Source organism: Camellia sinensis, chromosome 2 (assembly GCF_055761805.1).
Source record: "Camellia sinensis isolate YWXY chromosome 2, ASM5576180v1, whole genome shotgun sequence".
In the NCBI taxonomy this organism is placed as follows: Eukaryota; Viridiplantae; Streptophyta; class Magnoliopsida; order Ericales; family Theaceae; genus Camellia; species Camellia sinensis.
In genome coordinates this window covers 165,573,208-165,717,386 of record NC_138962.1, presented here as the reverse complement: position 1 = coordinate 165,717,386, position 144,179 = coordinate 165,573,208, and the positions used below count along the sequence as shown (strand labels likewise).

The window sequence follows — 144,179 nt, the reverse complement described above, 5'->3', positions numbered from 1 at the left end:
CGGAAGCTTACAAAGAAGAGTTATGGTTGAAGAAATTTTTGCAAGAATTGGGTTTGAAGCAAGAAATGAATGTGCTTTATTGTGATAGTCAAAGTGATATTCATTTGAGTAAAAATTCTAATTTTTATTCGATATCAAAACACATTGATGTGAGATACCATTAGAGTCGTGACGTGTTAGATTTAAAATTGTTACAACTCGAAAAAGTTTACACGGATGATAATATTTTAGATATGTTGACTATAGAGATGGCAATTTGAAACCGGCCCAACGGGAATCCCCGATCCCGACCCCGATTTAAGCGGTTTTTTCCCGAAAAATACCCCCGACGGGGAGGGGATGGTATTCAAAAATTAATCCCCGATTAATTTCGGGCCGGGGACGGGGATAGGCTCGTCGGCCCCGGCCCCGGCCCCGACCCGGAATTTCCCCGATTCATCCCGCCTCTGTATCCGTTTGTATTATATAAATATTAGTTATATTATATTTTGTATTATATAAATATTATATCAATATTAGTTGTACATTTGACCACAACTCTCAGATCTCAACTCTCTCGTCTCTCAACTATCTTACTCTCTCTGACTCTTATCTTCTCTCTTCACTCTCTCGTTCTCAACTCTCTCTCTCTCTCTCTCTCTCTTAACTCTCCATCCTCCTCTCTCTCCCCGCCGATCTCCCTCCTCTACTCGCAGATCTCTCGCCGATCTCCCTCTTCCTCTTCCTCAGTGAAGAAACAGATCCAAAACCCAACAAACTCACAGATGATGATGACGATGATGATGGTGGTGGTATTGTATTGTATTGTCGGTCTCTGTTTCTTCACTGTTGCTTCACCAACCTAAATGCAATGTCAAATGTGTATTATATTTTGAATCTCATGAAACAGAGTTGAGTTTTCTTTAGGTATGTAAGTACAAACCCCCCAATAAACTTAAAGATTTCATTAGGTATGTAATCATCAATTTTGATTTTCTTTTTTATTTAATTTTATATGATTTTAATCATCTGTGAGATTTGTTGGGTTTTGGATTTGTATTAATTTTTCCGATCTGTGAATATTGTTGTTGATGATGAAAATCTATATTTCATATCTGTGAATGTTTTAGATCTATGTATGGGTGCGATTTGTGTGAATGTTTCAGATCTATGTTGATATATTTTTTTTTTTTTTTTTGACCGGGGAATCTTCGGGGTTGGGGATCCCCGATCCCCGTTAGGGGGCGGGGGCGGGGGCAATAATAGGCTCCCCGTCGGGGTCGGGATCGGGGACGGGGGGAGTTTCCACCATTGGGGATCGGGGACGGGGAGGGTGATCCCCGGCCCCGCCCCGCCCCGTTGCCATTCCTAGTTGACTAAGACTTTGTCGAGAGACAAGCATTTGAAGTATCGAACTTTGAAGGGTATGGTTAATGTCTCCACCTAACTCGGTAGGGGAGGATTGTTAGGTATACCTCCTTATTGGAGTATGAGACCTAATTGGTTTATTAAAATATTTAGTTTGGTTTAGTATTGGTTATAATATATTTTGAATATATTATACCTAACTTTTGGAGGTTCAATGGGTATTTTATAATCAATTTGATAGCAACTAGGGTTTTGATAAAAAAAAATTCAAAAATCTACAATATATGGGATATTGTTTATTTTCCAAAGCAGTGGCCGACGGCGTGAAGATCAATTCGATGGGTTTGGAATTGGTGAATAAATATAATGCTGCTGTTTCTTCTTGGTTTAGTCAAATCTAGTGCTTTGTGCTTTTGTTTCGACTTTATTTTGAAGCTAATTTGGTTCATTATTTTAGATATTTTACAATTTTATTTTGAAGACAATTTTATTTATTTATTTGGTGAGGTCTTTCCTCTTATTTATTTGTGATTATTTAAAATTCACCTAAAGATGATTTTTTGAGACCATTCGTGTCTCGTTTGTAATAGTTTGGAAACTTTTTGATTGATAATGTAATCGGATTTCGATCCCGTGGATATACCTTACATTGAGAAAATCACCTAAAATTCTTGTGTCGTTATTGGTTTAATTTTTCCACATTAATTTTTATTCCCATTACTTGATTTACTCGTGAAGAATCATATATTTTTCTTAATATTCCAGAGTACTCCACTAGAGTGGGTCTCTGTCTGGGTTTCCATTTTTGAATGGAAATTTATAATTTGATTTATTTGATTAATTATATTTTTTAAATTATAAGATTTAAACTTTTCTCTTAAAATTAAAAAATTAAAAAATTAAAAAATTAAAAAATTAAAAAATTAAAAAAAAAACAAATAAATAAACATACATACATACATACATACAGTAAGAGTTGAACTGTAAAAATATTCTCACATTTTTAATGATTTTATTCTTCTTTTTTTAAAAAAAAAAATTTGTTGTCTTTTACTTAACATTTTTTTTAATAAAAATTTAAAGATTATATATTTTTAGATCAACTCAACCAGAAGATTGGAAAAGTAAAAACAAATTAAAATATTGGGAAAAAAAAAACCCCATTAAAAATGAAAGTAATTGACAATTTTAGTTATTTGTTTAGTTTAATTTTTTTTTTCTTTTTTTAGTGAATGTTTTTTTTTTTTTTAATTTGGGAACTTGTTTAAAAATCAAAATTGACTTTTAACCTATTTTGAGTTATCTCATATCTCTATTTTTTTACACGTTTTTTAAAAAAAAAAAATCAACAAAACAGAAAAAATCAATTTTTAATCAACTTCCCAAAACATTATACTACAAGGACAAAAAAGTAAAAAAAAAATTAATACAATTTTTTTAAAGCAACACTACAAAATAAAAGGGAACTTTTTAACAAAAATTAACGTTATTACCCAAATACTTTCTTTGACTTTGACTATAAGTGAGTAGATTTTTATTTATTTTTATAAGGAAACAGGAAATTAAATAAAATTTTAGTAGAAAAGCCAAACAAAGAAAATAAATAAAAAATAAATTTAAAATGTGAATAAGTGATGACAATGGGCACAAGAACTCGCTTCCAAATGTTCACACCAACAAATAAATATATATATATATATATATATGATGATCCATTTCAACTAACAACTCCATTTTCATACCAAAAGGTTATTTTCCAAAATAGATTCAAAATTTAGTGGCCAATTTCATACTTGTGACGACATTTGTTCGTCTTTGAAAGTAACAATGAAATATTAACATTATGGAAAAAGTGATTTTTTTTTTTTTATTGTGGATGATTTTTTTCTTTTCTTTTTTGGGTCTTATAAAACAATGAAATTCATAAGAAAAGTAAATAATAAATAGAATTTTTATATAAAAATGCCTATTCGAAATGATGTAACTATTTTATTTTTAAAAGGGTTTATTACACTTTATGCCTTCATTTTGGCATAAGCTAAACGGAAGTTTTTTGGCAAAAATTATTACAACAAATCAAAATAGGTTTTTTAGTCTAATAAGACAAAATGTTACATCTAAACCATAATCATTTCATTTTTTTTCTCACAAAAGTCAAAAAAATCAAAAAGTCTATCACAAATGAAACTTTTTAGCCCCGGGCTTAAATAGTCACAAATACCAAAAAGTCAACCCACATCCCAAACGAACCCTCTGTTTTTAAATTATTGCCAAATTATTTACTTAGTCTTTGAACTATTGATTGAGTCTACTATGTTTGAGAAGATGGTTTTGGCTATTTTAGCCACAAAAGACAAAATAGGTTATTTTAGCCACAACAACAAAATATCGCATCCAACCCATAATCATTACACTCTTCTTTCACAAAAAAAGCCAAAAAAGTCAAAAAGTCAAAAAACCCTTCCCAAACCAAGCTTTTTAGCCCAGGCTAAAATAGCCAAAAAAACCAAAAAGTCAACCCACTTTCCAAACGACACCTAAGTCCCTATAATATATAAATCAAAAGTCTATTTAATTCATAAACTATCGATTAAATGTATTAAATTCCTAAAGTATTTAGTTCAAACTTGAAAAAATTACAAAAATAAAATTTAAACTTGTAAGTACTATAAATTAGTGAAAGATCTTATCTATTTAAAATTTATTTCAAAACAACCTTAAATTTTTGGCTATTTTAGCCTGGGTTAAAAAACTTAGTTTGGGAAGGACTTTTTGGCTTTTTGGCTTTTTTGATTTTTTTTGTGAGAGAATAATGTAATGATTATAGGTTGGATGTGATGTTTTGTTTGTTATGGCTAAAATAGCCTATTTTGTTTTTTGTGGCTAAAATAGCCAAAAAAACCTGAAAACCAAGTTGCCAAACAGAGGCTATATCTTTCAAAAGTAAGCATTAGTTCATATGGTGAATTGTCTTTATAAGGATAAATGTAATTATCTATAGTATTTGTTTACTTATCTTCTGCAGTGCTATGTGTTTGCTTTTATCTGGTATTATATGTCTAATTTCATTTGTAATTTTCTAATTAATTATTTTAAAGTTTTTACTAAGTTATTTTTATAACTTAATTAGTGTATTATTTTGTTCTATTATTATTTGTAACTAAATGTTATTATTTAAATTATTTAATTTTACTCCTTCAATATATCTAATACTCATATAATTCCATTGGTAAGATTGAGAAATCGGACACTAATATTAATTTAAACACACAATGAAATAAAATACTTTTAAAGACAAAATAAAAATTTAAAATTTTTTTGTAATAAAATCTTAATTTGATAGGATAGTTTACTAATTTATAATACTTATGGGCTTATATTTTATTTTTGTAATTCTTTTAGGGACTAAATAGATTCAATTTATAGTTTAGAGAATAAATAGATTTTGATTTATATATTTTAAGAACTGGGTAGACTCAATCAATAACTTAAGAGTAAATTGAAAATTTGACAATAGTTTAATAATAGAAAGTATAATAAACATTTTTTAAAATAACGATCTACAATCCTCAATTAATTTACTAATATAAAATGAAAAGATTTATAAAAACAAATTAAAAAAAACTTTATATATAAGTGATTTATATATTAGATAATAAAAATGAGTGTAATATTTTTATGAATTTTGTAATTATTTTTTTCTACTCTTCAATTTTTTTTTCTTCTTTTTAAGAATATATTTGGTACGATAGAATAAAGTGAAGCAAGAATTCAATGGGAATGAGAATGAAATGGAATGGAATGGAATGGAATACCCATTTCATTGTTTGATTGCCAACATGGAGTGACATAGGAATAAAATGATAATTTTCATTCTCATGGTTGATTATACCTATTAAACTTGTGGAATAGAATAAGTTTTTATTATTTATCTATTTTTTTAACAAGCTAATAACGAACAAATTAAAAATTTATATAGATCATAATAATGTTGATAGCTGTGAAAAGTGATGATATGAGTTGTAGTGGTGGTGATGGTGACAGCGGCATCAATGGTGGTGATATCAATGATAATAGAATGGTGGTAGCAGGTTGTTGTGGCCTTAGTGGTGATGATAAGGTGGTGTTGTGGTTGCGGTGGTGGTGGCGACGGTGGCCAACGATAGTAGAGTGGTGGCTCTCGTGATGGTGATGGTGGTGTGTGATGTTTATGAAAGTGGTAGTAGTAGTGGTTGTGGTGGTAGAGGTTGTGATGGCAATAGGAGTGCTGATAGTAGGATAGTGGTTCTAACGGTGGTGATAGTGGTGGTTTTATGGTTGTGGTTTGAGGTTGCGGCGGTAGTAGTCATGGTAATAGTGGCAACATTAGTAGTACGGTGGTAGTAGCATAGTGGTGTGCTGGTTGTGACGACGACTGCTGTGGTGGTAGTAGTGGTGTTGTGGTAGCAATAGGGTGGCGATGGCTGTAGAGTGGTAAGAGAACAAAATGGTGGTAGTAACTAAATAATAATATTTTTTAAGTGCCAATAAAAAATAATAATAATATTTTATAACAATTCTTGATGGAATGAAATGGTCATTCCTTAAATTTGAAAAATAAATAGACATTCCCACTTTTTGTTGGAATAGCCATTTCAATGAAATTGGAATGGCATTTCCCACATAGATAAGGTGTACCAAGCAATGAAAAGAGAATGTAAACTAAAATAGACATTCTATTCCAATCCATTTTATCATACCAAACGTGCGCTATGTACAAATCAAGTTTAGAACTTTTTATTTTGGACAAATTATACTAACAATCTTTATAGTTTGAAGCTTGTATCACTTAATTTCTAACTTTTCAATTGTGATACATTTGACTTTGAATTTTGAATCTTATTTTAAATAATGACAATTGAAGGCATTATTATTCCATTTCAAGCGCAAAGTTATCGTACAACTTATTTTATATTAGTTAACTTATATATTGTTTGAAATATAATGGTCGTTTTTTAATGAATAATGCTGAAACTTTTTTTTGTTATAAAGTTCTGTTTAATTTGATTTTCAGAATCTATCTTCAAATTTTTTTCTAAGAAACTAAAAATTAAATTGATGAAAAGAATTTAAAACATATCATTTTTTATATAATTTTATGTTTTGGGAGGGTATAAATAATTTTTTTATATTTATTTTCGTTAAATTAATTTTTATTTTTTCAAGAGTCAAACATGAGAACAACTTTGATATCATTACTAAAGCAATTCATTAAATCAAAAAATTAAAAATAAAAAATATTTTATATGTTAAACATATCAATTATATATTAAAGACTGTAACAAGTTGAATCAAATTGAATTTTTTCTCTTATTATTATTATTATTATTATTATTATTGTGATATCACGAACCATAATAAATGATATTACTTACTGATTTTGACTTTGCAAGGTGTACTTGGCAATTTTGTATGAGGTTGAATTATTTTGGGGTCTTGCGTACTAAATGAGATATAATTTTTTTTTTATTAGTCATACTTAATTATTTTGGTTTATATTTAATTATAGAAATGGTGGAAATCACTTTAAGTTTTTTAAAATTATTTTATACTTTAATCTTAGTTGAAAATTTATTCTAAATTATTAAATTTTAATCATTTTAGACTCAATTAATTGAATCATGACTCGCTTGTAACCATCACATGAAATGTATTTTGTAGAAAAACAAAATATTATGTCATTTTATTATATGTTACAAATATATAATTTTGTTAAAAAATTTGTTTGAGATATTCTAAATAAGTGCATTTTTTGAATTTTTATAAAATATAGGTTGAGTTTGAAGTGATGTGGTAAAAATGTGACGTGGCATAGGATAGTGACTTTTTGATTCTTTTGACTTTTTTAGGAGATGTCAAACCTAGCTTTAGTTTTAATTATTTATACTATTATATATGTGAGCACATGACTTGATGTCTAATAGTTTAGTGTTTTTCCTTCTGTCACGTGGCAAATTTTCTTATCCTAAAATATAAATATATATATTATTCAAAGACATTGAATCCAAGACCTTAAGTTTTATTATATATATTTTTACCATTTAAACAATATACATATTATAATATTAATTTTTTTATTATTTATTTTTATTTTTATTTTTATTTATTTAAATTATACACGCATTATGTGTGTAACTCACAAATATATATATATATATATATAGATTGATATATATAACCCAAAAAAATAAATAAATAAATAAATAAAAAATTGATGCACTGAGGAGGCAGCAAGCCCACGTGGGTGGGTGGGTCTGCGGGCTGCCCCATCTCAATCAACTTTCTTTCATTTCTTTTCTTCTTCTTTTGAGTTGTAGAGCGCTCTCTCTCTCCCTCTGGTTCTAATTTTTTTTTTTTATTACCATTTTTACACACTTTTGAGCTTATATTAGAAGTATTTAGGTGATGTTTGTTTTAAAGGATTGAAGAGTGAGATTAGACTATTAGTTGTTTAGTTCAAAATTTTTATATTGAACTATTAATTCCAAATCCTTCATACTATTGTGTCTCATGGGAGGGTGGAACACAAATGGAGAGATAAAGAGGAATATGTGATTAGGTAGTAAAATGATCATTGTGACCATCTACTATTTAATTATGTATTATATTTAATAAAATTTAAATGTCTCAATTTAAAAATAAAATAATTTTATTTAATTTTTATTGATGTTTTATTTATTTAATTTTTTAAAATAATTTTTTATAGATATTTTTATCTTAAAATTTTGTTTACATTTTATTTAATTTCATTATTTAAATTTTAATAGATGTTTTATCTAATTTCATTATTTAATTATTATTATTTTTTAAAATAAATTTATGTAAAATTTTAATTAAAAAAATATCATATATTTTTATTGATATTTTATTTATTTAATTTTAAAAAATAAATTTATTTAATTGTATAAAAAATAAAATAAAATAAATTTTTATTTAATCTAGTTAAAAATAATTAAAATATTAAAGATATGTTTAATATTGCTATTACTTAGTAAATAATTGAAAAGGGTAAAATAGTCATTTGAACATTTATCATTCTCCATAATATCTCAAACAAATATAGGATTCATATCTTATCCAACCAAATAGTCCTTTCCTGGCATCTAATCTCATGACTAAATAAATATGGGATATAAATCCAGTCCAACCAAATAGTCCGGGGACAATGTATTTCCGGACTAACACTTCGATGGATTCCAATCTCTCCTTATCCAGTTCGTCCGAACAAACACACTCTTAGAGTTAGAATCTTAGTTCTTAAGGCCAAAGTGTAGAGCACGGTGAGAGTTACATTTTGATCAATGGAGATTGAAATCTGTCGACGTCGAAATTCGGAATTTTTGCTTGTTTTCTCTTATAGCTTTTGAGGTAGGGATTTTTATTTTTAGTTATATATATATATATATATTTGTAAGTCAATGATTATTTTGATATTGTTTGGAGTGTGTTGCATTAGGGTTAATTTTTATGAGATTATATTTTGCTCAAAGAGAGATTTTTTTCAAATCTTTTAATTTAACAACTATGAGAATGTTTTGGGAGTTTCATGAGTAATTTTTTTTTTTTAATGAGAAAACCCTAATTTTGTAAAAACCCAAGGCTTGAGGAAGTTGAGGAAAAAGTAATATCGATGAAAAATATGAGTTGTGTAATAGTTGGGGTTTTTAATTGCATAAAATCTTTCAAAAAGAGAAACTCTATTTTTTCTTTTGTAAAAACCTAGATTTTGAAAATTTAGAAAAAAGTTGGGATTTTATGAAATCATGAATTGTTGAGATCCATTTTTGAGAAATGATGAGCAAGTTGTTGTATTTACCCCTATTGTTGAAAACCCTTGTAAGAGAGAAATTAATATTGAGAAAATAGTGAATGGTATATTGTTATAATTATCTTGGAAAGATGAAGATTGGGAATGATGATTTTCATGTTGAGATTTATTTGGTTTTAAGAGAAAAGAAATGTATTGATGATGTGTGTAGACATCTCATTTTTGACCGCTCTTAAGACTTGGGTGCTTTATTTCAAACACCCGATGATGAAAGTTACATTGTGCAATCTTTTGAATTCTTGGCAAAGAAATTTGGATTCAAACTCTAATTCCAAACCTTACACCCCATATTGGCGAAACTATTTTAGACCATAAAACCCTCTTTTCAAAATATTTTTCCAAATGTTTCTACGATGTTCCGAGACTCGCATTTTGTTTAAAATATTGCACTTTTTGGTAAACCGAGTAAGGACAAAGTGGATATACATGGAAGGGAGGTGAACTCTTTGAAAAATACTTAAAAACATCTTATTTATAGGTTTAAAGTTGAAGGAAATAGGAGGAGATGGAAGAAAAGTAGTTTAGGAAAATATTGGGCATCAATCCGTTAAGATAGAAATGAGCAGACTTCACTAAATTAGGAATATCTCTCTAACCACTTAGAATTTAGATGTGAGACCATAACTATTGGAAAGTACTGGGGCTTCAGTTTAGACTCAAGAATCACTTAAAACCAAGTCCAGATAAGGGAGATACACCCATTTGAAGTTGGGCCTGGAATACAGATTTTTGGAGCCAGTCGGGTCCATTTAGATCCGGGTGTGGCTCATTTAGAGCCAGCCGGCTTTTCAATGAAAATTTGTGAATTTGTGTCTTTTAGGGCTGGCCTTTCATTTTTGGATCTAGCCGTGTGTTTTGGAGACCAGTCGGCTCTCAATAGGACCGGCCGGCTCTTAATAGCGCCAAATAGACAGCTGGTGGGAATTGGACAGCTGGCTTTGTTTGAAGATATTTTTGACCAAATTGGCTCAAATTCTATAAATAGACCCCCTGCATTCAAAACTAAAGGTTAGAAGATTTTCCTAAGGGCTTTGAGGGAGATTGAGAGCTAAAACCATCCTCCTTGCTTCCTTTGATCTTCAAACATCCTTGAACAATACATACACCATTAGAACTTGTTCTTGAAACTTTTTGTTAAAATTTCAAACCATATTTCATAAACTTGAGGGTGTTTGGAATTAAGTTTGATCAACAACCATACATACTCTTTAAAGAGGTATACTTCTTACCCATCTTTTTCCTTTGCTTTTACTAATCATCTTCTTTATTTTCCTTGAGTTTGTGCACTGCTGGAGGTTACTTTAAAGGACTGAAATATGTGATTTAATTCACAAAAAGTGGAGGGGTTAGCCATCCTTCCTTAGGCTTTGTTTCATAGCTTTTTCTTTAATTTTCTTTTTTATTTACTTTCTCTTGCTTTTACCACTATTTTCTTGGCTTACAAACTGATTTTCAGAGTTTAAAAAAGAATTGAAAAACTTGGTTTAAAAGTCCAAAAAGTGGAGGGGTTAGCCACCCCTCCTTGGTCTTGCTTACTAGTTTGATGTCTCATTGTTCTTACCTATCTTTTATGCGCTTTAAACATACTTTAGCTACTATTTTTACACTTTAGGGGCTGTTTTAATTTGTTTAAATAGTTTATGCTTTGAATATCTAGTTTGTTGTGTTGTAAGTCTCCATGACTTCGCTTGTTTAGGCCTTAGACACCGAGTCATTTGAGTTGATAGCTTTATTTACTTAGTTTTCATGCGAAGAGTTTCATTTTAAATAATCAACTTCACATAATCATTTATGCACCCTCCCTTCTTTCTTATTTTCTTTTGTTCGAGAGCTATTTCAAACAAGGGCTTGTTGTTCAAGGCATGAAAAAAAAATCTATGTTCAATGGCTTAATCTCTACGGAGGTTCATCGTCAATGTATAGTCTCTCTTTCATGGTATGGATCACTTCTCATTTGACATTTCTTCTCATTTAGTGGACTTACTATCACTTCAGACAAATTGATTAAAGAATGGAAAAGACTAATAAAATTGGCTTAAAATCAATGGAATCGACATAAAGAAAATGAATTAGATTGGTTGGATTCGGCCGGATGTTATGCCGAGTCCATCGCTTATTCAATGATTGTCGCTTATCAATTCATGATATTTTGATGAGTCTTAAGGCAAGTCTACCTCCCTTTTTGAGCTAAATTCATGATAGAAGGGAGGGGTGGTCGTTTTCATTACATTTATTAATTGCTTTGTTCAAATCGTGTTCGAAATCATCAACCCATCAACTTGTGCCAATTGATGGTTTCGGACCCGAATTCGCTCTTCTTTTGAGTTTCATAATAGAGAGGGGCAGAAGGGACAAACAGGGCCTAGAAAGGCTCTGTTAGCACTGTCCTCACCTCAGAGTACAAAAAACATTTTTGGCATGAAATTAGGGCACGACTGGCTACTTTTGGACTCGGCTGGGTCTTATTTGGGGCTGGTCGGCCCCCAGTGTGTGTTAGATAGTGACTTTTGGCAGAAACAGAGGTTAGTGGCTGAGGGTGAAGCAGAGTAGGCTGGGCAAATAGAACTGCTTTTGGGCACCGCACATGCGATCGTTGTGCCTCATTGTTGCTTGTATTAATAATTGTAATTATCGTTGTTGTAAATAATTATTGTTGCAATTTCATCATTGTTGCAATTATTATTATCATAATGCCTTTGTTGTAATAAATTAGATAGTTTAGCTATCCATTTATTATTTGTTCCAACATTGTAATAGGTAGTTAGTTTAGCTAATTACGCATTTGGGTTTGTAATAGTTAGTTTAATCCGGACATTTGAACATTTATTCGGACCTACTCGTACGAGGGTAAAATATGTAATAATTGTGTATGTCTTCCAACCCCCACTTCTTTCTCCCTTTTATTTACCTGCTTATAATGGTAGCATGAAGCATCATGTTTCCTTAGCATTTCCCATGTTTCACATACACTCGTCTCGCATGCATTTGGGTCCGGCTTATCATGCTAACCAATGTCACAATCAATTCTCTTAAATGAATACGTGATTTATCACTTGTCTTGAATGGAATCATATACCATGCTAGTAGCCGAGCCTATTTTCTTGCATGATTGTATGTGTCACATTAGCCATTTTGCATAAGTTAGGAGCATGCATGTTTTCTAATTATTTTGCTTTGTTTGGCTTGCCTTTGGAGTACTAGGCGAACACTTATTGCTTTAGCATATTGCATTGTATGTTTGTGTTGTCATATTAAGCATGATTCCATAAGGCTAAGTGCTTAAGTGATATACATGTTTGAATGTCTGTGGATGAAGGCTAATTGCTTGAATTAAAATAATTTGAGTAATGTACCTATAAGATCAGTTTTTCAAGTGGTGCATATTCGAAACACTTTTTTTCAAAACAAACATGAAATTAAATGCTCTAACTTTTGCAAATTAGTCTATACTTGCGTGCATCACCTAGTAAAGTTAGCCTAATAAATCGAAATATGAGCATATAATGTAAATAAAAATCATATCATGATTAGTAGAGGCCAATCTTTGATCGACCGAGTGGCGTGCTCAATTCATGACCTTCTCCTCTTGTACCTAAGTTCTCGACCCGAGACACGTTGGTGATGACGTATACGTAGCCTTTGACACGAGTCTCGGGTTTCTTAAAATTTTCAAAAATATTTAGCTTGTGACTCTGTAATATGGCAAAGTAGTCTATTTTTGGCATTTGAGTCAAACATCGATTTTCTAAAAGATTTGCTGGATTTTGACTCATTTGTGTTTCTCTATTTCACATTGCACTTATGAAATCAGATTCAAAACCACGGGAGTCCGAACTGTAGGGCTAATCGTATCCGTAAGGAGCACGAAAAGTAAGCTACAGTTTCTGACAACTCCACTAGGGATTTAGAGAACTTAACTTGAAATTGATGATGTGAAATTTTATCTACACTTATATGTTCTTTGCATTGTATTTGCATTATTACTTTAAGTCATTGCGTTTTCCATTTGCTATTCCTAGACAGTTTGTCGGAGTCTTGCCTAAAAAGCTTGCCAAAAGGCTGGCCGGTCATGGGCTCTGCCACGTTGGAAACACAACCCTTGGATCTGGATTATCGCTATACCGTTTGATCCTCCTTCCACTTCTCGGTGTTAGGTGTGAGAGGTATATTTGCTAATCTTGCTAAGGTACCCTTTTGAACCAATCGGCCTACTGCATGTAGTGAGCTCTAGCGACCATTCAAACTAGGACAAGATACTCTTCCACAAATCAGGATGTTATGATACCACTTGTTTGAAATAATGGAACTGTAGATCACTCCAAAGTTAGGACAGGGAAACCCTAACCTCTTATAGGGGTGTTTTGAGTGCTTTTGTGCAAAATGTAAAATCTTTGGAAATATGTGATGTAATCTTGGGCGAGTCTTAATATTGAGGCAATTCCTTTCAAACTTTAGGGTCATATCAAAATCAGAATTTCAAAATCCAAGGGTTTATGTTTGATATGGGTGAATTGTTAGCAAGACTAGAACCAGGGCCAAAAATTATATCTTCTTTGTTTTGACTAGCATACCCGGTAGCCTGATTTAATAGGGCATTTGTTTTTAATGTTAGGTTTGTCTGAGCCAAAGAAGGAGCAGTACCCAACTTAGCAAAGGCCAAGCCCAATCCGACCTAGAAAGCCTTAACCCATCACAATCCATCCAACCCCCCCCCCCAAAAAAAAAAACCCACTCAACAAAGGTCCAATCCATCTGATCCCTAAAGGCTAACTCATAAAAGATATATCCAATGCCAAAAGACCCATTCTAAAAAAGCCCAATCCAGTCAAACCTGTCTAGACTAATCCAAACCAGATACATCGAGTGTAACTGGGTCGAAATCCTTCTTGGTCAGCTCTCAACTTACACCCATCCATTTCCCCGATTACCAACTCAACAGACCTGTAATGGCACAGAGTCCAGAAGAAGTTGTGGCCATGATAACAGCCCTAAACCAGGGAATTACCATACAGGATGAGACCAATGCTGAAATGCAATGCCCATCTGGGACATCTACCACACATCTAATCCCGGGCCCCCAGCCGAACTTTGACCCACCTCCACCAGCTGAAGATTTGCAAGGTCCAGATCCCTAAGAGGGGTTGACTCAGGCTCGGTTTTTTTGACCCTTGGTGCAGCCTAATGAGGGCCATTTTCCCATTGATATTAATGATCTCTACCCGACCTTGTTAAATATTGTTAACCTTAAAAAGCAATTTAAAAAGGCATAGGGAATTAGCTTCATACTTGACATTGAGGATGGGTACACCGAGGCTGCCGTACGACTCCTAGACAAATTCAAAATGCCACCCATTGACCGTTTCGATGGGTCTAGAGATCCTATGGTACATATCTTGCTTTTCTTGGACGTCCTGAAACTGATAGGTCTGACTAAGCCTCAGAAACTCTCTCTGTATGGAAGAACCCTGTCGGGTATAATAGCCATTTGGTACGCCAAGTTGGAGGATAAAGTGAAACAGAACTGGGAAGATTTGGCTGAGGCATTTGTCAATCAGTATTCTTACAATACCCAAATTGAAATGACCACCCAAGAGCTTGAAGCAACCCATCAGAATCGTAAAGACCCTTTTGTGGAATTTGTTGCAAGGTGGAGAGCAAAGGCAGCACAAATGACAGATCCAACCTTCTAAGAGAGACCAAGTGTTGATAGTGGTATAAAACCTTAAGCCGGATATGTTACAAAAGTTAATAGTCGTTTCACTATTCACTTTAAAAAATTTGTATGAGTTGGGGATTTAGATTAAGAGTGCATTCAATAAAGGGATTATTTCCAGAACAAGTGAACTAACAAGGAGAGTGTTTTCCGGGAGTACCAATGTTAGTAGTAGCACTATTCCTAAACCCACTGAAATCAATACCGTCGCCACCGATCCCAAAACTGCTGACCCCTTTGCCAATACTAACCCCAAATAGCCAGCCCAACTCGAGCTAAAGGCAGAACTTTCACCCCCTTCCATATGAGCCTAACTAGCGCACTAAAAGTCCTAATGGAAAGAGGGTATCTTAATCCCCTTTATCCCTAACCTCTTCCTGACCCACTTCCTGCTAGACACAACCCCACCAAATATTGTGCGTACCATTAACAGTGCGGTCATGGCACCGATCGTTGCTATCGTCTTCGTCATGAGGTTCAGAATCTCATCAACAACCAGACAATAGCTCCACCTCAAGAACCCATTGTTGCTACCAACCCACTTCCCAACCATGACCAAGTACCTCATTCTCACCTTAACCTCATCCATATACTACCTCTTATCTTCAAACCCAGCATATACATCACTCTAGCCCATTTACCCAAGCTTGAGGTGTTCATTCTAGAAAGTATGGACTTGTGCATGATGGATGCACTTGAACCCCAGTCATCTTAAAACCCAAAACTTAAACTTGAACTAGTCCAGCCTACTCCAAGGAATATAACCTAACCAATTCATCAAGACCAAGTCAGTTCAAATACACTGCGGGCACCAATGACCGAACCCGCTACTCCTGAGTTGTTGGGCATGATTGAAGATCTTCAGAGAACTATGGCAGATTTAGCCTTTGGGGTCTTGGCTCTATTATTGACCACATCATATGCCAAACGGTTCACGTCAAAAAGCTCCCTACTCTTGGGCCGAGTTGTAGTTAGAAAGGACCAACTCGAAGTTATCTTAAGTCTGGGTGATGACATACCAACAATAAATGGGCCTCGCTTCGATATAGCCACCCAATCCCTTGGCCAAGCTGAAGCAAGTGGCAAGAATAAAGCCGGGGCAAGTATTGATCCCTATGCACATCTTCGGTGGGCTATTGAAACTTTAAAGGTCAAAGGGTTAAACAAGCAGCAAGTGCTCACAGTCGTTGCAAAGACTGTGGATGACATTTTTATCGTTCAGGTTGGGAGCATTTTGATTCAGGAGGCAAGCAATGAAAATGGACGCTTTACCAAAAACACTCATCCTAATTCCAGTCCCAAGCCTATAAATACCCAGCCAACACCCGCCAACCCATTTACCAATGTTTTTAAACCTGATGCTTCTTCTTCCCAAAAATGAACCTTCGTCTATCTCCATATGAGCGCAACCCTCGCCTTGAAGGTACTAATGGAGAAAAGGCATCTCAAACCGCTCAATCCCTCACCTCTCCCTAACCCTCTCCCACCTAGATATGACCTTACCCAATATTGCACATTTCATCAACAATACGGTCATCATACTGACCGTTGTTTTTGCCTTCGCCATGAAATTCAAGACTTGATTGACAATAAGGTCATCACCCCACCAAAATCCAAAACTATCAATAAACCTCTCCTTAACTACAATAGATTGCCACCCCATAGCATAAATCCCATCCATGGTTTGCCAACAACCAACATTGACCCCAGCCTGCATGGCCAAGGAGATGTGTAAGGACTACCGGGTAATTGTGAGGCTCAATCTATGAGACTCAGTTTGAAAGCTTGAAATCAGTCCTACTGGGTGTGATGTTAGTATTACTGAATTAAAGGCTGGTTTGAACCTTCTCGTGGGCTACTCGAGGTTATTTTTGAATTTTGCAGATAGACTTGGAGAGTAAAAACCCCTTTTGTCTCAAGGGTACTGATTTTGTTTTGAGTTATTTTCTTATAAATAGTTGAGTTGTGTATCGAGTTGTGAGTTTATTTTCTTTGTCTTTTCTTGCATTGTTGTGTCAGTTGAGTCTTTTTCTTTGAGTCGCTCTCGTGTACCCTCAAGTCTTCGTCTTTATAAGAAAGCGAGAGTCAAGTTTTTGATCATTTTGTCGTGCATACAGTAATGCATGTGTGACCTTTTCCAAAATAGAAAAGATTCAACAAAATTTTTGTTTTTTTTAATGAGATTCCATTAAGAAGTACGAGTGTTGAGAAGGATCCCCCAAATGGTTTGAGTGAATTCTGACTTATTGGCACAAAGTCCTTCATGATCTCAAAAGTTTAAGCTGCTTCTTTAGCTATTTCTTCTACAAAACTTGCGAAGATAGATTCAAAATTGTGCATGGTATTCTACACTGTCCTGGGGATTCTCTTCGTCATTAGGCGATCATTTTGGCAAGCACAAGGCGACTTTCAGACTTATAAGTACAAGATGACTTTCAGACAATCATAGAATTTCTCCCACTGATGTTTTCATAACTTCAAAAAGATATGGATAAAAGAAACCAAAAAGAAAGAAGAAAAAACAAAAAGAAAAGAAAAGAAAGAAAAAGAAAAAATTCAACCATCATGCCACGGGTATTCATTGGAATGAAATCCAATCAATCTGGAGTAACGGAACTTTTGTCTAAATTTAGGAAAACCAATGCCAGGAAGTACCATGAGAAGAACCAAAGAAAAGAAGAAGACATGCATAAGAGAATGAAGAACCAAACTAAGATCAATGTGAAGCTAGTTCCAGTGTTAGGGCAAGAATGCCTATTAATCAAATTCACCACAAGTGTTGTAACACTATCCTTGAGAAGCTCGCTGGGCTAAAAACTCGAAAGGGCGACCTAGGCAAAAGTTAGAGCATGAAAAATGAGAAATCAAATAAATAAAGCTCGCAAGGTTGAAAACCCTGAAGAGGCAACTTTGGCAAAAGTTAGAGCGTAAAAGGAGAGTGTCAACACCTGAGTAAACCTCAACCATGAACTACGTTGTCCTAATTCCCATTCTTGGGATACATAGGCAACTTTATCCTAAAGTTCGGTCTGAACCATCCATCTCATTTATCTTAACCCGATCATCTTGCTCAATTCACGTCGTCAGCTTCACATCAATCTATAAGCTATATTGACTGCTGCACATATCATACTTACGTTGGGTAAGAAAAAACTAGCTTGAACTAACAAGTGGAGCAATTTTCAATAAGCGAACTTATCAGTATAATCTCTATCTTGAGCAAAAAAGGGAAATTGAAATTGAGTTCTAAAGGTAACATGAGTAATACTAGGAGCACTATGAATGATTAGTTGCCTTGAGTCTTTTTCTACTTTCGTGTCAGTTGTGAGTTCTGTAGTGTCGTGCCCAGTATTTGTCTCAGCCTGTGCTCTTCATCGAGTCATCATAGCATGTTTGTCGCTCAAAAGCACTCTTCATCGAGTCATCATAGCGTGTTTGTCACTTAAAAGCACTCTTCATCAAGTCACCACAGCATGTCTGTCGCTCAAAAACGCTCTTTATCGAGTCACCATAGCGTGTCTGTCGCTCAAAGTTCAATAGAGTGGCATGGTCAAAATTTTATACACGAGTGTTCACTCCAAATTCATATACAAGTCCACGTGTGGAATTCATAAACAAACTGAGAGTGCCCATACAAGGGGCATCGCATTCATGATCATTGCAAAGTATATATAAGGAATCCGTCACTGATTTAGAGGGGACTAGAGTAAGTTTTCAACATGCTAGGACAGAAGAGAAGCATCAGTCTGATTGGTTGGCAACCGTTCTAGGATTTGATGATCCCCATCACACGTGCTTGCATAATGTTAAAAAGGTGGCCAGTGACTGGACACTAGGGGTACTTTTCAGTACATCTGACTGCTCCATCCATTGAACAAGGGGCATGAACCCAACCGGTGGCTAATGATTGGTCACTAGGGGCAATTTTTAGTACATCTGATCGGGTCATCAATTAAACAGGGGGCATGAACCTAACCTTTCTCTCAATCTGCTCAGAACCATTTATCGGGCACTTTTCCCTAGATTTGGGTGAGCTCACCCCTATGATGATTCTGATATGATTCAGGCTTTCGAAAGTTGTCTCCGACCATTTCAAAACTCTCTTGGGATTGCCATTTTCCCCTCTAATTAATACATGTGCTTTGGATTATGCATACATTCTAGGTGATTTGAATTGCATGATTGGTTGCTCTTGTTTCGTCGAGTTACCTTCCGCAGTATTTTTCAATTACATTTCAATAAGTTATGGCAAGTTGATTTCAAATAAATTGTGGCAAGTTGCCCTGCACTCATTTCATAAGGTACATGACGCATTACTCTGAGTACTGCTTATTTTCCTCTACATACCATGCATCTTTCAGTTTGTATTGCACTGTTTTGTGCACCTTGAGTTCACACTGTTTTGTGCATTCACCTTGTGTCACACTATTTTGTGCACCTTGCATCGCACTATTTTGTACATTCATACATCTTCACTTTGTATCGCATTGTTTTGTGCACCTTATCTTGCACTATTCTGTGTATATTGTATCGCACCGTTTTGTGCATCTTGCATCGCACTGTTTTGTGCATGCACCTTATGTCGCACTGTTTTGTGCATATTGCATCGCACTATTTTTTTCATTCACCTTGCATCACACTGTTTTGTGCATCTTACATCGCATTGTTTTGTTCGTTCACCTTGTATCACACTGTTTTGTGCACCTTGCATCGCATTGTTTTGTGCTTTTAACTTGTATTGCACTATTTTGTGCACCCACATAGCACTGTTTTGTGCATTCATTTTATATCGCATTGTTTTATACACCCACAGCATTGCTTAGTGCACCCTGTATCACACAGTTTTGCGCACCCTACATCACACTATTTTGTGCACCTCATTCGCACTGTTTTGTACACCTCATCTACACTGTCTTGTGTACTCACTAGGTCTAGGAGACCTTAAATCCTTTAGAGGTGCAATTCCTTTGGTGTTTGTCGTGCCCAAATGGCTTTAGGTGGTCTGGTATAGCCACCTGACTGTGTTTGTAGTGAGATCCTAGGAGACCAACTGAGACGGTGGAAACTAGAGTTCGAATGACGAGGCCTAGAACACAAAGGTTCAGAATTTCCGAGACTAAAGTCTGGTTTAAATGCCTAGGGGTGTATCCTCAACTTCAAATTTCTATGGTAACCCCATAGGTTGAGGTTATTTGCTCCTCAATTCTGGATACTGAACCACCTAATTTGTCACCCTATTGGAGAATAGGAAAGTTGCAAACATAGCCAGGGAGAAAAGTAGTACCCGTGGTTTGGAAGCGCAAGAGGTATACTTCTTACCCATCATTTTCCTTTGTTTTTACTAATCATCTTTTTCATTTTCCTTCAGTTTGTGAAATATGTGATTTAATTCATAAAAAGTGGAGGGGTTAGCCACCCTTCCTTCAGCTTTGTTTCATAGTTTTTCCTCTATTTTTTTGTTACTTACTTTTTCTTGCTTTTACCACTATTTTCTTGGCTTACAAACTGATTTTCAGAGTTTAAAAAGGGGCTAAAAAACCTGGTTTAGAAGTCCAAAAAGTGGAGGGGTTAGCCATCCCTCCTTGGTCTTGCTTACTAGTTTGATGTCTCCTTGTTCTGACCTATCTTTTATGTGCTTTGAACATACTTTAGCTACGATTTTTACACTTTAGAGGTTGTTTAAATTTATTTAAGTAGCTTATGCTTTGAATATCTAGCTTGTTACGTTGTAAGTCCTCATGACTTCAGTTGTTTAGGCCTTAGGCACTGAGTCATTTGATTTGATAGCTTTATTTACTTAGTTTTCATGCGAAGAGTTTCATTTTAAATAATCAACTTCGCATAATCATTTCTGCACCCTCCCTCATTTCTACTTTTCTTTTGTTCGAGAGTTATTTCAAACAAGTGCTTATTGTTTAAGGCCTGAGAAAGAGATCCATGCTCAATGGCTTAATCTCTACGGAGGTTCATCGTGAATGTATAGTCTCTTTTTCATACCATGGATCACTTCTCATTTGACATTTCTTCTCATTTAGTGGACTTACTACCACTTCGGACAAATTGATTAAAGAATGGCAAAGACTAATAAAATTGACTTAAAATCAATGACACCGACATAAAGAAAATGAATTAGATTGATTGAATTCGGCCGGACGTTATGCCGAGTCCATCGCCTCAAAGATCGTCGCTTATTAATTCATGATATTTTGATGAGTCTTAAGGCGAGTCTACCTCCCTCTTTGAGCTAAATTCATGATAGGAGGGAGAGGTAGTCATTTTCATTGCATTTATTAGTTGCTTTGTCCAAATCATGTTTGAAATCATTAAGCCATCAACTTGTGCCAATTGATGGTTTCGGACCCGAATTCACTATTCTCTTGAGTTTTATAATAGAGAGGGGCAAAAAGGACAAACAAGGCCTAGAGAGGCTCTGTCTGCACTGTCCTCACCTCAGACCACAAAAAACATTTTTTGCATGAAATTAGGGCACGACCGACTATTATTGAATATCTTTTGGGCACTGAGCATGCGATCCTTGTGCCTCATTGTTGCTTAATAATTGTAATTATCATTGTTGTAAATAATTATTGTTGCAATTTCATAATTATTGCAATTATTATTATCATAATGCCTTTGTTGTAATAAATTAGATAGTTTAGCTATTCATTTATTATTTGTTCCAACCTTGTAATAGGTAGTTAGTTTAGCTAATTACGCATTTGGGTTTGTAATAGTTAGTTTACTCCAGACATTTGGACACTTATTCAGACACTCTCGCACGAGGGCAAAATATGTAACAATTGTGTATGTCTTCCAACCCCCACTTCTTTCTCCTTTTTATTTACCCGCTTATAATGGTAACATGAAGCATCATGTTTCCTTAGCATTTCCTATGTTTCACATACACTCGTCTCGCATGCATTTGGGTCCGACTCATCATACTAACCAATGCCACATTCAACTCTCTTAAATGAATACGTGATTTATCACTTGTCTTGAATGGAATCATATACCATGCTAGTAGCTGAGCCTATTTTCTTGCATGATTGTTTGTGTCACATTAGTCATTTTGCATAAGTTAGGAGCATGCATGTTTTCTAATTATTTTGCTTTGTTTGCCTTGCCTTTGGAGTACTAGGTGAGCACTTATTGCTTTAGCATATTGCATTGTATGTTTGTGTTGCCATATTAAGCATGATTCCATAAGGCTAAGTGCTTAAGTGATATACATGTTTGAATGTCTGTGGATGAAGGCTAATGGCTTGAATTAGAATAATTTGAGTAATGTACATATAAGATCAGTTTTTCAAGTGGTGCATATTCGAAACATTTTTTTTCAAAACAAGCATGAAATTAAATGCTCTAACTTTTGCAAATTAGTCTATACTTGCGTGCATCACCTAGTAAAGTTAGCCTAATAAATCAAAATATGAGCATATAATGTAAATAAAAATCACATCATGATTAGAAGAGGCCGATCTTTGATCGGCGAGGGGGTGCTCAATTCATGACCTTCCCCTTTCGTACCTAAGTTCCCGAGCCGAGACACGTTGGTGATGATAAGTGGCTTTTAGCATGAGTCTTGGGTTTTCTAAATTTTCCAAAAATATTTAATTGCAACTCTGTAATCTGGCAAAACAGTCCATTTTTGGCATTTGATTCAAATATCGATTTTTCAAAAAATTTGTTGGATTTGGACTCATTTGTGTTTCTCTATTTCACATTACACTTGTGAAATCATATTCAAAACCATGGGAGTCCGAACTGTAGGGCTAATCGTATCCGAAAGAAGCACGAAAAGCAAGCTACAATGTGTTTTTGTCTATCTCTTGGAATATATATTATATACATGTATATTGAGTAGATCTGTGGAACTTGATGACAATGGAATATTATATGGATGAAATGAGAAAATTTGAGAAAGTCCAAGGCATTAATATAGATATATATTACATTGGCATTTCATTTCATGTTCATTGTTTTCTTTTGAACTGGCATTGTTAAGATCACTTTTTAAATGGAAATGATTTTATGGAGCAAATATTGTTATTGAACTATTTTTGGGTAAATACGGTGGGAAATTCGAATAGGGGGTGTAGTTTGAGAATTAAGTTGGCCCGAGTATCCTTGGTGTAAGACTAGAAACACGTAGGTGTAAGTGCCTAAGCCCTGCAGTTAGTAGCTGGCAAGGCAGGATTTGGTAATACTTGATACGCCTACTTGCAAACACTAATCTTGGGGATTTGCCTGAGTCGTATTTACTATCCATTGTTGATATATGATAATCATTAGATTGGTTATATTTTTTAATGAGCATTGCACATGAGATTTTCAGAAGAGAAAAACTATTTTGAGCATGGCATGACATGTGTATCCATCTCATGAGACTGTATAAAACATACATACTTTGTTAAAAATTCTCTACTAGGTTTTGTGCCACCTAGTGGATTTGTTGCAAAAAAAGCTGTTGTGATACTACCAAAGTATAGGCGTGGAGAATTGTTTTGGGAGCACGAGGCTCTTATGTCTTGTTGTTGTTACGTTGATAAGCCAATGGCTATATTTGTATAGGTTAGAAAGCCATTTACCTGTAACTAGGCTTAAGTCTCGAAACATATAGCCTATGGGGGCATTATTTTGTATTTTAATTTTTATTGAATTCTCGTTACATGTTGCCAAATATTGTCTTAGAAATTATAAAAGCATAATGGCGTGTGGAACCCTTACATCTCTTGAATAAATGTCATAAATATACATGTATGAAAAGCTTGATTGGAAATTATATGATTCTTTAATTGTAAATGATTCATGATTAATGAGGATTGATGATTATTGATGAGTTCATTTGCGTTATCATATGTTAACAATTTGGGGTGTTACAAAGCCTAATAATCATGCATTAGATGATAATCATCTAAAAATATTGGTTAACAAGAAGTACAATCATCTATCACATGATAACCATCCAAAAATATCAACAAAAATAATCACTCATTGCACGATCATTATCCAAACACATACTAAATGTCACGTCTCGAAAATTTACACAATAAGGATTCACTAACTTCCATTGTTTAATGTAAACGTAAGTAAATCACAATATTAACATCATCTTCAAATCTCCAACATTTGTAATTCATTAACCATCAAGAGATTTACAAAAAAATGCCCCATATGCGGTTATATATATTCAACATTATTAAAATATGAATTTATAACATGTAGCAAGGAAGTTTAGTACGAATTAATACCCTTAAGGGCTACAAATTCTAAGGCTTAATCCCGGTTACACAAAAGTGGTTTCAAACCTATACACATAAAGCCCTTGGCTTGTCAAAAATAATTACAAAAAAAAAAAAAAAAAAAGGGCCTTGTGCTCTCAAAACATATCCATCACCTCTAATTCGACGGAATCACCACATCATTTCTTGTACAAAATCCCATAGGAGTGAGTACAAAGCCCCAGTAGGAAAATCTTCACAAAGTATATACATTTTATACAATTTCTGGGATGAATGCATATTGCATGCCATGTTCAAAAACTTTCAATAATTTCAATGTAGTTCAAAGGGGGAGGTAAATACGACTCAAGTAATCCCTAGGTTGGTGTTTGCAAGTAGGCATAACAAGCACTACCGAATCCCCACTTCATTGGTTGCTAATCGGAAGGCACGTGGTACCTCCTCCACGTGTGTTTTTGGTCTTTTACCATGGACAGTCAAGCCAACTTAACCAATACCAACTATACCCCTTATTTGGACTTACCAACGTGTTTATCCTAAAAACAAATCAATATGATCTTGTTTCACAAAACAATTTTCTTCCTGAAAACAATACATTTTTTCTAATACTGACATGGATAGGCCCGTAAGGCTTACGGCCCACAGCAAACCACCCCAAACCCATCGCTTGGGACCCATAGCATAACCCGATTGGCAAAGCCCAGGACAGCTGGAGGCCATCTGGACATGGAGGGCCAATGCCATTCGGGCACATGGCAGGTGGAACACAGGCCACATCAGCAGACAAAGATCTGCAGAGTTATTGCCACAACACATCACCATTAATGCAGCCCATCACAACATTTATTACGACAACACCTCCCCGTCGGAACAGAGCCCCCTCACCCTGAACAAGGTAAGCTACGGCACAGGCTTTTGGCAGAAGGGGGGGCATGTCACAAGAGACAGTGAAATGATTACCAAAGGATATAAGCGAGGATGGAAGACAAGAGGAAGGTTAAGCTTTTCTATCTCTTTCTCTCTCTCTCTCTCTCTCTCTCTCTCTCTCTACATTGCCTTCTTCCTCTACTGATTCTCTCGCCGGAGGGTTCACTAGGGGACTACCCCGTTCCCCTTTGGACATGCGTGCAGGTCATCTGGTGGAATCATCCGCCTGAGTCGGGACCCAAGGAGCTTGGACCAGCCCAGCCCATCCACCCGAGACGAACTGCATTATCAGTTGGCGCCGTCTGTGGGAACTCTGTGGTTTATTCGTGCGTTAGTTGTGTTCACTATCGCCGGAGCCCTCCTTTCTCACCGTTACCTTTTCCTCTCACCCGTCCAGGTGTATGGTCACGACTAGGTCCATGGCTTCTCACCATAATACCGCCGATCATCAAACAGACCCAAACAACCCGCCACAATACATCATCGAACTTACTAACAGCATTAACCGCATGGCCGAGCAAAACCAGGCCCTGATCAGTGCCTTACTCCAAAGAAAGCTCCCCGTCCCACCTCCAGATATTCCACCCAACCAGGAAAGAACCCCGGGCCACACCGCTCCACAACCCCCTCCTCTCAACCCAGAAGGTTTATAACCCTCTTCTCCTCCACATATGAGCCTACCACCTCCACCTCTACGCCCGTCAGTCGTGGCACTAGACCCTGAGGGGGAAGCCAGCAGTGTCCAGCCCCCACTGACCGACCATGGCGACAACATTCCCCTCTAGGACGCTGAACTCCGAGCTATGAAGCTCCAACTACAAGGGGTCATGCAGAACATTCAGCACAAGCCCTCAGTCACCACCAACTTGCCTTTTGTCGCCTCCATCCGCGACAAACCATTGCCTGCCAAGTTCAAAATGCCCACCATTGACTCCTTCAATGGCATGACGGACCCAGTCGACCATCTGGAAACCTACCGCACCCTCATGATCCTCCATGCCTTCCCTGACGAGATCATGTGCCGAGCTTTTCCCGTGACACTGAAGGGATCAGCTTGGTTGTGGTTTAGCCAGTTACCGGCGGACTCCGTCTCCACCTTTCAACACCTCAGTGACTCTTTCTTGAGCCATTTTATCGGAGCCCAGCGTTAGAGACGCCCAGTCACCCAACTCCTTAATCCGTCAGACCGAGGGGGAGTCGTTCCGCAGCTTCGTCACCCGCTTCAACACCGAAGCCCTTCAAGTAGCGGAGAATGACGACAAGGTCATCCTTACGGCTTTCATGGCCGGCCTGCAGTCATCCGATTTTCTTTTCTCCCTCTCCAAAAACCCTCCAACCACCATGGCTGCCTTACTATCCAAAGCCCAAAAATACATGAATGCAGAAGATTCCCTGGCTGCTCGGCAAGAGCCGATCACTAAAAATCCAACCCCTAGAGACAAGAGGAAAGACTCAGAACCCAGAACCGCCCAGTATAATAGCCAAACACCCCACTATAATGACTGACCCCTCCGAGCCGACCGATCGGCTCCGACCCGACCGCCCGGTCGGTTCGAGCGGTACACACCACTCAACTCCCCCATGGAGCATGTCCTCAATCAGATCCAGCGGGACTACCCCCTCAAATGGCCCCTGCCTTCACGAAACCCTTCCAATCGCAAAGATCAGTCCAAGTACTGCCGTTTCCACCAAGACCATGGCCATACCACCGACGAGTGTATTAACCTCAAAGATCAGATCGAGACCTTCATACGCCAGGGCCGCCTCAGCCGATTCACAGACACCCGCCCTCAACAGAGGCAAAGAACCGACCTTCCCAGGAACAATCGCCGACACACACCACCCCGCAATCAAGCCCCACCTAACCAAGGCCACGATCGCCCACCACCACAGCCTCGGCCTCCAGGCAATCCCCCTCCACCAGTCGAAGAAATCAGAGTCATTTCAGGCGGCCTTGCTTGCGGGGGACCATCCCGCTCGGCTCAGAAGGCAGAGCTCAGAAAAATCAGGCAGGGCTCAGACAAAGCAGTGGCGACGGTGGACCGACCTCCCAAACAGTCAAAACAGTGGATCGAACCCATCACCTTCACCGACACCGACTGTGCAGGAGTCCGTTACCCACATGATGACCCCCTTGTCATTTCCGTCATCCTTTCCAACTACAAGGTCAGACGAGTCCTCATAGACAACGGCAGCTCTTCAGATATCATCTTCCTCAATTGCTTCCGCCAGCTCAAGATTGGGGAAGAAAGCTTGTCTCTTCTCCAAACCCCTCTGGTCGGTTTCACCGGCGACCGTGTGACCTCCATCGGCTCCATCGATCTACCTATCACCATTGGTGAACACCCGAGGCAGACCACTAAGTTGCTCACCTTCCTTGTGGTCGACTGCCCCTCTGCTTACAACATCATCCTTGGCCGCACAACCCTAAACGCCTTCCAAGCCATCACATCCATCTATCACCTTGCCATCAAATTTCCTACCGATCTTGGTGTCGGAACTGTTAAAGGAGAACAGACAGTGGCAAGGGAGTGTTATGTCGCCTCACTCAAAGAAGTCAAGCTAAAAGAGGCCATGGTCATCGAAGGGCTTGACGCCCGAGACGAGGACGAGCTGGTCAGAGGTGAACTCGTGCAGGAACTTGTTGAAGTTAACATTGATCCTACCAACCCAATCAAAACTGCCAAAATTGGCAGCCAACTACCTTCCCAAGCCAAGGCCGACCTTACCGCTCTCCTGACCGAGCACAGAGATGTATTCGCCTGGACCTATTCTGACATGCCAGGCATTGACCCCTCCTTCATAACCCATAGCCTCAGCATCGAACCCCACTTTCGACCCCACCGCCAGAAGCAACGCATTTTCCACCCGGAGCGCAACACTCTTATAGCCGCAAAAGTTGACAAGCTCCTCGAGGCCCAATTCATCAAGAATGTGGACTACCCTAGATGGTTGTCCAACGTGGTCCTCATCCGCAAACACAATGGCAAATGGCGACTCTGTGTCGATTACTCTGACCTAAACCGAGCTTGCCCCAAAGACAGCTACCCCCTTCCCCGCATAGATCTGCTGGTCGACGCCACGGCCGGTCATCAAATGCTCAGCTTCATGGACGCCTTTTCTGGGTACAACCAAATCCTGATGCACACATCTAATCGGGAACACACATCATTTATTACCGACCGAGGTACCTACCACTATTGTGTAATGCCGTTCGGGTTGAAGAATGCCGGGGCCACCTATCAACGGCTGGTTAATGCCGTCTTCCATCACCAAATAGGTCGAAATATGGAAGTCTACGTCGATGACATGCTAGTCAAAAGCAAATACTCCTCCGATCACCTCACTGACTTACGAGAAACCTTCGCTACCTTGCGCAAGTACCAAATGAAGCTCAACCCAGAGAAGTGCGCCTTCGGCGTAGGATCTGGAAAATTTTTGGGTTTTATGGTCAGTCAGCGCGGCATTGAAGCTAACCCTGAGAAGATCAAGGCCTTGATTGAGATGCAGTCGCCTAGGACGGTCAAAGAAGTTCAAAGACTGACCAGCCGAGTGGCGGCCCTCAACCGCTTCATTTCCCGTGCAACAGATAAGTGCCTACCCTTCTTTAAAGTTCTTCGGCAGACTTTTGAATGGACAGCTGAATCCGAAGAGGCTTTCCAACAGTTAAAGCAATGCATGGCCAACCCTCCCCTTCTTTCCCAAGCAATCACGGGCGAGCCCCTCTTCCTCTACTTAGCAGTATCGAGCACCGCAGTCAGTACAGCTCTCCTCAGAGAAGATGGCTCAATCCAACGGCCGGTCTATTACATCAGTCGGGCTCTCAGGGGAGCGGAGCAGAACTACCCCTTACTAGAAAAACTGTCCCTGGCCTTGGTCATTGCCTCCAGACGTCTCCGCCCATACTTCCAAGTCCACTCCATAGTGGTCCTGACCGACCAGCCCCTGAAAAAGGTCATGCAGCAACCAGAACTCTCAGGTAGACTGATGCAGTGGTTAGTAGAACTCAGCCAGTTCGACATCTCCTACTGCCCTCGGACAGCAATCAAGGGACAGACTGTAGCTGACTTCATCCTAGAGTTCACCAATCCGACCCCGACCACTACCTTTCCGCTCCCACCAACTCCAACAGAGCCAGAAGATCCTCATTCTTGGACTCTCAATGTCGACGGATCGTCTCGAAGAGAAGGAAGTGGTGCCGGCCTCATCTTCACCTCCCCCGAGGGCGGCTACTTCAAATGTGCCCTCCGTTTCCTGTTTGAAGCAAGCAACAATGAGGCTGAGTATGAGGCATTGATATCAGGACTCCACCTTGCCAAGGACATTGGGGTCAGCCATCTCCGAGTATTCAGCGACTCCCAGCTCATCGTCGGTCAGATAACGGGGGACTTCGATGCCAAGGAAGACACAATGCGAGCTTATAGGGACATGGCACTCCCCCTTGCTCGCCTCTTCAATACCTTCCACATCAGGCACATTCCTCGGGCAGAAAACTCCAAAGCAGATGAGATGGCTCAGTTGGCCTCTGCTGACCATCCTAATCTCAGCCATGATGTCCGCCTCGAATATCTACACCACCCGGCCATTTCACCCGACCTGCAAGCTGTACAGTTCATCCAAAACGAACCCATCCCTTGGGCATCCGACATTCTCCTATTCTTGACTGCAGGGACACTCCCAGACGACCAACAGCAGGCAGCCAAAGTCCGATCCCGAGCATCCAATTACATCATTGTCGACGGTATATTGTACAAGCGCGGCTTTTCCCGGCCATATCTACGGTGCCTCAATCCAGCTCAAGCAACCTATGTCATGCAGGAGATCCATGAGGGAATTTGTGGTAATCATTCAGGCGGCAGGTCCCTTGCCCAGAAGATACTCCGTACTGGGTATTTTTGGCCAACTCTTAATCAGGATGCGACCGATTTCGTGCTCAAATGCGATAAATGTCAACGTTTCACCAACATCCCCATGCTCCTCCTACAGAGTTAATCACACTCTGCAGCCCTTATCCGTTTGCCAAATGGGGGATCGACTTGGTTGGTCCACTTCCCACTGGTCGCGGCCAGACCAAATTCGCGATTGTCGCCATTGATTACTTCACCAAGTGGGTCGAGGCTGAACCCCTTGCCACAATCACCGAGCGGAACACCACCAGGTTTATCTGGCAATCGATCGTTTGCCGATTTGGCATCTCTCAAACTATCATCTTTGACAACGGCAAACAATTCGATAACGCGAAGTACAGAAAATTTTGTGCAGATCTCCAGATTCAACCATGCTTCTCTTCCCCCGGTCACCCCCAAGCAAACGGCCAAGTTGAGGTCACCAACCGTTCCCTTCTGAAAATCATCAAAACTAAGCTCGAAGCTGCTAAAGGCCTTTGGGCTGAGGAACTACCAAATGTACTCTGGGCTTACCGAACCACTGCCCGCACTCCCACTGGGGAAACCCCTTTTTGCCTAACATATGGCGCTGAGGCGGTTATTCCGGTCGAAGTCGGTCTGCCCACCCCCAGGATCTTACATCCGGATATCGCCTCAACCGAAGAGCTCCGTCGAGCAGACCTGGACCTCATCGAAGAGCTTAGAGAGACTGCTGCTGTCAGATTGGCTTCGTACCAACAGAAAATGAGAACACACTACAACCGCAGAGTTCGACCACGAGAGTTCTCTGAAGGGGACCTTGTCTTGAGAGAAGCGACTCTTGCCACAAAGAATCCAACCGAGGGCAAACTGGCAGCCAAATGGGAGGGGCCCTACATTGTGAAAGCCCGACCACGACCAGACACTTACCGACTTCAGGACATGGAAGGCCGAGACCTCCCCCATCCCTGGAATGCAGAACATTTGAAGCGTTACTATCAATAAGTTCACACTTTTGTATTGTCAATATTGTTGTATTTTCCTCTTTAACACGTAATGCAAATTCTGACTGAAGTTCTCAGCTTTCATAATTCAATTGTCTGTATGTCACTCCCATGACACTTTCACTTGCAGCGCTTCAAAGCCTCAGCTAGACTGAGCACTACCAAGGCTCGCCCAGACCGAGCACTCAAAGCCTCAGCCAGACTGAGCACTTCCAAGCCTCGCCCAGACCGAGCACTCAAAGCCTCAGCCACACTGAGCACTTCAAAGCCTCGGCCAGCCCAAGCACTCAAAGCCTCAGCCAGACTGAGCACTTCCAAGCCTCGGCCAGACCGAGCACCCAAAGCCTCAGCAAGACTGAGCACTTCCAAGGCTCGCCCAGACTGAGCACTCAAAGCCTCAGCCAGACTGAGCACTTCAAAGCCTCGGCCAGCCTGAGCACTCAAAGCCTCAGCCAGACTGAGCACTTCAAAGGCTTGCCCAGACTGAGCACTTCTAAGCCTCAGCCAGACCGAGCACCCAAAGCCTTAGCCAGACCGAGTACTTCCAAGCCTCGGCCAGACCGAGCACCCAAAGCCTCAACCAGACTGAGCACTTCCAAGCCTCGGCCAGACCGAGCACCCAAAGCCTCAACCAGACTGAGCACTTCCAAGCCTCGGCCAGACCGAGCACCCAAACATGTTCTCACGTATTTCATTTACTAATCAGATTATCTACCACCCCACCCAGTTCATTTCTCCAAACTCTCATCTACAAGTTTACAATTAACTGTTTAGTTATAATTTGCAACCTACCCTTTGTCCTCATCCGTGGATTCTTCATCCGTACTTATTAAACTGGAAGTACTAACGCCACTTGAATATTATTTTCTACAATTTCCTAATCCAATTTTTCAATCAACCACTATCATCCTTTCAATTTTCATACAACTCCAATCTCACTCTGTAGGGAGGAACTTCAAACTTAACTTTGCACGAAATTTTTATTGCACAATGTTTTTTACCAGTTTTTATAACAAGACTTCATTCATTTTGGACAATACAAGCCCACACAATCAACTAACAGCATAAACGAAATAACATTTGTGCACAAGTTCATTACAATAAAATTCTTCATTCATTCATTCACTTACAATGTGTACACCAGTTCATTACAAAAAAAAAAAAAAAAAAAAAACCAACAACAAAAAACAAACACAGAGATTGAACAGCTCTTCTTCTTCTTGGTTATTCCTCCTCGCTGGACACCAGCTCTTCCTCTTCAATGCCCTCGTCCAGGGGGGTCTGGGCCACATCATCTTCACCTATCGTTACACTACTCAGGTCCAAGTGTGGGAACAGCTCTTCAGCTCTGCGTTTGAACATCTTCCAACCTCTGTCCCAGAACTCGGCCATTTCGTGCTTGTAGAAGTCTGACTGCTGGAAGCTCTCAATCACCTCTGCCTCTGTCCTACCTCCAGCAGTCGTCCTTGATGGGCCCACCCCCCCAGATTCTTGACCAGCCAGACTCCTGGCGACTGCGGCATCTACCGCCATTTGAAATTCGGGAGACCCTTTGTATTGCTCCACCGCTGCGATGCACAGATCAGGGTAGGCCGCCCTCTCAGAAGCCGCATTCGCCCTCTCTTCGTCCAGCTCTCTCTGCAGGGTCCCCCTTTCAACAGCCGCCGTCGCCCTCTCCTCTTCCACCCCCTTCTTCAGACTCTCCATCTCCGCCATCGCCTTCTCTGTTTCCAACTCCCTCATCAGCCTCCCCTTCTCCTCCTCTGCTTTGACGCGTTCATCCTCCAACCCCTTCAACAGGTCCCCAATTCTGGCATCTGCCTCATCTTTTTGCCTGACCAGCTCTTCGTTGCTGCTCATGGCCTCTTCATGCCGCTCGATCGCAACGGCGCAGGCCCTTTCAGACTTCTCCAACTTCTTCTGTTCGCCAGCCAGTTGGAACTGGAGTGACACGACCCTACGGCGTGCGTCCTCTAGCTCCAACTTGACTGCTTGCAGTTCAGCATGGGCAGTCTTCCAGTCGGCGCTCTCCTTCTTTAACTTGGCCAACTGGGCCTTGGCCTCTTCAGCCTTCAACTTGGCAGCCCCTGCCTTCCTAAGAAGGGCCCCTGCCAAGGTAGTTACCTCCACCTGGGCAGAGCATAACCCCCTCAACAAGTCAGCTTCATTATATCCTGATGCCGCGCGCAGAGCTGTCTCCTCCACAATTTTCACCAAGCGGTCTGCCCCTGCCCTGGCTGGGCCTTCTTCTCCCTCCAACCTTCCAGCTACCGCGCGCGCGTGATAGATTGCCGTAGCCAAACGAACCCTTCCTTCCTAGTGGGCGGGCCCCTTTTTGCTCTGCTCCCTTCCGCTCGGCGCCGCCTCAGTCAGCCCAGCCTCTACTTGCACTGTTGGAGCAATCTCCACAACCTCCACTGTTGGGATGACCTCCACCACCTCTGGGGCATCCCTGGCCACAGGGACCTCCGCCTCAGTTGGGGCCACCTTAGCCCTCTAGGCCCCCGACTCATCTGCGGCTCCCTCTGGGGCACTCCTCTTCTTCTTCTTCTTTTTCAGAGCCTCCCCCTCCTTTCTGGCCTGTTCTCCCTCTGGGGCGCGGTCGGATCCTCTCCCGCGCGATCGGTTGAGGCGGCCGGTCTCTTCGCGTTTCCTTCAACTTTGCGGCCTTGGCAAGTATGGCCTGATCCTCTACTTCTTGAACCTCTCTCCTCGCCTCCAATTTGGCTCGGTCGAGGTCTCCACCCTTCGGCTGTGGCCCCAACCCCGCCTCAAACAATGCGGACAGCTGGACAAGCTCGTCCCATTTGGCCTTCTCCCTCTCCCTCCACTTCTTCACTCTCTTCACCCTCTCTTCCGCCACTGCCCCTAGTCTCGACTCCATCGACCTAGTGGGCACCTTCCAGATAGTGCGCACCCCCACTCCCCCATTAGCAGACACGTAGAACCATCGTGGCCGCCACCCCTTGATCGATGTCGACAGCCCCGCCAGCAATCCCCTCCCCATCACCGCCTGTAGGGTGACCCACGTCTCTTGTTGCCCCGACGCCTTGTAACATGAAAAGAACTCGTCTACCGCCATGGCCTCCCCTCCATTCGCCTTGGGCCACGCGCTCGCACAGGCCAGCAGAATCTTCCATGCATTGGGCATCAATTGCCCCGGCGCTACCTCTAGGCGATTCAGCACGTCAACCACCACTTGGGGCAGTGGCAACCTCAGCCCACCTTTTAGCGCTTCCTCGTAAAGGGAAAACTTCCCTGGCCTAGCATCAGACGGCCTTTCCCTTGATGTTGGCAGCAATAACTCCACCTCCGCCGGAATCTGGTATCTTTCCCTGATAGCCTCCAACTCCGCCGCAGTAAGTGTGGATTTGTCCGCCTTAGTGTGCCATTGATCTGGCTCTACCTGGCTTATTGTCCTTGGAGCCAATATCAGGGCCGACGCCTGCGATTCTCCCACCGGTTCCCCCACCCCCACCATTCGTGTCTCCGTCCTATATCACGCTGCTAGCTCCTCTGCATCATCGTCTCCCAGAGGGTCCACCTCACATTGACCACTTCTTCTTGTGCCATTTTTAGGGTTTGCTTACAAATCACTTCTGACGCAGGAGCAAGGAAGTTGAGAAAATGTTTCACAGGTGTGTCGTACGCAATGAAGGAATTAACACTTGGGTATTTTGTATTTTTGTAAAAAGGTAGGTGAAGCGCATTATACCAAAAACCCACGGTTTGCCCGTATTCCATGGATCCACATTAATTTTCGCCCGTTTCAAAACCTTTCAAATCAACCGCCAAAACCGCCTTTTCAAAACCCCCCTCGTGACCTATCGTTTCATTTCTGCTCCAACGCTTCACTTTCCCCACGATATTGCCACGTGTGTGGACGCGATGCACTGTCCCCTCCCCTTACCCTGTCATTTCCATTTCACATCATCACATGGCACCACCCCACCCCCCCTCTCTTCTTGAGCCCCGCGCCGTCCCGGTCGACACGGCTAACGATCAACCCCTCTCACTCGGCCACCCTCGCGGTCGGCACGCCTCGCGGTCGATCCCTCCCGCTCGGCCACCCTAACTGTGACATCCCTGTTCTGTATTATGCTAATTGGTCTTTAATTTGTTTATGGTTATGTGTTTAGCATGGTTTTGTATGCCATTATGTGAAAATATGTGGTTTTGAATTTCTATCTGTTCACCGTAGGAATATCTGTTTGATTCTACCGCTTCGGAAATTAAATTGGAGGCCTTATCGGCCACAGAACCCGAATTTGATTACGCCGTTGTGATTGGCATAATTTTTAGAGCCTACGGTGAAATTTAATTAGAAATTGATTCGGGTCAGATTAAGTTGATTAAATTGATAATTTAGTGCCTAATTGTTTATTATTATTATTTTGGAATAGTGGGGTTTGATGTAAAAGGGCACTACACCCTCAATTCCTTCCCTTATGTGACTTTGGCTGATTAAACTCTCCAGAGAGAGTGAGAGACCCGAAATTGAGAGAGAAAGGGGGAAATCATCTAAGTTTGCTCTTGAAGCTTTGGAGTCTTGAAGGCTAGCTCAAGAATTAACCATAGTTGTGAAGATTAAAGCTCTTTGGTGAGTAATTTTGTAAATTCAGAGTTGAATAAGAATAAAGAACATGAATTTAACTGAGTATGATGAAATTGAATGGGTTTTGTTGGATTAAAGCTTGATATATGCATGCATGTAAGGAAATGTTTTGAAATAGCATGTATAAGCTTAAAGTGCATGATTCATGTAGAGTTTTGGTTGAAACTCCTGTTTTGATCACCATTTGGGTTATCCAAGTTGAGAATGTGGCTAATTCATCACATGCATGTACAATCCATGGAAGTAGAAGCTTTGAATGCATGAAATGGTTACATTGGTAATGAGTTGGTGGAAAAATGAGCCATGCATGTAGATAAATTATGAAATTGAGCTTCAATATGTTGTAATTCTATGTTTGTACCATGTTAATACATAATTATGTGAAGTTTGGACCGAAATCATGCATTTAGAGCCTTTGAATGTCGAAATGAAGCTTAAGAACTCAATCTGGAAAACCCAGATTTTCGATGTCCGCTCGAGCGGATGAAGTGCCGCTCGAGCAGAGAAATCGAGCTCCCAACATTTTCTGCAGACATGGTTCCCGCTCGAGCGAGGAAGTTGACGCTCGAGCGGGGAGCTATGTAGACAGGCAGTACGCTCGAGCGGCCGAGCTCACGCTCGAGCTGGAATTGAAGGCAACCAGTACTTTTGCAGACCTAAGGGTCCGCTCGAGCGGGGAAGTCCACGCTCGAGCGGGGACCCTATTTTCTGAAATTCTGTTTTTGCATTTTGTGTTCTGTTTTTCGTTCTCTTTCAGTTGCAAGCACTCTTAGGCATATGTTAAGCATTGTAAATGAGTTAATGAGATAATAATAAAGCCTAAAGAGGAATATGTGAATTAAAGAACGGATTGAACTGTTAATGACCCTTTTGTGTTCATGAAACGTGTAGGGTCAAGCTCCAGGGCGAATCCACAAGCCGATCACTGTGAGTAATATCGATATTCGAATAATTGTGAATGTCCAATTGTTTATTCCCTCATAAGCTTTATGAATTGCTGGAATTGCTGATTGGGATTGTGGGCAAAAGTCTGACATGAAAGTAATTGGACCTATGGTCGTTTTGATAGAAATGAATGGACCAGAGGTCGTTTTGATAGAGATGAATGGACCAAAGGTCGTTTCGATATGAATAAATGGACCTAAGGTCATTCTGTCTGATAGAAATAAATGGACCTAAGGTCGTTTTGATGTAAACAAATGGACCAAAGGTCGTTCTGATAAACATAAATGGACCAAAGGTCGTTCTGATAGAAATGAGTGGACCGAAGGTTGTTTTGACATGAATGAGTGGGCCGAAGGCCGTTTTGACATATATGAATGGACCTAAGGTCGTTTGACATGAATGAGTGGGCCGAAGGCTGTTTTGACATGAATGTATGGGCTGAAGGCCGTTTTGACGTAAACGAATGGGCCGAAGGCCATTTTGATAGAAATGAATGGGCCGAAGGCCATTTTGACGTAAATGAACGGGCCGAAGGCCGTTTTGACATGAATGGAAATCTGAATGGGCCAAAGGCCAGAATGTTTGGAACTACAATCACTTGATTTGAATTTCGTATGGTTATATATCTGTTAAATAGAAATAGGAATTGGGCCTAAGGCCGTTTGGAACACGTTGTTCTACATTGTTATGTAACTCCTGTATTTGATTTGATATTATTCACTGGGCTTTCGCTCACGCTCATTCATGTGTTTGTAGGTGAGCCAAGAGAAGTCCAGACCCAGCCTCAGTGAAGTCTGTATGGAGAAACTAAGGTTTTGAGAGAGTCAGCCCTTGTGTCTCACGCACGAGACCCGTCTTCGCCCGTTTGTTATATATTTACATTTTGTCAGGTCGGCAAAGTTTTGAATACGTCTGTGTATAGTTTTCATGGGTTGACTTAGTTTGGATGATCCTGTCTGTATAGAATCTTATGTCATTACACTTTTTGTTGTGAGTTATTAACGTACATATGTATGGTTTGTTTTGATGTGCCATGTAAGCACAGCTCTATGGACAAAGTTTTAAATTTGGCTTCCCTTTGGTCCCCTTTACTCTGATGTGTTAAGTCTGTTTTGGTTTGAGGCCGTAGGTGATCTTAGGATTACTGGCCGGTTACGTCCTTAACCCATGGGGGCGGGTTCGGGTCGTGACACTAACGGTCGGCACGCCTCACGGTCGACCCCTCCCGCTCGGCCACCATCACGGTCAGCTTCTCCCGCTCGGTCCCCCTTGCGGTCGGCACGGCTAACGGTCGGCCTCTCCACTCGGCCACTCTCGTGGTCGGCACGCCTCACGGTCGGCCCCTCCCGCTCGGCCACCCTCACGGTCAGCTTCTCCCGTTCGGTCACCCTTGCGGTCGACACGGCTAACGGTCGGCCTCTCCACTCGGTTCGCACTTCTCTTCCTTATTACTATTCCCTTCGTTGGGCTAAAGCTGCACTCGGAAATGGGGGACTACTGACATGGATAGGCCCGCAAGGCTTACGGCCCACAGCAAACCACCCCAAACCCATCGCTTGGGACCCATAGCATAACCTGGTTGGCAAAGCCCAGGACAGCTGGAGGCCATCTGGACATGGAGGGCCAATGCCATTCGGGCACATGGCAGGTGGAACACAGGCCACATCAGCAGACAAAGATCTGCAGAGTTATTGCTACAACACATCACCATTAATGCGGCCCATCACAGCATTTATTACGACAACACCTCCCCGTCGGAACAGAGCCCCCTCACCCTGAACAAGGTAAGCTACGGCACAGGCTTTCGGCGGAAGGGGGGGCACGTCACAAGAGACAGTGAAATGATTACCAAAGGATATAAGCGAGGATGGAAGACAAGAGGAAGGTTAAGCTTTTCTATCTCTTTCTCTCTCTCTCTCTCTCTCTCTACATTGCCTTCTTCCTCTACTGATTCTTTCGCCGGAGGGTTCACTGGGGGACTATCCCGTTCCCTTTTGGACTTGCGTGCAGGTCATCTAGTGGAATCATCCGCCTGAGTCGGGACCCAAGGAGCTTGGACCAGCCCAGCCCATCCACCCGGGACGAACTGCATTATCAAATACAATATTCGAAATCAATTGTATCAATGACAAAATGGAATGACTATGCAAATGCCCAATGCAACAATAAGGTTCTATTTAAACATCTCAACAATGTCAATGCTATACATTTCTATATCAATGCCTTGAAATTTCTCAGTTCATCCACACAATCCTCCATTGTGATCAAATTCCACATCTCTTATCAATATAACTTTATATTATATTTGTCAAAGAGACAATATTAACAACATTAATGAATTCTCCACATGTTGAACATCATTTTTAGCATTTGTTCTTCCACAAAAACAACAAGAAGTTCAAGTTTTTCAAATTCTACAATTTCTCATTTTCTCATGAAAACTCTTCATCTGATACAACTATAGAATTTCCTTTATCATTTACTCACATGGTAAATTATCAAGTATCAATTTGCCAATCTCACAACTTTTTTTCAAAATCTCCAAATTCTAAGGTTTTTATTAAAACAAGGTTTTTGTTCCATTTTTGAATTTTTTTTTTTTTCCAAAACAAGAACCACACCTTATAACATACTCACATTCTCAAGAGTTTTGAGAAAAATAGATGAAATTAACTCCAAACATCATCTAGGGTTTAACAACCCAAAATCATAACTCAAAATATGATAAAATACTCAAAACATGTATAAACTTGCAAATATATATATATATATATATATAACTCAAAATTATCCTTACCTCAAGCTTTGGAGATGAAGAGAAAGAAAACCTTAGAAATCAACGTTGGTGAAAACACGATCCAATCGGTTATAAACGTAGCCCTCATCGCACTCTTCGATTTGGTGTAAGAAGTCTCTTCAAACTCTTAGGGTGTGTTTGTTTGGACAGACTGGATAATGGGAGATTGTAATTCATCGGACTGTTAGTCTTGCGATACATTATCCCCGGACTATTTGGTTGGACTGGATTTGTATCCTATGTTTGTTTAGTCATGGGATTAGATGTCTAGATTGGACTATTTTTAGTGAATCCAATGTTTGGTTGGACAGACTGGATAAGAATAAATATTCAAAAAACTATTTTACCATTATAATTTATAATTTTTATTTAATATATAATTTTAAATTTGTAATCTATAATTTATAATTTAACAACACTAGAAATTTTTAATTTATAATGCCATAATTTTTAATTATTATTTTCAATTAAATTAAATTTATAATTTTATTTAATATATAATTTTAAATTAACAACACTAAAAAAATAATTTTATTTAATTTATAAATTTAATTTTTTAACAACACTAAAAAAATCTAATTTATAAGGCCATAATTTTTAATTTATTATTTTTAATTAAATTAAATTTATAATTTATATTTTTTATTTAATATATAATTTTAAATTAACAACGCTAAAAAAATAATTTTATTTAATATATAAATTTAATTTTTTAACAACACTAACAAAATTATAAGGCCATAATTTTTAATTTATTATTTTTAATTAAATTAAATATATAATTTTTATTTTTATTTTTATTTAATTTATTATTTTAAATTAACAACACTAAAAAAATAATTTATCAATGCTCAAAAGACTATTTTACCATTTTTCAATTATTTATTAAGTAATGGCATGAGAGTAAAATGGAGATTTCATAAAATAGTCTCATGGGATACCAATCCCATGGAAATAATCTCACTCCCTCCCTAGGATACAATAATTCCTCATATGAAGGACTAATAGTCTGGAGGACTTATTAATTCGGAATAAAAAAATTGAATCAAACAATAGACTATTAGTCTCACGGAATAATCCCTCAAAACAAACACATTCTTAAAGATTGGAGCTAACTCTTAGAATGTGTTTGTTTTGATGAATTATTCTATAAAATTAGACTGTTGTTCTTGAAATAAAGTAATAATATCTTTAATTATCTTTATTTAAAATAAAATTTAAAATTTAAAATTAAATATATCACAATTAAAAAGTCATGAGCATAGTAAAAGCCCAAATTACAGTAACGTTAGTATAATTGGACCTTTTATTTTATATTTGTGTTTCGCATTCTACATTAAAAGGGGTGAGAGAGAAAAAGAGAAGGACAAACAAAGCATAGTTTAGTCATGGCAATTGGAAGCTATCTCAAGGTATGGCTATTAATGGTAGTGATGATCAACTCATTATTGTTAGGTCAAACAGAGATTGTGACAGAGAGCACCACCGACTCGACGTCGTTTAATCGAAGCAGCTTCCCAACTGGTTTCGTGTTCGGAGCATCCGCAGCTGCCTACCAGGTTCCTAAATTTTGGACTCCCCCGTCTTAATTTTGTGCTTTAATATTTTCTCTGTTCTTAACTATAGTTAAACTTACCATCACCGACCACTCCTTCCATGAAAAAGTTATAAAATACAATAAACACATAAAATATTGTGAAAAAATATAGAAAATTGCAACTTGACAAAAATATATATATATATATATCTATATATTTAAAAAAAACATAATTAGCTGTTAAGATTGGAAAACGAAGAACACCAAAATAAAATTTAATGTAAGGACTGTTTATGAACTGCAGTACGAAGGAGCAGCTAAAGAAGGAGGAAAAGGCCCAAGTATATGGGACACCTTCGTTCACAAATTTTCAGGTCTCTCTCTCTCTCTCTCTCTCTCTCTCTCTCAACATTCATTTTTTTTGTTTTTTTTTTTTTTTTGCAGAAGTAAATGAATTGAAGTTGTTAAAAAAAAAAAAAAAAAACCTAAAAAAAATTAAAAATTTTGGAGTATTTATTTTTGTCACACTAACTTAGGCCAAGTTTGGGAAGACTAAATAAGTGCACTTTTTGTCTTTTTAGACTAAAAAGTTGAGGTTGAAAATATGAATGTTTGGGTTAACTTTTTGACTTTTTATGAAAAAATGTGTAATAAAAAATTGTAAAAATTGATTTGTAGGAAAAAATTAGAATTGGGAGTTGTGCAGCCGTAATTATTGACTTTTGGTGAATAGTGATAACTTTTTAACTTTTTGAATAACTTTTTGACTTTTTGACTTTTTGGGGTGTTCCCAAACTTGGCCTTATAATTATTCTAAAATTGCTCAGAAACATATCCTGAGCACTCAACTAAACAGAGATCAAATTTGTTCAACATCCTTTTGGGTTTCGTTGATTAAAAAAAAATTAAATGTCACATAATTTTTTTTTATTTACAAAAATATAAATTTTCTAATTTTTTTAAAAATTGAATAAGTTAAAGATAAATAAAAAGCAAACCTCAAACTCACTTTAAGGCCCGTTTTGACAAACTGGTTAAAAGTTAATTTTTTAATTTTTAAAATTTTTTTGAATCACATCATCTCTCTATTTTTTTATACATTCTTTTAAAAAAAACTAAAAAAAATTATAAAATCAATTTTTAACACACTTTTTAAAATAAGGTTAAATATTGAGTACCTCTTGACTTGACAATATCACTATCTAATTAATACAGAGTTTATAAATTGTGGTTGTGAATTAAGTTATTGAATTAGTGGGGGACACGAGTTGTCACCTAACATCATTTTTGGTTGATCGATATAGGTGTTGTCTGACGTAGTTTATAAAACTATATATATATATATATATATGTATATTATTATTTCGTTGAATTTTGAGAGTTTATTTCTTGTTTAGTATAATTTTTAGTCATGTAAAGGGTAAATTATACATTTTTAAAATTTATTTAAAATATGAATTATTTATTGTGATTCTGAAAATTATAAATATTTTATTGTCAAATTTTAATTTAACATGATTAACCAAAAAAAAATCTTAACTATACTCCTACACAAAAATAAAGTTACTTGAATTGGTAATTAAAATATATTAATATAATTAAAAATTATTAATTGATTTGATGATTTATTAATAAAATTGATAATTTATTATGCGATTAAAACTTTAAAACATGAATTGTAATTTTTAAAATTATAAAGAACAATTTATATTTATAAATTTTTAAAAGTGTATTTGTACTTTATCTTAATTTAAATAATTTAAAAATAAAGCAATGCATATCGTGTGCAATTCTATTACAAAATTTTATAAGTCATCTTAGAAATATGCGTAAAGTAAATACATATTTATATAAGTCTATTCATAAAAGTATTACCCTTTTAAAATGAAGAAAATCTTTTTGAAATTTTACATTTTAATAATTAACTTTCACTTTTGATTAATCTCTTAACCACCAAGTCTTTTTAGAAGAAGAGGTCTTGACTTGATAATTTAATCACTAACTATTATTATTTTTTTTTTGATAAAAGAAAAGAAAGAACAAAAACGAACTTTCACTTTTAAAAAAGAGTAAAGATGCACCAATAGGCCGCATAAGCTGTTTCAATTATTGATAAAAGACATGTCTGGCGCGTTGGCCGTATGTGTATGTGAGAAAGGAACCATATCCATCATTGTATGATGGCCCACATTTGATGCGATTTTACATGGAGGAAAGCATGCTCTGCCTACTCCCTCCCCTTACTTGTTTTTTATTTGTAACAGTTGAGATGTACTTTTAAAATGATTTAATGATATAGATTTAATTATTTAAAAAAAATATTGTTTTAAATTATTTTTTTAAAATAATTAGATCTGAATCGTTAAATTATTTTAAATGTATTTCGATCATTACAAATAAAAAGACAAAGAAAGGGAAAGTAGAGAATCATTACAAATAAAAAGACAAAGAAAGGGAAAGTAGAGAATCTGAACTCGGAGAAAATAGATTTGCAGTAATGGTACAATTGAAAAATTTATTGAAAATGACCTTTTGGCTACCACCTCAGTAAGCCTCTGTGTTTGGCAAGTGGGTTTGCAGGTTTTTTTGGCTATTTTAGTCACAAAAAATAAAATAGGCTATTTTAGCCATAACAAACAAAACATCACATCCAACCCATAATCATTACATTCTTCTCTCACAAAAAAACTTAAAAAAACCAAAAAGCCAAAAAGCCCTTCCCAAACCAAGCTTTTAAGCCCAGGCTAAAATAGCCAAAAAAGCCAAAAAACCAAAAAGCCAACCCACTTCCCAAACGGAGGCTAAATCATCTTTACCATTTCACTCTTCACGTGATATGTATTTGAATTCATGAAAATTTGCGCCATCAATTCGGAAAATATTTCAAATACGATACTAGTGGTGGTTTGGCATAACCTATTTTAGCTCATCTTTTTATCTTTTTATCTTTTTTGGATCACATCAATCAACATCTTCTCTCTATTTTTGTATACATCTTTTTATAAAAAGTTAAAAAGTGCACTTATTTAGGACATCCCAAACCACCCCTAATAAAAGAAGTTAAACCAATAAAAGAAATATTTTAAGAATTTTTGTTCCAAATTTATATTTTAATTAGATAATAGAGAAATAAATTTAGTTTTAAGAGAAACTACATATCAGTGGTGTCAGAAAAAATAAATTATAAAAAGGTAATAAATATTATAAAAATTAATGATAATGTTATATGTATCAATTGGTATACAAATTAGTGTACCCCTAGATGTTATGACATTATTATTTTAAAATTATGACCTCACCTATTATACAAATTATAAATATTCAAAACTTTTAAAATTATATCACATCATCTATTAGTATACTAATTGATATATCAATTGGTGTATTAAACATTATTCAAAAACTAAGATTTTTTTTTTTTTTTTTTTTTACATAGAGACCAAAATATCCTCCTTGTATTTTCCTCAATTTCATTCATTAGTTTGGCTTCTATTATTTTGTGTTATTATAATTATACATATATATATATATATATATATTAATTTGCAACATATACCGTGATTATATAATTTTAAATAAAATAATTTTATTTATTTGGTTTATTATTTTTTGGAATAAATTGAAATTTTTTTTATAATATTATAGCATCAATGGATTTTTTTTGTTGTTCTAATATTATAAAATTAATAGATCAAAATCTAATTGTGAGTGAAATTCATCAATCTATTTCAAAGAATTGTTTCAAGTTAAATGAGTTTTCAAATAAAGAAAGTAATATTATTTTATGCGATCTATAAATGAGTTTCCAAATAAAAAACAAAAAATATACAACATTATAACAAAATACTAATTTTATTTTTAAATTACAAATTATCATAACTTTGGCTAAATTTTACAAAATATTTATTAAAAAAGAGAGCATAACATATAAAAGTGAAAACGTAAAGGAATGTCTTAAAATACTATTGAAAAATAAAAAATAATGGGATAATTTTTATTTTTTTTTAATAATACAGTCAAGAAGTAAATCAAAACTTCGTTGGCCCAAAATGGCATGTAAAGCTGCGCAGCGGGGGCTGTTGTGCTTTGAGCACAGCAGCAGCATCCCCATCCCACATTGGGGTCACATTTATAAAAGGAAAATTACGGGGATGGTGTGGTCTCACAAAAATATTACAAATGCATGAAACAAATTAAGAATTAAATTATTAATATTTATAAATATATTTTACTTCCTTTATATTTGGACGCTTTTGCATTTTGGCCTTCAAATTTTTTTTTTCACTTTGACCTTTGATATTTCAAATTTTTCCACTTTGCTCCTAAAATTAATTTCTTTTCAAAATTAAATAGAAAATACCACAATAACTGTCACATAATATAAAAAATATATTATTATATTAAAATTTAAGTTTATACTAGAGGTGTGAATCATATAATAAAATATTTTTATGTCATGCAACTAATAATGTGTCATTTTGTCTAATTTTTAACAGAAATTAGCTTTAAAAGTAAAATAAGAAAAATTTGAAACATAAACGGTCAAAGTGGAAAAAAATAAACTGGAAAGGTCAAAGTGAAAAAGTGGCCAACATAAAAGGGACATATTGTAATTTACCCTAAATTTTATCACTAATTAATTTTCAAAGTTATCACTGGATTGTTATTTTCTCAATTATAAAAGAAAAAATGAAATTACAATCCAGGTGGGGTTTTAGAAAACTATTACACATTCATAAAAACTTTATAATTATAATTATTAAAATTTATAATGTTTACCATATTTTTTGTAAATAATTGTTCTGACTACAACTGATGGATAATTCCCCCCAAAAAACTGGCATGAGAAAAATTCCATGAGAAGCATAAGGACATGTTTGTTTTAATTCATTGGCTATGGAATTGGATCGACAATAATGTGGGCAATCAGATAAATTATATTGGGAAAATAACAAATTAGTTAAATGTTGAAAAAAAAAATTCAGATTAATGATAAAGTTTATAAACTTTAATTATAAAAATCATAAAACTGTATGTAATTATTTTTGAAAAATTGACTTGATTTGTAATTTTCTCAATTATATTTAGTTAAGAAAAAAGGTCATCAAATTAACTTATGAGATTTTGGAGATAAAAAGAGAATTTTAACACTCATTTTATCAAAATAATGTCACTTTTTATATGGGGGAATTTTATAAATTTAATGATAATCAACTAATATCATTACGCTTCTACACAAATAAAATTTATTTAACCTCTTTAATGTAATATCACTACAATAACAATTCAATTACTCAATTTACGTACTCATAATTAACCTAAGGCAAGTAAACATGGCCTAACATATTATTTTTGTATCCCATTATGATGATGGAATTTTATAAATTTAATGATAATCAACTAATATCATTACGCTTATATACAAATAAAATTTATTTAACCTCTTTAATTTAATATCACGACAATAACAATTCAATTACTCAATTTACGTACTCATAATTAACCTAAGGCAAGCAAACATGGCCTAACATATTATTTTTGTATCCCATTATGATGATGTTGCAGGTAAAATATTGGATGGCAGCAATGGTGATATGGCCGTAGATTTTTATCACCGTTATAAGGTACAAAATGCTATTTTTTAATACAAATTTGTAGAAAGTACGAAAAAAAATTGGTGTATAATTATTGTAATTTTTTTTAATTTTATTAAATTTAATTTTTAATATTTTGATTTATTTTTAATTTAAATGATTCGCATATTTATGTCATGTAAAAGTGACAGAAAAAGAATATTTTAGCCATTAAATTCAATGTAAGTATACATAAAATGTTTAAAATATTATTTTTTTGTTGAATTTAATAAGTATTTTTTTCATCGATTTTACTTAATGAAAATAAATAAATGTTTAGATTCGAAATGATTTTATATTAATAAAATTAAAAACTCAAGATTTATTTTGTCATAAAAGTTAAACTCTAGGATTTTTATTTATTTATTTATTATTATTATTATTATGTTTTGTGTGTGTAGGGGGGGGGGGTGGATAAGAATTTATATTTGATACATGGACAGGCCTGAAAAATTAAATAATTTGGCAACATATTTTTACTAAAATTGCCCTTTAGTCATGATTCAGTCATTATTCACAAATTACTTTTCTTTTTCTTTTTTGGGTGTCAAAATGTATTACTTATGTGTGCATTTGCATACTACTTGAGTTTTCAAAATCCAAAAATTAATTTTTTTGGCTAAGTTTTCAAAATTTATTTTTTTGAATAATTTTTTTTTAAAAAATTGGTGAACAAAAAGAAAAAAAAAAATTGTTTAATAAAATTGTTTGGTAAGAAACACAAATGATTTTTTTGATTTTTTTTTTTTTCCAATTGTACTTCCACTATCGGGCCACAACCCACCGCCTATTGGGAAATTTGCTTGCACCAGAAATTTACTAGAAAATTCACCAGCAGCGGTTAGTAACGACAATGGTGATGGTGATGATATATGGACAAATATGTAGATTAAATAGACAAATAAGTATACATGGACAAATAGTAGGTGACGTGCACAAATAGAGTAGTGAATAGATAGACAAGGATAAAATAATATTTCAAATTATAATTGTTTTTTCGGTCCCAAAAGAATAGAGCTCGAGCATGTTAGCCCAAAAATTTTAGAAATAGATCTTTGGCCTAAGTATCCTATTAATTTCATATGATTTCTTTTTTTATTTTTTATTTTTATTTTAGGGTAAATAATTTTTGAGAATTAAAAAATCTTTTTTAACATTTGTTTTTTATGAAACTAATTTATAATTTTAAAAAATAAAATTTGAAAACTCAACAAAACATAGAAACTAATAAATGTGTGCATTTTTTAGGGGGATTAAAGTACATTTTGCCTCTTTTATATTTGATCACTTCTTTACTTTGACCTTTGAAGTTTAGTTTTTCTTACTTTGATATTTCATGTTTCAAATTTTTTTCAATTTATTCCTAAAGCTAATTTCTATTCAAAATTAAATATAAAATGTTACAATAGCTGTCATGTAAGATAAACAAATATATTATTATATTGGGTTTGAGTTTATGTCATATGTGTGAGTTATATATAATAAAATATTTTTATATCACGTAACTGTTAATGTATCATTTTCTATCTAATTTTTAACATAAATTAGTTTTCAGAATAAACTGAGAAACAATTTAAAACTTGAAAGGCGAAAGTAAGAAGAAATAAAATTTAGAGGCCAACATGAGAAAATGGTCAAACATAAATAAGACAAAGTGTAATTTATCTTTTTTTTTTTTCTTTTCCAAAATTGTGCGAAAAATTGTTTTTGACAATGGTTTTTTGTTGTGTATTGGTTTGCTTGCTTTTTGGTCCCCGCCCCGCTCCATTTGTTTTTATAAGTTTTCTATTTTTTTTTTTTTTAGGAAAAATTACAAATCAGTTATATTTTTCTAAAATAACTACAGAATTATGAAAAAAATTATAACTTTAATTATTAAAATTTATCATTAATCTGATTTTTTTTTCTCAAAAATCCACTGATTTGTTATTTTTCTTTTTTATTAAATTAAAATTCAATTTCTTCAACTTTTTTTTTCTTTTAGATTAACAGATGCTAAAAAATGGTAAAAAAAAAAAAAAAAAAAAACCCTGCCAAAAATGATATAATTTTAAATAAAAAAATACTAATAGGGCGAAAATGGGTCAAAACATATCGGTTTTAAAAGCCAATGCCAAACAAATAATATACTCTGTTAATAGTAATTTTTTATTTTTGTTTTTAATTTATTGTGTGAATGTAGTTCATTGCTCTGAAAACTCAATTTTGTTTTAGTTTTTAATTAATAAAAAATAAAACTGAACTTTAACAGGAAGACGTGCATCTGATGAAGTACAATGGATTGGATGCTTTTAGATTGTCCATCTCCTGGCCCAGATTATTACCTCGTAAGATCATCATCCTTCTCTTACTATCCCCACCGTTTGTTTTCATGATTGAAATTTTGGCTGAAGTATGACTTGTGCTCTAATTGGATATTGGTGTGATTCCACCTGAGCTCCGGTTGTCTTAAACCCACCAGATTTATAATGAGGCTTTGGAAATTGTTTTTAGTGGTTGTTTTATTTTGGGAAAATTACTTAAATGGTATTTTCATAAAATTATTACACATTCATGAAAAAGTTTGTAACTTTAATTATTAATATTTGTAAAATTTATCATTTTTCTGTAATTATTTTTAAAATTTATACTAATTAGAAATTTTTCGTTTTATTTTTTTTTACGAAAAGTCGTACAAAAATAAAATAAAATTGGATATTTTTAATTTTTTTTTATTTATTTAACCAAACATGGCCTGAGTCTTACTTTTATTTAAGGCCTAATTTGGGAACTTGGTTAAAAGTTAATTTTTAGCTTTTAACCTATTTTGAGTCATATTATCTCTCTATCTTTTTACACATTTTTTCAAAAAAAAAAAATCAAAAAAATCAGTTTTTAGCCAACTTCCTAAAACAACCCTAAGTAATACCTTTACAAATTTTTAAAATATTTTTTATTTAAATTCTCTCTCTCTCACTTGTTTAGGGTGTAAGACTACTAATCATTATTTTCTTTTTAAAGGTATGCTAACATAACTTGTATAGAAAAAAGTACAATTTATATGTTTAGAATTGACTATTTCTAATACAATATACGTATAATTAATCACAAAATTATGTATTGCAAGTTTTTTGTGATTTGTTCTGTTATTATTCTTTTTTAATATATCTCTAGCTGATAGTGGGTTTTGATTTAGGGAAATTACTTGTCGGTCATGTTTTCACAACTTAGTTATAAGATTACGGAAAATTTTGACTTTAAATATTAATATTTATAAAGAATACCATTGATTTGAAAATATTTTTTTAGTTATACATTGACAAATAATTTCCCATTTTTATTTTTACTGTGAGATATAATGATGATGCTTTTTATTTTCACCAATAGAAGTGTACAATTATGAGAGCTTCTATTTGGGTAATGTAAAAAATTTAATTTTTCTTTCATATTTAACAATTAATTTTATGATAGTATTTATTTTTTTCATTTTTTGATTTGGTATAGGGAGGGTGGAGTGTAATGATGACTAATAAGAGGTACAATATAAAATGATAAGATAGTTTATTTTGATCGAAAATGTCTCGTAGCTCGAAAGGGTCGAGCTCGAAACGGCTCGAAAATGGAAGAAGAGGGGAGAAAGAGAGGGAAGAGGAGGAGAGAGGGAGAAAGAGAGAGGAGAGGGCTCGTCGCCGTGGGTCGTCGCCGATCGTCGCAGCAGACCGTCGCCTCGCCCAGCTCCGGTCGTCTGCCCAGCCCCGCCGACGTCGCAGCACCACCGTCATCTGCCCAGCTTCCCCTCCTCCTCCTCCCCTCCCTCCTCCTCCTCCTCCTCCTCCTCCTCCTCCCTTCTCTTCTTCTCCCTTCTTCTTCTTCTTCTTCTTCTTTTTCGTTCTGTAACAAAACCAGGGAAGAAAGAAAGAAAAAAAAAAAAAAATTCGACACCAAAACGACGTCGTTTTGGTGTCGAGCCGCGATTTCGAGCCGCGGTTTCGAGCTACGTAGCATGGTCATATTTTGATATGTCTGAAGTACAATTTATTTAGAGCTTTTTTTTGCATAAGTCTGCCTTTTTTCGATTTTCTTCTCACTCATGCTTTTATTTTTACTAGTAGAGTTGCAAGTGGTAAATTTTCCTCTTTTTTTTTAATTATAATTTTTTTTTTCTAATTATTAGCTTTTATAATAGTTTTTATCTTTTCGTATTTTACTTTTTTTGTAATAGTTGAGTAAGTATTAAATGTATGATAGCATAGAGATTTCACATATTATCCTATATTTTTATATTAATGTTTAAGTATTAAAATTTTGAAAGTAGATTGAAACTAATGGCATAAAATAATTGTAATTCATATCACAAAGTTGGACTTATTATTATTAAATATATAATTCCCTAGGTTGTTTCACTTTTATTATGTATATGTATGTAGAAACCACTTGATAATTAAAATGTGAAGAAATAAAACACCTAACCAACATTGTAATACTATTATTATTATAAAAAAAAATTCCACAATATAGAATAAGAGAGCCTGCATAATCAGATACTAAAAATTAAATAGAAAATTGAAATTCAAAAAAAATTCAAAACAGAGTTGAAATAACAAATTCCACCGTACAGAAAAACACTAAGGTAGCGAACCTACAATAGTTGACAGAAGGGCTTCCATGCAAAAATCAATTGTTTTATTGTTTTTGATTGATTTCCTTCATAAATCCTACAAAACGGATCAATCAATACAAGTTTAGCAATAACAGTGTAAGTTTGCAATACAATTTTGAGTATTTCAACTTGCGATATTTGAATGTACCTTTATGAAGTCAAAATTTCTTCGTAAATTATAATTTTTGTGCAGTTTCTATTACTTTTTATTTTTTATTTATATATTATTTTTGATTCCATTTTAATAAAGACTCTAGTTGTTGCCATTAAAATTTCACAAGATAATGCAACCTATAGTTGCCCATGAGAGAACACGTATTCAGGTAAATATATTCTTACATAAGTATAGTTTGTCCTTGAACCTTATTTATCATCATCGCAAAACACAAATGAATTGAAAATTGTGAATGCTTGAATTGTAAACGATAAGACTCGTTCTCATCTGCTCAATGAGAAGGGCTGTTATATGTCAATATTACAAATTAACCAAAAGAAATCAGTGAGAAGGACAGTTCAATGATTTAATTATGTTGAGCTTCAATACATTAAGTATGCCATTTGACCAATGTCCCTAGGTGGCTATTCTGTTTTGAATTTTATCTTAAAAAGTTAGTATGTTGTATAAATTTAAAATTAGTAAAATGTAGGTTATACTCTCAGTAAATGTAATTCATTAATTAATTTTTTTTAGTGATTTCTAGATATATTTTATGCGTTTATAGTCATGTGATTATGTTTTTTAGATTTGGCTTGAATAAAGTCAATGGTGTGATTTTGAATGAAAAGCATGGTTGGTGGTTACATCAACAGGTTCCAAACTAAGGGACTGTAGTCTAAGTGGCTAATGCTTTTCGCCATCAAAATTTTTTGAAATGAGAAATTTTGGGTTTCAGTTTTTGAGAAATAAAATAGAGGACAAGACTTTATAAAGAAAATGTGGCAGTTCAACTAACTCATCAAAGTGCTAATTTGACAATAGCTACTGAATTTCACCCATAATAATAATAATAAAATCAACAGGTTGCACACATTGTAACTTGAATTTTAAAAAAGAGACAAATGGTGATATGAAGTAGATCAACAGGTTCCATATGTTTGGTTGTGTTGAAGTTTTATAAATCTACATTTTAGATACAAATTCCAAATTTTCTTGCATTTTTTTTTTGAGATCCTTACTCGCATTTATTCATATTTAATGAAAAGTTTGAAATACTCATAGTTTTCATGATGTCGTTGTTGTTGTTGTTTTTTTTTTTTTTTTTTTTTGGCGTGAAAATTTTTTCTTAAAATTCAAAAATCACATTTTAATGTTTTCTCAAAGTTCGTTATATTTAGATGAGTAAATTATGCAAATGGTCACTGTAATTTATATGATGTGTCAATTTGGTCCATATTGTTTTAATTTGCTTAATTTTGCCCCTTAATTTAATAGGCTATGTCATATTGATCCAATAAATAACGGCCGTTAGGTTTGGTGGATGGAAACTCAAACAATGTGTCAATTTGATCTTTGTGGTTTACACGATATGTCAATTTGGTCCTTATCAAAATTGAGCAAATTAAAACAATAAAGACTAAATTGATACAACGTGTAAACTATAGGAATCAAATTGACAAATCATTTGAATTTCCGTCCACCAAACCTAATGGTTGTTATTTATTGGACCAATATGACACAATCGGTTAAATTAAGAAGCAAAATCGAACAAATTAAAACAACATGAACGAAATTGACACATTGTGTAAATTATAGATACCATTTCATAATTTATCCAAAAGTTTTCTAAAAAACCTAATATCGAAAATATTTCACCAAATAAAAAGGGCAAATTACATATACACCCCTCCAGGTTTGACAAAATTATAGATACCCCCCTGAGGTTTGAGAAATTACGAATTCCCCCCTGAATGCTATATTTGCATAAGAAATTAGGGGGTAATTTGTTATGAAATATAAACCTCAGGGGGTAAATTGTTATGAAAATACAAACCTCAGGGGGCGGGATGTAATTTCCGAAACCTCAGGGGGGTATCTGTAATTTAACCAAACCTGGAGGGGTGTATATGTAATTTGCCCTTTTAAAAAAATGAAAATAAAAAATAAAAATACAACTAAATAGGCACACTGTAAAGTGAAATCCATAGAATCCATAGCATGACCTCCTCCTAGTTGCTGTTTTGGCAAATCATTAAATTGTATGTTTTGGAGAAACGAATTAAGAATATTAAAAATCCAAGGCACAACAAGTTGACAAAAACAATTTAAGGGTTATCAGTTTACTAGCAAGGCCACTCTAAATTATTATCGCTCATTCCAAATAGATCAATTAGAAAAATATTTATTTATTTATTTATATATTTTCATAATTTTTCTTGATTTGAATCTCACAAAATTTCTTTTACTCACCGTTCATGGGAAGGTAGTGGAGGAAACAAATATTGAATAGGTCACAGTAGTGGAATTATTTAAAAAAATAATCATATTATGATATTTAAAGGTGTTTGATATTTGAATGTTGAAGATAGTGGATAAGACAAATATTGACTAGATCTACGGTAGTGGAATTATTAAAAAAAATAATCATATTATGATGCTTGAAGATGTTTGAATTTCAAAATGTGTTTGGCTGTTCAGTACATAGGTTGCTGTGTAATGTTTAATAAATGTGAAAGGATATTTTTGAGATACGGAAAAAAGAAAAAACATATGTGCTCTTTAGATTTTTAAAATAGTACTAGATATGAAATTTATGGGCAATTTTATGATATACATCCCAAGTTCGGAAAGACTCAATGATTATTCGTTTGCCAGGATCAAAAGTAAACATTTTGGTAGATAAGGATCCGATGGGTAGGGGTTTCCGAGGAAAACCAATAACCTTCGGATTTTTTCAGATTTGGCGAGCATATGGAATAACTAGTGAATTACAACTCTATTGTATCATAATTGGTGCATTGATCTTTGCAACGCTAATGTTTTTTGTCAGTTGGTTCCATTATCATAAAGCTACTCTAAAATTAACTTGGTTTCAAGATGTAGAATCTATGTTGAATCATCATTTAGCGGGGCTACTAAGACCAAGGTCTCTTTCTTGGGCGGGACATCAAGTACATGTATCTTTACTGATTAACCAATTTCTAAACACTGGAGTACATCCTAAAGAGATATCACTTCTTCATGAATTTATCTTGAATTAGGATCTTTTGACTCAATTTTATCCCAGTTTTGTTGATAGAGCGACTCCATATTTCACTTTGAATTGGTTCAAAATATACAGAATTTTTTACTTTTCACAGAGGATTAGATCCAGTAACTGGGGATCTATAGTTGACCGATATTGCACACCGTCATTTAGTTATTGCAATTATATTCCTCATAGCGAGTTACATGTGCAGGACCAAATAGGGAATTGGTCATAGCTTAGAAGATATTTTAGAAGCTCATAAAAGTCCATTTATAGGCCAGGACCATAAAGGCCTATGACATCCTAACAATGTCATGGCATGCTCAACAGGAGTGTGTACTATATACACCCCTGGTTATGACCCTTGTAGTATTTAATTATAACCTATTGTAATGTTAATTATGATATTATTGTTGTTATGATCAAAGAGTTTTTGAGTTATACTTATGTGCTATTTGGTTGTAAATTTTTTTATTTATTTTTTATTTTTTAATTATGATTCGTGTAAAATTGAGTTATGATATTTATAATATAAAATAAACAATACCTCTTTTCACAAGGGGGTTTTTAGGCAATCGCCTACCTTAATGGATGGTCAAGCCACTGTTGCTTGCCATGATAAGTTTCAGCTTTTCAAAATAATAATAATAATAACAATAATAATAATAAGTTGATTTTTTATTTACAGCAATGCTAGGGGGCCACAAATTATGTAGTTCAAATAGCCCAAAACTGTCAAAACGACGTCGTTTTGGCTTGTTTTGCACCCAAAACGACGTCGTTTTGACAGTTTCATGACAATTACAATATGTTTGTTAGTTTAATGACACTAACTTTTTTTTTTTGGACAAAACTACTTTTAGTCTAGTTTCATTATTCCTCCATCTCCAACTAACATTGCCACTGCCACTTTTGGCTTAGACCTCTGGTCGCCGGCAACTACCTACAGCTGCTAGTGACAACTTTCTAGTGACCATTGCTAGTCTATTTTCTTGCAACGCATTGGTGAAGTGAAATTTTACTAACTTTTAGCACAGTAAAATTCTCTAGCAACTCTCTAGTGAAGTGAATTTTACTATGCTAAGTCAAATTTCATTGTTTTCAAATCATAAAAATTTCAATTTATAGCTAAAAGTGCAGTGAAATTTCACTTAAAGAGGTGACAAAATTAGCAATATAGTGCAGCATGGTGAAATGGTAATTAAATAAATTCTTACAATAAAATTTCAATGAATGAAATTTCACTGTGCACTTCTAATGTGCAATTCACTTGATAATGAAATCAAATTGTTTTTGTTAATATATAATATACATCACACTATTGTATTATAGTGCATTTGTAGCTGTAAAGGGAAAACACCCACTACCACACACTTTCATCTTTAGGATGCATGCATTTGTAGCTATAATAGTACATCACACGATGGATGCATGCATGCTCGAGTCGCCTCATCGGGAAATTCCATCGCGATGCCTCGTCTCGCCTTTGTTTGCAACTGATTTTAGAAATTTGCACAAGGCTCCAAGAGGCTGAAACTCCACCCTGGGAAGGCTGCCGACCAGATATTGGCTTGGGAGACACCTGCCGACCACCCTTTGTGGTGGAAACCAAAAAAGGTGGTGGGCCTGTCAGGAAACCTGGTCGGCCGACCACTTTCTGTCCCTGGATTCTGGTTTTTCTGCAACAAAGGCAAGAGGGAGAGAAAGCAAGGTATTTTCAACATATGTGTGCAAGACCACTCTCCCCGTCCTTGCACAAGCTCAAGCTCAAGGGAGTGTAGACCTCGATCCTCGTGCCACCAATCACGCATCTCGATGCATGATGGCCGATGAGTCGAATTGCACGACTCAATATGAAATGAATGCGCATATAAGCAAGTAAAGCCAACAACTCTATCATGGACAATCAAGAGTGTCGGCGATCGAGAAATTGAGACACGTTTCGTCATTTTGAGTACGAAACGTCCCTCGTTTCCCGTGTTTGGACTAACCCTACTCCAAACACAATGCAATGAGATGGCATTCACAATGCGACTAACATGCAACCCTAAATACAATGCAACCTAATCATGCTGGCATGCAAGGGATGATATGCACACATGCAACCTAGCATACGCAATGCTATGGACTAAAGTGGCATACATAATGCACATGAGCTATGTGGCATACACAATGCACACACACGAAGATGGACATACACAAAGACATAATCAAAGCATACACAATGCGATGGTCAAACATGCAACAACATGAACCAAATGGCATACACAATGCAAGGTGGACTTAAACCAATATGAGTGGACTTCAGCCACACTCAAATCAGTGGCCATTAGAATGAAAGCAAGATAGTCGAAATACATGCAAACATACACGAATGCAAAGGACCGATCCTAAGGCACAACATGCAACTATAACTAAGCATGGCAAAGGATGAACTATGGCATACAAACACACATGACACAGCTCTGAAATGGCATAAAAGATGATCCCGAAACATGCGAATATGTCACACAATGCATGCTAGATGGCCCGGTTATCGAAACTAGTGAAGCGGGATACACTAAAGGTACACAAAGCAATGCACCAAAGGTAAAACCAACCCCAAACAGACCCTAGGCAGGTCTGAAACAGTGGGGAAATGGCCTAAAATGATGGCTCGGAATGCAAAGAAATGGGGCTCATTCAATGGTCAGTAAATAAAGCATACAAGCCCGACTCTCAAACGCATTTAAAGAGTACAAAACATGGGAATATGACATTCACACAAGCTCTGAAATATGATGTATAATGGCCCCAAAACAAGAAAACATCTCAGCATATGCATGTAGTGGGCCTCAAAACTCAAAGCTAAGCATGGACATTGAACTACAAGCATGCAAAACAAGCATCATTCGACCATGAGACCCAAAAATAGAGCTAAGGCAGTCCAAAATATGCACAAAATCAGTTTAAGGCATGGCCAAAATGTGCTAGAATCAAGGGTCAACAAAGCATGCAAAGAAAGCTAGTGAACAATGATTTACACTGTAGCTATATGAAGCACATGAGGGCTCACCAAACCAGCCAAAAAAAGAAGTGTGCCATGCCAAAATATGCCCAAATAACCACTGAAACTCAGTCAATGCATGTTAGAATAAGGTGCTCCTTTGAGAGGCCAATAAGAGGGTTGTTCAACACATGTATGATGGACACACAAAATGGCAAAATGGCCTTTGGACAGAGGTTATGAGGGCCGTAAAACCCACCAAAAAGACCCTAAAATTAGTTTAGGAAGCATGCAAATGAAAGCCCCTTTGAAAGGCCTTGGATGGGATTGCTCTGCACATGCAAAATAGACACTTCATATGGCAAAATGGGCTCTGGATAGAGCCAAGGCAGACCTTAAAACTCACCAAATAGGGCCTGAAATGTGACTTCACAACATGCAAGTAGGAGCCCCTTTGGAAGGCTAAAAGGGCCAACAAACAAGACAAGGAAAGAGAGGGTCACCCCCCTCTGATTTTGGCTCTCAAAATAGTATGCTAGCCACTGAAAATCCACTGGACTTCAGTGGCTAGAAGGCCAAACAAAGCACGAAACAAAGGCCTAGATGCAAGGCTCAAAACAAGATGCAAACAAGCATACAAGGGGGTAGATGACCCCCAACAGAAAAATGCCCCTAATCAAACTTCAAGAGGGGCTCAAAATAAGACTCTTTTCAATTTATGACAAATCTCTAAAATGCTTGCAAGTAAGGCTAAGATTGGAAGCAAAATAAGCCTACAAAGAGGGATGGAGCATACAAGGAGGTAGATGACCTCAAACAGAAAAGTGTCCTTAATCAAACTTCAAGAGGAGCTCAAAATAAGACACTTTTCAGTTTAAGATGAAACCCAGAAATGCTTGCAAATAAGGCTAAAGAATGAAGCAAAACAATGTCAAAATGGGGGAAATAGAGACTTACCTTTGTAGAGAAGACCTCCAGCAACTTCTGGACCAAGATGGTGAGCCTTCAACCTCTGCAAATCAGTTCCAAGATGCTTGGATGGATGGTGGAGGTGTTGTGCTAAGGGTTGGCGTGCAAATGGCCAAGAATAATGGAGTTTAGAGCTTGAGATGGAGAGATATGGAGGGTGGTATGCAAAGTGTCTTAACCAAATTCTTCAACCCTTGCAAATGGATAGGAAAGCCTCTCTTATAGAAGACAAAGGGCCAAGGCTTCTTGGAGAAGCCTCAAGTAAAGGGTGCAAGCTTCTAAAAGAAGCTAACCAAAAGGGTAAAGCTTCTTGAAGAAGCTAGACCAAAGGGGTCAAGCTTCCTCAAGAAGCTTGACAAAAGGTCAAGCTTCTCCTAGTAGCTAAGCAAAAAGGGCCAAAGCTTCCTTAAGAAGACAAACAAGAGGGTGAAATCTCGGAGAGTGAGTCAAATGCCTCATAGCTGGCACAGCTGTTATACACTCAAAAAGACCAAAAAGCAGAAGGCTGGTTGACCAGCCAAGGTGGTCGGCCGACCACTCCCCCTGGTCGGCCGACCAGGGGTCAAAAAGGTCAAGGTGAAAAGGTGGTCGGCCATACCAGATTGGTGGCCTTCCAGGTGAATGCAACAAAGGGGTATGGCAGGAGACCAGAAATTATGGCCCAGGAGAGAGGAAAACCAGCTTTCTAGCAAGGTTCAAAAGGGTCAGGAAGAAAAGCTGGTCGGCCTACCCATATTGGTGGCCTCCCAGACGAGTACAACACAATGGTGATATAGGAGACCAGAAATTATGGCCCAAAAGTGAGGAAAACCAGCTTTCTGTCAAGAAAACTGGCTGAAGGAGAGAGAAAAGTGGTCTCCAAGGAGAAAGCTAGTTTCCAAGAAGAAAAGGTGGTCTCCCGCCCTTGTACCACCTTCCTAACAATGAAAACAGGGTCCATGCCAAAAATGAACCCACACCGATGCAAAACGAGGGTTCGGGGGTCAAAACGCGCATGCCAAGTACCCAAAAAACTGATTATCAAGCACCAAAAGTGGCGTACGACCACGAAGGTGGTCTCCCGGGTGACAGTGTCCCTCTAGGGAGAGGAAACAAAGTGTGTGCCAAAAATCGGAGCAAACGGAGGTAGTTAAGCAGTCCCGAACCGAGGCGCGCGGCCGACGGCTCCGAAAAATCGGAAACTTTTAATGTAGCCTTTATGCTTTCGGTGCTCCATTGTCTCCTTCTCCTCTCTATAAAGAGAGAGAGCTCATTCTCTTGTAAATTACAAATACAATAACAGACATTGAATATATTAGTCATACAGTCTCTCTCTTTTCTCTCTCTCTCTCTCTCTCTTTACCAATCTTTCATGGTATCAGAGCATAATAATACAATTCTGGCATTCTTCAATTTTGGTGCTTAGTCCCGTACATAGTGGAACTACACCAAACAGCTCGGAATCTCTTTACGATTCCAACGGCACCAAGCCCGTCACCAGAAACGCTCTCACGCGCTCCCACGTGCCGCCCTTTTGCTCGGCGCGTCTCTGCTTCCGTTGCCACGCCTTCACGCGCCTTCCACTCGGCTCTTTCGTGCGCCACGCCTGCTACCGTGCACCTGCGTGCGCCATTCGTCTACCGTGAGCCGCGCGTGCGCCGTTCCGCTATTGTGCACCTGCGTGCCCCATTCTGCTACTGTACGTCGCACGCCCTCTCTGCTAACGTGCGCCGCTGACATCATTTTCCATCCTGCTGACATCATCTCTGCACAGCCCACCTTTTCTAGCTATTTTTGACCTTCCGAACTCACTGGTACACTCTGTTTTACCTAATTTTGCTCCTACAGGTCTATTCCTATCAATTTAGCCCTACTCAACTATTATTTGGATCGTCATGATGCCTCCCATCCCATTTCTGTTATTTTGAATGGTTCCAACTATGTTCTATGGGCCCAAGCCATGTCTTCCTTCCTCAAAGGAAAGAAGCTCTGGCAAATTATCACCGGGGATATGACCCAACCAGTGAAAGACACTACTAAAACCACTGTTTCTCCTGCTACTCCTACATATGAAGACCGTATTGAGGAATGGGACAGTAAGAATTACCAAATCATTACCTGGTTTCGAAATACTTCTGTTACCTCTATCAGTCTTCAGTTTGGTCGCTTTCAGCTTGACTTTGTCACTACTCCTGCAAAAGACATCTGGGATTTTTTGAAAGAACGATACCAGACTACTGGTCTTGCTCATCAATATCAACTTCAAAGCCAACTTCATCAGATGCGCCAAGAATCTAGTCAGTCCATCAATGACTTCCTTTCTCAAATGTACTCCGTTTGGGACCAGCTTGCTCTTTCCGAACCGACTTGACCTCACCAAGAAGATGTTGTCTTATTTACTGCTTATCGTAATCAGCAAAGGTTTGTGCACTTTCTCATGGCTCTCACTTCATCTTTTGAGCCCGTACGTGCCTCTCTTCTTCATCGCCATCCCTTGCCCACTCTAGAACAAGCTATTTCTGAGTTGTTATCAGAGGAGACTCGTCTTGGTACTCTCCAAACTCATCATATGGACTCTGTTCTTACCACTCCTCCGTATCGGCCATCATTCACAGCGGACCACTACCTGCCTCTACTGTCAGAATCGGGGCCTTCCTTCAACATATCTCCTGGTCAATTGCCCCGTCAGAACCTGTCGATACTGCAACAAACTTAGTCCTGGTCATCTGCAACAGGATTGTTTTCGCAATCCATCCCACTCATCCTCCAACAGCCACTCTTCTCGCGGTGGTTCTTCTCGGGGGAGCTTTCATCGTTCCGGGAATCAGTCTCATTCCGGGAATCAGTCTCATCACACTGTTGCTGCTGCCGTTGAGGGTTTTTCTAAGTCTCCTGCTCCGTTTACCCCTCTCTTTTCTCCAACGGATGTAGAGGCCATGTTCAAACACCTTCTCTCCCCTTCTGGTACACCTCCTCATACTGCTTTGTCTGTGATTCCATGTAACTCTTCTTGGTATTTTGACTCTGCCTGTTGTAATCATATGACCTCCAGTTCAACTATATTTTCTTCCATCTCTTCATCTCCTCATATTCCCTCAATTCAAACTGCTGATGGTTCTCTCATGACTGTCCATCATATTGGTACTGTTTCCACATCTTCTTTATCTTTACCTCAAGTTTATCATATCCCTGCTCTCACTTTAAACCTTATCTCTATTGGTCAATTATGTGAACTTGGTCTAACTGTCAGCTTTTCTGCTACTCATTGTTTGGTGCAGGACCCTCAGACGGGGCAGACTATTGGGATCGGCCGTAAGCACGGACGTCTCTATGAGCTCATTCACCTTCATGTTCCTGACTCTTCTCAGATCGCTGCTCCTGCATCTGCTTCCTCATTATCTCCTTTTCATCTTTGGCATTGTCGCTTAGGGCATATTTCTGTTAATCACTTAAAGTCTTTGGTTTCTAGTGGACAATTGGGTCATGTAATTCCAGATACTTTCGATTGTATACTCTGTCAACTTGCCAAACAACCTGCTTTATCATTCAATAAAAGTACTTCTGTTTCCTATGCACCTTTTGATCTTATACATTCGGATATTTGGGGTCCCTCCCCTACTACTACTATGGGGGGATCTCGTTATTTTGTTGGTTTTATTGATGATTTTTCACGGTTTACTTGGATTTTTCTCATGAAAACTCGGTCTGAACTCAAAACCCTTTATTATCAATTTGCCCAAATGATCCACACCCAATTTTCCAAATCCATCAAACTTTTTCGCTCTGACAATGCTATGGAATATCGGGATTCAGATTTCCTTTCTTTTCTTCAGAGTCATGGTACACTGCCTCATTGTTCCTGTGCTAGCGCATCCTAGCAAAATGGCCGTGCTGAACGGAAACATAGGCATATTCTTGACACTACTCGCACTCTCCTTCTCTCTTCTTCCTGCCCTGAAAGCTTTTGGGGGGAAGCTGCCCTCACTGCTGTCTACACTATCAATTGTATTAGTGTACAGAAAAGTTGTAAAGTAAAGCATAGCTAGTTGTCATTTATATTATATAATATGTAATGTTTCCTGCTTTCGGTGACTAACTTAGCATCCTATGCTGTCATCTCCTCTCTATAAAGAGAGTGTTCATCTTCTTGTAAAAACACACAGAAATATAGAGTTATTCATTTGCTCTCTCTTCTCTCTTTCTCAAACTATTGTTTCATGGTATCAGAGCTAGGTTAAGAACCTAGTCATTCTGCTTCACCGGCGGGCGGCAGCCTCGCGTTGGCCGCCCGCCGGACCTCTACACATACCTTGACTCCGCTGCTACTAAACCCATTCAACATTCACTTTCAAGATCAGAGCATCATCACCATCGTCCATCTTGGTCACCTCCGGAACTCCACAAAAATTCCATATCCAGGAATATCATTCTTCTCTCTCTAGACTGGGGAGAGGCTAATAGCAACGTAGAGCCCAGCCATCTACGTATCATTGCTGAACTGAGGAACAATCCTCTCTCCACACACACAACAATCAACTCTCTCTCTACAACTCTCTCTTCAGTCTCTGCAACACCCAACAGATCATATCTTCATCTCTCTCCCTCTCGGATAAATCACACAGATACACATGCATGAACACACAAGCTCTCTCTCAGGAGGGTAATAATCAACACACATGGGCTCTCTCTTTAGCTCAAAGACCACACCCACGGAGCTCACTTCTAAGCTCGGCAGAACAACACGGCGGACTCTCTCTCTCTCCTCAACTCTAATCCTGCACCCACTCCCTGCGTATCCTGCGCATCTCCCCGCTTGAAAGCCACAACAATGGGCAAAGGAGGAGCACCTCCCCAGGAACAATGATCATAGCCCCACTTGCTCTTTCTTTTTTTTTCTTTTTTATTGCCCGCCGAACCTTACTCATCCATGCTCTCTCTTTTTTGTTACTCCCCCGGGCCCCATCCCCTCGAGATAGTTGTGTTGTGCTTCTTTTTTATTTTATTATTAAAAAAAAAAAGCTCAGTTGGTGAGTCCCTTTTCACTCACATGTTTCCCACTCTCTCCTCTTTGATTTTAAATACATTATTATTATTTACTTATTTATTTTTCTTTATTTATTTACTTTTCTTTCCACCAAAAAAAAAAAAAAAAAGCACAAAACAAAACACCAATTCAACACCACCTGATTGATTTTTCTGTTCCAACAATCTTGTACCATTCTTGCCATCCGGCTTGCACACCATGGTGAGCATGGTTACACACCATGCGAACCACCCAAGCTGGTGAGCCTGGTTATACACCATGGGAACCACCTAAGCCACCCTATGGCGCACTCCCTAAGTCGCCCCCCAGGTGCACAACCAGCTAGCTTCTACAACGGTCCGGCATGACCCCATAAACTGTCCCGACATTGATTCCGGTTAGCTTCTACAACAGTCCGGCATGACCCCGTAAACTGTCCCGACATTGATTCCAGTTAGCTTCTACATCGGTCCGGCATGACCCCGTAAATTGTCCCGACATTGATTTCGGTTAGCTCCTACAACGGTCTGACACAACCATACAGTGTCTTCACCAACGGTTCGACACGACCATACAGTCTCCTATCCTATTTTATTTTCTTGTTTTGTTACTCTTTCCAAACTCAAGTTGGTTTGTGTCTATCCTCCTTGAGTTTGAGGGGGGCTGTTAGTGTTATTAGTGTACAGAAAAGCTGTAAAGTAAAGCATAGCTAGTTGTCTTTTCATATTATATAATATGTAATGCTTCTTGCTTTCGGTGCCTAACTTAGCATCCTATGCTGTCATCTCCTCTCTATAAAGAGAGTGTTCATCTTCTTGTAAAAACACACAGAAATATAGAGTTATTCATTTGCTCTCTCTTCTCTCTTTCTCAAACAATGAAAGATTGGTAAAGAGAGAGAGAGAAAAGAGAGAGATTGAATGACTAATATATTCAATGTCTATTATTGTATTTTTAATTTACAAGAGCTCTCTCTCTTTATAGAGAGAAGAAGGAGACAATGGAGCACCGAAAGCATAAAGGCTACATTAAAACAATATAAAAGCTACTGCTAAAGCTGAAAGTGTGTGGTAGTAGGTGTTTGCCCTTTACAGCTACAAATGCACTATAGTACTATAGTGTGATGTATATTATATATTAACAAGCCCCCACAAACTCAAGGAGGGTAGGCATCGACCAAGTTGAGTTTGTAAACAAGATCACGGAAGCACCCAGGAGGATGAGCCTTGGTGAAAATATCAGCAGGTTGATCGGCAGAAGCAACAGGGAGAAGATGAACAGTACCACGTGTAACACGCTGTCGAATGAAATGACAATCAATCTCAATATGCTTGGTGCGATCATGAAAAACATCATTGTGAGCAATCTGAATGGCACTCTGACTGTCACAATAAAGAGAGGTAGCGTCAGAAGAGAAAACACCCATATCAGTGAGGAGCCAGCGAAGCCAGAGAAGTTCCTGAGTAGTATCAGCAAGAGCTCGGTATTCAGCTTCGGTGCTAGAACGGGCAGTGAGGGATTGTTTCTTGCTACGCCAAGTAAGAAGAGAATCCGCTAAGAGGAAACAGAATCCCGTGGTGGAGCGTCGATTCATAGGATCCCCAGCCCAATCAGCATCAGAAAAGGCACGCAGTTCAAGAGAGGAGGAAGCAGAGTAGTGAAGGCCATGGAACAGAGTGCCTTTGAGGTATCGAAGGATGTGGAGTAGAGCAGTATAGTGGGGAGTGCGAGGAGCCGACATGTACTGACTAACAATGTGAACAGCATTGGCAATGTCAGGACGAGTCACTGTGAGATAGACAAGACTACCGACGAGCTGGCGATAAAGAGTAGCATCATTGAGGAGAGCCCCATCGAGAGGAGTGAGACGAATCTGAGGATTAACTGGAGTAGATGTAGTTTTGCAATCAGTAAGACCAGCACGAGCCAGAAGATTGGATGCATATTTGGCCTGAGATAAATAAGAACCAGTAGAATCATGAGAGACTTCAAGGCCTAAAAAGTAGTTAAGAGCACCAAGGTCATTCATCTCAAACTGACGGTGGAGAAAACGTTTGAGGTGGAGAATACCAGCTGCATCATTACCAGTGATAATCATATCATCCACATACAGAAGGAGAAGAGTGGTACCATGAGGAGTAGTCCGTATAAAAAGAGTAGAGTCATAGGAGCTAGAGGTGAACCCGAAGGCATGAATGGTAGAACAGAACTTAGCAAACCAAGCGCGGGGTGCTTGCTTGAGGCCATAGAGGGCACGCTGTAGTTTGCAAACCTTATGAGGTGGAAAAGTGGACCCAGGTGGAGGTTGCATGTAGACCTCTTCAAGAAGATTACCATTGAGGAAAACATTTTTGACATCCATTTGAAAGAGCTCCCAGTGGCGAGCAGCAGCAACAACCAGTAAACTGCGAACAGAGGTAAGCCGAGCAACAGGGGAGAAGGTTTCCTCATAATCAATCCCATATTCCTAGTTGAAACCCTTGGCAACAAGACGAGCTTTGTAGCGTTCAATAGAGCCATCAGAATGAGTCTTAATTTTGTAAACCCATTTGCAGCCAATCGCAGTTTTTCCAGGAGGAAGATCAACAAGATCCCAACTATGAGTTTTGTCCAAAGTTTGGAGTTCATCAGTCATAGCTTGCTGCCAAAGAGGATTAGTACAAGCCTCACGATAGGAGGTAGGTTCGTAAGTAGAAGAGGCAGCAGACCCAACAATATAATCACGAAGGTGGATAGGAGGTTGAGTTACCCGGTGTGGTCGACCCGTAGGAGGATCGGTGGGAGGAAGAACCGGTGGAGAAGGAGGTGGTGCAGGAAGAGGTGGACCTTCAGGGAGAGCAGTCTGGTCGGGAGCAAGAGTGAGCAAGGGCGTCTCAATGAAGGAGAAACCTGTATCAAAATCATCAGAGAAGAGATCTATGGAAGGACTAGTAAACAGTACATTAGTGGAAAGTGCGGGTAAGTGAAAGAAGGATAGGGAGGAAAACATTTGGTGCTCCCAAAAAACGACATGGCGGGAGATACGAAGACGTTTAGAGAGAGGGTCCCAACAGCGAAAACCTTTATGTTCAATTCCATACCCAAGAAAGCAACAAAGACGAGAACAAGGTTCAAGCTTGGTATGTTCATGAGATTGAAGGAGAACAAAGCAGACAGAGCCAAAAACCCGAAGATTAGTATAGGGAGGGGGAGTGCCATGCAGACGTTCAAAGGGAGTTTGATTATGGATGACAGGGGTAGGAGCACAATTGATAGTATAGACAGCAGTGAGGGTAGCTTACTCCCAAAAGCTTTCAGGGCAGGAAGAAGAGAGAAGGAGAGCGCGAGTAGTGTTAAGAATATGCCTATGTTTCCGTTCAGCACGACCATTTTGCTGGGACATGCCAGCACAGGAACGATGAGGCAGTGTACCATGACTCTGAAGAAAAGAAAGGAAATTTGAATCCCGATATTCCATAGCATTGTCAGAGCGAAAAAGTTTGATGGATTTGGAAAATTGGTTGTGGATCATTTGGGCAAATCGATAATAAAGGGTTTTGAGTTCAGACCGAGTTTTCATGAGAAAAATCCAAGTAAACCGTGAAAAATCATCAGTAAAAACAACAAAATAACGAGATCCCCCCATAGTAGTAGTAGGGGAGGGGCCCCAAATATCCAAATGTATAAGATCAAAAGGTGCACAGGAAACAGAAGTACTTTTATTGAATGATAAAGCAGGTTGTTTGGCAAGTTGACAGGGTATACAATCGAAAGTATCTTGAATTACATGACCCAATTGTCCACTAGAAACCAAAGACTTTAAGCGATTAACAGAAATATGCCATAAGTGACAATGCCAAAGATGAAAAGGAGATAATGAGGAAGCAGATGCAGGAGCAACGATCTGAGAAGAGTCAGGAACATGAAGGTGAATGAGCTCATAGAGACGTCCGTGCTTACGGCCGATCCCAATAGTCTGCCCCGTCTGAGGGTCCTGTACCAAACAATGAGTAGCAGAAAAGGTGACAGTTAGACCAAGTTCACATAATTGACCAATAGAGATAAGGTTTAAAGTGAGAGCAAGGATATGATAAACTTGAGGTAAAGATAAAGAAGATGTGGAAACAGTACCAATATGATGGACAGTCATGAGAGAACCATTAGCAGTTTGAATTGAGAGAATATGAGGAGATGAAGAGATAGAAGAAAATATAGTTGAACTGGAGGTCATATGATTACAACAGGCAGAGTCAAAATACCAAGAAGAGTTACCTGGAATCACAGACAAAGCAGTATGAGGAGGTGTACCAGAAGGGGAGAGAAGGTGTTTGAACATGGCCTCTACATCCGTTGGAGAAAAGAGAGGGGTAGACGGAGTAGGAGACTCAGAAAAACCCTCAGCGGCAGCAGCAGGAGCGTGATGAGACTGATTCCCGGAACGATGAAAGCTCTCCCGAGAAGAACCACCGCGAGAAGAGTGGCTGTTGGAGGATGAGCGGAATGGATTGCGAAAACAATCCTGTTGCAGATGACCAGGACTAAGTTTGTTGCAGTATCGGCAGGTTCTGACGAGGCAATTGACCAGGAGATGTGATGAAGGAAGGCCCCGATTCTGACAGTAGAGGCAGACAGTGGTCCGCTGGGTGAATGATGGCCGGTACGGAGGAGTGGCAAGAACAGAGTCCACATGATGAGTTTAGAGAGTACCAAGACGAGTCTCCTCTGATAGCAACTCAGAAATAGCTTGTTCTAGAGTGGGCAAGGGATGGCGATGAAGAAGAGAGGCACGTACGGGCTCAAAAGATGAAGTGAGAGCCATGAGAAAGTGCACCAACCTTTGCTGATTACGATAAGCAGTAAATAAGACAGCATCTTCTCGGTGAGGCCAAGTCGGTTCGGAAAGAGCAAGCTGGTCCCAAACGGAGTACATTTGAGAAAGGAAGTCATTGATGGACTGACTAGATTCTTGGCGCATCCGATGAAGTTGGCTCTGAAGTTGATATTGATGAGCAAGACCAGTAGTCTGGTATCGTTCTTTCAAAAAATCCCAGATGTCTTTTGCAGGAGTAGTGACAGAGTCAAGCTAAAAGCGACCAAACTGAAGACTGATAGAGGTAATAGAAGTATTTCGAAACCAGGTAATGATTTGGTAATTCTTACTGTCCCATTCCTCAAGGCGGTCTTCATATGTAGGAGTAGCAGGAGAAACAGTGGTTTCAGCAGTGTCTTTCATCGGTTGGGTCATATCCCCGGTGATAATTCGCCAGAGCTTCTTTCTTTTGAGGAAGGAAGATATGGCTTGGGCCCATAGAACATAGTTGGAACCATTCAAAATAACAAAAATGGGATGGGAGGCATCATGACGATCCATAATAATAGTTGAGTAGGGCTAAATTGATAGGAATAGACCTGTATGAGCAAAATTAGGTAAAACAGAGTGTACCAGTGAGTCCGGAAGGTCGAAAATAGCTAGGAAATGTGGGCTGTGCCGAGATGATGTCAGCAGGATGGAAAATGATGTCAGCGGCGCACGTTAGCACAAAGGGCGTGCGACGTACAGTAGCAGAATGGGGCACGCGGGTGCACAATAGCGGAGCGGCGCACGCGCGGCTCACGGTAAACGAATGGCACACGCGGGTGCACGGTAGCAGGCGCGGCGCACGAAAGAGCAGAGTGGAAGGCGCGTGAAGGCGCGTGTGAGCGTGGCAACGGAAGCAGAGACGCGCCGAGCAAAAGGGCGGCGCGTGGGAGCGCGTGAGACCGTTTCTGGTGACGGGCTTGGTGCCGTTGGAATCGTAAGGAGATTCCGAGCTGTTTGGTGTAGTTCCACTATGTACGGGACTAAGCACCAAAATTGAAGAATGCCAGAATTGTATTACTGTGCTCTGATACCATGAAAGATTGGTAAAGAGGGAGAGAGAAAAGAGAGAGACTGAATGACTAATATATTCAATGTCTGTTATTGTATTTGTAATTTACAAGAGAATGAGCTCTCTCTCTTTATAGAGAGGAGAAGGAGACAATGGAGCACCGAAAGCATAAAGGCTACATTAAAACAATATTAAAGCTACTGCTAAAGCTGAAAGTGTGTGGTCGTGGGTGTTTGCCCTTTACAGCTACAAATGCACTATAGTACTATAGTGTGATGTATATTATATATTAACAGCCCCCCGCAAACTCAATGAGGGTTGAAAGATTGGTAAAGAGAGAGAGAGAAAAGAGAGAGACTGAATGACTAATATATTCAATGTCTGTTATTGTGTTTGTAATTTACAAGAGAATGAGCTCTCTCTCTTTATAGAGAGGAGTAGGAGACAATGGAGCACCGAAAGCATAAATGCTACATTAAAACAATATAAAAGCTACTGCTAAAGCTGAAAGTGTGTGGTAGTGGGTGTTTGCCCTTTACAGCTACAAATGCACTATAGTACTATAGTGTGATGTATATTATATATTAACAGCCCCCCGCAAACTCAAGGAGGGTAGGCATCGACCAAGTTGAGTTTGGAAACAAGATCACGGAAGCGCCTAGGAGGATGAGCCTTGGTGAAAATATCAGCAGGTTGATTGGCAGAAGCAATAGGGAGAAGATGAACAGTACCACATGTAACATGCTGTCAAATGAAATGACAATCAATCTCAATATGCTTGGTGCGATCATGAAAAATATCATTGTGAACAATCTGAATAGCACTCTGATTGTCACAATAAAGAAAGGTAGCGCCAGAAGAGGAAACACCCATATCAGTGTAGAGCCAGCGAAGCCAGAGAAGTTCCTGAGTAGTATCAGCAAGAGCTCGGTATTCAGCTTCGGTGCTAGAACGGGCAGTGAGGGATTGTTTCTTGCTACGCCAAGTAAGAAGAGAATCCGCTAAGAGGAAACAGAATCCGGTGGTGGGGCGTCGATTCGTAGGATCCCCAGCCCAATCAGCATCAGAAAAGGCACGCAGTTCAAGAGAGGAGGAAGCAGAGTAGTGAAGGCCATGGAACAGAGTGCCTTTGAGGTATTGAAGGATGTGGAGTAGAGCAGTATAGTGGGGAGTGCGAGGAGCCGATATGTACTGACTAACAATGTGAACAGCATAGGCAATGTCAGGACGAGTCACTGTGAGATAGACAAGACTACCGACGAGCTGGCGATAAAGAGTAGCATCATTGAGGAGAGCCCCATCGAGAGGAGTGAGACGAATCTGAGGATCAACTGGAGTAGATGTAGTTTTGCAATCAGTAAGACCAGTACGAGCCAGAAGATCGGATGCATATTTGGCCTGAGATAAATAAGAACCAGTAGAATCACGAGAGACTTTAAGGCCTAAAAAGTAGTTAAGAGTACCAAGGTCCTTCATCTCAAACTGACGGTGGAGAAAACGTTTGAGGTGGAGAATACCAGCTACATCATTACCAGTGATAATCATATCATCCACATACAGAAGGAGAAGAGTGGTACCATGAGGAGTAGTCCGTATAAAAAGAGTAGAGTCATAGGAGCTAGAGGTGAACCCGAAGTCATGAATGGTAGAACAGAACTTAGCAAACCAAGCGCGGGGTGCTTGCTTGAGGCCATAGAGGGCACGCTGTAGTTTGCAAACCTTATGAGGTGGAAAAGTGGACCCAGGTGGAGGTTGCATGTAGACCTCTTCAAGAAGATTACCATTGAGGAAAGCATTTTTGACATCCATTTGAAAGAGCTCCCAGTGGCGAGCAGCAGCAGCAGCAACAGCTAGTAAACTGCGAACAGAGGTAAGCCGAGCAACAGGGAAGAAGGTTTCCTCATAATCAATCCCATATTCCTGGTTGAAACCCTTGGCAACAATACGAGCTTTGTAGCGTTCAATAGAGCCATCAGAATGAGTCTTGATTTTGTAAACCCGTTTGCAGCCAATCGCAGTTTTGCCAGGAGGAAGATCAAAAAGATCCAATGTACCCTATTTACTCTCTATACAAGATCCAATATCTAGTTGCCCGTTCTAGTACATCTGCTCTTTAGCATCCAATGTACCCTATTTACTCTCTATAAATAAGAGTGTTGTAAAACACATTCAATACATCAATCATAATACATACAATTTATTCTCTCTCTATCAATTTATCTTACATGGGCATGGTAATAATCAACACACATGCCCTCTGCCTGCTTTGTTCTCCTTCAATCTCATGAACACACCAAGCTTGAACCTCGTTCTCGTCTTTGTTGCTTTCTTGGGTATGGAATTGAACATAAAGGTTTTCGCTGTTGGGACCCTCTCTCTAAACGTCTTCGTATCTCTCGCCATGTCGTTTTTTGGGAGCACCAAATGTTTTCCTCCCTATCCTCCTTTCACTTACCCGCACTTTCTACTAATGTACTATTTACTAATCCTTCCATAGATCCCTTCTCTGATGATTTTGATACAGGTTCCTCCTTCATTGAGACGCCCTTGCTCACTCCTGCTCCAGACCAGACTGCTCTGCCTGAAGGTCCACCTCTCCCTGCACCACCTCCTTCTCCACCGGTTCTTCCTCCCACCGATCCTCCTACGGGTCGACCACACTGGGTAACTCAAGCTCCTATCCACCTTCGTGATTATATTGTTGGGTTTGCTGCCTTTTCTACTTATGAACCTACCTCCTATCGTGAGGCTTGTACTAATCCTCTTTGGCAGCAAGCTATGACTGATGAACTCCAAGCTTTGGACAAAACTCATACTTGGGATCTTGTTCATCTTTCTCCTAGCAAAACTGCGATTGGCTGTAAATGGGTTTACAAAATCAAGACTCATTCTGATGGATCTATTGAACACTACAAAGCTCGTCTTGTTGCCAAGGGTTTCAACCAGGAATATGGGATTGATTATGAGGAAACCTTCTCCCCTGTTGCTCGGCTTACCTCTGTTCGAAGTTTACTGGCTGTTGCTGCTGCTCGCCACTAGGAGCTCTTTCAAATGGATGTCAAAAATGCTTTCCTCAATGGTAATCTTTTTGAGGAGGTCTACATGCAACCTCTACCTGGGTCCACTTTTCCACCTCATAAGGTTTGCAAACTACAACCTGCCCTCTATGGCCTCAAGCAAGCACCCCGCGCTTGGTTTGCTAAGTTCAGTTCTACTATTCATGACTTCGGGTTCACCTCTAGCTCCTGTGACTCTGCTCTTTTTATACAGACTACTCCTCATGGTACCACTCTTCTCCTTCTGTATGTGGATGATATGATTATCACTGGTAATGATGCAGCTGGTATTCTCCACCTCAAACGTTTTCTCTACCGTCAGTTTGAGATGAAGGACCTTGGTACTCTTAACTACTTTTTAGGCCTTGAAGTCTCTCATGATTCTACTGGTTCTTATTTATCTCAGGCCAAATATGCATCCGATCTTCTGGCTCGTGCTGGTCTTACTGATTGCAAAACTACATCTACTCCAGTTGATCCTCAGATTCGTCTCACTTCTCTCGATGGGGCTCTCCTCAATGATGCTACTCTTTATCGTCAGCTCGTCGGTAGTCTTGTCTATCTCACAGTGACTCGTCCTGACATTGCCTATGCTGTTCACATTGTTAGTCAGTACATGTCGGCTCCTCGCACTCCCTACTATACTGCTCTACTCCACATCCTTCGATACCTCAAAGGCACTTTGTTCCATGGTCTTCATTACTCTGCTTCTTCCTCTTTTGAACTGCGTGCCTTTTCTGATGCTGATTGGGCTGGGGATCCTACGGATCGACGCTCCACCACGGGATTCTGTTTCTTCTTAAGGGATTCTCTTCTTACTTGGCGTAGCAAGAAACAATCTCTCACTGCCCGTTCTAGCACCGAAGCTGAATACCGAGCTCTTGCTGATACTACTCAGGAACTTCTCTGGCTTCGCTGGCGCTACCTCTCTTTATTGTGACAATCAGAGTGCCATTCAGATTGCACACAATGATGTTTTTTTATGATTGCACCAAGCATATTGAGATTGATTGTCATTTCATTCGACAGCATGTTACACGTGGTACAGTTCATCTTCTCCCTATTGCTTCTGCCGATCAACCTGCTGATATTTTCACCAAGGCTCATCCTCCTGGGCGCTTCCGTGATCTTGTTTCCAAACTCAACTTAGTCGATGCCTACCCTCCTTGAGTTTGCGGGGGGCTGTTAATATATAATATACATCACACTATAGTACTATAGTGCATTTGTAGCTGTAAAGGGCAAACACCCACTACCACACACTTTCAGCTTTAGCAGTAGCTTTTATATTGTTTTAATGTAGCCTTTATGCTTTCGGTGCTCCATTGTCTCCTTCTTCTCTCTATAAAGAGAGAGAGCTTATTCTCTTGTAAATTACAAATACAATAACAGACATTGAATATATTAGTCATTCAGTCTCTCTCTTTTCTCTCTCTCTCTTTACCAATCTTTCAGTTTTGAACAACAGGAGAAATACAAGAAGAATAGGAAGATATACACACAGAGAGAGAGAGAGGGTGAGAATAGAAATTAAACTGTGCAATAAATTTCACTATGATTCACTGTTACTAGTCCTTAAATTAATAAACTAAGTACATTTGATGATGGTAAAGTGATGGAAGTACGAACAGTAGTTTTGGACAACGAACAAATTGTTGTTGCAAACGATGACTCAGTTTAGATCTAAAATATGATTATGGCCAACATGACTTGTTTTAGATCTGAATGGTGGTTTTGAACAATGGTAGTGATTGTAGTAGATTTGGAAGAGGTGGCGACAGAAAGATGCGGTCGAGGGACTAGTGAACATATGTGGTTGAAACATTCCTACGTATAAAAAGAAAAAGCTAAAATTGTTGCAGGGTTTTGGGGATTTGAGGCTATTTTTGATCATTTATCTCAAAACTTTTCTTATCTTTCCAAAATGTGAAATCCTAAGCACCTTTACTAGCATGCAAACTTTCAATTTTCACAGACTCTTACAGAAATATATAGAGTGATCTATACCTAATTTTCCCATATAGTAATAATAATGTCTTGTAGTTCACGGCATGGAATTATGTAGGAGACAGATTATCAAATGCTAAATATAATTTCTCTTCGAAAAATTTATTTTAAGGAAAACACAAATTCACTTATTAGAGTGATTATTACTTGTCTTTAGTGACTCATCTTCTCTATTTGTCATTTTCATATAAACTAAATGTAATTTTTGTAAGAAATAGTTGAAAAAAAATTAGAAAAAATCAATTTTTCTTAAACTTAGCCTAATTTTTAGGTGGGACTCATGCGCCAAAGTTGGCGGGTCTATGTGGCAATGCGTTCTTTACCGCATAACGATTCACATCGTATATTTGGTTGCTCAAAACTATTATCGAATGAATGGAAAATCGATACCAAAATGAGCTCCATGAAAATAGTGTTTTTGGTGGAATTCTATAAAGGTTGGAGTTAATGTTTGTCCCATATTGCTTTGATGGGCAAACTTGATTTGGGTTTATAAGTCTTGGGTTTGCAACTTGGGGAGGGCTCTAAGGGGTACCGAAGTTTTGTGGAAGGGTGAGGTTATAGGCTAGACCCGTTGGACCTAAAATAAATACACACGCATCGCCGTCCGTCCGGGCTAGGCCTGGGTGCGTGTACGTGGTGCAAGGTTGGGTTGGGCTTATCCAGCCCAATGCTTATCTTTTTTGGGCGAAAAATATTTTAATTTTATTTTTCTAAAAATTAAATCTTACCTTTTGGAATTTGAATTTCAGTTTGAAATTCAAAATTAATTTGTTTGGTCCAAAGCACCTATTCCTCTTTACTGAACAGGTTTGTTATCTGTTCAAAATTCAACCTGAACATTGGACCCAAAACAAACATATGCGCGAGCCGCCATCGTCCGTTTGTCCAGTCGGGTGGACTGGGTTTGGGCGCGGGTGCTTGGTGTAAGGTTGGGTTGGGCTTGTCTGGTTCAATGTTTATCTTTTTGGGCCAAAAACATTTGAATTTTATTTTTCTCAAAATTAAATTCTTACCACTTGGAATTTGAATTTCAGTTTGAAATTAAAAATTAATTTGTTTGGTTCAAAGCACCTATTCCTCTTTACTAAATAGGTCTGTTATCTGTTCAAAATTCAACCTGAACAGGTTCTATCTGTCCAAACAGGTTTCTATCTGCTCAAACACTATCCCGAACAGGTTTCTACCTATTGAAACCTGTTCTGAAAAGCCACTAGTTCTCCTATAAATAGACAGCCCCTCATTTGGATTTTATACTAAAAATTTTTGCTCTTCTTCTCTGCTCTCATTTCCTGCATATTGCTGCATAAATTTCCCGTGAGAAAGAGTATAAACACAAAGTGTGTTTGTTGGACATTTAGTTTGTAGTGCTACAACTAAATTGTCGTTGATCATTTTATCTTGGGAGATAGACGTCTATAATCTAAAAGTACCGTGGAGAGGACGAATCTATCTTAAGAACACAGTGTTGTACACTAGACTTGATCAAATTTTGTTTGAGAAAATAATATTGTAAGTGATTAGTTTACTTTCCTGTTTATTATTTTTTCCTTTTCCAGATTTTGTTTTGTTTTGTTTTGTTTTTGTAACAAAATAAGAAGCTGTTTTCTTTTTTTTTATATATTTATATTATTTTGATTTTTGTAATCAAATAGTCTCTCTCATTTCTTAATCCATTCTTCGAATATAATGAAAATTGTCCGACAATTTTTAGAACATAATTTAAACGTGATTATTACATTGAAATGCAGCAGTAAAAATATTACACCATATTGGAAATTCACTAAACATCCATTGGATTTTCACTTGTGCGTTAGATGCTTTTATCAAATTTTCCCCTTATTTCTGTATGTCTCTATTTACCTTTGATATACTATATAAGTGTATATATATATATATATATATATATTTTAGAAACTTTGTTTTCGATCCCCACCCTTGCATTTTAAAATTTTTTGCTTCTCAGGTGGGAAGTTAAGTGGAGGAGTGAACAAAGAAGGTGTTGCCTTTTATAACAATCTCATCAATGAGCTCCTGTCACATGGTTCTCTCTCTCTCTCTCTCTCTCTCTCTCTCTCTATTATATATATATATATATGTTTGTATGTATTTCTTTTGTTAAATGCACAGGTATTCAACCGTTTGTGACATTATTTCACTGGGATCTTCCTCAAGCCCTTGAAGATGAGTATGGTGGTTTTTTAGGCCCTCAGATAGTGTAAGTTAACTCCCCATTTTGCTCCTATACTTCAATAACAAGAGAAGCATGGCAACCTGGCTTAGCTTCTGCTTCCAAAATAACCCTCAATTATCAACAAAAAATTTATTTACAATAATAAGCATGTCTAAAATGGTAAATTCATACATATATATCATCTATCTATACTACCATAATGAAGGAATTTAGATTCATGTACTTAGTTATTATTCCAATATTATTTCTCCATTCAATACATGTTGAAGTACTATCAAAGGGTACTCTACCTTTCAACAATCAATATAATACATTTTCCTCATCAATAATGTTGTATGCATAGAAAAAATCAATATGATTCATTCTCTATGTAATCCCCATCACATTTTTAATAAATCTAGGTCATACATTGATTCTTTATGCACATTTCTATGATTTTCCGTGAATATAACATTACTATTATCTTCTAAAACACTGAATTATAATTACTATCAGTGGTGGAGACCCTATAAGCCCAAAAAAGGACACATGATGTCCTTCAACTTTATAAAATTACTCTTTATTCTAAGGTTTTAAAATATCTTTGAGTGTACACCCTCTAAGATTATATGTACAATTATATATACGCCCTTAATTTGTTCTAGCCCTTTTCTTTTATCTTTTTCAATAAAAATGCTAGAATTGGTTTGTTGATTTTTTTTTTTTTTTTTTTTAACACCAAACCAATCAAACTAAATATTCTGTCTCAAACCAACCTAATTTTGCTCAATATTGCGCCCATTAGCCGGAATTCCGATTCACTCAATCTGAAAGTGGCACTCGAGCAGTGGCCTAACTACTCAAGTGGAGGTTTTCACAGCTTGAGCAAAAATTAGCAGCGGAGATTTGTTTTGCCACTGGACTTGGGTGCTTGGGTGGTGTTAAGAGGGCACTTGGGTGGAAGAAACCAACCTTAATTTTGTGTGCGCAAAAGTTACTGTTTTACTTGGTTTTGACAACAAGAAGCCCATTTCTTCTGACCTTAGGTTGGGAAAACTGGAGAATATATAGTTTCTCAAAATTGGGTATTGTGAAATACATCTATGCTTGGTGAAAGATTGAGAGTTGTGCCATTGTAGCTCTTTCACTGTTTGATAGCAAAAACTAATGCTTATGAGATTATTCATCGAAGTAAACACAACCGAACCATGTAACTCTCTAGTGTCGAATCTTTCTCTTTATTTTCTGTTTTATTTGTGATTTTGATTTGGTTCTTATCCTCAATATTCGTAGCTATCATCAACCTTGGTGTGGTTGAGTTTTTTAAAGGCTCTCAACACAAAATTTTGGTACCAGATCTTTGGTTTTTGACCTAGGGCCTTCGTCAGTATACAACACATTTAGATTTTCCTATGAACCTTAATATAATTTTGAGCAAATTGTACCAATAGTCTCTTTATTTTGACTCTTATGTTATTTTGGTCATTATAATTTTAATTAACTCAATTTTGATCCTGAATTGATGATTTTGTCTTAATTTGGTCCAATTTATTATAACTGTTAGTGTTTTTTGATGGAAAATATGTACATAAACCACATGTGTCATGTTGTTATTGGCAAAATAGTAAACTTGTTCAACTCAGTAAGTTAAGATCAACTAACTCAGTGATCATTTTCTGTTAAAGATCCTAATAGCCGTTATTAGTTGGATAAAATTGACGCAAAATCTAAAATAAAGGATCAAAATCAAGCTAATTGAAATTATAGAGATTAAAATGATACAAGTAAAAAAATATAGGGACTACTAATTTAATTTACCCTATAATTTTCTAACCGCAATTTAGAAAACAATCTTGGAACATTGCCATTGGCTAACAGGAATATTGTGATGGGCAGGAAAGATTTTCAAGATTTTTCAGAGCTATGCTTCAAGGAATTTGGAGATAGAGTAAAGTATTGGATGACAATGAATGAGCCATATATTTTTATCCTTGATGGTTATGACTTGGGCTCAAAAGCACCTGGTAGGTGTTCACCATGGAGGTCCAAAGGTTGCCCTGCTGGGGACTCAGCAACTGAACCCTATATAGTTGGTCATCATATGCTCCTTTCTCATGCTGCAACTGTGAAGCTATACAAAGAGAAATATCAGGTGAGCAGGTGTTCCCAATATCATAATTACTTGACTTTTTGTCCATTAGCAAGACTATAGACTCAGAAAAATATCAAAATAAACACCAAATTTAAAATCAATGAACGAGATTTACTTAACTATCACCCCACAATAAGGACTCTAAATATAAGCCATAGGTCTGAAATTCATAATAATTTTCTTGTTACTATTCTTGTTTTATAGACTTTTCCTTGGTCCATAAACCTCAACACATGCATAAGTCCATTCTTTTGTATCAAGCATGCAATTGATTTCATTTGTCCATCTTCTATTGACTAGTCACGTTCTTATGTTTGATATCGTTTTCATTTTCATTTTATTTTTTTTGCTCTTTTGGTTTGTTGCTTAATCATCAAAAACAAAATTAATTTTGAAGTTCAGAAATACCCATGTTTTTTTTATGCAAAAACAGTTTTTGTAAATTCAAATATGACTTTTTCGTTGCAATCTGTTCTGTCTGATCTGTTATCTGCTAGTCTTGCAATCTGCTGCTCTGCTGACTACTAATTTTTGGTTTGCTTTGTTGTGGCTGTATTTTGGTTGTTTCTGACTCTGGGTTTTTTTTCTCTTCTCGTTGGTTTCTCACCAATTGGATTTTCGAGCCTGAGCTAGCTCTGAACACCTCTTTATTGATATATTATATCATATTTCATATGTTTCCATCAATAAAGATTTATTTTGTCGATCAAAAAAAAAAAAATTGACTTTTTCGTATTTCTAATGGTGAATTGTTATATCAGGAAACTAGTTAATTATTTTATTTTTATTTATCACAAAAAGTTCTTTAAACCAATTTTGTGTGTTTTGTAAAAATGAAAACAGAAAATAGAAACGAGATGGGTAAATATCACAGATAGTCCTTAAAAGTATATTTTGCTTATTTCATTTTGATCTCTGATTTATAATTTGTATCAATTTCATCCCTAATCTTTACACATTAATCTAAATAAATATCTTCTCCTCCAATTGTCAACTAACGAACAATTAAAAAATGCTTACGTCACCTCATATAAAGTATTGGAAGAATTAAGGACATTTTAACACATTTGTTTATGTCAATTAACATTCATGAAAGAGTACATTTGTTTATTTCATCTAATGCGTTTTGGCTCAAGAGGGGTGACGGTTGAACTGTTATGTTATGGTTTGTTTTGCCCAAAGTGTGGGTGAACTCTGGTTTTCTGCTATGAATTTTTGGGGGCTGCATAGGTCTTGGTACCTAGCTGTGTTGTTTGGTTTTGGTGACTATCAAGAGGGGTGAGGGTTGAACTGTTATGTTAAGGTCTGCTATGTTTGTTTTTTCTTTTGCTATGTTTGTTGGTTTCTCACCAAGTTGGTAGTTAGAATTTGAGTTTACTTCAAGCTCTTTTTTATTGATGTCCTTTTTCACACCTTGTTGTGTTTCATTAATAAAGTTTTTTTTTTTACCGATAAAAAAAAAAAAAAAAAAAAAAGCATTTCAAATCCCTAATGTAAGATTAAAATAGCTAATTTCGTTTACTTTTTTAAACGACATGACATTTAAAATATAGAATTAATATGTAAGATTCAAGAATGCAATAAAACAAATTAAAAAGAACCAAAAGTAAGAAAATAATCGATATATACTGTGCGTGTCAATTTCTGACCACACTGTCAATCAAGCACTCACCTGGAGAACACTGGTAGAATAGATTAAGCCCGAACGACCTGTCACAAAAAAAAGAGATTTCGGCGGTAGTTTATCCACCCGGGGCACTCCGACGATCAAGTCAGTTATCTCTCAAAGATAGCAAAAGTGCTTAACTCACTATTCAGAGCATAAAAAACATACCTTAGACCCATGAGGGTGCCTCTCTTTTATAGCCAACACAAACCTAGTCCCAATAGAAGCTTAGCTTCAATGGACTTAGAATTACTGCTAATCTTGGACTCCTAGTAGGATTATGATAAACTCTCTAAGAGTCTTATCTTCACCCAAACTAAAGTCCTTTCCCATTCTAGGACTCTTGTCCCTTATCCGCTTATCCCGGATTCCGGTATCTTCGCAGATAACCTCGGCCTAGCCGAGATGATCTCGGCATCATGATCAGGACACGTGGCACCTCGGCTGGCGGTGACACCTCGGCAGGCACTTCGGTGACACCTCGACCACGTGTTGTCATTCAAAAATCATGTCCCCACAACTGCCCCTGTAGACGTCCCCGAACGCCCCGGGAGGGTGAATCCCGTTCTGTTCATTTGGGGTCACTACAGCTCAGGACTCTCAAATTGTCACGGTTCTAAATCTGAACCAAAGAGTCTAAATTCGGCAAATCGTTTTGAGAAAACAGATTTTTGAAAGAAGTGCCAAACATGGACTGCTTTGCCAGACACAGAGTCGCCACCTAAATATTTTATTTTGGGAAATTTAGGAAACCCTGACTCGTTTGGCTAAGGCCACGTGTCCGTCATCACCAAAGTTGCCTCGGCTCGGGAACTTGGGTACGATTGGGGAAGGTCACTTCGTGAGCACCCCCGCTCGCCCGATCAAAGATCGGCCTCTACTAACCATGATATCAAGTTTTGAAAACATTGTGTGTTCTTATTCCGGTTATTAGCCTAGATTACTATGTGATGCGCATAGCATACAAGTATAGACTGGGTCGCCTGAATTGGAACCAAAACATTTTGTTAGAATTTCCCATCTTTATCTTCACCTACTCCACTACACACTCCACTTCACCTACCTCCACTTCACCACACACTCCACTTCACCTAACCCACTATCACCTCCACTACACCTACTACCACATTTTCTTCTATATATAGATTGTATAGGAATTGTAATTAATCAATCTTGTAATCTATCAATCAAATATCAATCAATAATACATCATTTTTTTACATGGTATCAGAGCGATAAGATTTAGGCATATACTCCTTTCTTTCCGGCGGGCAACCGGCCGGCAACCTTGCCTTCGCTGCCCGCGGGAGTTTTTCAACAACATCACCAAACCAAACACCAGAAACCCTATTCTTTATCACTTTCTCTCTCTACAATAGCACGTACCAAGCAAACTGCCCGAAAATCCACCGGCGGCAAGGCACCCAGGAAGCAACTGGCGACCAAAGCTGCCCGGAAGTCAGCTCTGGCGACCGGAGGAGTGAAGAAGCCCCACAGGTTCCGGTATGCTTCTTGACGAAGTTCTCGTCGGCGAACTTTGATCCGTAGATGGATTCGCCTCCTGTGCCATTTCCGGCGGTGAAATCGCCTCCTTGGCACATGAATCCAGGAATCACGCGATGAAACGACGAGCCCTTGTAGTGCAAAGGCTTGCCGCTCTTTCCAACTCCTTTCTCGCCGGTGCAAAGTGCACGGAAGTTCTTCGCCGTGCGGGGAGTGGTGTCGGCGTAGAGCTCCATTACGATCCTCCCGGCCGATTGACCTCCGACGGCCATATCGAAGAACACCTTGGGGTTTGCCATTCTCTCAGAGCACTGAGCTTCTGATCCGAAAGCTCCCATTTCAGAGGCTGGTCAGAGAGATCGCTCTGGTTTTTTCTTTCTTCTCCTGTTTGGGTTTCTGCTAAAATGACTGTCTTCTTAGTTTCAATTTCTCTCTCTCTCACAGTATCCCTCTCTTTCCTTTCTTTTTATTTTAATCTTCCCATTCCCTTTTCTCCTTATTATTCTATCCTCTTTTCCATTCTCCATCCAAAACCATTATCACACATCCACCGCCCATATCCCCCACTTTCTTTATACCCATCTTTTCTTTTATTTTATTATATATATATATATATTAAAATAATCAATCATAACATCAAACCCCTCTGCTGGTTCCACCCATGTGAGCTTGTCCTCTCTTATTATTATTCTTATTATTAAAAAAAAAAAAAAAAAAAAAAAACAAACAGGCAGACGACGAACTTGCACAATAGACTCATTTTATTCATATCAGGATCAACTCCGATCACCATTTTACACAAAAAAAAAAAAAAAAAAAAAAAAAAAAAACACAAAAACAACCACAGCTTTGTTTTCTTTTCTGCAGACGGCCGCCCACCGACCTACTCTGCCGCCGGTCTCTTCTTTTTGCCTCCGTCCTGGGCGGTCCTTGACGGTGCGGCCTCCGTGTTTCCCACGCCGCCGAGCACGTTCACTCCCCCCTGCTCCTCCACTACAGTATATGGCGGCCCTCCAAATCGGAACATCACGGTGGCCTTCCGCTTCAGCTCCTTGTTTTCTGCCTTTAGCACACTGATCTCTGCTCGCGCATCCTTATACATGCGTTGGAGCAGAGCCAGCTGGGAGTTTAAATGCTGCACCTCATTTGTCCTACTCTGCAGCCGGTTCGACAAGTTTGTGACCGCCGTCATGCTTTCCACACATGTCTTCAAAGTATACTGGTTGGCCTCCACATCCGATTGCACCGCCATTTTTTGCTCCACCGACCGCATCGGAAAGTTCAATGGAGCAAAACCAGAGGTGTTTGGTTGCGGTTCACTGGCCACCGCACCAGTTATTTCTCCTGTGGGCTCGTTCAGTTCTGGAAAGAGCGTGAGCAGGTTCTGGGTAGCTGGATGGGAAGACGAGGCCATGTTTTTGGGTTGCTAAGTGTTTCAGCGAAATAACAATTTCAGACTGGTAATGTTCGGAAGGGTTGGTGACAGAATGGCAACAAAGTGTTCCACAGTTTCTCTCTCCGCAGAGGCAGAGTTTTTTCAGCGAAGGGTTGGTTTCAGAGGTTTCAGAATGGTATGCCTCAGCCTCAGCCTTCGTCTTGGTTAAATAGCCGAGGCAGCCACGCGTATCGCGCGCCTCTTGCCGCCCGACAAACTGGCACGCCTTTTCATGGCACATCTTTTGACAAAGTGGACACGCCTTTTGATGGCACGCCTTTTGATGAATTGGGCACGCCTTTTGATGGCACGCCTTTTGACAAAATTGGGCACACCTTTTGAGGGTGCAACTTTATGGGTCCGACAAGACTCTGTAAACTGTCCCGACATTGATTCCGGTTAGCTCCTTTATGGGTCCGACAAGACTCTGTAAACTGTCCCGACGTAGATTCCGGTTAGCTCCTTTATGGGTCCGACAAGACTCTGTAAACTGTCCCGACATTAATTTCGGTTAGCTCCTTTATGGGTCCGACAAGACTCTGTAAACTGTCCCGACATAGATTCCGGTTAGTTTCTATAAGGGTCCGACAAGACTCTGTAAACTGTCCCGACATTGATTCCGGTTAGCTCCTTTAAGGGTCCAGCAAGACTCCGTAAACTGTCCCAACATTGTCTTCTACAACGGTCCGACATGACCCCATAAACTGTCTTCTACAAACGGTCCGACATGACCCCATAAACTGTTTTTCTACAACGGTCCGACATGACCCCATAAACTGTCTTCTACAACGGTCCGACATGACCCCATAAACTGTCTTCTACAGCGGTCTGACACCGCCATCCAGTGTCCTCTACACCATTATGACACCACCATACCGTGTCCTCTACAACGTTATGACACCCCCATCCAGTGTACTCTACAACGTTATGACACCACCATTCAGTGTCTTCACCAACGGTCTGACACGACCATACAGTGTCTCCTATCCTTTTTTATTTTTATGTATTTTCTTGTTTTGTTACTCTCTCCAAACTCAAGTTGGTTAGTTTCTCTCCTCCTTGAGTTTGCGGGGGGCTGTTAGAATTTCCCATCTTTATCTTCACCTACTCCACTACACACTCCACTTCACCTACCTCCACTTCACCACACACTCCACTTCACCTAACCCACTATCACCTCCACTACACCTACTACCACATTTTCTTCTATATATAGATTGTATAGGAATTGTAATTAATCAATCTTGTAATCTATCAATCAAATATCAATCAATAATACATCATTTTTTTACACATTTCATGTTTGTTTTTTTGAAAGATGGTTTGCTACTCGCAAGTAGGCTTAAAATGCAGATTTTGCCACCTTCGGGTGGGCTTAGAAAAGATGGTTTTGCCACTATCTAGTGGGCTTAAAACTCACAGTCAATGATTTGTTCCAATCCAAATAACCCAACCTTCACCCACAGGCATTCAGGCAGTTATATCACATAAGCATATAGCCTCATGGTAAGCATGCTATTCGTGGTAGCACTCACACGCATGCAAGGATGCTAAAGCATAAAACTCATCGAGTACTCCAAGCTAAAACAAAAGCTAATTAGAAATCCATGCATGATCCTAACTATATAGAAATGCCTAATGCAACACATGCAAAAATGCAACTATAGCAGGCTCGGCTATTCTAAACATGGCATATGTAATGCTACAGCTAACAAGTATTCAATTTGGAATTGAAAATACAATGCAGTTAGTATGATGCGCCGAGCTCGGTGCATGCAAAACAGATGAATGAATGCAAACATGCTATCATACTATATGCTAATTGAAATATGCCCTAATCTAACCATCATAAGCAGGTAAATAAAAAGGAGAAAGACGTGGGGTTGGAAGACATGCATCACACACACGCACACTTATTACAGTTGTGCCCTCGCACGGAGGGTCCGAATAAATAATATATAGTCCCGAATAAATATTACAGTTCAAATAATTACAAAATCCTAATTAAATTACAAATTTAACTAAGAAAACAATAAAACTGGCATGCAAGCCAGGGACTGCCTTGACTCTGCCCCGGATGATGAATGATGCATGCTCGGGTTGCCTTGCGCGGAAATCCACGGCGATGCCCCGATTGGCCTCTGTTTTGCAATGATTTCTTGGAGAGCGCGCCAAGCCCCGGAAGACTGCTGATTCTTGATTTGCTGCAACAGAGAGCAGGAAAAGGGCATGGCAATGTATTTTCACAAATGTATGCATGTCTCGATCCTCGTGCCACCAATCACGCATCTCGATACATGATGGCCGAGGAGTCGAATTGCAACTCAATATAGAATGAATGCACATAAAAACAAAACAAAACCTAGACTCCATCATGGATAATCCGGAGTGTCGGCGACTGGGAATTGAGACACGTTCCGTCACTCGGAGTACGAAACGTACCTCGTTTCCCGTGCTTGGGCTAACTCCTATCCCAAGCACGATGCAATATGCATGATATGCATGAAATGCAACTAAGATACAACCTAACATACACAATGCTAGGAAATGACATACACGATGCACGAGATAACATGGCATACACAATGCGCTAACATACAACCTAGCATACGCAATGCTATGAAATAAAATGGCATACACAATGCATAAATGGACTTACACTAACACAAGTGGACCTCAGCCACACTCGATTAAGAGGCCATTAGATGAAAATGAGATGACTCGAGATGCGTGCACGCATGCACGCAAACCGAGGACCGACCCTAAGGCATCAAGTGCCACTCTAACAAGACATGGCAAGGCATGGAACATGGCATACTAGCATGCAGATTTTAGCGCTAAAATATGACCCGAAACAGCCCCGAATCATAAAATCATGGCACCTGAAGCATGGAATGAGACCCGAAATGCAAAACTAGGCATACGCAATGACCCTTAGCTATACAAAGCATGCATTATTTGATCATGAAATGTGAAGAAAGATTCAAGGCAGATCCAAAAAAAGCATATTCTTAGTTTTAAGGAAGGCCAAACAGCGAACGCAAATGGGGCTAAGCTAGCATGCAAAAAAAGGCCCCGAAAGAGAGGTAATGAAGCAAATGGCAGCTGCTGGCTCTAAACAGATGAGGGCCCTTCAACAATGTTGAAGAGGGACCCAAAATATGACCTTTTACAGTTTATGATCAAACCCAAAACAGTGCACAAGCATGCTCAAAATACTATGCAAAACAAGGCCAAAAAGAGAGCTATAACACAAAGTACAAAAAGAATGCCTCAAACAGTAAAAGACCCTTAATGAAACATGAAGAGGGGGTCAAAATAAGGCCATTTATAGTTCGGACCAGAGCCCAAAAACAGAAGCACAAGAGGCTAACAAATCATGCAAAAATGGAGCCAAAAGAGGGATATAAAGGCAAGTGGCAAATGGAAGCCTCAAACAGTGATGAACCCTTCAAAAATGTTGAAGAACGGCTCAAAATAAGCTTCTTTACAGTTTGTCTCGGATCCCAGAAATGCTTAAAAACAGGGCTAACATATCATGCATGAAGATGACCTCAAAATATGATCTTTTTCAGTTTGGATCGAAGTCCAAAAATACTTGCAAGTAAAGCTAAACAATCATGCAAAAAAGTGCAAGTTTAAGGGAAATAGGGACTCACCCTTGAAGAACAACTTTCCAGCAGCTTTTAGTCCGAAAATCTGAGCTTTCAACCTCTTCAAATGTCCTCCAAGGTACTGAAATGAGTAATGGAGGTGATAGGCTAGGGGTTGTAGTGTAAAAATGGTCCAAGAACAAAGGGTTTTGGAGCTTGGAAGAGAGAGAGAGAGAGAGAGAGAGAGAGAGAGAGAGAGAGAGAGAGAGAGAGAGAGAGAGAGATTTAATGTGAGAGCTCAAAACCAAAATTTTCTAACCCCCCAACACAGCTGGGAGCTGCTGGTTTTATAAGCAAAAGAGGTAGAAAAGAGGGGGAAAAATGGGGGGGAAATTGAAATTCAAATTTCCCCCCAAAAAGGCCAAAAAGTGGGATATAAAGGCAAGTGGTAGCTTCTGGACCCAAATCGCCAAGAGCCCTTCAACAAAGTTGAAGAGGGGCTCAAAACAAGACACTTTGTAGTTTATGACAAGCCACGAAAATAAATACAAGTAGGCCTAAACTATCATGCAAGAAAAGGCCTAAAAGAGGGGTAAAGAAGCAAGTGACAGTAGGAGATCTCAAACAGCAAAAGGTCCTTAATCAAACATGAAAAGGAACTCAAAATATGACTATCTCAAGTTCGGGTCGGAGCCCAAAAATGCAGAATGAAAGTTCGGGAGCCAAAACACGCAGTTCGGGGCCCCGAAAGTGGGCTGTTAGGCACCGGAAGTGGTGTCCGACCACGAAGTTGGTCTCTCGGACCGCAGTGTCCCTCAAAAGAGAGTAAATAAGATGCATGCCAAAAACTGGAGCAAACGGAGGTGGTTAAGCGGTCCCGAACCGAGGCACACGGCCAACGGCTCTGAAAAATCGGAAACCGGACTCCAAACGGGCAAAACGGCCTACGACCACGAAACGTAGCCTACGGCCACTGAGAGATGATCTACGAGACCTCTCCCTCCCTTCGGGAAGAGAAAACAGAGAAAACGGAGCCTGGTTCGCAAACCGAGACAAAGCACAAAAGAGTCCGGAAGTTCGGAGGCAAGGCTCGCAGCCGAGACTCTGAAACTTCTGAACGAGCACAATATGCAATATCACCGAGCGCTCAACTGGTGACGTCTAAGTCTCAAGGTCGGTCAAAAATGGGGTATCTACAGCCCCCTAGGTTCTATTACCTCGGCATCCTGAGGTGATGGAACCTATATCATTCCTTCATTTAATCATAACCCCGGTTTAACTTCAGCTTGTAAATTTTTCTTAAAATTTCAACAAGTGTTAAACATGATCTCGGTTTAACTTCAACTTGTAAATTTTTAAAATTTCAACAAGTGTTAAATATAATCTCGGTTTAACTTCAACTTGTAAATTTTTCTTAAAATTTCACCAAGTGTTAAACATGTCCTCGGTTTAACTTCAACTTGTAAATTTTTAAAATTTCAACAAGTGTTAAACGTGACCTCGGTTTAACTTCAACTTGTAAATTTTTAAAATTTCAACAAGTGTTAAACATGATCTCAGTTTAACTTCAACTTGTAAATTTTTCTTAAAATTTCAACAAGTGTTAAACATGTCCTCGGTTTAACTTCAACTTGTAAATTTTTAAAATTTCAACAAGTGTTAAACATATCCTCGGTTTAACTTCAACTTGTAAATTTTTCTTAAAATTTCAACAAGTGTTAAACTTGTCCTCGGTTTAATTTCAACTTGTAAATTTTTCTTAAAATTTCAACAAGTGTTAAACTTGTCCTCGGTTTAATTTCAACTTGTAAATTTTTAAAATTTCAACAAGTATTAAATATGAGCTCGGTTTAACTTCAACTTGTAAATTTTTTTTAAAATTTCAATAAGTGTTACACATGTTCTCGGTTTAACTTCAACTTATAAATTTTTTAAATTTCAACAAGTGTTAAACCAACCTTAGCTTGTAAATTTCAACTCCCAAGCATCATTCTCCATGCCCGACCTCTCGTGAAGGCCGGTGAGAATGCCCTTTTGCCCTGTCGTGCTGAGGGACTGCAGGAACCGTTTTCTGCCCCCCTTTTTAGGCATCTTTCTGTCCGTCGTTGGCCATCTAGTCTCCTTTCTTTCCCATAGACGGCGCCAAATTGTGTGTCAATTTCCGACCACACTGCCAATCAAGCACTCAGCTGGAGAACACTGGTAGAATAGATTAAGCCCGAACGACCTGTCAGAAAAAGAAGAGATTCCGGCGGTGGTTCGTCCACCCGGGGGCACCCCGACGATCAAGTCAGTTATCTGTCAAATATAGTAAAAGTGCTTAACTCACTATTCAGAGCATAGAAAACAAACCTTAGACCCATGAGGGTGTCTCTCTTTTATAGCCAACACAAACCTAGTCCTAATAGAAGCCTACCTTCAATGGACTTAGGATTACTGCTAATCTTGAACTCCTAATAGGATTGGGATAAACTCTCTAAGAGTCTTATCTTTATCCAAACTGAAATCCTCTCTCATTCTAGGACTTTTGTTCCTTATTCGCTTATCTCGGATTCCGGTATCTTTGTAGATAATCTCGGCCTAGCCGAGATGATCTCGGCGTCATGACCAGGATACGTAACACCTCGGCTGGCACTTCGGTGACATATCGGTCACGTGTTGCCATTTAAAAATTATGTCCCTACATGTACTTATAGATATAATAATAATAATAATAATAAAATTAATGTGTACTATAGAATTTCCTTCTATATTATATATTATATAATATAATTTTACAAGGATATAAATGGAGGTGACAAATATTTGATAGGAAAGAAATTGTGCAGGAATCACAGAAGGGGCAAATAGGGATAACCCATGTGTCTCATTGGATGGTGCCTTACTCTAAATCCAAGCTCGACCAAAAAGCAGCCCAGCGAGCACTCGATTTTATGTATGGATGGTTAGTACAACACACCTGTTACACCCACACTCTCACCAATCACCTTTTACTTTTCTTGTTTCCAGGAATCCATAGACATTTCTGTCAGTGTCACTTCATTATTTGGGTTAACTACACTTTTAAATTATGTAATTTTGATTCAAATTTGATTTTTTTTTTATTATTATTGTTTTAAATTGAATAATTTTATTTTTTTTACTTTAAGTTTCAATTTTGTAAAATTTAGATCAAATAACCAAATTGAAATTATTTAAATTAAAATAATAGGGACTAGAATAAAATTTATTCAAATTACAAAAATGAAAAGTATAATTTATTCAAAATCGTAACTTTTTTATGATGTGCGGTGCATATTGTAGACTTCTCTTTTATTACATGGAATTGTTTACTAGTAATGTATTAAGATAGATATTTCCATGGTGTTTTGAACAGGTTTTTTGACCCAATAGTTTATGGAGATTATCCACAAAGCATGCGAAGCCTTGTAGGAAAACGTTTACCAAAGTTCACTACTGAGCAAGCTAAGATGGTTAAAGGGTCCTTTGATTTCATGGGGCTAAACTACTACACTGCAAATTATGCAGCTAATCTTCATTTCCCTAATAGTATTAATGCCAGCCTCACCACGGATTCTCATATTAATCTTACAAGTAAGTTCACTTATAGTTTGCACAGTAATGTTCGATTTACTGGAATGAAAGTTGAAATGAAATAATTATTGTGTTAAAATGTTTATTTCTGTTTCGGTAGGATAAAGAAGGGAAGAATGTACATTGCAAATATAATGAATGACATTCACCAATTTAGGGGAATAATGACTTCATTGCGAAGCCACAGATTAATAGTAGTTTCCTACTCAAAACAAAATACTACGTTAAAGGCTAATAACAATACTTTTGGTCCTTAAACTGTATGTTTAGTTAAATTCCGGTCCCTAATATTTTGTTTCAATTTCGTTCCCTAACTAATAAATGTGTGTTGAAGTGGTTTCTATAACTGACACTGACAATATTCATGGTCAACATCAGGATTAATGTGTGTTATTGAGTGTTAAGGTGGTTTCTTTCCATTACTAATGTATTGTTTCATTTTGATTCCCTTGATTGTGTCAGTTTGTGACGGAATTGTTTGGTTGAGGAGTAATCTTTTGTGAAAAAATACTCTTGATCCTAACAATAGATATATTAATGGCAATGGTCATGATAACTACTTTAACACATCTAGCATTTTTCCGGATCATATTGATATAATTAAAATGTTGAGACTAAAAGGACACAAAATGCATGAAACTGCAATTAACCTAAACATTAACAAAGCTTGCTAGATAGCAAAAATGCTAACAAATAAATGCCTTTAACTGATCACAATGAATTCTAAACTATCATGTTTTTTTTTTTTTTTTTTTTTTTTTTTTTTTTTTTTTTTCTTGCAGCTCGCAAAAATGGAAAACCCATTGGCAAACCGGTATGCGTAGCAAGAAACTGAGCTAGATGGAATAATAAATAACGACATATGTTCATAGAAAACCTATCATTGATTCATATATGGGCATGGCTACATTTTTCAATTTGGTTTCTACAATCAAAATATTAGTTCAATTTATAACTTGCAACAAATGAATTTGCAGACTGATGTAAGCGCATTTTGTGTTTATCCGAGAGGACTTGAAAAGCTTTTGCTCTACACAAAGGAAAAGTACAACAACCCAGTTATTTACATTACAGAGACCGGTAAGAGAAAAAAAAACTATCATTTTCACTTGATGTTAACATTTTGAAAACGATGTTTTACAATTCGATTTGCTTCCAATTGATTTTTTGTTATTTTTTAATTTTTTTTCAGGGATGGGTGATGCCAACAATAGGACAACCAAGGAAGGTGTAAATGATCCTCAGAGGATAGCTTTTTATCGTGGCCATTTGTTGGCTACTCAAGAAGCCATTAGGTGAGCTTACTCTTTGTTTTAGGTTTTTCTAAATGAAACCATTTGGTTTTATGTCATAACTTGCGTTTTATGAACTAGTGACATTGCCAATGTTGTTGTTGGGGTTTCTTCAAAGATAGTTGTTTTCACATTAAATTGTAGAAAATTAAAATGAAGTTGTGGAATTGAAGATTCTTTATCCTCAAAATTCTTATCCCGATATTTCAATCTACTAGTCACACAGTTTATGTATTGGAAATTCCGTGTTTTCAGACACCCATCACATCGTATTATGGGTATAAATTTTGAAAATAGAGGATCTCTTGCACTGGAACTGATTTGTAAATTTGATCATTAACAAAAATATATGCTAACAAGGGTTTGTTTTATTTTATTTTTTATTTTGCAGGAATGGTGCCAATGTCAAGGGTTTCTTTGCATGGTCATTTCTAGACAATTTTGAATGGAGCAATGGTTATACCGTGAGGTTTGGTATCAACTACATTGATTACAACGATGGACTAAAAAGATACCCCAAACTTTCGGCGCTTTGGTACAAGAAATTTCTCCTTAAATAGTTCAAATTATTGTTGGAAGTCAGAGGAACGGTACTAATTTTGTCTTTTCTGCTCTTGTAATATATATGTACCAAATAATCGGATAAATACTCTGCTCTTTCATGTTGGCTTGTGCTACTAAATCTGTATTTGTCTTGCATTCTTCTCATTGTCTCCCTTTGTCATGTGTATTGTGAAATTTGTGGATCGTTTCCTAATGAATGTTCTATGAATATATGTATTATGAGATGGTGTCTAGCGTTGTTATTTTCAAAGAGAAATGGACATATAGTTGGGATAAGATGATGGTGGGAAAGATTTTGATTCCGAAAGATTGTCATATTTGCCCAAGAAATCTTATATCAGTTGGGCAGTGATTTTATTTTTATTATTTTTTTCTTTTTTCTCCATTTTCATGAGGTGCAAGTCTGTCTTGTGTTTAGAACAAGATTTCTGTGTTTGTTACAAATATTTTGTATATTAGACTTGCACTTACAAGATTCCTATATGTATTGTAATTATGTTTAGACTAGCCAACTAGTAAGGCATTGTCCTAATTTCTCTTCTGGTCAGAACCATTTGTCCAAAAAAAAAAAAAGAAAAGAAAAATCATTGCCCTAGGACTATGTCTCGATTATGAATTTGAATAGAGATTTGAAAAAATGATTGAAATTTGAATGAAATATACGTAAAAATTTTCAGTCATTTTTCTTTCTATTTTCAAATTTCTATCCAAATCTTTAATCACTTAAAATCAGTGAGTGTGAGATTACTTCTCTAGTAGGACTCCAAACAGAGGATACATAATCACAATTCAACAGACAGAAAAGAGCTATTTTTTGAGTAACAAGTTATTTTAACTTTAAATATTATGACAAAAACAGTGTTTTCTAACTCCTAATTTGTATAAAAATGTTGTTTTGGCACCAACAGATAAATTTCTTCGTTAATTGAATATGGAATTTGTGGGGAAAAAAATGTTGTTTTAGCTACAGTAAAAACATTTCTTTGTATGAAAATTATGTGATGGGGCTGCAGTGATAGTGGTGATTGCTTGTGGATTTGATAACAAATTAAAGTAACAGAGAAGTTTCTTTGATTGATAAGCAATAACCTATTTTAACCCTAAATATTTTGTCAAATATTTTTTTTTATATATATATATACAACGGTACTGTTATATGTACCAATTAGTGTACTAATTAGTGTACCAACACTAGTTATGACATTACTATTTACTCCACTAATTAATTACATTACAAATACCGATTTTTTTTTTTAAATTATACCATATTATCAATTAGTATATTAGTTAGTACACTAATTGATACATATAATATTATTCTATATCCAATTTAGTTTAGAATTTGTAGGAAATTGATGTAATGGCTTCAACAGATAAATTTATTTGTCAGAAATTCATGTGGTGTAGTTTGTAATCATTAGCCGTCGTTGTTTGGAATTTTTAATAAAAATTAACTACCGAAAAGATTTCTCCATTGAAAAATAAAATTTACAAAATAAAAAAAAAAAGTTGTAATAGAAAAGATTTGCATATTTTAAAGCCGAACTTGGGAGAGATTTTTACACTACAAATGGGGCCGGACTAGGCTCGGACATGAAATTTATTTATTTTTTTTGGTGTTTCCAATCATAGTCCCAGCTTTAAATCATGCCAACTTGATATTTGTCCACCTCTAGACAATGAAAAGTGAAGATCCCCAAAACGTTCCACTTTCTAGTTCAAGAAATTCGTCCTTAAATAGTGAAACTATCCTACTACAATAGTAAGGTGCTATCATTACAATGGTGGATTGGATAGATACCCAAATTGTGTGTAGTAATGTTCATATTTATGATTTTTTATTTATATTTAGAGAAGTTCTGATATTGTAAGAAAAAACTCATTAGATTTTTGTTAAATACAAAAAAAAAAAAAAAAAAAATAGTTTCACTTATTATTATTATTATTATTATTATTTTGTCATTTTTTTCTTTTTCTCTTACCATTTTCGACCACCACCAATTGCTAATCACTATCACTGACCACCATCGCTGATGACCTCCTCTGCTAACCACATTCAATTTTCCAAACCCTTGGTAGCTAAGCATTTCTTGCTAAGGCCAACCACCTTAGGCAACTGACGGCCACCATTTTCGACCGTCAACAATCACTTTCAATCACCAATTTCATGGTTGGCAACTACCACCAATCACCTCCAATAAGTGACAGCCACTTTTGGCCATCACCACCATTGGTTGACAATCATCTTTGGTAACCAACCACAATCTCCAACAACAAACACTTCCCACAACCGCCCATTTCATTTGTTTTTAAACTAAAATTTTAATATATAAGAGTTTTAGGGATCAAAAAGTGAAAATTTTGTTACAAAAATTAAAAACAAACCTTAGACTCATGCAGTGCCTTACTCTTATAGTTAACAGTGCTCTCGTCCTCTAAAAGTGCTTCATAGGATTCTATACTTTACAATAATAACATCTATCACAACTCACACCATTCAGACTAAGATGAACTTCCCTAAGGGTATCATTTTTATCCAAATAGGTAGTTTGATATTATCTAGGACTCTTGTCCTTTCTCCGAATATCTTGGATTCCGATATGATAGCATCATCTCTCGGCATCATGGTCCATCTACGTGGCACCTCACTAAAAATCTAGGTTACGTAGACAATTCTAAAAATATGTTATAACAAATATAATAATAACACTTTTTGTAATAAAAATATTTAGTTCTTAAAAAATAAATTTTTCATAATTTTTTTAAAAAAAAATCTTTAGAGCCTTAATTTTTTATAGTGTACATATATACAAAAAAAAAAAAAAAAAAAAATACATGCTACCAGAACTATTTCTCTCCTCATGTTACCCAAAAAATAAAAAATAAAATCACTTGTATCATTTGTTTGTTTATTTATTATTATTATTTTTTGTTTGGAACTATTTCTCTCGTCATGTTCACATGCTTTTCTACGTCATGCCTCCACTAATCTTGATTTATATTGGCTAGAGACCCCATTATCTAATGGCTAATTGATTTTGATTAAAAAATCTTTATATTTTTAACATGTGTCACAGTTGTCTCTTTATTTTGATCTGATGGTCGGTTGTTGAAGGAGAAAGGAGACACATCGATTTAACTCCCACTATTGACTGGGACGCAGCTTCACTATCGCCGGGACGGAATTAGAAGAAAGTTATCAGTGGTTATTATCTTTTTATTTTTGTGAAAAATATTATTTATTATAGTATTTTAAAAATATGTATTATTTTATACATAAAATAGCTCTTTTCTTTCATTTTGTATTCTTTTTCTATTTTGCACAAAATTTTTTATTTTATTTTATTAGAGATTGTTGTACATAATTTTTTTTATGTATATATACAATTTATATATCATATTTTACATATATATGTATTTATGTATATAATGAACAAAACTATTATTCTTTTAACCCCTCTAATAATATAATCTTGATTCCATCCTTGCCTATCGCTCTTATTTGTATGGCCTGGGCTGGCCCTATGGTTTTTATTATTGGGTCGATCAGCCCTTGTAGACTTGATTCAATTGCGGAACTAAGTACTATAATTAATTAAAATGAGATGTCTACAAGGATTTAAGTTGATTGGCCATTAGAAGGTTTGTGATGATGGACCACCTAAGGTCCCGTTTGTTTTCAGAGATAGAATGGAGGAGATTGATAGTGAATTGATTGGCCATTAGAAGATTTGTGATGATGGACCACCTAAGGCCCCGTTTGTTTTCAGAGATAAAATGGAGGGGATTGATAGTGAGGAATTGTTAAATTATTTTTATATAAAATAATAAAACAAATAAAAAAATATAAAAAATTAAACATTAATATTTAAAAAAAAATTCCCAATATATAAAAAATAAAAAAAAAATTTCTAATCCCCTCACTATTTTTCTAATACCATCTCTATCTCCTCCTTACCAATCCCCCTTCCAAGGGGACTACTAATATCAAGGGATTAATAGTCTCCTTCTCATCTCTCAAAACAAACACTCTATTAGTAATACCAAGGAATTAGTAATCCAATCCCTTCCCTATAACCCCAAACAAATGCGGCCTAAGAGTTTTTTCACTGACAAGTTATTGGAGTTGTTATTGTTATAATTTAGTAGTAGTTTAAAAAAATCTTACTTCAATGGCAAGTTATAATGACTGTCAAATTTGACAAATGTCAAAATTTATGTCAAATTTGACATAAGTTTTTGTAACTGTTATAACTGCTAACTCACAAGAAAAGCCTCCTTACCTTCCTCTAAGCATAACATTCCTCCCTCCCTTCCGTCCACCATTTTTGTAGAATGAAAGTTAGAAATTAGTACATGTGGGACGTCCAGTCAGACGTCCTACACACATCAATTTTTGTGCTAAAATGGTAAAAACGAAAGCCTTCTATTGAAACAGCATTGTTATAATTATAACATTTTTTACTATTCATTATTATAATTTAATAATAATAATATTATTATAACATTTACCATTAAAAATACTCTAAATGAGTTGGCTTTGTGATATTGAACGAGAAAGGGGACACATTGATTTGACCACCAACTTACTACCGCCAACTCAATTGGGTTACATATCAGGTGATTTTCGTGGTAGATAGGACAATAGATTTGTGAGTTTTTTTATTTGTTTGTTTGTTGTTTTTTTTTAAATTTAAAAATTTTATTTCAAGTATAAAGTTGTTGTTAATGTACACCTCCTACACCACTAAAACCTACCACTACCACTACACACCTCCACTACTCCTCACCCACTCCACCTACCACCTCCACTTTACCTACTACCACCACTCACTCTACACCTACTACTCCCAAAACCTCTCTATATATAGGACTTGTAATATACAGATAAAAATATCAATATACACAACATCAATACATCCATCAATAATAATACATCAATTTTAACATGGTATCAGAGCAAGGTTAAGACCTTAGTATTTCTCGCTTCACCGGCGGGCGGCAACCTCGCCTTGGCCGCCCGCCGGATCTCAACCTAGTCTGCTAAAATTTTCTACCCATACCTTTCCATCACTGCCTAAATCCTCTCTCCTTCACCACCACTGCTTCCTAGTTGATGAATCTGTTGCTCCATCTGAACGGAAGGGCAGCTCTCTGGTTTCGGATTCCGGTTCAAGCTCGGACTGCCGGAGAGTTTCTTTCTCTCCAGTGAATCAGTAGGAAAGATACTAGACACAAACACAGCCCATCTCCTCCACCCAATCTTGTTTTAGGGATGCTTAAGAGAATTATTGTGGTTCTGTTGATTGGGTTGCTAGCATGGGCATATCAGACCATGTGCCCTCCACCTCCCAAAACCTGTGGCTCCCCAGGTGGTCCACCCATTACTGCACCAAGAATAAAGCTTAGGAATAGTTGAAGAACTTGGTGTGTATCTTGTGTCCGTTGACAGACTCGGGCTTTCTTCCATGGGTCTCTGATCTCGGCGGCGAATCGGTCCCATGGCCTCTTCCGAACGCCCCTGTACCTAATCCCCTTGTCTTCCGCCGCCGTGGTCGCCAGAGCTCTGCCGCGTCGCCGCCATCCCTGGCACCACTGCAACCACCATTGTTCTAGTGTCGCTGCTCCTTTGCCATCCGTCGTTGAGTTTGGATCGATAGCCGCTTCAACCGACAAGGTCACGCTCGCTGGTCCTGTCCCGTCTCCGATGAGCTCGAGCCGTGCCGGTGGGAATCTGCGCTCTCTGATCTGTTGAGATCTGAAATTCTGTGTCTCTCTTCTCCTCTCTCTGTCTCTTTATATTTTTTGGGGTTTCTTGCTGGTCTGGTTGGAATGATTTATTCTATTTGTTACAGAGAACATCATCACGACAGGCATCACACCTCTCGGTTCCCCACTATCCCTTTTCATTTTTTAATTTATGTTATCTTTTTACTTTTCATCATGTTCGCACTCTCTTCAATCTTTTTTTTCTTTTCTTTTCTATATATACATACATATTTTTTTTATAATACCAACCCATCATTCCTACTTTATTTAATCAATCAGTCTGATTCCCCCTGTTGCCAGACCTATCATTCATCCCACTAGAGTCTCTAGAATATCTATATATATATATATATATATATATATTAAAAAAAAAAAAAAAAAAAAAATCCGATCTTTCTCAACTATCCCATCCACACATATTGTTTTTTTTTTTTTTTTATCTATTTTATTTCTTTATTTATTTTATTTTTTTTTATTTTTCGAACAAAACACCAACACCAACATCACACCGCTGTTTTTCATATGTCCCATCCACAAATTTTTTATCTATTTTCTTTATCCATTGTTTTCTTTTATTTTATTTTTATTCTTAAACCCAAGCACAACATTCCACAATCTTGTCATTTATTCATCTCAGGGATCTACCCCGATCACCGTTTTACACCACAAAAAAAAAAAAAAAAAAAAAAAAAACAACAACAACAACAACAACAACAACAACACCGGCTTTGTTTACTTTTCTGCAGATGGCCACACACCGCCATCCCTTCTCTACTCTGCCGCCGGTCTCTTCTTCTTGCCTCCGTCTTGGCCAGCCCTTGACGGTGTTGCCTCTGTGTTTTCCACTCCACTGGGCATGATCACTACTCCCTACTCCTCCACTGCAGCATATGGCGGCCCTCCAAATCGGAACATCACGGTGGCCTTCCGCTTCAGCTCCTTGTTTTCTGCCCTTAGCACGCTTATCTCTGCTCGCGCATCCTTATACATGCGTTGGAGCAGAGCCAGCTGGGAGTTTAATTGCTGCACCTCATTAGTCCTACTCTGTAGCCGGTGCGACAGATTTGTGACCGCCGTCATGGACTCCACACATGCCTTCAACGTATACTGATTGGCTTCCACATCCGACTGCACCGCCATTTTTTGCTCCACAGACCGCATCGGAAAGTTCAGCGGAGCAAACCCAGCAGTGTTTGGTTGAGGTTCACTGGCCACCGCACCAGTTCTCTCTCCTGTGGACTCGTTGAGGTCGGGAAAGAGGGTAAGCAGCCCGCGGGAAGACGAAGCCATTTTTTCTGGGCAACAGAGTGTTATAGAGAGTGTTACAGAGTATCTTCTCAGCAAAACCTTCTCAGCAAACCGAAGAGTTTTTCAGAGGATTTTCGCCAATTGTTTGTCTTCGCCTCTGCCTCAGCTCTGTCTTGGTTAAATAGCCGCGGCAGCCACGCGCATCGCGCGCCTCTTCTCGCCGACAAACTGGCACGCCTTTTCATGGCACGCCTTTTGATGCCTCGGGCACGCCTTTTGATGACACGCCTTTTGAGGGTGCGGGCACACCTTTTGAGGGCACGTCTTTTGAGGGCTCGATATCTACATCCATGTATATCTTTTGGGCAGCCTATCTACACACTCATACAGTGTCTTCTACACCAGTCAGCTTTATCAATCCCTTTGTTTCAACCTCAAATAGGTTTCTATCTTCACACCTATTTGAGTTTGAGGGGGGGTTATACACAGTATCATGTTCAAGCCACCTCATGGCGCACTCCCTAAGTCGCCCACCTCATGGCGCACTCCCTAAGTCGCCCCCTTGGTGCACCACCACAATCTGTTACAACGGTCCGACATGACCCCGTAAACTGTCCTGCTACATCGGTCCGACATGACCCCGTAAACTGTCTTCTACAACGGTCCAACATGACCCCGTAAACTGTCCTGTTACAACGGTCCGACATGACCACGTAAACTGTCTTCTACATCGGTCCGACATGACCCCGTAAACTGTCCTGCTACATCGGTCCGACATGACCCCGTAAACTGTCTTCTCCAACGGTCCGACATGACCCCGTAAACTGTCTTCTACATCGGTCTGACACGACCACACAGTGTCTTCTACAACGGTCCGACATGACCCCGTAAACTGTCTGCTACAACGGTCCGACACGACCATACCGTGTCTCCTATCCTGTTTTGTTTTTTATTTATCAGTTTACTTTTCTGTTTTGTTACTCTCTTCAAACTCAAGTTGGTTAGTTCCTATCCTCCTTGAGTTTGAGGGGGGCTGTTAATGTACACCTCCTACACCACTAAAACCTACCACTACCACTACACACCTCCACTACTCCTCACCCACTCCACCTACCACCTCCACTTTACCTACTACCACCACTCACTCTACACCTACTACTCCCAAAACCTCTCTATATATAGGACTTGTAATATACAGATAAAAATATCAATATACACAACATCAATACATCCATCAATAATAATACATCAATTTTAACAGTTGTAACAATTATTCATTAGTTCTAACTCTTTTAAATTCGAATGGTGACAGTGACTGTCTCTAGGAATGATGGTGTTTAAAAAATGGAGATGTCATGGTGGACAGAGGATGAGAAAATGATAGAGGAAGAATGGTATTTGGTTATGTGTACAAGGTTTCTAAGAGGCATTTCGAGATTCACACATTTGATTCATGTATTCGTACATAATGATGTGGTAAGGAAATGAGATCCTCAATCATTAAATATGTAACAAATTAAGAATTGATACCTATCGTGACATATCATTATGAGTAAAATTATAAATTTTTTTTTTAGTGTCGCAAACATTTTTCTTGATTTTGATTTTGGTTTTTATGAATTCAATGATATTTTCGTCATTTTATAACAATTTTAACAGTGTTTGAGGCCAAGTTAATGGAAAAACGCTTTATGATATTGTCAAGTTAATTATGTTTGGTTCTAGAAAATTGAGTTGTTTTTTTCATTTTTTTAAATTTTTAGTAATTTTTTTTTAATTTTTTGAATAAACCTAATCCAAATACGCTTAAAAAGTATAATATTTGTAAAAAAAAAGTCACTAAATATAAAAATGCAAAAAATAATGAAAATTTAAATTTTTTTTTTTTTGTATTCGATGAATCTTTTTAAAGATTTTTGTACAAATGTTTTACTTTTTAAGTATATTAAGATTAAGTGAATCAAAAAATTAAAAGATTGTGATTAAAATATTTTAAAAAATTATTAAAAATATAAAAATATGAATTGAAAACTCGAAATGTTTTTGAAAACTGAAAATCAAACAGAGTGTTAGTTTTCATAATTTACTATGCAAAATTTTATTTTTTTGGGATCAATTTTTATATTAATTTTTTTTATCAAACTTTTATTATTTTATTTTATTTTTTTTAAAAGGTAAGAAATATAGGCAAGCACCAATAAATCTCACATCCCTATCTTATACACCAATAAGTCATTTTCAAAATATTATGAACTCAAGAGTCCATCTCTATGAAAATTACTTAATTAACCCATATATTTAGCCCTGCATTCATAGTTAGTTGGTATGTCCAAATTACCAAAAACTCATATCGTGAAATGACGTATTTAACCAAAGCGTATTGTAGCCGTCAATGGGATGTTTGAAAATCCCACATTTGTGATGAGATGTGATTTTAGAATGGTGTATATGGTGTATATTTTATCGTAGTCATTAATAGAATATTTGAAAATCCCACATTTGTGATTGGGATATGATTTTTAGAATGTGGTAATCGGGGCAACAATGTCAAAGATTGGGGGATGTGATTTTTATGTGCATATTTTGTGGGTTGTGGTTTTCATGGCGTCTATTTTGTAAGATGTGGTTTTTTGTTCGGAATTTTGTTATAATCTACGTGAAAAAAGGCTATAAACGTAAAATTCCAAACAAAATAATATATTAAAACCAACTTACCAAAACCAATATGATTAATTAGTTCATAAGAAATTAAAAAACACTAAATGGATCACAATTCCTCCAAAAGAAATTTACGGATAAATTTTCCTTAAAACCATTGACACGCTTTGTCATAAGCCACGTTTTAATTTTAATTATCAATAGTTAACTTCATTGTAATTGACCTATTTGAGGGAAATCATGGAACTATGATTATCAATAGTTCCCTATTTTTATTTTTTATTTTATTTTATTTGTTTTAATGTTAATAATTTATTATTGAGCTAAAACAAAATAAAAGGATAAAAGTGTTTTTTTAAAAAAAAATTGATAAAAGAGTAATTATAAATATAAAAATATTACATAAAAATAGACCATTAGTTCGATGATATCTAGAAGGTTAACAATTAAACTAACAAATTCCAGGCCAACAACTACCATTAGCTACATACAACCCGTAGTAAGGGATAAATAAACTAATAAATCTAAATCCAACAATTACTGTTAACTACATGCAATCCCTATACCAAGGGTAGAGGTGTAATTTTGGCCCGTGGCTTGCGGGCGGCTCGAAGCCCGTCTGCGGCCCGAGGTGCGCCCGGCCCGTTAAGGCCTGAGCCCAAGCCAAGCCAAGCCTAGCCCAACCCAGCCCAGCCCAGCCCAGCCCGATGCCTTGGGCTTGGGCTTGGGCCATCGTTTTGAAACCCGACCTAGCCCGCTTGGCTCGGCCCGAGGCCCGGCCCACTCATGCCCATTTTTTTTAGTGGAAAATAATAAATTTTTGGTGGGAAAAATAAAAAAAAATTTGTTTAGGCCCGCCCAAAGCCTGAGCCCAAGCTCATGGGCCCCGCCCTAGACCTGACCCACTGGCTCGGCCAAAACCCGAATATCCCTGGACTTGAGCCTAATTTTCTGAGCCGTAAGCAGGCCCGGCCCGAGCCTGAGCTCGAGCCCTAATGAACCGGACCAAAATTACACCCTTAACTAAAGGATAAATAAATACTATAGAGAATTCAAACTCACCGGCATCGGAATTAAACCTACAATCTCACCCCACAAATTAATGTTGTACAATCATTAAGTTAAATATTGTTAAAATTAATCGACACATTTGATTTGTTAGATAGTGAGTTGAACTCTATCATAAGAGGCTACAATTACAAAGCTCTAAACGACGTAATGTATTTATATTTTATTTTAAGTGCGCTTTGTATATTTTTTACTTTTTTGTTGCCTTTATGTTTTACCAATTCCGTAATAGCACATTTTTTTTATGTAATATAAAAATAGTTAGAAACACTATTAATGAGGGAAAAAAAAAAAAAAAACTATAATTGTAACTGTCATAAAAATAATTAAAATTGACTTTGCTCTAAACCGGTTTCCTTATACATTTTAAAACATGTTTTAACTATTATTTAATATTAAAGTTATGTTTAAATTATTAGTGTGAAACCATGCATAGTACAGGTGTAATGGTAGTATATATATACAGTGGCGGAGCCGTATGGGGACTAGGGGGTCACGTGCCCCCCTAGATTTTTCATTTATTTTTTATTTTTTTTATATATGTACATAAATAAAATTTTAAGCAAAAATAATATTTAGAATAAAATATTAAGGGCATTTTTAAATTTATGAAAACAATAGTGATTGTTTTATTGAAAATAAAGTAACTACAACAAATTATATTTTTATGTATGAAAATTTTGTAAAAAAATCTCAATATAAAGGTAATATCAATCATTATTGATATATAAATATAATTAATCTCACTATATATATGTAAAAATTACTAGAGTATTAGTTATATTTGCATGTGAAGTTCACTCTTCATATATTGCTTTACTATTGATTGGTGATATCATATGTCAATAATGACGTGATATCACTAATGTATGAAATTTTTACTCAAATTTTGTAAAAATTTGATTTATTTTACCATTATATAATTTATTTTACGACTTAAATGATGACTTTTTTACATTGTTCATAATACACTAGTTACACGTAATATTTTTTTTTTCGATTTTACTCGAAATTAATTGTAAAGTTTTATATAAAATACTTTTGTAACAATTTATTTAATTTTTTGTACTTAATTTTAATTCAAAATTTATTATTATCTTCTTATTGTTGGTTATGAAAAAAAATAAAAATAAATAAAGCTGTAATTAATAAGTGTCCCTCTTGATTTAATTTCCTGGTTCCGCTACTGCATATATATATTTGGAACCATCTTTATCTTCCATTTGACAACAAACAAAAAGGAAAATAAACATAAATAGATATTAGGTCATATCATATTTATATTATCAAATCGTGTCTGTAAACACTCCATTTTGATTGCTCTTAAGATTTGGCCGCTTCACTCTGAACACTTGATGATGAAATGTTACGATGTGCAATCGTTCAAAATCTTCAACAAAAAGATTCAGTTTCAAGCTTCAAAAACTAAACTTTGCACCCCTTTTGAAACAAAACTTTATTTTTTTCTAGTCCAACCACTCAGAGAACAGCTGGCCAGCAAATGGCCGGCAGGCCATTTTCTTTGGGCCGACCATACATCCTCATGGCTGGCCGGCTATGTTCAGCGTAACAAATATTTTGACAACTACCAGCTGCTTCCATGCACATACTTTAGACTAGCTATCCCTTTTGCAGATATTTTTGACGTGAGAGGCTGTTTTTCTATAGATTGTCCAACCATCTTCTCTACCCTCTTGCAATATGGATACAAAATACATACACCTTACAAGCTTAAACTTGAAGCCTTTGATGAGATTCTTGAACACAATTTCAGCTCCTTGAGAGTGTTTAGCTTGTAGTTTGTGAACTAGGAAGATCATCCTCTCTTTCAAGAGGTGAACTTCGAACTCTTCCATCATCTTTTCTCTCTCTTTTTTTTGTATTTACATAGTGATTTTAGAGTTATTTTTTAGCTTAAAATGTGATTAAAACCTCATTAGGCCTTGTTTGTCATAACCTAAAAAAGTCAGAAAGTCACTATCCTATTTAAGTCACATCATCTTATTTAAGTCACATCACCTCTCTACCACATCACTTCAAACCCAACCCATACCCAACCCATATTTCATAAAAAGTCAAAAAGTGCACTTATTTATATCATCCCAAAGTGGGCTAGCCATCTTTCTATTGGCTAGCTCACTAGTTGTATATCCTTTGCTTTCTTTCGTTTTTTTTTTCTTTTTTTTCACTTTCTTTTCATTTCTTTTGGTTCAATTTTAGTCCCTTTAACACTGTTTTAGGTTGTTTTTGAGTGATATGATTTGAATTTGGGCTTATGAAAGGGTCTTGATCCTCTCCGTTACATGTGCTCTTACTTCCTATGCTTTAAATATCATGTTTTTATTATTGTAAGTGTGCTGACTTAGTTAACTGGTTGACTATCATCCACACGACATCATTACCCCGCTGAGTCCTCAGAAGACCTATAACAAAATCCATTGTGATATGCTCCCACTTCCACTCGGCTATAGGCAAGGGTTGCAACAAACCTGCTAGCCTCTGATGCTTGGCCTTCACTTGTTGACAAGTAAGGCACCTCGATACAAACCAAGCTATGTTTCTCTTCATCTCCCTTCACCAAAATTGGCGCCTAAGGTCGTGATACATCTTGGTGCCTCCCGGATGTACTGCAAGGCGTGAATGATGGAACTGTCGAAGTATCTCCTCCCTACAAGATTCCGGTACGAAAAGACGGTCAAAGTATGTAACACTCGAGTCAGAATACACGTTCAAGCCCTCATCTACCTTCCTTCTAGATATCTTCTCTCGGAGGGTTTCTACTTAATGATCACCTCATTGTGTTTCCATTACTCGGTTTACAATTGTAGGTTGTGCAACTATGGTAAACAAAGTTGCCGACTCAACAGACTTATCAAGATGCAAGTCAAACTTGCCAATAGTGCCCAACATCTCCCATTCCTGGATGGCAATACTAGCTACACTGCTAATGGACTTCATACTCAAGGCATCGACCATTACATTAGCCTTCTCCAAATGACAGTGCAACTCAAAGTCGTAATCCTCTATAAATTTCATCCACATTTTCTGTCTCAAATTCAAATCTCTCTGTGAAAACAGATACTTCAGACTCTTGTGATCGGAAAAGACCTCAAATCTCTCACCATACAAGTAATGTCTCTAAATCTTCAAGGCAAATATCACTGTTGCTAGCTCTAAGTCATAATTATGATAGTTTCTCTCATGTGTTTTCAACTACTAGGAGCCATATGCTACTACTTTCCCTTTTTGCATCAAGACATAACCTAAACCTTCCCGAGACGCATCACAATACACTGAATAGCCCAAACCCCTCTTCGAAATAATCAACACTGGAGCAGTGGTAAGTTTCACCTTAAGCTCTTGAAAAGATTTCTCACAAGTATCACTCCATACAAACTTAATTCCCTTCCTCGTCAGTCTAGTCAACGGTAAGGCTAATCTAGAGAAATCCTTCACAAAATGATGATAATACTCGGCTAACCCCAAGAAACTTCGGATCTCAAAGGCATTCTTAAGTTGTCCTCAATCTTGCACTGCCTCAATCTTAGAAGAATCTATAGTTACCCCTTCCCCGGGTACCACATGACCTAAGAATTTCACTTCCTTCAACCAGAACTCACACTTCCTGAGCTTAGCATACAATTTGTGGGCTCTAAATAACTCAAGCACAACTCACAAGTGTTCCTCATGTTCCTCTTCACAGGGTGAGTAAATCAAAATATCATCAATAAAGGCAACTATAAAACAGCTTAAGAACTCATGAAAGATCCGATTCATCAAATTCATAAATAAGGCCGGTGCGTTGGTTAACCCAAAAGGTATCACTAGAAACTCATAATGGCTATACCACGTACGGAATGCTGTCTTTTGGATATCCTCCTCTTTCACTCTCAACTGGTGGTAACGCAATCTCAAATCTATTTCAGAAAAGTAACAAGACTCCTTCAACTGGTCAAACAAATCATCTATATGAGGTAGTGGGTACTTGTTCTTAACAGTTACTTGGTTCAACTTCTGGTAATCAATAGAAAGTCGCAATGTGAAGTACTAGGGTTGATAAAGCCCTTATCTAGCAATTATTGGAGTTGAATCTTCAACTCATTCAACTCGGTGGGTGCAAATCTATATGGTGCCATAGAAATCGGTGTTGTGCCAGACACTAAATCAATAGAGAACTCAATCTCATGGTGAGGTGATAAACTAGTAAAATCCTCGAAAAAGACGTCTGGGTACTTACAAACTACCCTCGACAACTCTACTTGGACCACATCACTCTCAACATCAAAAAAGGTAATAAGAATGAGGCTAAGCTTGCCCCGACCACGCGGATCACGCACTGGCAAGAAGGCTCTATCAACGTGGTCTCCCAAGAAATAAAAACAATCACTACTCAAGGTGCATACCGTAAATCTCTAATGGTAATAGTTTATAATAACCCGATGGGACGACAATCAATCCATGCCCAAAATGACATCAAAACTCGACTTGTCAATCAACACAAAAGCAAAAAAAAATCGGTGACCGACAACCTCTATCTTACAACCCTAACACCCCTGGTCCAACACAACCTCACTACCAACAGGTGACTCTACCCAGAGTGGAGATTATTTGAGCCACTTTTAACCCCAATGCAGATGCGAATACAGACAAAATAAAAGAATGCGATGCACTGGTATTAATCAACACATTGGCAATAGAATTACACAACAGGAAGTTACCACTCACTACCGAACGTGCTGGCAACAAATTTGGTGTGTTAACAACATACACACGCCCTATAAGTCTTTACTCTACCTGCTCACCCCTCAGAGCAGGAGTCTGATACACAGATTAAGCCGAAGGGGCTCCCTGATTGGCCCTCGAGGCCTGAGCTGACAGTGTACGTTGATGGCTCTGTGTTTTTCTCGAACTACCAGATATGCCACCTGCCTGAAGGCAAAACCTCCTCAAGTGCCTCGACTGCCTAGACTGATAACAGGTAGACGGCTGCCCTCTCCCCTAACTCTGGCTCTGAGAACGAGCTAATGACAGTGCAGACTATTGCCCTCTTCCCTTCTGTAGGCAAACTACAGACTTGTGGCCTAGTGTAGCTCAGCTTTTCGTACCCCCTTTCGAAAGAATGAATAGCCCTTACAGTTCGGACTCCACTTGTGTTGGTTCTGAATCTGATTTCACGAGTGCAATGTGAAACAGTGGAAACACAAAAAGAGTCCAAATCTGGCAATTTCTTTTGGAAAATCAATGTTTGAATCAAATGCCAAAAATGGACTGCTTTGCAAGATTTTAGAGTCGCCACCTAAATATTTATTTTGGAAAATTTAGGAAACCTGTGACTCGTGCCAAAGGCCACTGGTCCGTTGTTACTAAAGTGTCTTGGTTCGGGAACTTAGGTATGAGAGGGGAAGATCAATAATGAGCACCCCACTCACCCGATCAAAGGTCGGCCTCTACTAATTATGATGTGATTCTTATGTCCAGTATATGTTCTTATTTTATTTTTAACATACAAGTATAGACTAATTTCACCAACAGTTGGAACGTTTGATTTCATGTTTGTTTTGAAAAACACGTGTTTTGCATATGTATCACTTGAAAAAGTAATCTCATATATATACATTAATCAAAGTATCCTAATGTCAGTGAATAGCCTTCATCCATAGGCATTCAAGCAGTTTAACAATTAAGCATTTAGCCTCATGGTAGTATGTTTGATATGATAACAATCACACTTATGCAATATGTTAAAGCATAAAAACTTACCTCTTACTCTAAGCCAAAAAAGGAACTAGTTAGAAAAATACATGATCCTAACTATGTAATATGGCTAATGCAACACATACAATATGCAATTAATAAGCTCGGCTACTAGCATGGCATGCGAGTCAATTCAAGGCATGTGATAGCACACATATTCAAGTAAAGAGTTTGAATTTGAGATTTGAATAATATGATAAGCCGAACTTTTATGCATGCAATATAAGTGGATGCAAACATGAGTATGCTAAATTAAACATGATGTCCTTAAACTAACCATCATAAACTGGTAAATAAAAGGGAGAAAGATGTGGGGTTGGAAGACATACACATTATTATAAGTTTGCCTGCCCTCACGCAAAAGGGCTCGACCATGTTTGTCTCTTCTACCCTTCTCTATCATAGAAAATACTCAAGAGAGGAGTAAACTCGGTTCCCAAACCATTAATGGTTGCAAGTTGATTTGCATGATGATTTTGGACACGATATGGCAAAGATCAACAAATGCAATGCATAATAACCACCTCTCCCTCCTATCATGAAGTGAATTCAAGAAGGGAAGTAGAGACGCTTCAAGGTTCATCAAATTATCATAAATTGATGTAAAACAAGCCTTGACACAATAGACTCTGGCATAATGTTTGGCCATAAAGACGCTTCAAGATTCATCAAAACATCATGAATTGATGTAAGACAAGCCTTGACACAATAAACTCGGTATAACGTCCGACCAAATTCAATCAATTATATTGGTTCTTTATGTCGGTTGATTTATTTTAAACTCAATTTTATTAGCCATTTTGTATTACCTTTCCTTTTCTTTAATCCATTAAGTCCATGGTGATATTTACATCCACTAAGTCCGAAACACATTAATGGGAAACAAGTGTTGACTTAACCCGAGGAAATAAACCTTATTTTCTTCGGGGGAAAATTACAAAGGAAGAGTCAAACTTATTTACAAGTTAGGGATTTCAAGTCAAACCCAAGATGCACAACAAGAACTAGTCAAACTCAGAAGAGTGATAATGACTTAGAAAAACTCAAAGTGAGCGATAATGACTTGAAATCCAAACTTGATAATTAGTGATAATGACACTTTCCTTGGTGATTTCCAAGGGTCCATTAGTTCCTTAAAAGTAAACACACTGGTGATAAAAAGAAATAAAAAAATAAAAGACTGGCTTTAGTATAAGAAAGATGTATGCCTTTGGTAATGAATCGCCGAAGAGATTAAACCATTAAGTATGGAAAAATTTCTTTCTTATACTTGAATAACAATCTTAATTTTTCACAACTTTTTAATTAAAATAATCACAGAATGGAGGGAGATTGCAGAGATGATTATGCGAAATTGATTAATTGGTTATTATAGGACAAACGTAATATGTAAAACAAACTTATTGAAATAAATTAAACAACCCCTTAAATAGCATAAAGTAGTGCTGAAATTAAGCTAACAAAGGTGAACAACTACGAATACATTAAAGCTAGTAAACAAGTTTAAGGAAGGGTGGCTAAACTCCTCCATTCGTGCAACTTCAAATTACATAGCTTAGATGTTGAAGAACAGCCCCAAATCAGCCCCAAAACAGTGGCAAAATTGGCGAAAACAAGTGGGAAACGCAAGGATTTAAGCTAGGAATAAGGTTCAAGCAAGGGGGATTAACCCTTTCACCTTTGGGTAGCTTTTAATCACAAGTTTCATCCCTCAACATAGTCCAAAAATAATATGAAAACACAAGAAAAAGATGAACAAAGATTGAAATAGAAGCAAGAAAGTTTTACTTCTTGTAGAGATGGTGTTCTTGTTGTAAATCAAACTTGATTCCAAAGCACCCTCAAGTTTGAGTATGATTTTCAATTCTCAAATCAAGTTCAAGTTCAAGCTCTTGAATGGTATGTATGGATGATATGAAAGCTTCAAGGCTATGGAAGAACAAAGATGAACTCAACTATTGTATAGTTCTCACATTTCTTTGATATTTCTCTTGGATATTTCTATATTTGATCTTTGTAACTAATATCTCTCACTGATGATAGTAATCTCTAACCCCCAGTAATTTCAGCCCTGTATTTATAGGCCTCGAACAGGTTTGACACAAATATCTGCAGAATTGGGCAGCTGGCAGAACACTGTTGATGCTGTCTAAAAAATCAAGAGGTCCGGCCTGATGTTGGTATCTCCGGTCGGATATACTGACATCTGGATGGACTTCAGTGTATTTTCACTATCTCTTACTTTCAGGTTCAATAAAGGTTGATACAAGGTGCAATACTGAAATTCTGGGGTAGAAATACAGTGGGTATAGCAGGTTGGAATTGTTTAGAGCTCAAACTCGGATTCTTTTATTGAGAATTTAAACCACTGACTCAATGTAATCGTCATCATCAAGTGCTTGGAATCAGGCGCCTAAGTCTTACGAGTGGTCAAAATTGAGGTGTCTACAGTTGCCCTTCTTTGATAGAGCTCGAAGTCACTTTACGACGTGAGTGAATGTGAAAGCCCGAAGACGACCCATTTGACAAGATCGTAAGACTTTGGCAAAAACAAACAAATGCACACACAATTGGTTGAACCCGAGGGTTGCCTACGTATCCTGTTGCAAGGAATCAAACCTACGTAGGTCGGGGGCAAGATACAAAATGATATGTAAAACATAACTTATGATCGTACAATGAAATGCAAAACATAACTTACGATCATGCAATGAAATACAATCAAGACAATGATGTGACACTGAACGAAAGCATAAATCAGAGCAAAACAAATATAACTGTGTTTCACACGAGGAAAAGTGAAGTCTAATCGTTTCGTTTGCGAGAGGAGGAATAGTGAAATCCAAACGTGTCTTTTCGTGAGAGGAGGAATGGTGAAGTCCAAACGCGTCTTTTCGCGAGAGGAGGATGGTGAAGTCCAAATGCGTCTTTTCACAAGAGGAGGAATGATGAAGTCCAAACGCGTCTTTTTGCGAGAGGAGGAATAGTGAAGTCCAAACGTGTCTTTTTGCAAGAGGAGGAATGGTGAAGTCTAAACACATCTTTTCATGAGAAGAGGAATGGTGAAGTCCAAACGTGTCTTTTTGCGAGAGGAGGAATATTTGAAATCGAAATTGAAGATCTTTTTGACTGGATAAACATGAAATTCTAATTTTGAAGTTTAAACGTATCTTTTTGTGAGAGGAGGAATGGTAAAGTCCAAACACGTCTTTTCGCGCGAGGAGGAATGGTGAAGTCCAAATGCGTCTTTTTGCGAAAGGAAGAATGGTAGACTGATTTCTTTGTTTTTGTTTGATTTGATTGATTTTTCTAAATTTTGATTTTTTTTTTTGTTTTTTTGTTTTTACCCATACATATATGGATACATACACAGATATATACGGGAGATATATACGATATGCGTAGGCAAAACACGCAAAAAGAAAGGAACAAAATGCATAGATGTGGGGATACGAGGTTTCGAACCCCTGACCTTAGGTTTAACTCCTTGGTCTCTTAACCATTGAGCCATGCCACTCTTGTGACAAAATATACAAACAAATATATATATATATATATATATATATATGTATACAAGACATATATACACAAAACCAAAACAAAACAAAAAGAAACAATTGTTGTGGGGTTCGAACCCCCGACCTTGGGCTCAGCCTTTCAGCCTTCAACCATTGAGCCAAAGCCACTTTTGTATCAAAAATTCAAACAAATATGTATACAATACATATACATATATGTATATAACTCTCCCGTCTTTCTCTCTTCCTTCGAAAACCGCGTTTGACACATGGCCTCGCCTTTTGCGTCAGCCGGTATCAACTGGCTGACAAATGCCTCGGCCCTCTCTCCCTCTTTGTCTTTCTCTCTCATCTTTTTCTGCTCTTCTTTCTTTCGTCTCCTTCTTCTGTTCCTTCTCTGTTTTATTCTTCTCTTCTTTCTCTAAGAGAGGCAGAACAGAGGGACTAAGAGAGACAGAACTCAGTCTTCTCTCTGCTATTTCTCTGCGACTTCCTTCTTTTATACCTCTCTCTTCTTACACATGGTTTCGTCTCACCCCCTCTCTCTCTTTCCGGATCTTAATGATCTATCGAGCTCCCTTAGGCCAAGTGCCCCTAGTCTTACTCATCCTAGTCTTCCTACACTGACAGTTGAGCAAGTGATGGCTTCTCAAACTGACATTGAGGCCAACCACTACACATTGAAGTTGTGTATGGAGACAGTGGTCGCGGTAACTAACTTGTCTCACCATCTACAAAACAGGATGTGTGAGGTATATCGGGTTAACTCCCAACTCACTTTGCTTCAGCGTATGTACAAAGATGCGCGAGCAAAGATTTGCGCGCTGAAGGCGGAGAACAAAGAGCTGAAATGAAAGGCCACCTCCATGGAGAATAAAGAGGTAAAACGACAGGCCACTTCTATGGCCCGGTTCGGAGCATCGTCGTACTTTGCCTTTGATGGTCGGCGAAGAGTTAACTCTCTTGGTGAAAGCACTGAGGCCGGGCCTTCTCTTGGTGAAAACACTGAGGCAGGGCCTTAGAAGGTCTCCCAGAATGAAATTGAGATGAAGAAATCGGCCGGAGAATCAAGCAAATGAGGTTGGCGTATGGCCGTTTGCCGGAGGTTGGCGTGTAGCCGTTTGCCGGAGAAGAAAGAAGAACAAGATCCCTCTCTTTCTTTCTTTTTTTTTTTTTTTTCTCTTTTATTTTTTTCTTTTATTTTTTCTCTCTCTTTTTTTGTTTTCTTTTTTGTTTTCTTTCTTTTCTCTCTCTCACTCTCTCTCTCTCTCTCTCTCTCTATTATTTTAATTTATTCTATTATTAATTTTTTATATATATATTTTCTACAAATGTGATCAATAAAACAAGTTTTTTTTTTTAAATAACAATTAATAAAACAACACAAATAAAATGATTTGATTTGGTATTTTTTTTGTTTTTGTTTTTTTAATACTCAGAGATATAAAGTAAAAACATATCATTATTCTTATTATATTTTATTTTATTTTTATTTTCATCAAAGTCCGGCCGTATATACGAAGGTCTGGCTGGTCTTCGATGGCGGTAGGGGCAAATTCAGGAAGCCCTTGGCTTTTCTTGTTTTAAAAAAAAACAAACCCTTATTTTTCTCACACCTCCATATCCGAAAATCACCCATTTCTCTAGTTTTCCCCTCTTTCTAGATTTCTCTTTTCTTGCTTTTACCCAACGATCCACGCCATTTTTTCTTTGAAACCCTTGTTTTTCTCTACATTTTGAACCGAAAAAAGTTGATTTAGCGCAAGTTTGGGTTTTCTCTTTGTTTTTCTCACTTTTACCTACACTTTTCCTCTTTCTCCCTTTGATTTTCCATCCTCTCTTCAGTTTTAGGGTTTGAGATTTTGGGATTTTTACCCGTTTTCACTTAGTTCCCCACTTTTTCTTCACTCTTCCCTACCTTTCCTCATGGCTAGTGACAAGGCTCTCCTTCCGAACCCGGCCATTGATATTGGTGCCGCCCTTGGTGCAGATTGGAGGCCGAGGATGCTCCCGCTTTGCTTCCTCTTGCGAATAGGCCATTTGATGCGGCCACTTACCAGCCACACACTCACATTCTCCCACCAAGCGAGATTTTACGATTTATGGGCTTTGGGCCCTTTTGCTCCGGGCTTATACAGATGCAGGTTGAGTCAGTGTTATATGGAGCTATAGCGGAGAGGTGGTGGGACACCACAGACTCGTTCCACTTCGCTTCGACCGGAGAGATGGCGTTGATGCCATATGATTTTTCCATACTTACTGGCCTGTGAGTCGGAGTTGGTGGCCTTATCCCATTTGACCCAGATATGGCGCAGTGAAGAGCTACACAGCTCCAGCTTCTTGGAGCGATCCCGGACATCAGCAGTCAGGGGATGGTGCGCTACAGCTGGTTCTACGATCACTTCATCGACATTCAGCCAGCTACTGTAGATGAGATTGCCCAGTACGGTCGTGGCTTCCTTATATATCTTCTCGCTACTACCTTGTTTGCGAACAGGGAGAATACCGTGGGGATATATCTTCTTGGAGCATTGGTGCGTCTATCGCGGGTGGCACAATATGACTGGGGTGGTGCCAGCTTGGCCACCTTGTACTCCTACTACATGAGCTTCGTGTCCTGCCACAAGGAAGATTTACTTGATGGCTACTGGAGAAGTTAGGAGGTATGCGTCTCACCCTTTTACTTTTTTATTCAACTTTGCATTCTGTGCTTCGCATTTCTTGTTCATCTTTACTCTGCATTTCATATATGCTCATCTGTTTACAGCTCTGGGTTTACACGTATTTCATGACTCTAGCTCTGGTCCCAGTGAGGTTGATTGAGTTGTCAGTACCCTACTCTCAGTACTACAACTCACGGTTCAGACGCCGCCGCCTAGTAGACTAGACCTTCCTATACTTCTGCCGCTTATTTGATACGATCACTGCGGACCAGGTAACACAATATCATTCTTTGCATTACATATCACTATTCCCATATTGTACTAGCATCCTCATACTGTTGACATCTACCACTGCACTGTTTTGCTCATTATATACTGATTTTCTGACACTACACTGATTTCTAACACTGAATGATATCTGACACTGCATTGTCGCTGCACTGATAACTCACATTACACTGACATCTGACACTATACAGATTCACAGATTGATTGGCATCCTTGGGCGGGTATCTCCCCAACGTCCAGAGCGGCTTATGCTACTGCCTAGTATGCCTCTACTATGCAGATTCTGTTTGAGGGCCCCTTTGGTCGGGCCTATTATCTGGAGCAGAGGTTCATCCGCCAGACCCGAGGCGTTGCCCATCCAGACGTTCTGCATCCTCCTCCTTTAGGCATGAGGCCGGTTGATGAGATACGGGATGGACCTACGATTGACCTCTTGATGGAGGGAGAGGACGACGATAGATATCATATGGTCGGCGACTTTACTTCCTTCTTGTACACTCGGGTGATGGCGTCCCTCACCCCAGGCATGGCCTATGTTGTTCCGGAGGTCGCGGTTGTTGCAGTTGGTGCTGGTGATGCCCCTGCTAGAGGTGCCCTTACCGTTGCTCCTATTCCTGGGTTTCCTGTGATTCCCATGGAGATCACATACATGCGCCCAAATGGGGTGCTCGAGCAGATTCCGATCGATAAGATTGAGGAGAGGGATCGTTGGATAGTTTTTACTCCAGGCATCGAGTAGGTATACATTTCTTTCTTGTTTCCACTCACTGCACGTCATCTTGTTTTATTGCTTCTATTTCTGGTTTCTAGCTATATTTCTCAAACTCTGAGCTTTCTTTTGCAAGTACCCCGGGCATTTGCGGATGACTTTGCTCGGACAGTCGATCGGCTACTCCTCATGGTGCGACGGAGTCAGACCACTTTAGCTGCTCACGGGCTTGAGGTAAGCTTTGCTCCTAGTTTACAGTCATTTCATTCTGACTCTATTTGTCATTTTATAACTATTTGCACTCTCATTTCCTTTCTTTTTTTCAACTTGGACCAGCACCGGTGACATGTGCAGGACCTCCTCCAGCTAGAAGACATAGGCCGAGCCCAGTGAGGGCAGAGGAGGAGCTGATCGAGGGAGAGGCCGAGTGAGGCAGCACTCACCTTTTGAGGAGTCCTTTGAGGGCTCTCCGACCCCTGAGGAGGAGGGAGAGGAGCTTGACATACAATCAGGGAGTGCCAGCGATGACAGCGATGCACCTCCTGTGCAGCCGAGGAGGAGGAGAGCTAGGACAGACTATTAATGACGATGATGACTACTTTTTTTTTTTTTGTAGTTTTAAACATTAGCTTCAGGTAGACTCTTTATTTTTGAAAACCTTTCTTTTGTGTTATGTTTTATTTTGTAAAACAATGATCAGTGTTGAACCCGCTAGTTTATAAAAACAAGTTTTTTTGTAGATGATCTCTTCTTGCGAATTTCTTGTTTGCATATGACGAATGGACATCAATTTGCATGATAATCTTCCTGATACTTGTGCTTGATTCATGAATCAGATAACAACTTTCAACTGGACAAAATGTACAATACAACTCGATAATAAGAAAACATAATGGAAATAACTCAAAACCATTACAACAGACTTGGTATAAGCAAAACAAGACTCAAAATACATCCACAGCACAAGAGGACAAAGAGTAGCCTTTTCTACACTGTCTGGCCCACCACTGAGGTATGGCTGGACCTCAATAGGCACGGCCGGACCCTACTAATGTACGGCCGGACAATTATGAGAGGTTTGGTGGGTGCCCAGCTATCACCCATTACTCCATCCAGAATTCTATAAATGGTGCTCCCATACTGTTGTTTCTAGCAGAAAAACAAGTCTTTTACATTTTGCTCTCAAAATGGAGATATTGCCCATCCATAGGCTCCAAGACTAGATAATCACTTTGGATGGCTCAGAAAAGGTGAACTTTTACGGTTTCGGCTTAAACGCTCTTTTTCCATTGAGTCGCACTTCACTTTGTTTTCCATTTCTCCATGCCGCTGCTCGGTGCTGGAATCCAATCACGCATGTATTCCACTTTGGTTCACAAGAGATATGTCCGACACTTGAAGAATTTCAAGCATTGATGGAATCTCAACGTGATAAGGAAATGATGCTTCAACCCCATTTTAGCCATGCTCAAGCTTTAGGACGGATGTGTGGGCTTACTTTGCATGAGACTTGATCCTTGGCTCACAATAGGGAATTAGGCATTCCGAATTTGATTAGTCGGTTTTTCCCTATCAGTGATAAAGAAAACCTCCTTTGGCGGGGTTATCGTCAGCATGCCCTCTGCTTATGCTTACTTGCACACTTCCTTCTTGCCCCTAGTCACAGTGGAGCTAGTATTAAACTGATCGAAGTAGCCCAATGTCTTAAGGAGGGTAAGAGTTGTGTGGGCTTAGTGTTGGCCGAGACTTTGACAGGTTTAGATGCTTTTCATCATCGAGAGACTACTCATTTTACGGGGAGTCCATTACTTCTCCAGGTATTATTTCCTACCCTTTTTATTTATGTTCCTCACATCACTTGGCACACTGTAGACGCGCCCGCGTGGGGCCCCGCTACAGCTCGGACTCGATTTGTGTCACGGTTCTTAATCTGAACCAAAGAGTCCAAATCTGGCAAATTGTTTTGAGAAAATAGATTTTTGAAAGAAGTGCCAAACATGGACTGCTTTGCCAGATACAGAGTCGCCACCTAAATATTTATTTTTGGGGGAATTTAGGAAACCCTGACTCGATGCCAAAGGCCACGTGTCCATCATCACCAAAGTTGTCTCGGCTCGGGAACTTGGGTACGATTGGGGAAGGTCAGCTATGAGCACCCCCTCTCGTCCGATCCGAAGATCGGCCTCTACTAACCATGATATCCGTTTTTGAAAATGTTATGTGTTCTTATTCCAGTTGTTTAGCCTAAAATTACTATGTTACGCGCACAGCAAACAAGTATAGACCAAATCGCCTAAATTGGAACAAAACATTGCATGTTTGTTTTGAAAATGGTTTGCTATTCGCAAGTAGGCTAAAATGCAGATTTTTCCACCCTTAAGTGTGCTTTAGAAAAGATGGTTTTGCCACTATCTAGTGGGCTAAAAACTCACAGTTTTAATGCATTATTCCAAGTTAGGTAATTCAACCTCCATCCACAGGCATTTAAGCAGTTATATCACATAAGAAGCTAGCCTCATGGTAATCATGCTGTCATGGCAACACTCACACGCATGCAAGGATGCTAAATCAAAAGAACTTACAGAGTACTCCAAGCCAAAACAGAAACTAGTTAGTAATCATATGCATGATCCTAGTTCATGTTAAGATGGCTAATGCAGCACATGCAAAATGCAACTATAATAGGCTTGGCTATCCTAAAGAATGGCATGTGAAATGCTGCAACTAACAAGTACTCAACTTGGATTTGAAATACAAGTGCAGTTAGCATGATGTGCCGAGCCCGATGCATATAAGACAAATGTATGGATGCACGCATGCATAGCATAAGGTATGCTAATTTAGATATGCCCTAATGCTAACCATTGAAAGCAGGTAAATAAAAGGGAAGAAAGACGTGGGGTTGGAAGATATACACACACGCACCCACACTTATTACAAGTTCGCCCTCGCTCGGAGGGACCAAAAGAATAATACAACGACCGAAAGAATAATACGAATTAACTAACTTGCAAGCTAATTAATTATTACAAATCACCTAATTAATTAACAAATTAACTAAGCATGAGAAAAGTAATGAAAAGGGCCTCGGGAAGAAGGTTCGATGCACGCGTGCTCGAGTCTTGCTCGGAAGTGCACTACCATGCATAGGCTGCCTCTGTTTTCCCTGCACTGCCTCTTGGAAGACTGCCAAAGTCTCAGAATTGCTTCCCTGGACATTGGGAGACACCATCGGCTGAGTAGAATCATCACCGGCTGTGGTGTGTAATCATCGGCTGTTTATGAAGCTATCGGCCCAGGAAGGATTGCCGGTCGGCACTAAACACTGCCGGTCGGCAGAAAGTTCCTGCAGAATCTGCAATTGACAGCAACAGAGGGCAAGGCAGAGCATGGCAATGCAATTCAAGCAATGTTTGCACCAACCACACTCCTTATCATGTTTATGGCTCAAAGGAGCATGGTACTTAATTCTTGGACCACCAATCGCGCATTTCAATGCGTGATGGCCCAAAGAACCAAAGTGTGCAATTTCAATATGGAATGAAATGCACATAAACAAACAATGAACTCAACCTCTATCATACTCAATTCAAGAGGCAAAGTATGCATGCCAATGTAATGCAACCTAGGCATGTGAGCTAAGTATGCAACATGATCATGCAAACAACAAAACCATGTGCAATGGGCCATGAACTAAACAAGTAAGCATGCAAGACATATAACATCAATATTAATGACACATATGCAATAGCATGAAAGGCATAACACATGTAAATATGCAAAGCAACTCAACACAAGAAGCATGCCAAACGCAATGGCACTTAAACATACGACATGTTAATAGACTAAGTACCTAAACATACAAACATGTATAGCATGCAACAACATTCCAAAGGGATGGTCTTAAACTAATTTGGATAGCTCTCTACTAGGTCCAAAACAGTGGCCATTAGATGAAAATGAGACTCTCGAAACGCGTGCACGCATGCATGCAAACCAAGGACCAAACCTAAGGCATAGTATGCAACTCTAACAAGGCATGGCAAGGCATGAAATATGGCATACAAGCATGTAATTCCAGCACTGAAATGTGATACAAAACAGCCCCGAAGCATGGAAACATGGCACTCGATGCATGGAATGGCCCCGAAACACAAAACTAGGCATACGCATTGGCCTATAGCTATACAAAGCATGCATTATTTGATTATGAAGCATAAAAATAGAGTCAAGGCAGTCCCAAAACATGCATATTTCCTGTTCAAAGCATGGCCAAAAGATGTTAGCAAGATGGACTAAAATAGTATGCAACTTTGACTAGCAAACATGGGTTGTATGGCAAGTATATGATGCACATGGAATCTCACCAAACCATCAAAAATCAATGAATAAAACATGTGAAAATAGGCCCAAATAACCACTGATACGCCACCATGGCATGCAAAAATGATGAGTTACTTTAGAAGGCCATGAAAGGAGTTATTAAGCACATGCAAGATAGACATTTAGCAAGACCAAATCAACTCTGAAAATGAGTTCTGAGGGTCCTAAAACCCACTAAAAAATGCCTGAACCGAGCTCAAGAAGTGTGTAAACATAGGCCCCTTTGTAAGGCCAAAAATGCAAGTAATGAAGACAATAAGGAGAGGGGGCGGCCCTCTCTTTCTTAGGACTTTAAACCACCATTCTCACCACTGAAATCCCTCAAGATTTCAGTGGTGAGGAGGCCCAAACAAGGTAGTCCCGGAGCTCACTAAAAATGCACAAAAATGAGGCCAAACAAGGCATAAGAGCGGTCAAACAACCCCAAACACCAAAGTGGTCTTGAACAAACTTAAAAAGGAGCTAAAAACAAGACTTTTTTCTGTTATACACAAAGCTTAAATCAGCATGCAAGACAGGTCAAAAGCTAATGCAAGATTGGGGAAACTAAAGCAAAGAAGTTACCCTTGAAGAACCTTTGATGAACAACAAGGTCAGACCTCTTCTTGTGATCAAAACCAGCTTAAAACTCCAAGAACAAACCCTCAAGGCCTCTCAAGTCGAAGTGTGGTGTAATGGTGTGTGTGTTGGTGCAATACTATGGTCAAAACACACTTTAAGGCTCGTAAACACACACAAAGGATGAGAGAGAGGGAGATATATAGAGAGAGGGTGTATACATATCAGATATATATGCCCTAGGTCTGGTTTTTGCTTTCAAAATCACCAACCCTTAACAATGGAGGAGGAGAGGCCCTTAAATAGGCAATGGAAATGGCTCTAAGCTTATAAGACAAGCTTAAGAAAAAGGGTCAAGAGGGGCAAGAGGGCCAAGGCTTCTCACAGAAGCTAGGACAGCTGGTAAGCTTCTTGAGGAAGCCAAGATAAGGGGTCAAGGCTTCCTCAAGAAGCCTTGAGCAAAGGGTGCAAACAAAAGGGATCAAGGGCTCAAAACAACTACCTATGTGCATGGGGGGACGGGTTTGTGCATCCCAGCTGGCACAGCTGGCATGCACCATGCCTGGGAGGTGTAAAAAGGTCAAACCGGCCAGAAAAGGAGGTCGTCGGCCAAAATAAATGGCCGGTCGGCACAATAAATTGCCGGTCGGCTAAATAGATTGCTGATAGATGCTGTTAAGGTCAAAAAATGGCTAGTGGGTGTCCAAATTGAAGCCCCGGAAGTTAGCTTTCCAATGCCGCAAATCTTGCATTAAAATTCCTCCTGTGCAAAAAGTTATGCCCTTTTTGGTGAAGCCGCGCAGATTCGATCCAACCGGGATGATGCCCAACTTCAACCAACCATATCTCCCCCACCCAGACTTGGCTTTAGGAGATTCTTGAGTGCAAAACGAAGCCCCGGAAGTAAGATTTCCAATGGTGGTGACCTCATAGCTTAAATCCAAATATGCAGATGAATAAGCCTGATTCAGCGGGGTCGCTCGACTCTCTTCTACCCGGATCCTTGCCGAACTTCTTCTCCAACTTGTTTTCTCCCCTCTTCTCCTCTTTTCTTCAACTTCAAACCCCTAAGTAAGGTGTTTTGAAAGATTTTTCAAAGATATCATCTCTCTTTCATTAATTTCCACTTTGTCCTTTCTCGGTTTATCGAAAAGCGCTTTATTTGACAAAATGTGAGTCTCAGAGCATCGTAGGAATTTTATTTCAAAAATGTTTTGAAAGAGAGGGTTTTAAACTCTAAAAACCATCTAAAATAGCTTTGGTCCAAAATGGGGTGTGAAGTTGAGATTTGGCTCTCTCCTTGCCGAAGAAAGTGAACTTTTGCCCTGCACACCTTTCTCCACCAAGTAAACCATCAGTAACGCCCAAGTCTTGAGGGCGGTCAAAAATGGGGTGTCTACACACACAATCTTTGTTTTTCTCTCGAAATCCTTTTCTTACTTTTCCCTCAACGTACATCTTTCTAGTCTTTTGTTCTCTCTTATTTTCCTTCTCTCCTCAGGTATAGTTAATGGATAAGTTGAAAGTAATAGACCCCTACCTCGAGTACTCGGCTAGTGTTTATTCTCTTCGCTCACAGCTAGTGGAGTTCTCCTCAGAGGGAATGTGGTATGACTGGATGCGTAGCAGGTCCGTGGCTGACATTGCTTGGCGTGGCCCTTGGCTTAACTTGGCTAAGATGAGTTACAACATGTTTTGGCAACCAGGTATACAGTTGATTGGCCTTCCATTCAGGTTTTGTGACGCCCCGAATCTACACTATTGGTTGCAGTCAAGGGAGAGTCACTAACGAGTCCTATGGTCAATAACCAAGTAAGATCCCAGATCGCCGGAGGAGTCAAGTTAGCCTCCCTTCTAAGTCTGGCTTTCTAAGGCAGCGCACTACCCTTTTGACAGATCTTAAAAGGTATTGACACAAGGTCTCATAAGCAACGATAAGGTTCATACATATAAATATATAGAACATAAGTACATAACAACCTCGAATATTCTTAATTCCAAAGGTTTGTTCCATTACATTACATCCCAAAAGGAAAATTTAAATCTTCACATGAGCCTTACAAAATATCAAAAGGGATTTCTAACTTTCCTAAGATGGCCAAAAGTCTTTGAAGGTTTCAGGCTCGTCGTCTCCAGCTATAAACTCCTCTTCGGCACCTGGCATGACACGCCGTGAGCTTTGAATGCCCAGTAAACACACACACACCCTATCCCTTTTTCCCAGTCCAATACACAATCACAAATATAACATCAAATAGTAAAGCATGATACTCAACCAAATAAACAAAGGGTTACAAGTTAGATGTTAGTAAACTAGAAATCCCCCAAAGAGATTTCGTCCTCCCAACCACAAGAATTGGACACCAGACTATTCGGAACTCCCCATTTTGCTGCTTTGTTGCAGAACTAACCTCGGATGCCTACCAACGGTTATATACCGCGTAGCGCCAACCGTAGGGCCTCAAAAGGGATAGCGAAAAGAAAAAGTTTTATCTCCTGAATCTGACCTCATCCTTCCAGAAAAAGTTTTATTATCCTGAATGTCCCATCCGGACCCAACCTTATCTCACCATTCAAACCGTCGCAAGGAGTTCGAATACATCCGTTCCATTCCAGGGTTTACGCGACAACTGCTTGCGCAAGACTTTAACTTTCAAATAGGGAACGCATCCCAAAAATTCATATATCACATATTCTCATCTTTTCATTACTCAGTGCTCGAAAACCCAATACCCTTCCAATTAGGTTTCCCGTTGAGTTAAATGTTTTAAGACAAGGTTAGTCCAACTTACAAGACAATAACATCCACATAAGCATGCAGCCTTAAGATGAGAAAGATAAATAGCATAACATAACACATACAATACCATGCCAAGATATGATCATAACCTACTAAACATTTTCATGAATACAAGGGCATAAAACATCCATACATAACAAAATTTCCAGATTTAATATCACATAAAGATTAAAATGAAAGGACTATTTTAGATCTTCCACCGGACTCGGTCTTCCTATAGTTCGTAGAGAATTTGATCTAGTTTCTAGAACATTTTTCGAAAATGGGATTGCTTTTCTAGATTTTAAGTTATTTAGAAAATATTCCAGTACTGTCCAGAATCTGTCCAGATCTGTCGACCGTTACGAAAATTTGATTTTCTTGCAAACCGCTTAATGTTTTTCGATGAAACTAATTTTAGTTGAAGGATAACTCCTTAAGGAAGGTTTTGACATAAAATAGAGGTCTAGAATAATTTTATACATTGTTCTAGAATTTCTGGAAGAGGGCTGCAAAAACAGATTCTAAGGTGGAATGTCCAAAACAAGAAGATTTATGAGAAAAAGGGTTCCACCGAGGGAAAGTTTTCATTTATTTTGTGAAGAAAACATGCTAACTAACATATATTTAACTCAGAAAGTTTTCTTGAAGGTGTGCCTTTGGGAAGTTTGAGAGATTGGTATAAAAAGATGGTTTTGTGCCAAAATGGGAAAAATACAAGAGAGATGGAATCAATACTCAACTTTTAGCATTTTTAACACAAGTAACTCATCAATAGCAGATCTGAAAATATTATTTAGAACCCTTAGAACGTGTATTTGAAAAAGGAAAATGAAAGAAAAGGTTGTGTTGTGGCTTACCTACTAAGCTTTGCACAAGAAGTTCTCTTCTTCCTCCTTTTTCTCCTCTAGACTTCTCTTCCTTGCTCTCCTCCCTCTCTCTAACCGAAATGTGTGTGTGTGTGAGTGTGTTGTGTGTGTTTGCAAGCTAGGGGGGTGTGGGTATTTATAGACAATTTGGTGTAAAAAGACAAAAAGGTCCTCTAGTTGAAAATGGATGGAAAGTTTAGAGTTTTGCTTGGAATCTAATGGGATAAGAGTGATTAAGGTGTTAAATCATAGGATTAGGCATCATCTAGTTGGCTCTTAGTTGAAAAGTAACTATCATTGAGAATTGTATCCAAGGTCTAGGGTACTAGGTTGTGTTTTCTAGAATTTTATAATCATGAGCCTTGGGGAAGTGTGATGGATTATTATTATAATTATTTTGGTCCTAGGGCTCACTCTACAAGGTTCATACATATATATATATATATATATATATATATATATATATCTTGAAAGTTGTCTCCTCACTTTTTCCTAGAATGATGGGTTATTTTTTTTTATTAATTTTAGGTATAAGGGCACATCCCTCAAGGTGTATATATATTTATATATTACAAGATTGATGGTACTAATAGTATTAGGGTACATGTACTATTTTTGGGGTAATTCTTAATAAAAGAAATGAGGACTTGGAATTAAACTCATGTATTGGAACCTTATTTATGTATTTAATTATGATCTAGTTAGGTTTAGGGCTAATTTAAATACTCATAGCAAATCTTTATTGGTACCAAAGTCATTATTGCTCCAAGATTCAAGGGATTTGTTTGTACTAAAGTATAATGATGACGGCTAGTCATGTCCTCGAGATTTGGGGAGATTTTCTTATTTATTTTGTGTACAAATCTTGAAAATTGTAAAACATAATGTTAAAAAAAGATTTTAGGGTACAAGTATATATATAAATATATAATGGTACTTGTTTGAGGTCAATTTGTGATTTAATAAAAATGTGAGGGCTTGGGCTCAATTAAAATATCTATTTCAAGTGAAGAGTTAATAAATTAGTGTTTAGGAAAAATAATTCGGTTTGTATTATCTTGCTTTGAATTTAAAGGTAAATAACTGAATGAAGACTGTAAAAATCGGAAGTTAGGGTTTAGAGCAATTAATCTAAAATTTGAGAGTTAAATAATTAATATTAGAGTGTTATGATTCTTAGCTTCCAGGGTCGATTAGGGTTTGTATGGATTCGTCCGTGATGCGTTTTCGACTCTAGGGTTTAATTTGCGAGCAATCAACGAATTAAAGGCTTTGTTATAGTAACTCAAAATTTTGGGACCTAATAAGGTTTACAAAAGTTAGGGGTCTCACAGGTTCAGACGCCAGTTTGGACATGATCAGACTTGTCTGGATAAAGGGGTAAAGTACCCAGCTTCATTTCCTATTCGTAGTTCGTACTTGCCTCGATACCTCACTGCTTGGAGCACAAGAGAATTTCTAACTCCGGCCCTGAATTTCAATTGCATCCTTCCTAGCGAGTACTTGGTTTAGCTCGAAGACGAGGAACAAGTCAGGCCGACTTCGGTTACAGAGACTTCCACGATTACGAGAAAGAGACAGAGAATTGACACTTGACTCATCTATGCCCCTAGTTTATTGCTTTGTCTTTTCTTTTCAAGTTTTTTTTTTTTTATTTTTTTTATTTTTTTTTATTTTTTATTTTTTTTTAAATGTAAAAACAACTTTGTTTTGGAGAATATACCTGTGTTAAAATCAATAAAATTAAAGTGAGTATCGAAAAGTTTCCTTTTTCGGAGATGGTTACCACCGGATACACATGGAATCAATCCTAAACTGTACAACCCCAAATCGAAAAATCATAACTGCCCTTCAAATTGCATTGATCATTACTGCTTTAGCCTGTGACTGACCTTTCTGTCCGAATGGAAGCAACACAACCAAGCTGACAAACGATGGAGAATGATGGATTGATTAAACCAAATGAATAGGATAGTTAAGTTGAAAATGGTTATGGCCGAACTTCGGGATGAAGTTGCTTATGTATCCTAAAGATGAGAATCAGGCCTTACGTAGTTCGATAGGGTTCACTTGAGTATTTATTCTCTCCTTTTGCGCTCTAATTTTTGCCAAGGTTGCCCTTTCGGGTTTTCGGCCTTGCGAGCTCAATCTTTCTTTATCTCTAATTTTTCATGCTCCAACTTTTGCCTAGGTCAGCCTTTCGGGTTTTCGGCCTAGCAAGTCTCTCAGGGATAATATTTCTTCAACTTGTCCATGTTGACCGATTGTGAAGACTCCAGGCCATCCAAATCCATAAGAATAATTGCTCCTCTGGACCAGATTGACTTAATGATATAATGGCCAGTCCAATTGGGTCTGAACTTGCCCCTGGGGTCATGGATGGGGGCTCGGTTGTCTTTGAGCACCATGTCTCATTTCTTAAGACTTCTGAACTTGACTTTCTTCTTAAAAGCCCTAGCAATTCTACGCTGGTAGCCTTGGATGTGATACGATGCCTTCAACCTCCTTTCGTCGAACAATATCAATTCTTCAAATCTGCTCTGTTGCCAATCCGCATCCGCTATTTGACATTCAGCCATAATTCTCAGTGACGATACTTCAATCTCAATTGGCAGAATAGCTTCCATCCCATAGACTAGAGAATAGGGGGTTGCCCCTGTAGATGTTCGGGTTGACGTTCTGTAGCCCCAGAGTGCAAATGACAATTTCTCTAGCCAGTCTCTATAGGTTTCCACTATCTTCTGCAGGATTCTCTTGATATTTTTGTTTCTAGCCTCAATGGCTCCATTGGTCTGCAGTCTATATGTTGATGACTTACGAAAAGCCACGTTATATTTCTCAAGCAGGTCTATCACCTCTTTCTTGAAATGTAAGCCGTTATCTGAGATGATCTCATTGGGCACTCTATACCTACAGATGATGTTGTTTTTGATGAACTTGGCTACATGAGATGCTTTTAGCACGGAATAAGACTAGGCCTCCACCCATTTTGTGAAGTAGTCGATTGCTACTAAAATGAACTCGTGCCCGTTTGACCCCTTTGGCGTGACTGCGCCGATAACGTCGATTCCCCAAACTGAGAATGGCTAGGGCGAAGTCATATTGTAGAGCTTTGACAGCGAAATGTTCATGCGATTGGCATGGATTTGACATTTGTGGCATCGTCGTACGAAGCCAATACAGTCCTCTTCCATGGTTGACCAGTAGTAGCCTTGTCTAAGGATTTTCTGAGCTAGCATTACACCGTTCATGTGAGCTCCGCACTCTCCTCCGTGAATAGCTTCCATAAGGTGCCTTGATTCTTCTTCCTTAACACACAGCTTGTGCATTCCCAGATGGCCTCTTTTGTATAACTTGTTTCCACAGATGATAAATTGGATGGCTAGCCACCGTATTCCCCTTTTGTCCTTGGCATTTGCCCTTGGTGGATACTCCTTTTCTTCCAAGAAATTCCAAATGTCGTAATACCAAGGGTTCGTATCTTGAACCTCATTTATCACGGTAATGATCTCATAAGCCGGTGTATACTTCTGTTCAATAATAATCGGAAGCATCTTTACTCCAAGTGGGATGTCCACCATGGAAGATAGAGTTGCTAATGCATCAGCAAACCGATTGTTCTCTCTTAGCAGATGAGTGAATGTTAATTTTTCAAACCTCATAATTAGCACATCCAGGGCCTGATGATAAACCTTCATTTTCTCTTCTTTAACCTGCCAATCTTTGTTGGCTTGAGAGACAACCAAATTCGAATCCCCAATGACGTCCAACCTTATTGCCCCTAGTTCTAGAGCAGCTTTCAAGCCAGCACTACACGCCTCATATTCTGCTTCATTGTTGGACACTTTAAACCAAAGTTTGAAAGCTAAAGGTATATGTGAATCATCAGGTGCTATGAGCAATACCTATTCCATTACCATATTGATTTGATACTCCGTCAAAGTACATCGTCCATGTTTCCTCTTCTATCTGTAGGATGTTTTCATCTAGGAATAAATACTCCACTGCTTCATCTCCTTCTACCGGGTGTTCTACCAGGAATTTTGCTACGACCCTCCCTTTGACAGATGTGCGCGCGACATACTTGAGGTCAAATTCGGAGAGAAGAAACAACCAACGAGCTAGTGCTGGTTTCTCAAATAGATATTTGATGGGATCTAATCTCGAAACCAAAATTACGGAATGCGCTAAAAGGTAGTGTCTCAACTTCCTCATTGCCCAAACTAAAGCTAAGGAAGCTAACTCGAGGGGAGTGTAGCGGGTTTCATAATCCAACATCTTCTTGCTTAGATAGTAGATGACCTTCTCCACCTTAGCTTCTGATTCTTGCGCTAGCATGTACCCCATGGTCAAATTTGTCACTGACAAATACAAGATCAGTGGTTTTCCTAGTTCTAGTAGCGACAGTACATGTGGATTTTGAAAGTATTGCTTCACCTGTTCAAAGGTGAATTGACATCGATCATTCCATTGGAACTTCTTTCTTTTCTTTAACAGACCAAACAGTGGTTCATAAGTCAAGGTTAATTTTGAGATGAACCGTCTTATGAATTGCACCTTGCCTAGAAAGCCGCGCACCTCCTTTTCAGTCATCGGTGGTGGCATTTCTATGATGGCCATGATTTTGGAGGGATCTACTTCAATTCCCCTTTGTGTAATCAGAAATCCCAACAATTTTTCTGTAGTCACGCCGAAGGTGCATTTCTACGGGTTCAACCTCAATCTGTACTCCCTGATCCGCTCAAAGAATTTTTCCAATGTGGTGTAGTGGCCTTCTCGCTTTTTAGACTTGACAATCATATTGTCAACATACACCTTAACCTCCTTATGGATTATGTCATGCAAGATGGTGGTCACAGCATTCTGATATGTAGCCTCGGCGTTTTTCAATCCAAAAGGCATAACTCTATAGCAGTAGGTACCCCATGGCATGGTGAAAGCAGTTTCCTCTCTATCCTTTGGTGCCATCAAAATCTGATTATACCCAGAAAACCCATCCATGAATAAAAGCAAAGCATGGCCAGATGTAAGGTCTATTAGTTCATCGATATGGGGTAATGGAAACTCATCTTTCGAGCTAGCTCTATTCAGATCCCGGAAGTCGACACAGACTCTGATTCTGCCGTCCTTCTTTGGAACCGGAATGATATTAGCCAACCAAGTCGGGTACTTAGATACCATTAAGAAACCCGCATCAATCTGTTTGGCGACCTCCTCTTTAATCTTCAATGCCCAATCTGGATGAACTCTATGCAGTTTCTGTTTGACAGGTCGGGCTTCAAGGTTAAGAGGGATTCGGTGTTGTACAATCTCAGGATCGATTCTAGGCATATCTTCGTAGGACTATGCAAAAATATCTTTGAATTTTTTTAATAAAGCGATTAAACACTCGCGTTTCTCTGAAGACAACGTGGATCTAATCTGGACCAAGCGAGGATCCTCTTCAATACCCACGTTAATTACAATGATTTCATCTGTGCAGGGCTTAACATGCCTTTTCTCCTCTTGGTCAACCAAAATTTTCAAAGCCTGAGGAATTTCTTCCTCTTCGTTTAAGTCAAAATTTTGAAAGTCAAGATTAGTACAACAAACTAAAGGCATAGAGAAGTAAGCAAAGTCTACGACATTTCCATTAGTAAAGTCTAGGTCCTCGGTTACAGTTGACTCAAAATAAAAACTAAAAGATGACTTTGACAGGACTTTGGTATCCGGGTTACCACCCCCGGAAGTACCAGACTTAGAAGAACTCGAATCTGACTCAGACTCAGTGGAATCAGATTCGGACTCGTCATCTGATTCAGAACTGCTGATGATGATCCCCTTTTCAAATTTCCAGACTAGGTGCGGAGCCTCAAATGCATCCACAATAAGATTAGAGAAATTCGCAGTTGGTTTATCCCCGATCATTGAGATAGTAAAACTATCCCCCAAGTTGTCAGACTCAGTTCCAACAATAGAATTCATTAGTAGGTCAGCCAGTGTTTTTCCCAATAGCTCTTCTACTTCAACATCCACATTTGTAGCCATGCCTTGATCTGTATTAATGTTCAGGTCCATCTGCTCATCTTCCTCTTCTGGTAACTGGTGCCCGAAGAAGATCTCAAACCTGGGATACATTGTCTTTGTCTCCTGGTCAAACCAAGGCTCTGGAAATCCACAAAAGGGAAAATCTTGCCCTTGGCGGACAAAGCGTCCGTCCAAGGTTCCCCATATTGGCTTGTGGACTAACTCGTACTGTTTCCCAGCCTTTTTTGCCTTAATTCTTCCTCTCAACTCAGCTCTCTTCCTTTGCCAATCTTTCACAGTAGGTTTGTATCCCAGCCCAAAAGCATAGAGATTGTGAATCATCTCCTTGGCGACAGGACCTCATTGCCTGTCACTCCTGCCCAGTCCTGATCCAAGCATTTGTCCCTGTTTGTTCATCATATAGATGGACTGAGCACTCACATAAGTTTCGTCACCTTCTACCATGATGGTTTGAACCACCTAGGCCTCTGTTAGCGAGAAGCCAGAAAGGAATACATCCTCTTCCCCATGCATGATTTCCAACACTGGTGTGGTAGTCCTCTAGGGAGGATGGATTGCAGAATTACCGTACACAGTAACAATTCCATCTTTAAAGGGGTATTTCACCAACTGATGAACTGTTGATGACATAGTCTTTATCTGATACAACCAAGGCCTTCCCAGCAGTAGATCGAAAGTTGCCGGTACATCCATTACATGGAATTCGACCTCATGTTCGGAAGGGCCGATCAGGATATGGCTTTTGAACGTTCCCATAACATCCCAGCTTGTGTTGTCATAAGCTCGAATGGATTGGGTTGTGGGCGTGAAGTCAACAGGCTTCAACCCTATGGCATAAGCAGTTCGTACCGGGCACACATTAATTGCTGATCCAGTATCCACTAACACCACCGGAATCCACTTTTTTTGGCTCTCCACAGTCATGTACAAGGGTCGGTTGCAGTTAGCACCCTTAGGTGGCAGCTTTTTATCCATGAAAGATATCACTGGCGTAATATCTCTGGATGTGACTAACGACACTAGTTGATTAGTGGTACTGTCAATAGAAAGTTCGATCTGATTTATTACCTCTAGCAGTCCTTACCTATGCTCCCAGGAAGCGATTATCAGTCCCCAGATTGATACGTCTGCCTGAATCTTCTTGAGTTGCTTCAAGACCAGGTTCTCTTCACAGTCCTTCTCTTTTGTGTTCACAACCTCTTTGTTGGAGGATTCTGGTTTATCTAAAGCCGCAGGTTTGAAGTACCGACCACTCCGAGTCATGTGATTGATCTCGTCCATATACCACGCATCGCCGGGGGTATCAGATTTCCACCCTTCGTTCGTGTATGCGTAACTCAAATCATTATCTTGCCACCACTCCCCTACAGTCATGGCCAGGTTTTTATCAGGCTTTACCTGGAGCATGTTCATATCATGCCTCTCATCAACAGTATGCTATTCTTTTTCCACTATGGTTTTGGTTTCTGCATTCCAGAATGCCTTTTTTTTTGTTATCACTTCCTCGCTCCGAGGCCATCATCCTTTGGTTTGCTTCCATTCTTTCCTGCTGGAATTGTTCCAGCACTTATTTTGTGTTAATCAAGGATGTAGCCTCGACCTTTTTCTTCTTGACCCCGTTTGTCTGTTCTGCCTCATCTAGCTTTTCGTTATTGAGTCAACCGTTGTTTATTTCTGGCTGATTTGAATCCCACCAGCCTATCTAGACACTTCTTGTATCCTCTTCGTCAAAGAAGTAGAGATTGGCTTAGTATTCTTCCATTTGGGCTAGGTCTTCCTCCCACTCGGCCAAGTCATTTAGGCTTTGTTCAAGCCAATCGTCCTGGTGTTTCCCTAATTGGCCTTCCCCGATAGCATTGACACTAAGAACATCTGGCAATATGACCACTGATTTTGGCTGATTGATGGCCACAATGTAAAAGCTGGGATCATACTCCTCTACAAGTGAGGCCCCTTTTCTATGACACAGGTACCAGACAACCCGGTCTTTAATGTATTCCCCCCTTTCTCTGTTTCCGCCATCACATTCTTAGGTTGGATTTGCAAGGTTAAGTCTATCATGCACCTATTTGTGTCGTCTGGAATAACCACCTCCGATTTTGGTAGCTGGGACGAGGTAATATATGTGCTGGGATTGAAGGTAGGTGGTAGTGTTTGGATATGGTTAATATTTCTTGGGAGGGGAACTTGGTTGTGTGCGGGAAGTGGGTTGGTTGTCACATTTGGTTTAGGAGGGGCGATGACATTGTTGTCAATGAGATTCTGGATCTCATGACGTAGACGAATGCATGAGTCTGTAGGATGGCCGTGTTGTCGGTGGAAGGAACAATATTGATTTGGGTCGTGTCTAGCTGGCAGTGGGTTTGGGAGAGGTCGTGGATCGAGAGGCTTGAGATGCCCCCTTTCCAGCAGCATCTTGAGAGCGTGGGTCAGACTCATACAGAGAGGGGTAAAAGTTCTTTGGTACCAAGGTTGACCATTTTGTGCGGTTTGTGAGTTTGTAGCAACAACAACGGGATCGGTCACCTTGGCCGACAATGTAGCGAAACCACTAACATCTACAGACCGCAGAATAGTGCTAGTACCAACATTGGTACTCCGAGTGAATGGCCTTTTTGCAGGTTCACTAGTTCTATGGATAATCCCCTTCTTGAATGCACTTTCAATTGGACCCCCAACTAGTGTAGTGAAGCAAATGTAGACAACGGAGTCACTATTATCCTTTGTAGCATATCAGACTCGAGATTGTGAACCACAAGCCTGACTTGCTCCGTTTTAGGGGATCTGTTTGTTATCCGAGCTGCCTTTGCTCTCCATCTGGCGACAAAGTCAATAAAAGGTTCTTTGGGGTTCTGGGTAGTTACCTCCAACTCACTGATGGTTATCTCGATCTAAGTGTTATATGAATACTAGTTAACAAACCCCTCAGATAATTCTTCCCAGTTTTGTTTCATATAATCCTCCAGTTTCGCATACCAGATGGCCGCTACATCAGACAAAGTTCTCCCGAACAATGACAGTTTCTGAGCACGAGAAAGAACCACTGGCTTCAGAACATCTAAAAATAGGCGGACATGTACAATTGGATCCTCACTTCCATCGAATCTATCGATGTGAGGCATTTTAAACATCTTTGGTAGTCTGACTGAAGCCTCAAGGTACCCATCTTCAATGTCCGGAATGGAATTGAAGCCTTGGGATTTTTTTAGCGCTTTCTCTAGCCTGGAAATTTTTATCATGGCTAGATCATCGTTGATGTCAAAGGGAGGGAGTTCCCCTTGTGGTTGTGCCAAGGGCCTATAAGCTAGAGCCTGTGGAAACACCTCTTGGGGATCTGGGACCTGGGGATTTTCCACTGGTGGAGGAAGATTGGGATTTAGCTGAGCAGTAAGGATTGGATGCATTGCAGATGCAGATGCCCTAGATGGGCATCGCAGATCATCGATGACCTCATCTTGTGCGACCATCCGTTGACTTACGGTATCCATGGTTCTCTGAATAGCTGCCATCATGGCAGCAAGTTCTTCTACATTCTATGCTATCCTTGTTCTATGTAGGTGAGATGTTGGTGAATTATATGCACGAACAAGTGTTAATGGAGCGCTCTGTAGCGATGTCGATGCCTGTTTGTTCCTTCTTCGTTGAGTAACTGGTGGGAGAAAAACTAACACTAGTTGACCGTTAACATGATCTTGAGTTTTACACAGTTTGCGGGAACGAGTCCATACAACTTACGGGATATCGGGTCTTTCTGGAGGTATGATGAAAAACTACCTAGCAAAAGCAAGAAGGAAGAAAAAAACCAAAATAAAAAATCAGACAGCACTTCGGCCCCAATTTTCAAAAATCACAACACACAACTGAACTGTGATCCCCACTGAACTTTGTTCTCAAACTGACTGCTCATTTGTACCACTGATATGAACCACCCTGTACAGTTTTCACTGTAAAAACACATACAATGTAAAAGAACCAAAACACCCCTATGAGAGGGGTAGGGTTATCCTGTCCTAGAGTTTGACATGATCTAGGTTGCACTATTTCAAGCAAATGATTTCATAACATCCTGTAAGGGTGGCATTCTGTCCTAATTTGGAATAGTCACTAGAGCATACTATATGCATTAGGTTAAATAGTCACAGAGGGTACCTCAGCAAGACTACCTAATATATCTTTCACACCTAACACTGAGAAGTGAAAGGAGGATCAAACGATATAGCGGTAATCCAGATCTAAGGGTTGTGTTCCCAACATGGCAGAGCCCATGACCAGTCAGCCTTTTGGCAAGCTTTGTAAGCAAGCCTCCGACAAATTGTCCAGGAATAGCAGATGGAAAACACAGGGACTTAAGTGCATCAATGCAAATGCAATGCAAAGAACATATAAGTGTAGATAAAAATTCACATCATAAATTTCAAGTCAAGTTCTCTAAGTCCCCAGCAGAGTTGCCAGAAACTGTAGCTCGGCTTTTCGCGCCCCTTTTCGAAAGAATGAATAGCCCTTACAGTTTGGACTCCACTTGTGTTGGTTCTGAATCTGATTTCATAAGTGCAATGTGAAACAGTGAAAATACAAAAAAAGTCCAAATCTGGCAATATCTTTTGGAAAATCGATGTTTGAATCAAATGCCAAAAGTTGACTGCTTTTCCAGATTTTAGAGTCGCCACCTAAATATTTACTTTGGAAAATTTAGAAAACCCGTGAATCGTGCTAAAGGCCACTATTTTGTCGTTACCAAAGTGTCTTGGTTCGGAAACTTAGGTATGAGTTGGGAATGTCAATAATGAGCACCCCACTCGCCCGATCAAAGATCGGTCTCTACTAATTATGATGTGATTCTTTTGTACAGTATATGTTCTTATTTTATTTTTCACTAACAGTTAGAACGTTTGATTTCATGTTTGAGTGTTTTGCATATGTATCACTTAAAAAAGTGATCTCATATATATACATTAATCAAAGTATCCCAATGTAAGTGAATAGTCTTCATCCACATGCATTCAAGCAGTTTAACAATTAAGCATTTAGCCTCATGGTTGTATGTTTGGTATGACAACAATCACACTTATGCAATATGCTAAAGTATAAAAACTTACCTCGTACTCCAAGCCAAAAAAGGAACTAGTTAGAAAAATGCATGATCCTAACTATGTAACATGGCTAATGCAACACATACAATATGCAATTAATAAGCTCGACTACTAGCATGGCATGCGAGTCAATTCAAGGCATGTGATAGCGCACGTATTCAAGTAAAGATTTTGAATTTGACATTTGAATAATATGATGAGCCGAACTTTTATGCATGCAATACAAGTGGATGCAAACATGAGTATGCTAAATTAAACATGATGTCCTTAAACTAACCATCATAAGCTGGTAAATAAAAGGGAGAAAGACGTGGGGTTAGAAGACATACACATTACTACAAATTTGTCTGCCCTTGCGTAGGAGGGTCCGAATGTCCAAGTGTCTGAATAAATAATTATTATAAATCCGAATGAATAATAATAACTAAAAGGGGGGCTGTCTAATTTATTACAACAAATAATATGTACTGATTGCGTGATGCTCCTCAGGAATTACTCTGTCTGCCTTGTTGGGATTTGTTTTATTTCACCCCTAGTCACTGCTTTCGACCAAAAGTGTATTGTTTTACAATTTATTAGAGCCTTGCGGACCCAGAATGCGACCCAATCGAGCCCCAAATAAATCCAATCATACCTTGTTTTCTTTGCGGAAATATGTTTTTTGTGCTTGAGGTGAAACAGTGCAAGCAGTGTATTTCTAGCCATGTTTGTCTATTCTACCTTTCTCTATCATAGAAAATACTCAAGAGTGGAGCGAACTCAGTTCCCAAACCATCAATGGTTGCAAGTTGATTTGCATGATGATTTTGGACACGATAGGACAAAAATCAATAAATGCAATGCATAATAACCACCCTTCCCTCCTATCATGAAGTGAATTCAAGAAAGGAAGTAGAGACGCTTCAAGGTTCATCAAATTATCATGAATTGATGTAAGACAAGCCTTGACACAATAGACTCCGGCATAACGTCTGGCCGTAAAGATGCTTCAAGATTCATCAAAACATCATGAATTGATATAAGACAAGCCTTGACACAATAAACTCAATATAACGTCCGACCGAATTCAATCAATCATATTGGTTCTTTATGTCGGTTGATTTATTTTAAACTCAATTTTATTAGCCCTTTTTATATTACCTTTCCTTTTCTTTAATCCATTAAGTCCACAGTGATATTTACATCCACTAAGTCTGAAACACATTAAAGGGAAACAAGTGTCGACTTAACCCGAGGAAATAAACCTTATTTTCTTCCGGGGGAAATTACAAAGGAAGAGTCAAACTTATTTACAACTTAGGGATTTCAAGTCAAACCCAAGATGCGCAACAAGAACTAGTCAAACTCAAAAGAGTGATAATGACTTGAAATACAAACTTGATAATAAGTGATAATGACACTTTCCTTGGTAATTTCCAAGGGTCCATTAGTCCCTTAAAAGTAAACACACTGGTGATAAAAAGAAATAAAAAATAAAAGATTGGCTTTAGTATAAGAAAGAAGTATGCCTTTGGTAATGAACCTCCGAAGAGATTAAACCATTAAGCATGAAAAAAGTTTTATGCTTTTGGTAATTAATCTCTGAAGAGATTAAATCATTAAGCATGGAAAAATTTCTTTCTTATACTTGAATAACAATATTAATTTTTCACAACTTTTTAATCAAAATAATCACAGAATGGAGGGAGATTGCAGAGATGATTATGCAAAGTTGATTAATTGGTTATTATAGCACAAACGTAATATGTAAAACAAACTTATTGAAGTAAATTAAACAGCTCCCTAAATAGTATAAAGTAGTGCTGAAATTAAGCTAACAAAGGTGAACAACTATGAATTGATTAAAGCTGGTAAACAAGTTTAAGGAAGGGTGGCTAAACCCCACCATTTGTACAACTACAAATTACATAGCTTAGATGTTGAAGAATAGCCCCAAATTAGCCCCAAAACAGTGGAAAAAAATTGGCGAAAACAAGTGGGAAACACAAGGATTTAAGCTAGGAGTAAGGTTCAAGCAAGGGGGATTAACCCTTTCACCTTTGAGTAGCTTTTAATCACAAGTTTCAGCCCTCAAAACAGTCCAAAAATAGTATGAAAACACAAGAAAAAGATGAACAAAGATTGAAATAAAAGCAAGAAAGCTTTACCTCTTGTCGAGAAGGTGTTCTTGTTGTAAATCAAACTTGATTCCAAAGCATCTTCAAGTTTGAGTATGATTTTCAATTCTCAAATCAAGTTCAAGTTCAAGCTCTTGAATGGCATGTGTGGATGATATGAAAGCTTCAAGACTATGGAAGAACAAAGATGAACTCAACTATTGTATAGTTCTCACATTTCTTTGATATTTCTCTTGGACATTTCTATATTTGATCTTTGTAACTAATATCTCTCGTTGATGATAGTAATCTCTAACCCCTCTTACAGCAGTTTCAGCCCTGTATTTATAAGCCTCGAATAGGTTTGACACAAATATCTGCAGAATTGGGTAGTTGGCAGAACACTGCTGATGCTGTCTAAAAAGTCAAGAGGTTTGGCTGGATGTTGGTATCTCTGGCCGGATATGCTGACATCCAGTCGGACTTTAGTATATTTCCACTACCTCTTACTTTCAAGTTCAATACAGGTTGATACAAGGTGCAATACTAAAATTCTAGGATAGAAATACAATGGGTATGGCAAGTTGGAATTGTTTAGAGCTCGAACTCGGATTCTTTTATTGAGAATTTAAACCACTGACTCAATGTAATTGTCATCATCGAGTGCTCAAAATCAAGCGCCTAAGTCTTACGAGTGGTCAAAATTGGGGTGTCTACACCTAGTTGACCACACTTAAAACAAGTGATCCCTCCCTGACCACCTCTCTCAGAACCATAACTTGGTATCGGGAAAGTGGACCTAGACTGTGCTCCCTGGTACTGCTATGGGTGGAACCTCTCTACCTTTTATTGTCCCCTCTGCCTCTTACTATCTCGGGTCTCTCCCTTAACCACTTGATTCTTCTGCCTGGAGCCCCTCATCTACTCATTCTCAGTCTGAATCACGGTCTCTAAGTGAGATGCTGCCTCCACAAGACGACTGTAATCACTAATCATGGATGGGACCACCTTGAAAAGGAGTCCAGTCCTCAACCTCTTCTCCAAACAACGGTGTTCCTCCGTTGTTACAAGTTCAGGTGCAAACCTCGATAAACTAGTAAAGGTATCCTCAAACTTGGCCATCGATGTGTTAAGCTGTCTGAGCTTTAGAAACTGCTCTCTCAACTTCTCCCTAGCTGTGGGAGGCAAAAACTTGTCTTGGAAGGCGTTGACAAAAGCGTTCCATGTCACCCTAATGTGCCCACGCAGATGCTTCCACTACTGTCTTGTATCTATCTTCAGTTGGAAGGATGCCAAGGTCATTCTCAGTCCATCATCCTCGATGCCAAGAATCTTGAACGTCTTCACTATCTATTCTAACCGCTCATCCGCCTTCAGTGGCTCCTTCTGATCCCCAAAAAATTCATCTGGATTCGACTGGAAGAACTCCCTCTTCAGAAAATGACGGCCCTGTCTCAGTTCTTGGGCTTGGACTTTATTCTCAGTTTTGAGAATGTCCATGGATTCTCGTAAAGCTCGACCATCGCACGGGCTAAAGCACCCATGGCCTACTAACCAACTGGTTCGCCCACATTAGCCTGACCAACCCCTTCCTCCTATGCCAACCAACCCTTTTCTCCTGTGTCGGAATATCATTCGGTAACGGCATCTCCTATCATCTAGGACTACCACACCTGTCACTACTACGTCCACGTCCATGTCCACACCTTGACATTCTAATGAAGGTACCATAAGAGATTAGCACATTTACAAATGTGCCGAAACTAACTCACTTGCATCCTAATGCGGTGGACAATAATTAATTCACTCCATATAAGCACGTAGTCACATAAACACATACGAACTTCCTTTCTAGATAATGATCGTCCCGTGATGCTGCCAGAGTTCCCATTAGAAATAGCACTGATCAAGTGCTCTTCTAACATGACTTCTAAAAATTCGTAGACCCAATCAATATCTGAGAAATTAAATTCCATTCCCACTTAGTCACATAAGTGTGTTATCACATAGCATACCGGGTTATTTCTAATCTTATCTAGCAAAGAACCCATTGTGGTAATAACTACTCCCTACAATCCCAAAGTATTCAAACCCGGTAGCCTTGATACCAAGTTGTAAAGCCTCAAAAATATAACAACATATGCTGAAGTAATTATCTTTCATTCATCAGGTTCCATTTTTACAAAAGGGTAATACATGTAGTGATACATTCATAAGTCCTAACCCTGAATCTATAGCATGTGTCATAAGCAAAATATATGAAAGAAAAGCTAAACAAATAAAGTAATGCCCTTTTGGCTGCAACTTTCCAAGACGATACTTGGTTACAACAAAAGTGAGTTTGAAACTCAATACAAATAAAGCCTTAGGCTTGAAAAAAGTAAATACAACAAAAACAAAACAAGAAGCTCTCGGCTCCAAGTCCTCCCAAGCTACCACCTTGCCGGAAGCATATCATCAGCACCTGAAAACGGTTTTTCACATAGGGTAAGCAAAGCCCAGTAAAGATACTCTAACATAGTGTATGAATCTTAACAAAGATATAAGGTGAATACATATGGAATGCTCATGCCAAAACAATTTATATGTCTTTCCAAAACCACATAATGCCAAGTTATATCACAATTCATGAAATCATTTCCTTTACACCAGAAAACAGGACAGTGGATACAACATTGGGAATCTCTAGGATGTGTTTGCAAGTAGGTTACAAGCACTACCAACTGCCATTTTTTCTGTTATTAACCTAAAGGCTCAGCACCTATCCATGTGGGTTTCTGGACTTTCATCAAGGACACACAGACTAACATAATATCACAACTGCACTCATACCCAGATTCACCAAGGTATTCACCCATTTTTCTCAAAACAATAAACAATTTTAATGTGTTAAATATGTTACAATCCTCAATGCAAATGGATGGGAAATTAATTTCAATTCACCTAATTCTCATACAATTTCTACAACAATCATAGCTATCCTCCACCGATAGCCCAAAACATATATCTCTAAATAGATAAATAACTCCCAATAAAGATATAATTTCCATCATTTCAAGATAGGCGTGATAATTCATATCCAACTCCACCATCATCATCCTCAGCATCCCAATTTCATAAAAACCAACATCAATTACATTTTCTCTTTACAAAAATCAAATGTTCACAATTTAGGGCAAATCCATTTTCTTTAAAAATCAACTACAAGGATAAAAATCCACTATTTCATCACAACTCAACCACATTTACATACCCATATTCATATTCAAGAACCCATTTTGAAAATCCCTCTTTTGATTTCAAACAAAAACTCTAGCTTTGTTCCAAAAATTCCCAATATCATGATTTCTTTAAAAAGACAAATAACCAAGCTAAAAACCATACTAAAGTGCGGAGAAATCCCTACCTCAAAGACAAGGACCCAGAAGAACAAGATTTGAAACTTGGCGAAGCCGAAAATGAACTTTGTTCCGATCAAATGGAAGTTTTAGGTGAGCTCTATCGTTTTCTCCAAAGGACAAGAGTTAAGAAACCAGTAGATCAAGGTGTATTTGACGTCTAAAGATGTTTTCTAGAGAGAGAGAGAGAGGGAGAAGATCTGAGATTTTGAAATGTTTTGAGAGAGATATGAAAAAGTGACTAAAAAAGTAACTTTTATGGATTGATATATGCACAGACCACCTAAATGACCAAAACATCACTCGAGTGACCAGATACAAAAACAGAAACCGCTTGAGCGAAGAACACCACTCTCTCAATACTTTTGTGGGCCTGCAAAAGTACTGAGAGCTCTAAAAGACTGCTCAAGCGCAAGAAACACCACTCGAGCAAAGAATGCCATACTCCTAGTAGTTTTGGAGACCTATAAAAGTACTGGAAGTTCTCAAAGTTTGCTCGAGCGAACAAGCCAAAATTTGGGCAGCAATAGTTTTGAAAAACTAACTCCCAACCTATTTTAAACACAACCAAGACACTCCACTAACCAAACTCAACAAGGAATAAGATGAAAGAAGACATGAATAACCATCAAGACAGGAAATTCTGGATCCAAAATAATGAACGAGTCAAGTTTAAACCAGAATCGCTATAGCTTCTGTAAGACCATGAAATATCCTCTCACATGGATTGTTGGTGAGATTCAATGAAGACAGCTCCATGAACCTGCAAGAGAAAAATCTAGTTGATGCCACCCAATTGGGGTTACCGGTCGGGGACACTCTGATGATGAAGTGAGAATCCATGAATGAAGAATCAAGAATTCCGAAGAGTGTTTGGTCTTCTGTATGGGGCAGAGAGAGATCATACCTATATGTTATGAGGTCCCTTCCTTTTATAGAGTCCCTTCTTTTTATAGACGGGAGTGGGCCGAATAAGCCCAATAGTTGGCCCCTTGGCAGGCCTTGTTTGGGTTAGCTCAATAAGTTGATATATTTTTTTTTCTGGCTCCCATAATTGCTCCAAAACTTTCATTGTCTTCGGTAGAAGGAATAAGAGTTTTTATTGCCAAGTTATGCTATTCAAATAGATGTTAGGTCCTTTGACAAAGAATACATTTGATAAATGAATAACATAAATGAATGAATGACTGGATGAATACATGTATGTATGAATGTATGTACAAATATATGTATATAAAGGAGAGAGGCGAGCTAAAGCCTAGTGAGTAATACTATCTCTATAATGGTGGACCACAGTATTATAACCCTTGGGCAAGGGTGTAAGTCGCGGTATTATAACCCCGGGCAAGGGTGTAGTATATTGCCGAGTGTAAAGATTGCTTCCAAATATGGACTTTCGTACCGAGCTAGAAATATTTCTATATGCCGAGCACGAAAATGATTGCATGAACCAAATAAGACAGTTTAAATAAGGTAGATATATCAGCCAAAAAATGGACCACGGTATTATTACCCCCGGGTGAGGGTGTAGACCTGTGGTATTTTAACCCCTGGGTGAGGCTGTTGGTCGCGGTATTCTAACCTCTGGGCGTAGGTGTAGGCCGTGGTATTCTAACCTCCAGGCATAGGTGTAGGCCATGGTATTCTAACCCCCGAGCATAGGTGTAGGCCGCAGTATTCTAACCTCCGGGCATAGGTGTAGGCCGCGGTATTCTAACCCAAGGGCATGGGTGTAGGCTGCGGTATTCTAACCTCCAGGCCTAGGTGTAGATTGCGGTATTCTAACCTCCAGGCGTAGGTGTAGGCCGCGGTATTCTAACCCCCGGGCATGGGTGTAGGCCGCGGTATTCTAACCTCCGGGCGTAAGTGTAGGCCACGATATTCTAACCCCCAAACATGGGTGTAGGCCTTTGTTGATGGCGCTCCGTGTTGAGTGTGAAGATTATGTTGTACTAAGAGACTTTTGCAGACTTTTATAGATTTTAAGTGCTAATATTGCAAGGATTTTGAATAATGCATCCTGTGTTAGTGATGGCCTGTACCGAATGAGGTAGACGTGTTAATCACAAATACTATTACTCCATTTGTAAGGAATTTCTAGGTAGATATTGGGCCAACTATTTAATTGTCAAGTAAATTTTGAGTCAATTAGCATTGCTTGGTTTGCGTTTAGTCCAATGTAGACTTGCCCCATTGCTTTCGAATGACAGGTGTTAGTCAGAAAGAATGCAGATTGGACATGCCTTATTGTCCTATGTTGCGGGGCAGATTCATCTTTGGTAACATGATGGCATAGAAAAATATGCCGATTGCCAAGTGTATAACGTATTGCCCCAAAATTGGTGCGTGCTTGGAGCGATGCGAAAAGGAGCGGCAGTTTGTAACTGAAGTAAATTTTTTTGTAATGTTGGTACCAAGGTGGCCTAGTATGCATGCATATCAGAGGTGCCGAGATGATGATTGGGCAAGGTAACGAAATGAATAATTAGAGAAAACGGAGGATTATTTCTTAGCCCCAAGATTCTACTGTTGAAAGTGCATGTCGATTGGATATGCTTTGTCCGTTGATTTTGCATTTAATGTTCCCGATTGGCCGATGTTTGGATCTCAATATGTGACTCAGAATTTGCAAAATTGGACCATACGGAAGTGTTCAGAAGGCTCAAAATAACTAGAAACAACTATTGGATCGTTGGAATCGGACTCCTAATGGTGTAATTTTACCCAAAATGGATCTAAGGGCTCAGATCAACAAGGTATAATGCAACCGCGAAGCACAGGATAATTTCTGCATAGCTTGCTGGGTTGTCTTCTTCAGCGAAACAATTCACTTTCTGAGCAAACTTTGATCGGCCTGTATGGTTTCGTTTTAGTTCAAATTTTGACGCGGTTTGTTGTATTGAACTCATCTCGACGACTACTTCACATTGGTATAATCAAAACTTGATTTCGATAATGTTGAAAAATAATTTTTTTTTTTAAAATATGGGTTGTTGCGCAACTATCGGCAAGCGTCGGTTACTGTTTTACTCCTCTGGTTAGTGGCTTTGGACTCCTTGAGTCGACGCGAGTCCTCTGGTATTGTTAGACGTGGATTTTGGTAAGCCGAGGTGCTAGTTTTATGCCGAAATCTTAGTGCCAAACAAG

The 144,179-nt window shown here is 38.4% G+C and overlaps 1 protein-coding gene across 2 annotated transcripts; it reads left to right on the top strand.

Moving 5' to 3' along the window:
- The first annotated feature begins 40,601 nt into the window (after window positions 1-40,601).
- Window positions 40,602-92,381, top strand: LOC114308775 (beta-glucosidase 12). Of its 2 annotated transcripts, none has more exons than XM_082916049.1 (13): window positions 40,602-40,881; window positions 41,164-41,233; window positions 46,425-46,483; window positions 48,744-48,819; window positions 76,152-76,229; window positions 76,316-76,403; window positions 78,255-78,510; window positions 89,536-89,651; window positions 90,084-90,301; window positions 91,084-91,115; window positions 91,279-91,381; window positions 91,494-91,596; window positions 91,985-92,381. In XM_082916049.1, the coding sequence occupies exons 1-13, from the start codon at window positions 40,711-40,713 to the stop codon at window positions 92,151-92,153; spliced, it is 1,539 nt and encodes a 512-aa protein (XP_082772175.1). In that variant the 5' UTR covers window positions 40,602-40,710; the 3' UTR covers window positions 92,154-92,381. The 2 variants fall into 2 exon arrangements, with proteins under 2 accessions (XP_082772175.1, XP_082772176.1); XM_082916050.1 differs by having other exon boundaries at window positions 40,641-40,881; window positions 89,536-89,642.
- Window positions 92,382-144,179: the final 51,798 nt, after the last annotated feature.

Excerpts from the sequence above, each read along its gene's own strand:
- LOC114308775 (XM_082916049.1), top strand. The coding sequence starts at position 40,711 with ATGGCAATTGGAAGCTATCTCAAGGTATGGCTATTAATGGTAGTGATG. Across the intron at positions 41,234-46,424 it reads CTTCGTTCACAAATTTTCAG|GTAAAATATTGGATGGCAGC; the intron begins GTCTCTCTCTCT and ends ATGATGTTGCAG. Across the intron at positions 76,230-76,315 it reads CAATGAGCTCCTGTCACATG|GTATTCAACCGTTTGTGACA; the intron begins GTTCTCTCTCTC and ends TTAAATGCACAG.